Below are 144,179 nucleotides of genomic sequence, written 5' to 3'. Positions count from 1 at the left end.
CAACTAACCTGCCTATCAGAGTCTGGGTTCCAACATAACCAGAGGGCACAAGTAAGGTAACCCAGAATCCTATGCCACTGTTCATTAGTACCTCTCAGTTCGTACCTGTAGCCCAAATGGGGTTCCCTTATAATTGTTGATAAAGGAAGAAAAAGGCCAAGTATTGTTCCTGGATGAATGGCTTTCTATGTGAGTATAAAGTAAAAGTGAACTGCCATTGCAATACAGCCCTCTTCAAGGGTGGTCCCAAAAGAGGCCAGTAATGGGAAACTGTTTCAACAGCCAGAGCTTCAGGTATGGCACTTGGTGACCCCTTTGGAGGCCTGAGGTAAGGATAGATGGGTAGTGGCAAGTGACTTCACCGGTTGGCCAGGGGCCTGGAAGGAAAAAGATGGAAAGATCAGGGACAAGGGAGACTGAAACTGGAGAGGATTCAGAAACTGGACAAGTTACCATGAATTTTAAAAATCCACTTTACTGAGGTATAATTTCCATACAATAAAATCACCAATTTTAAGTATAACATCTGCTGAGATGTGAGAAATATGTATGCAGCCAGGTCACCCTCACCGTAATCATGACCCAGACTGTTTCCATCACCCTAAAAACTTTCTTTGTGCTTCTTTGCAATCAATTGACTGACCTTCTCTCCAGTCCTTGGCCTCTGGCAACTACATATCTACTTTCTTTGATGATACTTCTGCTTGTTGGAGAATTTCACATAAATGGAATTAAACAATTAGATAATTAATAAAAGCATGAAAGGAACGTGATTTGCCCAGATTCACAGTAGGCCTGACCTGGACTCACACTTAAATCTCCTGATTGATTCCTAATGTTGAACTTTTTCACTCCAGCCCACAATTTTTGTGTGTTGGAAGCTGTGAAATTCCCTGAATCTATCCTTCAATTAACTACCAGTAGACTTTGTGGGGAAAAGTTAAACACTAAGAAATTTAGTGACAACGCTAGGAAGGGCTCAAGCTCTGCAGCAGCTCCTTTCTGAACCAATGATCCAAAATGCAAAATGCAAAATATACTGACTTCCCTCAACTCTCTATGGACATGAGGAGGTGAGGCTCCAGTATTGGCACACATTGGCTACTTTTATTAAAATGTAGAAGCTGTCTAAAGTAAAGGCAAGAAAAGTAAAATAGACACAAGAATGCAAAAGGCTGTCTTCCTTAGAAAAGAGGGAAAACTCGTGAATCTATAATCCTCAATGTCAAGATTATGATGTTCATTTCTTTTTGACCCTTTAATTCTGTGTTTCTATTTCATTTTTTTTTAATTCTTTAGTTGAAAAATTGTGATCAGTGGAGAAATTGCTTAAAGTTTTAATCACATAGCTTCCTTTGCTCAACTGATGTTAAAGATCCTATTTCAAGACCTTTTTTTAAGTGTTTTTTAGAACCCTCAACTTTGATATATTTGCTGCATGCTTTCTATATATGGAGCCTCACTTCCATTTATAGCATGGTATATATGTCTGGGGCAATCTGTCCCCATGCAAAGGTTGTGTCATTGTTATTTCCTAGACTGCATTCCAAAGCACTTCTTGCACTGGCTTCCCGCCAAAGCACAGTATCTCCAAGGAAACCTGGGGCTGGTTGCCATGGACACTCCCTTTACTGATAAGTCACATCACACCTCTTCACTTCTAAACACGCCCACGAAGCAAGTCCTTTGAGTGATCAGACAATTCTATTCATTGACATTTCCAAGCCCTACAAGTTCACATTCCATTCCATGCTCAAGGAATAGACATACAAATAGGCTTTTCAAATATTTGTACCTGTCCAAACCAGCATGGAGTGAAGCCATCTTTCTGTAATTTGGTTTCATGCCATGGGGAATAAGTAAGCTTCAGCAAATATCAAGCCTGAATTGAAGCGATTGCAGTGATGCAATCAGAGCAGCAGGAATGAGGACTGCATGTGAAATCCAGTCTTTGTAACACTATATTTGGCTTCACTTGATTCGGGGTCATGCCCCTTTCTGTTTCCCCTGGAGCTTTGCAAGGAGGTCATGGTGTCCTGCAAGGGTCATTCTTACAGTGGTGTCAATGTTAACACTTTTTTAACTGAATATTTTGCTTATGATTTAATGCTAACCATATCACCTTATTAGTATCTCATGGAAAGCTCTTCTCTTTGTATCTTTAGTATCTTAGTACTTTTTCTTACTATTTCATGAAAATTTTTTTTGGACAGCTGTCAATAATGGAAAAGCAGGCTTACTAAACTCTTCTGACGATGTTTCCTAACACAAAACATTTTGAGCCATGAGCTTAGTGAATAATTCTCAGTGACTGGAAATTCTATGTTAAAATTGAGGAGGGATGGGCTTCTTGGGACATAGTCCTATGGTTTAGTTGGTAATATGGTCACAGCTTCTATACTCACTACTCTGCACCAAAATTTACTGTGAAACAAAGGAACTTCAGATAGGAAGCTGTGGTTTTCCGTCAATCCACAAATATGGGGACTTATATTTTTAAACAATTACTATAAACCAATAGTATATATGAAAAGACAGAGAGAAAACTATGGAAACATACTTCAGATTCTTAACATTTGTTACCTTACGGTTGAAGGGGTGAAACTGAAATGTAGATGGAAGAAGCTACTAGCTTTTTGTTCTAAACATCTCTGTATCATTGATTTTTTACAATGAGAATGTAGTATTTTTGCACTTAAATAGGCAGGTTATTTTTACTTTTAAGTCATTGAGAATTTTTTTTATCCTTGAACATCTGCTATGAATATGAAAAATAAAAGGTGCAAATAAGCTGTAGGAATGTATGTTTTGGCTTGCCCAGGGGCACATGTTGAAGAATGCTTTACTTGAGAGAAAGAAGGTGACTGGACTTGATGCATCTAATTTCCCTTGCCCCCGCAAATGATGGAAATGACCACGTACAGTATCAATGGAGGAAAACCTGTACCACTACTTAAAACGAGGGAAGAATGTCATTCGTATGCAATGGTCGTCAAGGGAGTTTGGGATACTGCCAATGGGACCAGGTGGAGGGCCAACTCCACATACCTCTTCCTAGGAAAGTGGGGCTACATCACAGGCAATGAGCAAAGAATGCCCTGGCAGCAATGGAGTTACCTTCCAATCTGGTTGAGAGGCTGTGTCAATGGGCATGTGTCACAGGGTTCAATCTTCACTGAAACTATGACTTGAGTCTAAAGGGAGAGGGACAAGCAAAACCACAACAAGCAGAAAACTAGATATTGTGGAGCTGCCTTCACTCAGGAGTAGTAGCCCAAGGCACTAGCAGCAGGGACTTCAGAGAAGAGCTGATGCTGGACAGAAGACTCAGCAAGCTCAGTGTGCATTCAGCTCAGTCCAACCAAACACAGAAATCATCTATGAGTAGGAGCTGATCGTCCATCCCCATACACCCAACCCCTCATAATGCCCTTCCTGCAGCCAAAGTACTGAACAGGAATTAAACCTTCCACCCCCGAGGCTTCCTGCTTAACATGCGAGAAAGGACTCTATGTCTTCAGCTGGATTGTTCGGACAAGTATTTTCCCTTCATGTTATTGCTGGCTGACTCTCGCAGGGATTTGTCTGCTATTTTCTTTTCTTCTTCTTCTTTTTTTTTAATTTTCGAAGAACCAGATATTTTCCTGTTTTCTGATGCTTTAATACTGAATTTGTCAGCATATATTCCTTCCTTCTACTTTCCTTGGGTTTATTTTGATGTTCTTTTACTAGTATTTTGAGGTGAATGCCTAGTTCATATATTTATATTCTTTCTTGTTTAATAATAAAAGAGGTAGAGGTCTTATGAATTTCATATTATAAAACTTTGAGCACGTCTAATAAGTTTTGATGCAAAATTGCCTTTGTCCTTACTGCCTATGTATTCTGGGATTGCTTTCATTTTCCTTTCTCGTTTTGTGATCCAAAAACTGCTTGAGAGTGCTTTTTAATTTGCAAATGATATTTCTATTTAACCTATTTTAAAACTTTTTAAAATGTAGTCTTTATAAATTCTCATTTTTGAAATGTATTTTTCTTCCTGATATAACACATCATTAGTTTTTTTAAATAAATGTTTCATGAGCACTTTAAAAAAGTATATGCTCCATAGAATAAAAAATATTAAAATATATATAGGGTATTTTTTGATTTAATCTCAGTCTTTAGGAGTCAAATTAGTACTATTTCTTCATCAAGGACACATCATCATTATTACTTCAAGCCAGGCTCTATTCTTCCTTATGTTTAATTTGCTTTAATCTTTTGGATTTTTCTCACACACCAATTCATTCCTCTCTTCCTCCAGAGACACGGTACTCAAATGTGTTTGCTAATATCCTTTGAAATGATATATTCTTGTAAAAAATATGATGTTGATTTGTGTATGTATGTTTTAAATTTATACAAATCATACTGAGCTGTAGACTTAATTTTATTTCTTATCTTTTTTCACTTAACACCATCTTTTAAGATCTATGCCTATTGTGTGTTTTTTCTGCTACTTCTATCTGCTGCACACTGTATTGTGTCTCCAACATATTTTATGTTTTATTTTATTTCATAATAGACTCTTATGTGTTCCAACTCCCCACTTGTGGAAACAATACTGTGATAGACTCTTTCACATGAGCCCCTTTCCACAACTATGTAAGAGTTTCTCTAGGGCAGGGTTTCTCAAACTCAGTATGATGGACATCTGGGGCTGCACGGCTCTTAGTTGGTAGGGGCTGTCCTGTGCATTGTAGGATATTTAACAGCTCCTTGGGCTCTACCCAGTAGATGCCAGTAGCATCCTCTCAGTAGTGACAATCAGAAATGTTTTCAAACATTGCTAATTGTCCTCTGGCAGAGATGGGAAGAATCACCCTACCTGAGAACCAGTGGTCAATGTCATACCCTCAGGAGAAAGAGACAGATGGGTTACTGTGTATCTGTAATTTCACTAAGTATGACCAAATTGCTCGCACCAGCAGGGACCGGGCTGTTGTTTTCAGTATCTTGGCCAAAAAGATAACTTTCAACTTTCTTGTTTAATATCATTGGTCATTTTATTAGTCAATTAAGTTTCACTTGAGAGATCACTTAAGCATCTCTTCATATACTAGTTAGTCATTTAATGTCTCCTTCTGCGAATTGACTTCTGATATTCTTTTCCCATTTTCCTGTTGTGTATCTTGTATTTTCTCTTATTGAGTAAATATAATCTCCCCATCTGTCAGCTGTTAACTTTGTCTCTGGTGTTCTTTACTAAACAGAAATCCTAAATTCTGATGTAGTCATAGCTAACATTTTGTCTTATAAAGTTTTGTGCTTTTGGAAGTATAAGATCTTTGCCTTCTAAAGGTTAAAAAAATCAACCATTATAGTTTTTACCAATCCATCTAGAGTTGAAATTTGCATATATCATGTGGTAGGTATCCAAAATTATTTTTCTTCATTAAGTGAGCCATTTTTTCCCAGCAATAATTATTAATCTAGCTTTTTCTAAATATATGTGCAAGCACCTCCTCCCGACATAAAACAACTTTTAGTTTTTCTAAGATTTTAAGACAGTCAAATTTAACTTTTTGTATTGTTTAATATTTATTTATTTTTAATATTGTTCCTGTTTAAGAAATCTTTCCTAGTCCTAAAGGCAAAAACATAGTCATCTATATTTTCTACTAATATTTTGTACCCTTTCTTTGACATTTAAGCTTTTACTTCTTTGGGAGTTAATTTTGTTTTTCATTTAACTAAGGATACAACTTAATTTTCCCCTAACTTGAATCAACATGTTTTCCAGCTCCTTTCATTGAACAATCACTCCTTTTCCCAGTGATCTGTTTATCATACTGTAGGTTTTTGTTTCTGAAATATCTAATCTATTCCACTGGGTAATTTGTCCATCCCTGTTTAGTAACACACTTTCAGACACAATGGCTGTATAGTAAGTCCTGATTTCTGGCTAAGCACATCTTTCCTCCTCATTCATCTTTTTCAGATATATCTGGCAACTTAGTAATAACTTGTCAAGTTCCATGAAAAACTCTATTAATTGGAGTTGTGTTAAATCTACAGATTAATTTAGGTAGAATTAATATCATTTTGACATAAACTTTTCCTACTCATAAGATATTTCTCCATTTGCATAGGTTTCCTTAATGTTTTCCAGTAAATTTTCTTAAGTAATGTGTGAGGGTCCTTTATATACTTTGTTAGATTCATTACTAAGCTTTTTATTATTTTTGTTGCTAATGTAAATAGTGTTTCATATCAATTATATTTTCCATTTATTTGTGGCCATTAGAGAAATGCAATTAATTTTTAAAATATTGATCTTATATCTTGGTACCTTACAAAAATCTCCTACCATTTCTAATAATTTGTAGGACTTTTTTTTTTTTTTTTTTGGTGAGGTTCTGTGTAGACAATTATATTGTCTGCAAATTTTAAGGGCAAATTTTATTTCCTCCTTTCTAATTCTAAATATCTTTATTTTCTTTTCCTTCTCTTACTGCTCTGGCTATGCCCTCTACTACAATGTTGAAGGAAAAAAGTGGTACAAGTAATATATTTGCTTAGTTCCTGATTTTAAAGAAAATGCTTTTATGTTATTTTCTCATTTAAGATTATGCCTATTGTAGGTTCTTTGTTGTTAGTTTTTTAGATTAATTTGATTCAGTTTTTTCATCACACCTGAGAGATTTAACATTTTTTACACTTTGGTTTTTTAAAAAAAGTCCTCTTTAATTCAAACTTATTAATTGTGTTATTCAAAGCCTCAATAAATTTATTTTTGTTAAATCTGTTTGGCCCAACAGTTTCTAAGTTGAATATATGGGATATCTAATTACAATTTCTGATATTTTTACATCTCTATATATGTCTGTAAGTGTTGTATACGTTGTTAGACTATATTGTTAGGTGAATATATGTTCATGCTTACTCTATCATCAGGGTATATTGTTTATTTTTGCAGTATTAAATGTCCCTTTTGTCCCTTATGATGATCTGGAATACCATCATTTTTGTGTCCTATTAAAGCTGTTACCCTGTCTTTCTTTTGGTTCACATTTGCATAAGATATTCTTTTCATCTTATTATTTTCCAATCTTTTTGTATGTATTTTTTCAGTTTGCTTATTGAAAAAATCATAAATCTGAATTTTTTTTCCATTCTGAGAATCTCTCTTCTGAAATATGAGTTTAAGCTATTGATATTTGTGGTAATTAATGGTAAATTAAACTATTTTCTGTTACCTCATGATTTTCTATCATCATGATTTCTATTTAGTTTTTATTTAATATTCTATATCTACTTTATATTAGTTTGAAAACTGTATATTTCTGTCTTTCTAGTACTTTCTCATGCCTTATTAAAATTCACACTTTTTTCTATCTATTTCTAAGGCTTATTCATATATAAATAGTTCTCAAACAAGAAAAATACTTTAGGAACTTCTCATTTCCCTCTGATTTCTGTCCTTTCTACTTATTCCCCCACTCCAAGTCCCAAGCCACACTGCTATGTTAATTTTATTGATTAATTGTTGTCATTAACTTGGAGGGACGGGAATATTTATTTAAACAAGAGAAACTGAAGTTGCTTCCAAGACGGCTGAATAGGAACAGCTCTGGTCTGCAGCTCCCAGCGAGACTGATGGAAAAGATGGGTGATTTCTGCTTTTCCAACTGAATCTCTGCTGCTGATACCCAGGCAAACAGGGTCTGGAGTGGACCTCCAGCAAACTCCAACAGGCCAGCAGCTGAGGGGTCTGTTAGAAGGAAAACTAACAAGCAGAAAGGAAGAGCATCTACATCAACAAAAAGGACATCCACGCCAAAACCCCACCTGTAGGTCACCAACATCAAAGACCAAAGGTAGAGAAAACCACAAAGATGGTGAGAAACCAGAGCATAAAAGCTGAAAGTTCCAAAAATCAGAGTGCCTCTTCTTCTCCAAAGGATCACAGCTCCTTGCCAGCAAAGGAAAAAGACTGAATGAAGAATGAGTTTGAAGAGTTGACAGAAGTAGGCTTCAGAAGGTCGGTAATAACAAACTTCTCCAAGTTAAAGAAGCATGTTCTAACCCATCACAAGGAAGCTAAAAACCTTGAAAAAAGGTTAGATGCTTGGCAAACTGGAATAAACAGCATAGAGAAGACCTTTAATGACCTGACGGAGCTGAAGATCATGGCCCAAGAACTTCGTGACGCATGCACAAGCTTCAATAGCCAATTCAATCAAGTGGAAGAAAGGATATCAGTGATTGAAGATCAAATTAATGAAATAAAGTGAGAAGACAAGGTTAGAGGAGAAAGAGTGAAAAGAAACAAAGCCTCTAAGAAATATAGGACTATGTGAAAAGACCAAATATATGTTTGATTGGTGTACCAGAAAGTGACGGGGAGAATGGAACCAAGTTAGAAAACACTCTCCAGGATATTATCCAGGAGAACATCTCTGACCTAGCAAGGCAGGCCAACATTCAAATTCAGGAAATACAGAGAACACCACAAAGACACTCCTCATGAAGAGCAACCCCAAGATACATAATTGTTAGATTCACCAAGGTTGAAATGAAGGAAAAAATGTTAAGGGCAGCCAGAGGGAAAGGTCCGGTTACCCACAAAGAGAAACCCATCAGACTAACAGCAGATCTCTAGGCAGAAACCCTACAAACCAGGAGAGAGTGGGGGCCAATATTCAACATTCTTGAAGAAAAGAATTTTCAAACCAGAATCTCATATCTAGCCAAACTAAGCTTCATAAGTGAAGGAGAAATAAAATCCTTTACAGACAATCAAATGCTGAGAGATTGTGTCACCACCAGGCCTGCCTTACAAGAGCTTCTGAAGGCAGCACTAAACATGGAAAAGAACAAGTGGTACCAGCCATGGCAAAAACATGCCCAATTGTAAAGACCATCAATGCTATGAAGAAACTGCAACAATTAACGGGAAAAATAACTAGCTAATATCATAATGACAGGATCAAATTCAAACATAACAATATTAACCTTAACTGTAAATGGGCTAAATGTCCCAATTAAAAGGCTCAGACTGGCAAATTGGATAAAGAGTCAAGACCCATCGGTGTGCTGTATTCAGGAGACCCATCTCACGTGCAAAGATGCACATAGGCTCAAAATAAAGGGATAGAGGAAGATCTACCAAGCAAATGGAAAGCAAAAAAAAGAGGAGTTGCAATCCTGGTCTCTGATAAAACAGACTTTAAACCAACACAGATCAAAAGAGACAAAGAAGGCCACTACATAATGGTAAAGGGGTCAATTCAACAAGAAGAGCTAACTATCCTAAATATATATGCACCCAATAAAGGAGCACTCAGATTCATAAAGCAAATCCTTGGAGACCTTCAAAGGGACTTAGACTCTCACACAATAATAATGGGAGACTTTAACACCCCACTGTCAGTATTAGACAGATCAATGAGACAGAAAGTTAACAAGGATATCCAGGACTTGAATTCAGCCCTGGACCAAGCAGACCTAATAGACATCTACAGAACTCTCCACCCCAAATCAACAGAATATACATTCTTCTCAGCACCACATCACACTTATTCTAAAATTGACCACACAATTGGTAGTAAAACACTCCTCAGCAAATGTCCAAGAACAGAAATCACAACAAACTGTCTCTCAGGCCACAGTGCAATTAAACTAGAACTCAGGACTAAGAAACTCAATCAAAACCGCTCAACTACATGGAAACTGAATAACTTGCTCCTGAATGACTACTGGGTACATAACGAAATGAAGGCAGAAATAAAGATGTTCTTTGAAACCAATGAGAACAAAGACACAACGTACCAGAATCTCTGGGACACATTTAAAGCAGTGCATACAGGGAAATTTATAGCACTAAATGCCCACAAGAGAAAGCAGGAAAGATCTAAAATCAACACCCTAACATCACAATTAAAAGAACTAGAGAAGGAAGAGCAAACAAATTCAAAAGGTAGCAGAAGGCAAGAAATAACTAAGATCAGAGCAGAACTGAAGGGGATAGAGACACACACACAAAAAAAACCTTCAAAAAAATCAATGAATCCTGGTTTTTTGAAAAAATCAATAAAATAGATAGACTGCTAGCAAAACTAATAAAGAATAAAAGAGAGAAGAATCAAATAGATGCAATAAAAATGATAAAGGGGATATCACAACCAATCCCACAGAAATACAAACTACCATCAGAGAGTACTAAAAACACCTCTATGCAAATAAACTAGAAAATCTAGAAGAAATGGATAAATTCCTGGACACCTACACCCTCCCAAGGCTAAACCAGGAAGAATTGAATCTCTGAATAAACCAATAACACATTCTGAAATTGAGGCAATAACCTACCAACCAAGAAAAGCCCAGGACTAGAGGGAGTCACAGCTGAATTTTACCAGAGGTAGAAAGAGGAGCTAGTACCATTCCTTCTGAAACTATTTCAATGAATAAAAAAGAGGGAATCCTCCCTAACTCATTTTATGAGGCTAGCATCACCCTGATACCAAAGCTTGGTAGAGACACAACAAAAAAAAGAGAATTTTAGGCCAATACCACTGATGAACATCAATGCAAAAATTCTCAATAAAATATTGACAAACTGAATCCAGCAGCACATCAAAAAGCTTATCCACCATGATCAACTTGGCTTCATCCCTGGGATGCAAGGTGGGTTCAGCATACACAAATCAATAAACATAATCCATCACATAAACAGAACCAATGAAAAAAAAAAACACATGATTATCTCAATAGATGTAGAAAAGGCCTTTGACAAAATTCAACAGCCCTTCATGGTAAAAATGCTCAATAAACTAGGTACTGATGGATTGTATCTCAAAATAATAAGATCTATTTATGACAAACCCACAACCAATACCATACCGAATGGGCAAAAACTGGAAGCATTCCCTTTGAAAACTGGCACAAGACAGGGATGCCCTCTCTCACCACTCCTATTCAACATAATGTTGGAAGTTCTGGCCAGGGCAATTAACCAAGAGAAAGAAATAAAGGGTATTCAATTAGGAAACGAGGAAGTCAAATTGTCAATGTTTGCAGATGACATGATTGTATATTTAGAAAACCCCATTGTCTCAACCCAGAAATTTCCTTAAGCTGATAAGAAACTTCAGCAAAGTCTCAGGATACAAAATCAATGTGCAAAACTCACAAGCATTCCTATACACCAATAAAAGACAACCAGAGAGCCAAATCATGAGTGAATTCCAATTCACAATTACTACAAAGAGAATAAAATACCTAGGAATCCAACTTACAAGGGATGTGAAGGACCTCTTCAAGGAGAACTACAAACCACTGCTCAACGAAATAAAAGAGGACACCAACAAATGGAAGAACATTCCATGCTCATGGATAGGAAGAATCAATATCGTGAAAATGGCCATACTGCCCAAAGTAATTTATAGATTCAATGCTATCCCCATTAAGCTACCATGGACTTTCTTCACAGAATTGGAAAAAACTACTTTAAAGTTCATGTGGAACCAAAAAAGAGCCTGCATAGCCAAGATAATCCTAAACAAAAAGAACAAAGCTGGAGGCATCACGCTACCTGACTTCAAACTATACTACAAGGCTACAGTAACCAAAACAGCATGGTACTGGTACCAAAACAGACATATAGACCATTGTGACAGAACAGAGGACTCAGAAATAACACCACATAGCTACAACCATCTGATCTTTGACCAACCTGACAAAAACAAGCAATGGGGAAAGGATTCCCTATTTAATAAATGGTGCTGGGAAAACTGGCTGGTCATGTGTAGAAAGCTGAAACTGGTTCCCTTCCTTACACCTTATACAAAAAATAACTCAAGGTGGATTAAAGACTAAAATGTAAGATCTAAAACCATAAAAATCCTAGAAGAAAACCTAGACAATACCATTCAGGACATAGGCATGGACAAAGACTTCATGACTAAAACACCAAAAGCAATGGCAACAAAGCCAAAATAGACACATGGGATCTAATTAAACTAAAGAGCTCCTGCACAGAAAAAGAAACTATCATCAGAGTGAACAGGCAACCTACCAAATGGGATAAAATTTTTGAAATCTACCCATCTGACAAAGAGCTAATACTAGAATCTACAAAGAACTTAAACAAATTTACAAGGAAAAAACAAACAACCCCATCAAAAAGTGGGCAAAAGATATGAACAGACACTTCTCAAAAGAAGACATTTATGCAGCCAACAGAAGTATGCAAAAATGCTCATTATCACTAGTCATTGGAGAAATGCAAATCAAAACCACAATGAGATACTATCTCATGCCAGTTAAAATGGTAATCATTAAAAAGTCAGGAAAGAGCAGATGTTGGAGAGGATGTAGAGAAATAAGAATACTTTTACACTGTTGGTGGGAGTGTAAATTAGTTCAACTATTGTGGAAGACAGTGTGGCAATTCCTCAAGGATCTAGAACTAGAAATGCCATTTGACCCAGCAATCCCATTACGGGGCATATACCCAAAGGATTATAAATCATTCTACAATAAAGACACATGCATATGTATGTTTATTGTGGCACTGTTCACAATAGCAAAGACTTGATGGACCCAAATGTCCATCAATGATAGACTGGATTAAGAAAATAGGCACATATACACCATGGAATACTATACAGCCATAAAAAATGATGAGTTTATGTCCTTTGCAGGGACATGGGTGAAGGTGGAAACGATCATTCTAAGCAAACTATCATAAGGACAGAAAACCAAACACCACATATTCTCACTCATAAGTGGGAGTTGAACAATGAGAATATATGGACACAGGGAAGGGAACATCACACATCGGGGCCATTTGGGGCATTGGGGCCTGGGGGAGAGATAGCATTAGGAGAAATACCTAATGTAAATGACGAGTTGATGTGTGCAGCAAACCAACATGGCACATGTATACATATGTAACAAACCTGCATGTTGTGCGCATGTACCCTAGAAGTTAAAGTATAATAAAAAATAAAAAGAAAAATGAAATTGGGAAAACTGAAAATAAAAAAGAATAAATTTAGTTTTTCTTTACAAATAACTCATGAGAGTTCCAATTTCTTTTTCTTTTTTAAAATATGTTCCTCCTATGAGTTTTAAAAGAGGGTGTTTGGGAAACTTTCTAAAGACGTTTTTTCTTTTTTGGGGGGTTGAAAATATCTTTATTTTGTCCTTATATTTAAAAGATAATTTAGCTTGCTATATGATTCTAAGTTCTAAGCTCTTGTCATTCCACAATATGAAAATACTACTCTATTGTCTTCTGATATTCAGTGTTGCTGTTGATAAGCATGAGGTCGACCTAATTCTTTTCCTTTCTAGGTTATCTACTTTTTCTCTCTGAAATCTTTTAGAGATTTTAGTTTGACTAAACTTCTTTTTTTTAATTATTATTATTATTGTACTTTAAGTTCTAGGGTACATGTGCATAATGTGCAGGTTTGTTACATATGTATACTTGTGCCAGGTTGGCGTGCTGCACCCATCAACTCGTCAGCACCAATCAACTCATCATTTACATCAGGTATAACTCCCAATGCAATCCCTCCCCTCTCCCCCCTCCCCATGATAGGCCCCGGTGTGTGATGTTCCCCTTCCCAAGTCCAAGTGATCTCATTGTTCAGTTCCCACCTATGAGTGAGAACATGCGGTGTTTGGTTTTCTGTTCTTGTGATAGTTTGCTAAGAATGATGGTTTTCAGCTGCATCCATGTCCCTACAAAGGACACAAACTCATCCTTTTTCATGGCTGCATAGTATGCCATGGTGTATATGTGCCACATTTTCTTAATCCAGTCTGTCACTGATGGACATTTGGGTTGATTCCAAGTCTTTGCTATTGTGAATAGTTCCACAATAAACATACGTGTGCATGTGTCTTTATAGCAGCATGATTTATAATCCTTTGGGTATATACCCAGTAATGGGATGGCTGGGTCATATGGTACTTCTAGTTCTAGATCCTTGAGGAATCGCCATATTGTTTTCCATAATGGTTGAACTAGTTTACAATCCCACCAACAGTGTAAAAGTGTTCCTATTTCTCCACATCCTCTCCAGCACCTGTTGTTTCCTGACTTTTTTAATGATTGCCATTCTAACTGGTGTGAGATGGTATCTCATTGTGGTTTTGATTTGCATTTCTCTGATGGCCAGTGATGATGAGCATTTTTTCATGTGTCTGTTGGCTGTATGAATGTCTTCTTTTGAGAACTGTCTGTTCATATCCTTTGCCCACTTTTCGATGGGGTTGCTTGTTTTTTTCTTGTAAATTTGTTTGAGTTCTTTGTAGGTTCTGGATGTTAGCCCTTTGTCAGATGAGTAGATTGCAAAAATTTTCTCCCATTCTGTAGGTTGCCTGTTCACTCTGATGATAGTTTCTTTTGCTGTGTAGAAGCTCTTTACTTTAATTAGACCCCATTTGTGAATTTTGGCTTTTGTGGCCGTTGCTTTTGGTGTTTTAGACATGAAGTCCTTGCCCATGCCTATGTCCTGAATGGTATTACCTAGGTTTTCTTCTAGGGTTTTTATGGTATTAGGTCTAACATTTAAGTCTCTAATCCATCTTGAATTAATTTTCATATAAGGAGTAAGGAAAGAATCCAGTTTCAGCTTTCTACTTATGGCTAGCCAATTTTCCCAGCACCATTTATTAAATAGGGAATCCTTTCCCATTTCTTCTTTTTCTGAGATTTGTCAAAGATCAGATGGCTGTAGATGTGTGCTATTATTTCTGAGGACTCTGTTCTATTCCATTGGTCTATGTCTCTGTTTTGGTACCAGTACCATGCTGTTTTGGTTACTGTAGCCTTGTAGTATAGTTTGAAGTCAGGTAGCATCATGCCTCCAGCTTTCTTCTTTTGACTTAGGATTGTCTTGGCAATGCAGGCTCTTTTTTGGTTCCATATGAACTTTAAAGCAGTTTTTTCCAATTCTGTGAAGAAACTCATTGGTAGCTTGATGGGGATGGCATTGAATCTATAAGTTACTTTGGGCAGTATGGCCATTTTCACGATATTGATTCTTCCTATCCATGAGCATGGTATGTTCTTCCATTTGTTTGTGTCCTCTTATTTCACTGAGTAGTGGTTTGTAGTTCTCCTTGAAGAGGTCCTTTACATCCCTTGTAAGTTGGATTTCTAGGTATTTCATTCTCTTTGAAGCAATAGTGAATGGAAGTTCATTCATGATTTGGCTCTCTGTCTGTTACTGGTGTATCAGAATGCTTGTGATTTTTGCACATTAATTTTGTATCCTGAGACTTTGCTGAAGTTGCTTATCAGCTTAAGGAGATTTTGGGCTGAGACAATGGGGTTTTCTAAATATACAATCGTGTCATCTGCAAACAGGGACAATTTGACTTCTTTTCCTAACTGAATACCTTTATTTCTTTCTCTTGCCTGATTGCGCTAGCCAGAACTTCCAACACTATGTTGAATAGGAGTGTTGAGAGAGGGCATCCCTGTCTTGTGCCAGTTTTCAAAGGGAATGTTTCCAATTTTTGCCCATTCAGTATGATATTGGCTGTGGGTTTGTCATAAATAGCTCTTATTATTTTGAGAAATGTTCCATCAATACCAAATTTATTCAGCATTTTTAGCATGAAGGGCTGTTGAATTTTGTCAAAAGCCTTTTCTGCATCTATTGAGATAATGTGGTTTTTGTCTTTGGTTCTGTTTACATGCTGGATTACATTTATTGATTTGCATATGTTGAACCCACCTTGCATCCCAGAGATGAAGCCCACTTGATCATGGTGGATAAGCTTTTTGATGTGCTGCTGGATCTGGTTTGCCAGTATTTTATTGAAGATTTTTGCATCGATGTTCATCCGGGATATTGGTCTAAAATTCTCTTTTTTTGTTGTGTCTCTGCCAGGCTTTGGTATTAGGATGATGTTGGCCTCATAAAATGAGTTAGGGAGGATTCCCTCTTTTCCTATTGTTTGGAATAGTTTCAGAAGGAATGGTACCAGCTCCTCCTTGTACCTCTGGTAGAATTCAGCTGTGAATCCATCTGGTCCTGGACTTTTTTTGGTTGGTAGGCTATTAATTATTGCCTCAATTTCAGAGCCTGCTATTGGTCTATTCAGGAATTCAGCTTCTTCCTGGTTTAGTCTTGGGAGAGTGTAAGTGTCCAGGAAATTATCCATTTCTTCTATATTTTCTAGTTTATTTGCATAGAGGTGTTTATAGTATTCTCTGATGGTAGTTTGTATTTCTGTGGGGTCGGTGGTGATATCCCCTTTATCATTTTTTATTGCATCGATTTGATTCTTCTCTCTTTTCATCTTTATTAGTCTTGCTAGCGGTCTATCAATTTTGTTGATCTTTTCAAAAACCAACTCCTGGATTCATTGATTTTTTGGAGGGTTTTTTGTGTCTCTATCTCCTTCAGTTCTGCTCTGATCTTAATTATTTCTTGCCTTCTGCTAGGTTTTGAATGTGTTTGCTCTTGCTTCTCTAGTTCTTTTAATTGTGATGTTAGAGTGTCAATTTTAGATCTTTCCAGCTTTCTCTTGAGGGCATTTAGTGCTATAAATTTCCCTCTACACCCTGTTTTAAATATGTCCCAGAGATTCTGGTATGTTGTATCTTTGTTCTCACTGGTTTCAAAGAACATCTTTATTTCTGCTTTCATTTCGTTATGTACCCAGTAGTCATTCAGGAACAGGTTATTCAGTTTCCATGTAGTTGAGCAGTTTTGATTGAGTTTCTTAGTCCTGAGTTCTAGTTTAATTGCACTGTGGTCTGAGAGACAGTTTGTTATAATTTCTCTTCTTGTACATTTGCTGAGGAGTGCTTTACTTCCAATTATGTGGTCAATTTTGGAATAAGTGTGATGTGGTGTTGAGAAGAATGCATATTCTGCTGATCTGGGGTGGAGAGTTCTATAGGTGTGTATTAGGTCTGCTTGCTGCAGAGATGAGTTCAATTCCTGGATATCCTTGTTAACTTTCTGTCTCGTTGATCTGTCTAATGTTGACAGTGGGGTGTTGAAGTCTCCCATTATTATTGTATGGGAGTCTAAGTCTCTTTGTAAGTCTCTAAGGACTTGCTTTATGAATCTGGGTGCTCCTATTGGGTGCATATATATTTAGGATAGTTAGCTCTTCCTGTTGAATTGATCCCTTTACCATTATGTAATGGCCTTCTTTGTCCCTTTTGATCTTTGATGGTTTAAAGTCTGTTTTATCAGCGACTAGTATTGCAACCCCTGCTTTTTTTAATTCTCCATTTGCTTGGTGTATCTGCCTCCATCCCATTATTTTGAGTCTATGTATGTCTCTGCATGTGAGATGGGTCTCCTGAATACAGCAGACTGATGGGTCTTGACTCTTTATTCAGTTTGCCAGTCCGTGTCTTTTAATTGGAGCATTTAGTCCATTTACATTTAAGGTTAATATTGTTATGTGTGAACTTGATCCTGCCATTATGATATTAACTGGTTATTTTGCTCGTTAGTTGATGCAGTTTCTTCCTAGCCTCGATGGTCTTTACATTTTAGCATGTTTTTGCAATGGCTGGTACCAGTTTTTCCTTTCCATGTTTAGTGCTTTGTTCAGTGTCTCTTGTAAGGCAGGCCTGATGGTGACAAAATCTCTAAGCATTTGCTTATCTGTAAAGGATTTTATTTCTCCTTCACTTATGAAACTTAGTTTGGCTGGATATGAAATTCTGGGTTGAAAATTCTTTTCTTCAAGAATGTTGAATATTGGCCCCCACTCCCTTCTGGCTTGTAGAGTTTCTGCCGAGAGATCTGCTGTTAGTCTGATGGGCTTCCCTTTGTGAGTAACCCCACCTTTCTCTCTGGCTGCCCTTAAGATTTTTTTCTTCATTTCAACTTTGATGAATCTGGCAATTATGTGTCTTGGATTTGCTCTTCTCGAGGAGTATCTTTGTGGCATTCTCTGTATTTCCTGACTTTGAATGTTGGCCTGCCCTACTAGGTTGGGAAGTTCTCCTGGATGATATCCTGAAGAGTGTTTTCCAATTTGGTTCCATTTTCTCCCTCACTTTCAAGCAACCCAATCAGACGTAGATTTGGTCTTTTTACATAATTCCATACTTCTTGCAGGCTTTGTTCATTTCTTTTTCTTCTTTTTTCTTTAGGTTTCTCTTCTCGCTTCATTTCATTCATTTGACCCTCAATCGCTGATACTCTTTCTTCCAGTTGATTGAGTCGGTTACTGAAGCTTGTGCATTTGTCACGTATTTCTCGTGTCATGTTTTCATCTCTGTCAATTCGTTTATGGCCTTCTCTGCATTAATTACTCTAGTTATCAATTCTTCCACCCTTTTTTCAAGACTTTTAGTTTCTTTGCGCTGGGTAAGTAATTCCTCCTTTAGCTCTGAGAAGTTTGATGGACTGAAGCCTTCTTCTCTCATCTCGTCAAAGTCATTCTCCATCCAGCTTTGATCCATTGCTGGTGATGAGCTGCGTTCCTTTGCAGGGGGCAATGCACTCTTATTTTTTGAATTTCCAGCTTTTCTGCCCTGCTTTTTCCCCATCTTTGTGGTTTTATCTGCCTCTGGTCTTTGATGATGGTAACGTACTGATGGGGTTTTGGTGTGGGTGTCCTTCCTGTTTGTTAGTTTTCCTTCTAACAGTCAGGACCCTCAGGTGTAGGTCTGTTGGAGATTTCTTGAGGTCCACTTCAGACCCTGTTTGCCTCGGTATCAGCAGCAGAGGCTGCAGAAGATAGAATATTGCTGAACAGCGAGTGTACCTGTCTGATTCTTGCTTTGGAAGCTTCCTCTCAAGGGTGTACTCCGCCGTGTCAGGTGTGGGGTGTCGGTCTGCCCCTAGTGGGGGATGTCTCCCAGTTAGGCTACTCAGGGTTCAGGGACCCACTGGAGCAGGCAATCTGTCCTTTCTCAGATCTCAACCTCCTTGTTGGGAGATCCACTGCTCTCTTCAAAGCTGTCAGACAGAGTCGTTTGCGTCTGCAGAGGTTTCAGCTGCTTTTTGTTGTTGTTGTTGTTTAGGTGTGCCCTGTCCCCAGAAGTGGAGTCTACAGAGACAGGCAGGACTCCTTGTGCAGCTGTGAGCTCCACCCAGTTCAAGCTTCCCAGCTGCTTTGTTTATCGACTTAAGCCTCAGCAATGGCGGGCGCCCCTCCCCCAGCCTCGCTGCTGCCTTGCAGAGAGATCGCAGACTGCTGTACTAGCAATGAGGGAGGCTCTGTGGGCGTGGGACCCTCCTGGCCAGGTGTGGGATATAGTCTCCTGGTGTGCCCATTTGCTAAGATCCTTGGTAGAGCGCAGTATTGGGGTGGGAGTTACCCGATTTTCCAGGTGTTGTGTGTCTCAGTTTTCCTGGCTAGGAAAAGGGATTCCCTTCCCCCTTGCACTTCCCAGGTGAGGAGATTCCTCGCCCTCCTTCAGCTCTGGCTGGTTGGGCTGCAGCAGCTGACCAGCACCGATTGTCAGGCACTCCCTAGTGAGATGAACCCAGTACCTCAGTTGAAAATGCAGAAATCACCTGTCTTCTGTGTGGCTCGTGCTGGGAGTTGGAGACTTGAGCTGTTCCTATTCGGCCATCTTGCTCTGCCCACCCTAGTTTGACTAAACTTCTTAAAATTCACTGTAATGTGACTAGAATGAGGTAATATGAATGCATGTTTCTGTGCACTTTCTTATCTATTTTGACATTCATTCTACAACACATTTATTTTTAAAATTTAATTTATTTTTCAACCAATTTCTCAGAGGATTTTTCCATGTACACAAGAAAGAGACTTATATGTTACAATGAATTCCCATGTATTCATCACTCAGTTTGAACAAATGTCAGTAAATGACCGATTTTCTTTCATTTATGCTTCTCTCCTGTTGCACCACTGCCAGCAGTTTAAAGCAAATCACAAGCATCATATATTTCATTCATAATAAATTTGGCATATCTAAGTGAAAAGGACTCATCTTTTTAACATACCCATTATACCTTTGTCACACCTAGAAATATTTCAATAATTCTTTAACACCATTTAATAGTCTGTTCAGATTTTTCTGATTGTTTTACAATTTTTTCCAACATAGGATTAAAAACATGATCAAAATATTTTATTTGGCTTATATATCTTTTAAGTCTTTTAAAATTAATAACTATTTTCCATTCTCTATCACCTTTTGAAATCTAAGGGGTTTTAATGCATTTTTTTAGTGTCAGGAAATTTTTGATAATTTTTTTTAGCTACTCTTTCTTTTGCTTACATTTTTCTCTCTTTTTTGAATTTTTTTTTACAAAGGCATTGACATTTCTGCTTTGATCTTCTGTCTCCTTTAACTTTTTCTCTTACTATTTTCTGTTACTCTATTCTCTTCTAATGCACTCTGAGACAGTACCTTAAATTGTTATACTTACTAATTGTTCTTCAGCTATACTCAATTTGTTATTCAGTCCACTCATTACCTTCTTTGTTCCAATTCTTATACTTTTTATATCCAGTATTTGTAACTTGTTTCTTCTTACAACTGCTTCTTTCTGTTTCATGCTACCAACATCCTCCATTATTTAAGATTAATTTCTACTTTTATTTTATGTTGCACCTTTTCTCTTCTCTACAATGTTTCAACAGTTTATGGTTTTTCCTACATGCAAATAGTCTCAAATATCTTAACATTTCTCTCCCTAACTTTATATTTTATTAAAGATAACAGCTACCTTGACAGGTCATATGTACCCAGGGGCCCAACTCTCAGGGAGGAAAATTTGAGTGACATGCCTCAGAGAGGAGAGTCTCTGAGCTTGACTATGCCATCATTCTACACTACCCCTCCCTGTCACCGTCCATCTCTTTTGCACCTTCCTAGACTGAAATTCTCTAATATTTATCTCCATGTGTTGTGATCCTCTAGCTGTATAGAGTGTGAGCAATGTGCTACTGTTTTTCCCTCTTCCAGTGGCAAATAATCCAGTGTATCAATAATAACAAATTCACTTTATCAAAAACTGAAATACAATTTTAACTACCAAATTGACATATATCTTAAAACATAGTATGATTTATTACAGGCAAGATTGTGCTAAAACAAGGACTCCTGTAAACTTCTTTTGAGATTACAAATTGATGTATATTTTCTGGAGTCCTGTTCTGTATCAAAAGACTAAAAAATGTCTGTTCTCTGACCCAGTGTTTCTATGCCTAAGATTTTTCCCAAAGAAATAAAATGTGGGTGCACACACACACACACACACGTCTGCATATTCATATATAGGTGTGTGTAAAGATGTTCAACAGGACATCATGTGTATATGTACCACTAGACACTTCCATTCATAGCATTAGGTCATCCACAACAAATTAAAATTATGTTTCTGATTATTTTAAAACATAGAAAAACCTTATATAATTTAGAGAAAAAAGATAAATCTATACAGCTATATTTGCAGTCCATGCGTATATTGTGAAAACTTATAATGTATGTGCTATATACATGCTTTTGGAAAGTACAAATGTAGAGCTTTATGTACACAGCAAAAAGTATCAAATGGAAATACATCAAACTGTTAATAGGGGTCAACTATAGATGGTGCAGTTAAGGATGCCTTCTCTTTTCTTCTTAACGCTTTATTTTTTACATAGTCTCCTGTGGACATATTCTACTCTAATAATTATTACAAAATGTTATTTTTAACAGTGAGTCATCTCATCTGATAGCATCTCTGACAGATGGTACACCAGCCTGAACACGTCCAGTGTGTCAGGGTCTCAACATTCCACAGATTATCCACTCCATTGTGTGACAGTTATAATGATTAGAAAATGTCCCTTCTATTGAGCCAAAATCTGTCTCCCTATTAATTCTATCCGTTGATCAGAAATCCTTCTTCTCTTCCATATGGAGAGTCCTCGGACATTTGAAGACAGCTGTCTTGTCAGCTCTGAATTTTCCCTTAGCTTCTTTAACCATCCCTGGTATGGACAACATCCAACTCTTTGGCTCTCAAGTTGCAGAACTATATGTTAGATAAGAAAAAGCTTGATTATCAGAATTCTTTCTGCTTTGCCATAAAGGAAAACTCCAAGTCTGCCAGGGGCCATTTCTCCAAGCCCCAATCTGGTTTTTATTCTATGCATACCTACTCATATCTAACTATATTTCAGGGTATACTATGAAGTAGCAGGACTCTTGCCCTGGCTTCATCCATTCCCCTTTACCTTGCCAAATCTCAGTTTCCTTCCCACTATCAGAATGAGATGCCATCCCTTCATCTTGTTCACAGCTGAATGCAAGGTACCTGCTCCTGCTCTGCTGTTCTCTTTATGCTGCTTATTTAATTTTCTCTCCCCAAATCTTAACTCTTTACATTATTAACCAATTTTATCTGCCCCTTCACCCAGTATATCTTCACCCAAACCCTGATCACCAGACATCTAGAAGTCCATGAAGATAACCTATGAATAGAACCAACCATTTCTTCCATCTTCATTGCAGTTAATGGTATAGTAGCAATTTTTTTTATTTCTTCTTACTTTAAAATTTTAATTACATTTTAATAATTTACTTACAGGAAAATTAAAGTAGAAAACAATACTAAGAGAAAATACTGAATTATGATATAATATTATGTTATAATATGAAACTTCTAAAAATTTTGATGGATTCCATAAGCCTCAAAAACTCACTTCTCTATGGACAAAAGAATAATCACCTTAAGCATCATCCTGAGAGGAAGCCAGCTGGACTTCTAGGTCAGGAGGGGACTTGAAGAACTTTTCTGTCTTACAAGAGATTTGTAAAATGCACCAATCAGTGCTCTGTAAAAATGCACCAATCAGCGCTCTGTGGCTGGCTAGAGGTTTGTAAAATGGACCAATCAGCACTCTGTAAAATAGACCAATCAGCTCTCTGTAAAATGGACCAATCAGCAGGACATGGGTGGTGACAAATAAGGGAATTAAAGCTGGCCACCCCCAGCGGGCAGCAGCAAACCACTCAGATCCCATTCCATGCTGAGGAAGGTTTGTTCTTTTGCTTTTGGCAGTAAATCTTGCTGCTGTTCAGTCGTTGGGTCCATGCCACTTTTAGGAGTTGTAACACTCACTGCGAAGGTCCCCGGCTCCATTCTTGAAGTCAGCAAGACCACGAACCCACCAGAAGGAACCAACTCCAGACATAATCCCATGATGTTTCTAACCAAGAAAGAGAGAAACAGTTCTCAAATTCTCAAGTGCAGCAAATATGATTCTACTGGATTTCTAAAGAGTTTACTTCTAGGGGGCTGGACACAGTGGCTCATGCCTGTAATCCCAGCACTTTGGGAGGCTGATGTGGGCAAATCACGAGGTCAGGAGATCAAGACCATTCTGGGTAACATGGTGAAAACCCCTCTCTACTAAAAATACAAAAAAAAAAAAAAAATTAGCCAGGCATGGTGGCAGGCACCTGTAGTCCCAGCTACTTGGGAGGCTGAGGCAGGAGAATGGCATGAACCTGGGAGGCGGAGCTTGCAGTGAGTCAAGAACCACTGCACTCCAGCCTGAGCAACAGAGCGAGACTCTGCCTAAAAAAAAAAAAAAAGTTTACTTCTAGGGATTACCTATGTATTAGGATTTTCTAGAGAAACAGAAACAACGGGATATGTATACATAGAAAGAGATTATTATAAAGAGTTGGTTCGAGCAATGATGGAGGCTGGCAAATCCAAAGTCTGCAGGATGGGTTTGGAGGCTGGAGACCAAGGAAGAGCTGATGTTACAATTGAAGCTCAAAGCCCATCTGCTGCAGAATTCCCTTGCTCAGGGAAGGTCAGTCTTTCATTCTCTTTGAGCCTCTGACTGATTGGATGAGTGCAAGCCATATTATGGAGGACAACCTGCTTTACTCAAATTCCCCCAATTTAAATATAAATTTCATCTGGAAACATAATTGCAGAAACATCCAGAATAATCTTTGACCAAATATTGGCACTGTGGCCCAGCCACGTTGACATATAAAATTAACCATCACAGCCTGATTATTGGAAATAACCTAAATACTCCTAAGTGGTATTAAATGGGCAAATAATAATAGCTGGTAGAATATTATGTAGCTACTAAAAATAAAAAATAAATGTTAACTGAAAACTACCTATAAAATAAGATTTTATGAAGAAAAGCAGAGTAGAAATGTGCATATTTACAAAGATATCCCATAGCCTGCCAAAAACAAATGTGCATGCCAACAGTGAGTAGAAGAAAGTCTAGGAAAAAAAATTGGGAATGGTCAGGATGAGGGTATAAAGTTTCTAAAATTTATAATAAAATATTTCTGCAATTTTGATAATACAAATTGATGTCTCAATCATATGTTTATAATTTCTGTTATGCCCTATAAAATTATTATTAAGCAATCCCTTGAAAAATATTTACAGGCTCTAAGTATTAGGTTGAAATCAATAAAACTTCCATACCTAAATTGGCGAAGGATGTTCCAAGCTTTCTTATTTCTCTTTAAAAATAAGTACCAATTCAAAGAGATTAGATGCATTTATTTGAATATGTTCTTTTTGATAAGGGTCTTAGTGATCCCAGGGATAAAAAGAACAAAGGAAAGGCATTCACACAGCTGGCTATCTGCTTTTAGAGAAATCCCAAGCCTGATAATTATATAAGACTCGAAAAGAAATCTTCTGAAGTTCTCCTCTCGCCTTATCTTTCCATTTTCTGATAAAACCGTCTAGTTAGAGAAAGTAGCAAAGTATTCACTTCTGAGTACAAGGAGTAACATAGATTCCAAACAACACTTATTTGCAAGAATAAAAACTCCATTTTAAGAGAGCAGGGTATTCTCAATTATTTTCCCTATCGACAGGTATTATGGTCTGAATTTGTGTGTTCCCCAAACCAGCCAAACTCATAGGTTGAAATCGTTATTCTCAATGTGAATGTATTAGGAGGTGGGGCCTTTGAGAGGTGATTAATATCATGAGGGTGAAGCCCTCATGCACGTGATTAGTGCCCTTATAAAATAGGCCCCAGAGAGCTCCTTCTCCTCTTCCACCATGTGGTGATGCAGCAAGAAGACAGGCTCTATCAACCAGGAAAAGGGACCTCACCAAACCCAAAATCTGCCAGTGCCTTGATCTTGGACTTGCCAGTCTCTAGAACTGTGAGAAATGAATATTTGCTGTTTAAGCCACTCAGTGGTATTTTTGCTATAGCAGCCCAAACAGACTAAGATAGCAGAGATAGAGGCTTGTATGAGTCAGGATTGCAACAGGACCAGACAGCTGAACTTTATTAAAGACAGAATGTGGGGAGAGAATCAATAGTGAATGTTGGGGCACCCAGAAACTAACAAGAGCAAGAAGCTGTTGCTGTCTGAGGCCTAAAGGAGCACAAGGTTAGCTTGGGGTTTGGATCATGGTATCAAAGTCCACTGAGAGCTGGAGCTGAGGAGAAGGAGTTCAGGCAAAAGCTGTAGTCCCTGAAAGAGACAGCTGCTCTCAGTATCTCTGTGCCTAAGTTGGGAGCAAGTGGGGAAGATACAACCTGACTCCTCTCTGCTCTAGCTCTGCAGTCTCTTGATGGTGCCTCCCATCAGTCAACACCATGAGAAGCTGGTGTATACGGGTACCTAGATGATACAGGCCATTAGTGGGAGTCTCTTAAGTTCCAGAGCAAGGCAGGGAATGGCAAAGGAAGGGAGAGAAGAGCTCTCAGCTCTTGTGGGTAGGGGTAGGAGACCAAATAGAAAATAATCAGCACAGTGTGTTCTTTGCTGAGACAGGTGGAAGAGGTGAAAAGTCTCTCCAGGGTTTTGCTTGACTTTTGTTAGAAAATGATAGTTCTCTCCACAATATAATTTGAGCACCAACCAACAGCCTTTTATCCTCAATTGTGTGAAGGTCAGCTGGAGTTTAATGAGGAGCTTGGGTCCTCATCATCCTTCACTGAAATACTTACAGGGTATGCTGACCTGGAGGTGGTAATCATATTTGAGAGCCTGGTTCTTAATACCTATCAGGGTCAAAACAGAATCAGCAGCATCTCACCCAAATGGAGAAGAGTGTAGTTACCTGGGGCAGTGTATCGTGGTCAGCATTTGTAATGGGTCACATTTTCCACAAAAGTAAAGCCCTGTAAGTTTTTGTTATGCCCAAGCACAGCTTTTATGTTTTATCTTTGCCACCTCCATGAGAAAAGGGAGAAACTAATATCCCTTGGTTGGTCAAACCCATGGTGAGTGTAGATGCTCATGGTTCAGAAACTCCCTCTGTGTCATACACAACTCATACAACTAAGGGAGGACGCTATTTCCACTTGTGATGTGTACAACCCGAAAGATGACACAAGCACTGATACTTTAAAAAGTTTCTGATGTTCAATGTCTTTATAAGTGTTAGTAATAATCATGGCCCAGTTCAGACCGTGCTCTAAGGGAATGCCATATTATCTCTGAATGGAGACAGTGGAAAATGATATTCATATCTCTCTTGGTTCGACATATGGCTCATCTACTACAGAGCTCTCCCAGAAAGAACTGTGTCTGAGGGCTATCAAATCCTTACCAGTATGAAACGAAAATCCCTGAGTTTTCTTGCCAGCAACTGTTTGTCAGGAGATGTTCTCTATGCTCATCGCTTGCCATCTCTGCCAGTCACTCCCCACTCTCCTTCATAAGGCATTTCTTTTATTTATTTATTTATTTATTTATTTTATTATACTTTAAGTTCTAGGGTACATGTGCACAATGTGCAGGTTTGTTACATATGTATACATGTGCCATGTTGGTGTGCTGCACCCATCAACTCATCAGCACCCATCAACTCATCATTTACATCAGGTATAACTCCCAGTGCCATCTCTCCCCCTCTCCCCTCCCCATAATAGGCCCTGGTGTGTGATGTTCCCCTTCCCGTGTCCAAGTGATCTCATTGTTCAATTCCCACCTATGAGTGAGAACATGCGGTGTTTGGTTTTCTGTTCTTGCGATAGTTTGCTGAGAATGATTCACAGCCAAATTCTACCAGAGGTACAAGGAGGAGCTGGTACCATTCCTTCTGAAACTATTCTAATCATTAGAAAAAGAGGGAATCCTCCCTAACTCATAAGGCATTTCTTATTGTACATCCTGCTTCTGTAGTATCTTTTGATTTGTCTTTGATTACAAGTATTGTGATTAAAAATTTTCTCTGGGGCCAGGTCCAGTGGCACATGCCTGTAATCCCAGCACTTTGGGAGGCTGAGGCAGGCGAGTCACCTGAGGTTAGGAGTTCAAGACCAGCCTGGTCAACATGATAAAACCCCGTCTCTACTAAAAACACAAAAATTAGCCAGGCATGGTGCCAGGTGCCTCTAATCTCAGCTACTCAGGAGGCTGAGGCAGCCGGGGTTCACTTGAACCCAGGAAGCAGAGGTTGCAGTGAGCTGAGATCATGCCACTGCACTCCAGCCTGGGTGACAAGAGTGGATTCTGTCTCAAAAAAAAAAAAGAAATTTTCTTTGGAATCTGTCACCATTCAAGGCTGCAAACTGTACCTCTGCTTGTTCACCAACTCTGTGCTTCATTTTCTGTTCAATTCACTTCCAATTGTAACCAACTTTTTTTTTTTAACCTATCACCCTGAGCTTTGAATCAAATATCTGCCCAAATATCTTTGTTTTTTCTTTCCTTTCCCTTCAGAGAACTTATCTAATCTTTGTGTAAAAATAGTGTTAGATTTACTACTGCTCCCTCTGCAGCTCAATATCACTATTACATCTTACTTTCCTGCCCATTCTTATTCTATTTTCATTTCTTGAGGAAAGTTTCACCAGTATTTTCTGTCTAATTAACTGCTCGAGGTCTAAGTATCTACTGTATCTCTCTCTCTTTTTTTCTCTCTCTTTCTTTTAATTTTTACTTTATTTTTGAGACAGGGTCTCACTCTGTCACCCAGGCTGGAGTGCAGTGGAGTGATCATGGATCATGGCTCACTGCTTCCTTGACCTGCTGGACTCAAGCAATTCTCCCACCTCAGTCTCTGGAGTAGCTCTGACCACAGGCAGCATGTGGCCCCACACCCAGCTAATTTTTTTTTTTTTTTATAGAGATGGGATTTCACCATGTTGCCAAGGCTGGTCTCGAACTCCTGAGCTCAAGCCATCTGCTCCCCTTGGCCTCCCACAGTGCTGGGATTACAAGTGTGAGCCACCACGCCCAGCCTTTCTCTCCCTTTTACTCTCTCTTTACTTGAACCCATCTCTCAACTCTAGATTTGTAGCTTTTCCAGATGATTATGTTTGTCTAACAAGCCACGTTACAACACTTAGCTATGTTGCCCTCATTTGAATAACAGCCTGCAGCCTGTCACTTCCTCCAGTTTCAACCATTATTCCGGTCAGGCCGGAGCATGAGATTTATTTGCCCATTGCTAACACTTCCTGTGCTTAGAGGGCATGTACCACACAGTAAAATTCTAGAAAAAGGTCACTTCTTTGGCCAAGAGTTAAACCTAGCCTTGCGTGTAGCACTGTGTCTAAACACCAATTATAGCTCCCTGATCCTGGCTTGGCTCTCAAGGGTACAGCCAACTTGTGTGGGTTTTCCATGGAGAGAGAAGATTCCAGGGGAGAAAATCCCTGGAGCTTGCACATCATTTTTTGTCTAATTACGAGCATGTTACTAAGCCTTTCTTGCCTTGTTCTTTGACACTCTCTCTGAGTTTTCTAAATTCTTCCTTCCGTTTTCCAATCTGTCAGTATTAAAATGAATTTCCTTATATTTTTAGATTTTCAGTTATGAGAACAACAACTCATGCATAGTAGCTTCTGCTTTTCAAAGACTGAAGCCCACCTGCCGGTTCCGGCCTAGATAGATCTAATCTAGAGATCTTTTTGTTGTCCAAAGATCTGTCTCCTGAAGCTGTCTTTATGTGTGTGTGTGTGTGTGTGTGTGTGTGTGTGTGTGTGTGTGTGTGTGCATTTGGGATGAGCACAGGTATCAAGACAGGAAGACCGTGGCCCTGGTATATTACCATCTTGTCTCCAGAGAAATGTAGAAGGAAATCGGTTTCAATTCATTGCTTTCCAGTCTGCCACCTGCAGCCTTATCCCTCAGAGGAGTGAGTCTCTCAATATCCGGGTCACTGCCCTGGATTTTTCTATCTCTGTGCTGACTGGCCACAAGACATCCTAGATGTCAGGCTTGTTTGGTATGCAAATTTAAGTAGCCCTCCTTGTGAGGCTTACTGTGTACTTTGTGCATTAGAATGGCATGTTCAATGAAAAAGGAGTGAATTCACCCTTACAGGTGGGGAAGATGCCAGAAGGGAGGAGTGTCTCACCTGTCAGATGCAACTTCACAAATGGTGTTTGCTGGGATAAGCCCTGTGTATTTTCCTGAGAATGCTTTTTCTAAGATCAAACTTTTACATGTAACTTGAAAACATGTATGGTACATTTGAATGTGCAGAGTGACAAAACCCAGATGTACAATATTCTTTATTTCTCTCTGTAATTGAACTCTATTCAATTATTTCAGCTCTCACCTCCTCAGTATGGCTGATACCAGAAAAGTTAACCAACTCAAGGTCTGAGATTTAGTCTCTTGGGTAACCATTCAGTCATTTGAAACATCCTTCTCAAAATTCAGCTCCTCTCTCATCTTCCTTTCTCCCTGAGGAAGGCCTAAATTCTGGGGTTGAGGGTGAGGAAGGAAAAAGAATCTTGACACTAAAGTAAATGAGGTGTCCAGTCTACAATCCTTCTACTTTCAGACTGGACTCCGTGAAGTGTTACTCATTGGAGGTAGTCTCTGACAAACTGTTTTGGCATACATTGTTTTGATTTTTTTGTTTTGTTTTGTTTTGTTTTCAGATGCAGTTTTTCTCTTGTCGCCAAGGCTGGAGTGCAGTGGCATGATCTCAGCTCACTGCAAACTCCGCCTCCCAGGTTCAAGTGATTCTCCTGCCTCAGGGACTTGGAATCCCTGTATAGCTGGGATTACAGGCACCAACCACCACGCCCAGCTAATTTTTGTATTTTTAGTATAGATGGGGTTTCACCATGTTGGCCAGGCTGGTCTGGAACTCCTGACCTCATGTGATTCACCCACTTCGGCCTCCCAAAGTCCTGGGATTACAGGTGTGCCCAGACACATTGTTTTTTTGTTTTGTTTTGTATTTTAATAGATTTTATTTTTTAGAGCAGTTTTAGGTTCACAGCAAAATTAGGCAGAAAGTTCTGGGAGCTCCTATATCATCACTTCCCCTCCACATGCACAGTCTCCCCAGCTATCAACATCTGGCACCACAGTGGTACATTTGTTATAACTGATGAACCTACATTGACACATCCTCATCATCCAACATCCACAGGTTATATTAGGGCTCACTCTTGGTATTACACGTTCTATGGGTTTTGACAAATTGCAATAATGTGCATCCACCTAGTATCATACAGAGTAGCCTCATTGTCATAAAATTCCCTTCTGCTCCACTTATTTATTCCTCCCACAAAACTGCATCTCAAAACAAAACAAACGCCCAGAGGAATTTACAAACTCCCAGAAACCAGTGGTCTTCTTTATGGTCTCTATAATGTTGCATTTTCCAGAATGTCATAGACTTGGAATCATACAATATGTAGCCTTCTCAGATTGACTTTTTTCACTTAGTAATAGGCATTTAAGTTTCCTGCTTCTTTGCATGGATTGATAGCTCGTTTCTTTTTAGCACTAAATAATATTTCATTGTGTAGATGTACCACAGTTTATTCATTCACCTACTGAAGCTCATATTTTTGGCTTCCAAGTTTTGGCAGTTATGAATAAAGCTGCTATCAACATCTGTGTGCAGATTTTTGTGTGAACATAAGTTTTCAGCTCCTTTGGGTAAATACCAAGGGGCACGATTGCTGGATCATATGGCAGGAGTATGTTTAGTTTTGTAAGAAACCACCAAACTGTCTTCCAAAGGGAATGTACCATTTTGCCTTCCCATCAGCAGTAAATCAGAGTTCCCATTGCTCTACTGCCTCAACTTGTGCTGTTATCAGTGCTCTGTATGTTGGCCACTCTAACAGCTATGTAATGGTATCTCATTTTTGTTTTAATTTGCAATTTCCTAATGCCATATGATGTTGAGCATGTTTTCGTAGTTTAATTACCATCCACATATCTTCATTGGTGAGTTCTCTGTTCAAATCTTTTGCCCACTTTTAATTGGGTTATATATCTTCTTATTGCTGAGTTTTAACCATACTTTGTATATTTTAGGTAATAGTCCTTTATCAGATAATGTATTTTGCAAATATTCTATCCCAGTCTGTGGCTTATCTTCTCATCCCCTTGACATTTTCTTTTGCAGAGCAGGAGTTTTAAAAATTTTAATGAAGTCCAGCTTATTAATTCTTTCTTTTATGGATTGTGCCTTTGGTATCCTATCTAAAATGTTATCACCAGACCTAGAGTTACCTAGATTTTCTCTTGCGTTATTTTCTAGAAACTTTATAGTTTTGTGTTTTATATTCAGGTCTAAGATCCATTTTGAGTTAACTTGTATGAGGGGTCACTCTGGGCTTATGTTTTTGCATGTCCAGTAGTTCCAGCATCATTTGTTGGAAACACTCTCTTTTCTGCATTGTGTTGCCTTTGTTCCGCTGTCAAAGATAAATTATGTTTTGATGGGTCTAATTGCTGATCTCCCTCTTGTTCCCTTGAACTATTTATCTGTAACATTCATTTTTGATGTGCACCGTTCTTCTATGGGCTCTGACAGCCACCTGCATACACAATGTCTCCTTGCCTTAAGCCCTACCTCCATGGGTGCTGTGATTCAGTCCTGAGTGTTTAAGACTCTGCAAGTGCCCCACTGCTCTGAGCACCTCATCTAGTCATTGCTACTCTATTCCTCTGGTTTGACAAAGGATGGCAGGCCTCTAAGAAAGGTTCACAGAAGCCACTCCAAGAAGAAAAGCGTAAATCACCTTTGCACTCAGGTTCTTCTTACAACTCTTTGGAATTCTTTGCCAAACTCCTCTGTGAGGCAGCATGCCCTTTTCCTGCCAGAATGTTGAATTTTTATTTCCTTTTGGGTAGAAATTAAATCTTTTAACAGCATGCATTCTCTTCTAAACTATTGAGGTTTTTTTAATAGAAAATTTATGCCTTCCTTCTATAGAGTTCTTGGTCTGTTTAGTCTCAAAAGACTCTTTTTCTCTCTCAAAAACAAACAACCAAACAAAACTAAAGACTTATATTATTCAATTGAAAACGTTGGGTTTAAAAATCTATTATTTAAACGAGTCTAACAAATTCATTCAGCTACTCCATTCATGCCTGTTGTTGTTATTCTAGGGACTGAGCTCTATTCTTCTGCCCTGAGACGAGTTCATCTAGTAAGTTATCTCGGCTCCTTGACTAGTGGGGAAAATAAAATGGTATTGAATGCATAAGGAAAAAACCTTCAAAATATTGTGGGCACACACATAAACACCCATATATATTTCAAGCAGAAAAATAGATAACCTTATGAATTAAAATAAAAAAAAATTACAGACACATTGGCACATTTCTCACTAACCTAATTTAGGGGCATAAATTAGTTTTACATAGTGAAGACAATACCGTACTAGAAGATTCTACCTTTGCTTATACCACTAACCAGTAGTATAACTGTAAGCCAGTTCTTATTTCAGTTTTTTTATCAGTCAAATATCATATTTAACTAAATATTTAAATATTTAATGACTGTTAATGAATGGTAGGGCCGTTGGTTATTTATCTTTTCCCCTCTTGTCTGCATTGTCCAAAACTTTTAGTGGACACAAAATATTTAATCAGATATTCCCCTAGTTTTTAAACATGCAAAATTCAGCTGTTGCTATGAGATCCCATTGTTCTCATCTATCATAGTGGCAAATATCCCACTCTTCAAGTGCCCCCAAAGCACCTGGCAAAAGCAAGCACAAGTTCTCTCCAAATGAGGATCACATCACTCTAGACCTCAAATTATTTCTAAATGTAGTTTTAGACATGCAATATCCAGTATCAAATTCAAGATAACCAGGAAATCCAAGAAGACCATAAAATATAAATGAGACCTGTAGAGAAACATAAGAATAGAACAGGCCTGCATGTACTCCAGGTATTAAACTTATCAGACACATCCTGTAACATAACCGTGTTTACCATGATAAAGGAGATTAAAGCCAAGCTTAAAATTTTCCACAGGGAATAGAAAACTGTAAAAAAACCAATACAGAAGATTTTGAAAAGAGCAATGAGAAAATTCTAGAACGGAAAAACACAATAAATAAAATTTATACATAGGCTGAGGAACATATGAGACATATAAGCATATGCTGAAAAGAGAATTAGTGAACTGGGAGAGAGGCAAAGAAACTATCCAGAATAAAGCATGGAAACACAAAGGATAAAAAAGATACATAAGAAAGAGTAGGAAGTGAAAAACGTGAAAAGTTCTAAAAACATTTAACTGGAGACACAGAGGCAAAGAGGAATGAGTAAGAAGCATTATTTGAAGATTAATGGCTGAGAAGTTTTCTGAAGTAATGAAAAAATAATAATTCATAGATTCAAGAAGTCCAACAAGTCAGAAGCAGAGAAGTAAAAAGAAATGTAGGCTGGGTGCAGTGGCTCACATCTGTAATCCCAGCACTTTGGGAGGCTGAGGTAGGTGGATCACAAGGTCAGGAGTTTGAGACCAACCTGGCCAATATGGTGAAACTCCATCTCTACCAAAAATACAAGAATTAGCTGGGCATGGTGGTGGGCGCCTATAGTCCCAGCTACTTGGGAGGCTGAGGCAGGAGAATCGTTTGAACTCAGGAGGTGGAGGTTGCAGTGAGCCAAGATTGTGCCACTGCATTCCAGCATAGGTGACAGAGCAAGATTCTGTCTCAAAAAAAAAAAAAAAAAGAAAAAAAAGAAAAGAAAAGAAAAGAAAAAAGAAAAAAAAAAGAAATGTAAACCTTAACACCAAACAGAAAAGAAAACACAAAGACATAGTACCCTCAAAGTTTCAAAAATTAGACTGACAGCTGACTTCTGAACTACAATAATGGAAGCCATAAATAATGGAAGCCAGAAATAATGGAAGGATACATTTAGTGGACAGAAGAAAAATAACTGCCAATTCTATGTCTATCCAGTGAACACACCCCTCAAGAATGAGAGCAAAATGAATACATTTTGAAACAAATTAAAGCTGAGACAATTTTCCACAAGAGATCTACATTATGTAAAAGCCCAAAGAGAACAAAAGTGATAAAAGGAAGACACTCTCAAACAGGAGGAATGTTGGAGATTTAAAAAAAAAAAAAAAAAGAAAGTCCATGAAATTAACAACTAAAACCAAATCTAAATGATGTTTTACTGTTTAAAGCAAGAATAATATTGTCTTGCAAAGGTTAAAGTATGTAAAGAATAAAACTACACACCAACAGCCAGGCACAGTGGCTCATACTTGTAATCCCAGCACTTTGGGAGGCTGAGGTGGGAGGATCATGAGGTCAGGAGATCGAGACCATCCTGGCTAACACAGTGAAACCCTGTCTCTACTAAAAATACAAAAAATTAGCTGGGTGTGGTAGGGGGTGCCTGTAGTCCCAGCTACCCAGGAGGCTGAGGCAGGAGAATGGTGTGAACCTGGGAGGCAGAGCTTGCAGTGAACAGAGATCATGCCACTGCACTCCAGCCTGGGCAACAGAGTGAGACTCTGTCTCAAAAAAAAAAACAAACAAAACAAAACAAAACAAAACAAAAAAAACCTACACGCCAACATATAAGTAAGAACATGGATAATGGAGTTAAGCTATTCTAAGGTACTTGCATTATTAGCAGAAAGAGTATAAAAATATCAGTTAACATTAAGTTTAAACAAGTTCAAATCATATTGTAGTTTCTAGACTGACCACCAAAAGAATTATAAAAGAGAACATAGCTTCCAAACTATTAAAGGAAGAATATTAAAAGAATAAAGCATATTCAATTCAAAAGAAGACAACCAAAGAGATTAAAAGAAACATAAAACAAGAAGGACAAATGGTATGCACATAGCAAGGTGGCAGTTTTAATCCAAATATATGAGACAGTAAGAAAAAACACCCCACTATAAACCACTTTAATGAGAAATCTAAAACGTAAGTATTCAAAAAGGTTGAAACTAAACTAAAATTATGGAAAAAATATTTAGTTATTGCTAGTGTAAAATGACTTCCAGGAATATTCCCACCCATTGCTGCTACTTTACTCAGGATCATAATGCAGAGGGGCAGGCCAGAGAATGTATTGTGCTGCAAAAATGTCTTGTGGGGCCCAGAACTGAAAATATGTGGCATATGGGTAAACAAGGTTTTTGGTGTATAGAACCAAAGTTAACCTTATAAAAAAGTTTCTAATAACTAGCTATGGAAGTAGAGGATTCATTTCTCACCAATACCTAGTCAAAACAGAATTTTGACTGGATAAGTTAGCATAAACAATTGCAAACATACCATACATATATATTTTTTTCTTTGATGGATATCACTTGAAGTAAAATTTATCAACATTCTTATTTGTAGGAAATAAACATACAACATACTATAAGCAGTGAGTAATGTTTTGTGAAGTCGTGTAGTGTTTATCCCATCTTATTACATCTTATTAGGTATCTGACACTTCTCACCCTGACAGAGTTGAGTAGTTCCATGAAACAGTACTCAAAATTAGCATCTACATGGTGAAATGACCTGAAGAAACATGTGGCTGTAATAAAATGTTTACACATATTCATTCATAAATCAATGTGTATCATATTAATTTGATTATGAGTTTGCTTATCTCAATCCAATATAGCAGTCATTTTAAAGTGCATTGAAGTCATTCTTGCATATCTTCAATTTTAGATTATTTTTGGCATATTAATGATTATACCAAAATTCAAATATAATGAAAAGAAAGTACCTTATTGGAAGATAATAATCTAAACTTAAAAAAAAGACAAAAACTTCAAAATGTCAAAAATTTATTTCATTATGTTGCAATGAAAAATAAAATTCTAAGCCTGATGGTCAAAATCATAACAATGCCTAAAAGAATTATGATAGCTAAGAAAATATTGATAATGAAATCAACAAGAGAGGAGATTCTGAAGATTAGAAGAATATTCTGAAACAAAATGGAAAAGCAGAAGGAAGATAAAAGTAATAGTAAATAAAAGTGTAATTCATATGTTCAATAAGGAACACATGAAAGTCAGCAGCAAGTTCATTTTGATGAATTATTTAACTTCAGTAAGTATGGTGATCTTTCATTGTTATCTGATACAATGAACAGCAATCCTATTTAATTCTATTTAATTACAGGGCCTTTTTTTCAAAGAAATCTATTAATAATAGTAGAGAATCTGCTTATAATAGAGAATCAGACAAAATATACAATATATTTTTCTAACAATTTGAAAAGGAAAATTAATGATATCATTGTTACCCAATCTGGTTAAAGTTTGCCTACATTGTTTTGTTTCTAATTAGTTACTAACATGACAGATATTGCAATAATCAGATCAACTTTCAGGCTATTAAAATGCATTGAAACCTTTGAGACTCATGATAATGCATACAGTATAAGAATGTTTATTTGGATTACATATAGATCAAATAAAAATGAAATCGATCGATATCTTTAAGAACATACAGATACAATTTTGAAGGGATAAAAATAGTGTCTGGTGTTGGTATTCAACTTTTATGTGAAGGTGTTCAGTTAAGGTGGTTCACACCTGTAATCTCAGTGCTTTGGGAGGCCACAGCAGGAGGGTCACTTGAGGCCAGGAGTTCAAGACCAGCCTTGGCAACATAGCCAGACCCCCATCTCTACGAAAAATAAAATTAGGCATGATAGTGCATGCCTGTAGTTCCAGCTACTCATGAGGCTTAGGCAGAAGGATCGCTTGAACTCAGGAGTTTGAGGTAACAGTGAGGTATGATTATGCCACTGCACTCCAGGGTGGGCAACAGAGCAAAACTCTGTCTCAAAAAAAAAGGAAAAAAAAAAAATCTAATTTTTTTTTTTTAAAGATGGAGTTTCCCTCTTGTTGCCCAGGCTGGAGTACAATGGTGTGATCTCGGCTCACTGCAAACTCTGCCTCCTGGGTTCAAGTGATTCTCCTGCCTCAGCTTCCCGAGTAGCGGGATTACAGGCATGTGCCACCATGCCTGGCTAATATTTTGTATTTTTAGTAGAGATGGGATTTCTCCATGTTGGTCAGGCTGGTCTCGAACTCCCAACCTCAAGTGATCTGCCCACCTCAGCCTTCCAGTGTGCTGGGATTACAGGTGTGAGTCACCACATCTAACCAAAAAAGTCAAAGTTTTTTACATGAAAGAGGCTTTCCTTTTGAGTATCATTATACAAATTTAGGTTCTTCAAATAATGGCTATTTAATAGCCACCATCAAACTAAGTGCTATATTAGCACTCAGAGAAATGTAAAAATGAAAATACAGCTTTCTTATTCATGACAATTTATGAAAAATTAAATGAAATCATTATTAATTGAAATAATGACCAATGAAATTATGAGTCAGAGAAATTAGCCAGATACTGAAAACTACTCCATTGTAGAATTCATACCAGATGTGGCAAACCATGACCAGTGTACCATTATTTTGTACTACTGTTAAAGCAGAAAACTTTTTGGGCAATTTTTAATTATTTTCACTAACTACAAACATCTATGTGAGAATTGATTCAATGTAACAGAAACAAGTTCTGGATAAGTCTAACCTGTTTCTTTTTCTTTTCCTTTCTTTCTTTTTTCTTTTTCTTTTTCTTTTTTTTTTTTTTTTTTTTTTTTTTTTTTTTTTTTTTTGAGACAGAATCTCACTCTGTTGCCCAGGTTGAGTGCAGTGGCGTGATCTCATTTCACAGCAATTTCTGCCTCCCGGGTTCAAGCGATTCTCCTGCCTCAGCCTCCTGAGTAGCTAGGATTATAGGCACATGCCACCATGCCCAGCTAATTTTTAAATTTTTAGTAGAGACGGGATTTCACCATGTTAACCAGGCTGATCTCGAACTCCTGACCTCAAGTGATCCGCCTGCTTCGGCCTCCCAAAGTGCTGGGATTACAGGGATGAGCCACTGTGCCTGGCACAAGTATAACCTGTTTCTAAACAAAATTCACAGCAGTTCACACCAAAGGTTGCTGTTTTTTTTTGTTTGTTTGTTTGTTTTTTTTTTTTTGAGATGGAATTAAAAAGCTGTTCAAACCTTGCAGGATAGTATGATGACCTTTTTAGGAGTCTAGAATAAAATTTTGAAGACTCATAAAAGAAGCCAATCACAAGTGCAATGTAAAAAGTTTTATTTAAAAAGTTGATGTCTTAAAAAAATAAATAAAATAAAAAAATAAAATAAAAAGTTGGTATCTTTCAGATGTGCCTCACCTAGCACTAGTCTTCCACTCACTATCCTTCAAAAAACGAGAGGTTCATGCCCTTGGTTTTCTTTCTGCTTGACTGAATTTCATCCTCCTTTTCTTCTCCAGTTATCTTTTGCATAGCCCACTCTCTGGCTGTAGGCTCATCTTTCACTCTCTTATCTTCTCACCTTACGTCTTTTCATTCGAAAACCTCATTTAACCATAACTCCAAATATAATCTTGATTTTATCGACGCACTAATTTCTCTCCTGACTGCTATTTCTGTATTTCCACCTGCTTACTGAACCTCCCTACAGCAACACACTGTCTCTATTTCAAATACAAATATTGAAAACTAAACTCATCGCGAGTCATCCATCCTATACCCATTTGTTTGAACATCTACTAACTGGTGGGCTCTTTCATTCTGGGGATATAAAAATCAGGTGGCTTAGTCCCTGCTCTCAAAAAACTCATAGTCTGGAGAAAAAGGAAGATCTGTGAATAATTGCCTGAATGTGCCCAGTGTGCTCCAGGGGAATGTACTGTGGCTCCCTAGTCCTTAGTTTAGGGTGTCTCCCTCCTCCCAGCTCCTTGGGCATAGTTCTCTTTGGCTTATCCTTTTCCTGCCACCTCCTATGGAGGCAAACCAAGGCTTGTTAATTGCAGTCCTTTTCAGTCTCTTGGCCACCACTGCCCTTGTTTTCACAGTAATTATGGCTTCATATCAGCCTTTGAAAAGGGTTTTTTTCTGATGCTAGCTTTTTGCTCGCCATCCATTTTATATATACAGCCAGAAGTAGGATGCAAAAACACAGCTCCAGGGCCATCGCCCCAGGCCAAATACAGCTCAATGGCTCTCACTCTCCAGAGAATCAAGGAACCAAATCCAAATTCTCACTCGATACTGAAAGATGGCACCTTCCCACTGGGTTCCCACTGATCTCCTACACACACGCACACACGCACAAACACACACTCCCTTTCCCATGTAATGTTGGACTCAGGCACACTGGGTGGGCACAGACCATCCTTGAGTGAAATGTGGGCATGTCTGCCTCACCTCCTGGAGCATGCATTTGGGTACTGCAGGAGCAGGATGCAGGCTATGCTACATGCTCTGCCTCCATCCCCTGCCACATACACACTATATAAAGCAGAGTCCAGAAGACATGTGGTGTCCAGCAAATGCTTTCTGAATTGACAGACATGCTTTAGAAGTTTCACTGGCTCAAAGCAGTGAAGAGAAATCAACACACTCATTAAAGAGAGGCAGTGCTGGGTGACGGTAAATGCTGTGTATTCTGCGAAGGCCAGGGCAGTGTGCGATGTCGGCCAACACATCAGAGCAAGGGATGCCGGAGCAGTCTCCATGAAAAGCAAGGAAACCAAGGCTTGGAGAGATTAGGGAAAGAGCAAGTCCTAGGTAACAGCCTACAGCTGGGCAGAATTGGGGCTCAGGTCTCTGGCACCCCAGCCTCATTGTCTTTCCAATACAACATGATGCCTACAAGATTTCCTGTTACAGTGACAGACCATTTAGTTAGTCTGTCAATTTGATTGTATTTTGCTATGGCACACATCTCCAGGAAAACAGACAAACAAACTTAGGCCTCATTTTATTAAGGTTTCCATAAAATCTCAGAAGCATTATCCTAAAGACATTCAGATGTTCTGGAAAGCTCCATGAAGAATTTGGGTTTGGGGAACTGTCGTGTGGGAAGGGCCTTCAGTGATGCCCTCACCCACCCACCATGGGAAAGGAATCCTGATGGGGGCTCACCTATTTCTGTTTGAAGGACCTTTAGGGGTGGAGACTGAGAGTCTCAATTGTAGTAGCATAGACTATTTGCTGTGTGAGCTACAGTGCTTAACTTCCCTGAGCCTCAGTTTTCTCTATTTTATATATATTTTTTTGAGACAGAGTCTCACTGTGTCACCTAGGCTGCAGTGCAATGGTGCAATTTTGGCTCAATACAACCTCTGTCTCCCAGGTTCAAGCAATTCTCCTGCCTCAGCCTCCTCCTGAGTAGCTGGGACTACAGGTGCACACTGCAATGCCCGGCTAATTTTTGTTTGTTTGTTTGTATTTTAGTAGAGATGGGGTTTCACCATGTTGCCCAGGCTCGTCTCAAACTCCTGGGCAGATTGCCTTCTACAAAATAGGAGTGGAGGAACTAAATGTTCTACAAATGTCCATACTTTCTCACCCTTAGCTTTGAAATTCCAGCAGCCTAATGCTTCTGTGACAGAGACACCTCTGGGGCCCATCTCATTGCTGAGTAGTTCCTAATTGTTAGGTTGGGTGGAGCACACATCTGCCCTTTGGACAGGAAGCTGCCTTCACATAATGTGAGGGGAATCAATGGGCAACGGAAGGACTGTCGTCTCTCCCTCCGGTGGCTGACCTGATTGTCAGCCCCAGGCACAATGTAGAGTCTGTTCACCCTTGGCTGCCCTTGAGGAAATGAAGATTTCCCCCCAGTCTCTCCAGTTTTCTTCCCACCGCTGGTGAGCTCTTTAATTACGCCCTGTCACAAACACTGACCTGGTCAAAGGAAAAATGCCATCAGGTGGCTCAGGCCCAGTGACAGCAAAGAGGAGATGCCCTTCAGACCTTATTTCTTGTCTGGTGAGGGCCTCCCCTCCATGACAACAAAGGTGAATTGATAGACCCTTCACCGAGAAGGGAGAGATGATGCCGGCTGCTGTGACAGCCATGTGGAGAGGGCACAGGGAGCAGGGCCTCTGAACTTTGATCCATGTAGGGCAGATTTCTAAAAGCCCTTCTGCCTGATTGCATTCCTTGATTTCCTTGATAAGGGTTCACAAAAAAGACTGTGACCTCAGCATGGCCTCAGGTGCACTGCTCTACTGGACTGTGGCACCTCCAAGCAGCGTCACAGCCTGCAATGTGAAACAGGTAATGGAAGTGTGTCATCTAAATTTAATTCCAAAATGAAAGTCACCTTTCAGGCCACATTACCTGTATAATCAGAGGACTGCCTCTTGGAAAGGACCATTTTCCTTGGGAAATTGCACTATATCAGTGATGAAAGGGCCTGTCGAAATCACCTAGGCCATATGCTACCATTCCTCCTCTTTCTTTGCATCAACCTTATCATCCAAACTAGCACTTACTGAGAACTGATTGCATACTAAGCACTCTCCTAAATGTTTTACACGTATTATTTCATTTAATCTTCACAACAATTTTGTGAGATAGAGCCTGTAATTATCTTCATTTTGCAGTTGAGGAAACTCAGGTCTAGAGAGATGGAATAATTTGGTTTTGGTCACGCAAGTAAGAAAATTGTGGAACCAGAAAGTGGTAGGGCCTGGATGTGAAATTAAATCCCAGAGAGAAGAAACGACATGCAGACAGTGATTCAAACATGCAACACAATCCAGGTCTTCTGGTCCCTACTGCCCCTCTCTAAGAGCTTGGGGACCTGAGCTTTGGAGGGATTAAGGATATAAGGCTTAGAATCAGACAAGACTAAGATATTTAATTCTACTAATTCTATAATCTTGAATAAGTTAGTTCATATCTCTGAGTCCCAGTCTTTTTCTTCTATACAATGGAGATAGCAACACCAACTCAGGGTAATTATGAGTATTTGATAAAATTATTTGAAGGTTCTTTAGAATTGGAGAAATTGGTAAAGTTGAGAAGGAATAGCCAGGACTAACCAGCAATAGGATAAATTGGTGGATGTTTCAGGAAGGAGAAAGTGGTTGATGAAGCCAAGGACTACCGCAAGGTGCACTAAGAGGAAGAATGGGAAGAATACACTGGATTAGTCAAATGGAGGATAATAAGGACCTCAGCAAGAATAGGTTTCAACAGGTTTCTTTCTTTTCTTTTTCTTTTTTTTCTTTCTCTTTCTTTCTTTCTTGCTTGCTTTCTTTCTTTCTCCTTTCTTCCTTCCTTCCTTCCTTTCTCTCTTTTCCCTTCCTTCCCTCCCTCCCTCCCTCCTTCCTTCCCTTCTTTCTTTCTTTCTTTCTCTTCCTTTCTTCCTTTCTCTCTTACTTTCTTTCTTCTTTCTTTCTCTCTTCTTTCTCTCCTTCCTTCCTTCTCTTTCTCTTTCCTTCTTTCTCCCTCCTTCCTTCCTTCCTTCCTTCCTTCCTTCCTTCCTTCCTTCCTTCCTTCCTTCCTTCCTTCTCTCTCTCTCTCTGTCTCTTTTTCTGTCATGGAGTACAGAGGCAGCAAAACCTCCTTGAGTGGACCAAGGAGTGATTGAGCAATGAAGCAGTGGATAATCTATCTGTGAAAGGATAAAGACAGGATAGCAACCAAGGAGGAAATGAAATCTGGGATGGGAATGGATTGCTTTTTAAAGAGGGAGAAACTCGATCATGTTTGGATGTTGATGGAAAGATAAAAGTTTCCTGGGGAGGTGGGAAGAGATGTGAATCAGAGCACAGGTGAAAGGAGGTCAGCCTTTCATAAAAGGAGAGACATTTCCTCAAAATACATCGTAGAGGAAAGAGACCATAAACATCCTCTCCCTGAGAATGTTCGCTGATAAGGGAGCTGAAATCCCCTTGAAATGCATCTGTGGTTCTATTCCAATTTTAAAGGGAACTGCTTCTCAAAATAGCAAATGAGGCATGGACTGCCCTCATGAACAGAGACTCTCTCAGCCTAAATACTGGAATATCTACCAACAGACAGGCAATAGATGAGCGAGGCATCCTGGTGTTAGGGAAAAATGAGGACTATGAGAAACAGATGTTTGGGTCTTACCTCTGCCATTGACTCATTCTGTAATTTACTTTGGGCCGATCTTCTTAATCTGTCTGACTCAGTTTGTAAAGTGAGGAGAATAGTCACTCGTATTTATTAGGTTGCTCTGAAGACTAGATATTAATGTATCTCACATGTAATGGGCACTCCATAAATTTCAGGTTTCATTTTAGAAAATTTCATCTTTTACAACATCAGTATTTGACCCTTATCATGAAAAATTGGAATGAACACACAGCTGATAATAATGCAACACACCTGGGTGTCATGATCCCTGGGCTGGCAAGTTCTGTGTTAAATATTAGTCTAGTGGTTCCACTTTTCCTTTAAAGCTCATCTCAGTTTGCTACTACATTTTGATCAACGTGTAAAGTGAATATTTGTTGAAACTGAGGGTGCCAGTGATCACAGAGAAATCATTTAGAGGGAAGATGAAACTAAATGGGTTGAACAAAAGCTAGTTCCCCTGCTGAGTATAAGAAGTGGTTCCTGGAGTTTAGGGTGAATAATTATATTCTTTTTCCTTTTCTGCAGTTTGGTTACCATTGAGAAACAGGATATAGGAGTCAGGAAGTTAGAGGTAAAATTATCAATTTTATGAGTGTGGGGTAAGATTGGAGAACTGGGTCTTGTATTTGCCTTGCAATTGAGCTTAAAGATGCTGTCCCACAGCTTCAGGGTTTCTTTCCATCACCTTTCTCAGGGACAACACCTGCCATGGTTAGCTAATGTCATGGAGTGGCAGAGAACTGCTGCGTCCTGCAGACTGCTGATCCAAAGTGACAGCCAGCCAACGGAGCTGTGCAGCACACACACTCAAAAACAGAGGCTTCTCAGGGAGGAAGGGCATGAAGGAGGTAGAAAGGAGAATGTAAGTCAGTGTTGCTTCAAATTGCTTCATCCTGGGAGGCCAAATTCCCTCTTGGAAACATGAAGATGGGTAATAAAAACTCTCATCACCACCTCAATAGGGTATCAAGTGAAATCGAATGCTGCACCTAATGGGCTGATAGATGGGTGTGGTCTAGGTGGTGAACGATTCTGTACAAATGGTGACATGGTGCAAAACACCAATCCAAGGAACTGAAATGTCCTGTGGATCTTAGAGATACCTTGATACACAGTTATAGTGTGGTAGTTAATAATTACTGCTAAGGCCATAAAAAAGAATGAGATCATGTCCTCTGCAGGGACATGGATGGAGCTGGAGGCCGTTATCCTTAGCAAACTAATGCAGGATCAGAAAACCAAATACTGCATGTTCTCATTTCCAAGTGGGAGCTAAATGATGAGAACACGTGGACACATAGAGGGGAGCAGCACACACTGGGAACTATCGGAGGATGGAGGGGTGGAGGAGGGAGAGAATCAGGAAAAATAACAAATGGGTACTAGGCTTAGTACCAGGATAGTGAAAAACTCTGTACAATAAACCCCCATGACACAAGTTTACTTATGGAACAAACCTGCTCATGTACCCCTGAATTTAAAATAAAAGTGAAATAAAAATAACAATAATAATTGCTGATAAGTACTTTGGTGTTGTTTTAATTTTTCAGCCATTCATCAATGCCACTTAAAACTCTTGATTGTTATTACAATTGAGGAAATCCAGAAAAGACCAGAGAGATGAAGAGTTAGGATTCAAGTCTGGGTCTTCTAATATCCAGGCCAGAATTTTCTGGAGGAGAAGTAAATCGCATGAGGAAAACTAAAAGTGTGGAAATGTGGCTAAGTCCTACCATTAAGTAGTTTCGTAAGACTACCACCATTTCAGGTACCCCTAACCCGACAAGCCCAGAGGGACTAGTACAGCTGTCAGTCAGCAGAGGCCTAAGCAGAGAACAGTTTGAAGACCAGCTCTCTGGAGAGAAAAGAGCATATTAATGATACGATCTGCATATTCTTAACAAGGCAGCCTTGGAGAAATTAAGTGTAAAGGAGTAGTGTGCCGCTCAGAGCTAATTTATAACCTATTCAAGGCAAAAAGATCTTAAAGATAATGAGGATGAAAGTTAACATTTTTGAGAAATTTTTCACATGCCAGCAAATGTGCTAGTTGCGTTTCATGGATTTTACCATTTAATCCTTATGGAGGCTTAAGAGTTAGGTTCTAAGATTGTCTGCATTCCTACACATGAGGAACCTCTGTCGACTCAGAGGCTGGGAGCCTCTGACCATTCCTCACCACTGAGTTTCCTCCCATCTTACACCTGCGCATTTGCTATTCTTGCTTTCTGGAACAATTCCTCCCTAAATCTCTCATGGCTGACCTTTCACATGCTTCGAATGTGTGCTCACATGTATGTCACTTCCTCAGGGAGGACCTGACACCCAGACTTAAACAGCATCCCAATTTGCTCCCCAATGCCCAACTCTGCTCTGTTTCCTTTTATAGCGTTTATCACCACTTGAAATTATATCACACACATGTGTTTACTGCCTGTCACTCACTATTACTAGAAGGTAAACTCCACGAAGACAAGGAATTGATCCAATTTACCACTGTCTCCCCTGCTTTATGAACCTTGCACATAACCTTTATGAGCCTTTATTGAGCACCTACTATGACCCTTGCACATAGTAGTTGTTCAATAAACATTTGCCTGAAGTGCCCCTCTTGGCAAACAGTGGAACGCACACACAGGCTAGCATCTTGCTTCAGTGTCTGTGACCCTAACCAGTGCTCCCTAACCACTGCTCACACTGCCCTTCAGGCCAGTACAAGCTTCCCTGAAGAATCCCACTCTGCTTCAAAGTATCAGTGCCTACAGGTCAGTGAAAAAAGTTTTCCTCCGCAGGTCATTGGGCTGATTAATTTTTTTTTTTTTTTCTGAGACGGAGTCTCGCTCTGTTGTCCAGGCTGGAGTGCAGTGGCGTGATCTCAGCTCAGTGCAAGCTCCGCCTCCCGGGTTCACACCATTCTCCTGCCTCAGCCTCCCCAGTAATTGGGACTACAGGCGCCCGCCACCACGCCTGGCTAATTTTTTCTATTTTTTAGTAGAGACAGGGTTTCACCGTGTTAGCCAGGATGGTCTTGATCTCCTGACCTCGTGATCCGCCCGCCTCACCCTCCCAAAGTGCTGCGGTTACAGTGAGCCACCACGCCCGGCCTGGGCTGATTAATTTAAAGCTGGAGAACTGAGACTCATCAGAAGCTCTCTTGGAGAGTACATTCTGTCTGTTGTTATTTCTTCGAATATTTCTTCCTCTACTTCTCTCTGTTTTTTGTTTTGTTTTGTTTTGTTTTTTAATTTCAGGAATTCCTACTAAGCAGTTACTGAAACTTTTGAATCTGCCTTCCATATAACCTTTTTTTAAAATATAGTTTCTATCTCCCTGTCCATTTCTGTTCCTTTCTGGGGACTTGGCTTAAACGTCACCTTATTAATTTGGTCTTTAGCTGCCTTCTGCTATTTATTTCAAACATTAAGTTTTCCAGCTGATCGTTTATAGATGCAATATCTGCTGTTATCTCTTGGAGAATATTAACATATCAATCTGAAACGACTTGACTATTTACTTGGATGGCAGTTGCTCCCTTTGTTGGGTTTGTAAATCCCCTTTCGGGGTACTCATTTGTTCCCGACATTTGATCATGCTTGTGTGTGTTCCTGCCTCTGAATCTGAGAACCTGCATCCAGCATAAGTGCAGGCTTTGTTACTACAGCCTGCTCCCAGTGATTGTAAGGTGAGATAGGAACACAACCCACAGGTGTCCTACTGGCTGCTCCCACTGCGTGTCCCCATGCACAGAGCACTGCCTCCTTCTCTGGCCCCAGGCACCCCATTGACAGCTCCTACCTCTAAGTAGCCCCCTCTGCTGTCTACTCTCTGGTACAAGAGGGATTCCCTGCATCTACCGTGACCTCCCAATTTCCTGATGGTGGCCACAAGGCTATGGATGCTGCAGCCTGCTCCAGCTGCTCTGCCTGCTCTGCCTGCTGACAGCTTCCCAGCAGAGCTCCTCAAGAGCCGATACCCCAGGGGCAGCAGTCCTTCCACTCTGAATCCTTCATTCTGTGAGACACTCCTCTAATCTGATCCCAGCTGCCATCTCTTTCAGAGATTCTGTCTAATGACTGGAAAGGTCTTTTTGCTGTCTTGACCTGTGCTCTTTGCACACACATATATCTCCTTAGCATTTGGTAGTTTCCTGGATTTAAAAAGAAATCCCTAGTGCCAAACCTTGAAAAAAAGAACACAAACAAACAAAAACTTTTAATAATTTGAAAAATGAATAATAAAAATTTAAATGTCCATGATATAGTCCCCTTTAAGTGTCTCTGAGATATCTGGGTTGCCAAATGTGAAATCCTGGACACTTACTCAGTGATACATTTACCATTAGCCCAAGGATGTAAAGCCTCATGTAATCTGTGTAGCCACTGTGCATATGAGCAACCCTCAGAGAGTCCAAGGAAAGAGCATGTTGGGGCAGCCCTGGTTCTGAATGATGTAATCCTATAGGACATTCTGTCACAGAACCCATTAGACAACAAACATAGTTACCTTTCAAAGTCGCTTCCATGGTAAGCCTCATGAGGGCAGAGGCCATATTATACTCACCAAATATCACTTTGGCACCTTGCAGTAGAAATGCAGTTTTCCACTCAAATATTCTCTAGAGGTGAGTTGATGTTATTTTCTGACATTAAAATGATTCGTGAATCATTTTGCAAAGATCATAGTCAAATATTATTTACCAGACCTTAATTGATTCAATAAGTTATCTACACTCAGTAGGTTGATTGTAAACTAAGAAGGATAGATTGTTTGATTTTTTTTTGTAATTTAAAAATATTTGTTATACCACCTCTATAAAAAACATATGCCCTTTTATAAGATAAGAAATCAATTCATAAATATACTAGCATAGCAAGTGATAACCCCTCTGAGCCCATCAGTCAACAAAAATCAGAATTAACAATTTCCAACTGTACAGGGAAATAAGAAGAAATGCGCTCCGGTGGAGCCAAAAATCACAAAGAGTCTCTGAATGTAAAACAAAAAGAAGATAAGATCATATTAATACAAGAACCAAATACAGGGTTAGTATTTAGATACCAACCACAAAAAATCAAGGGCAAACATTTAAGGCTATTAAATGTTTATTACAAACTTGGTATGAACTTGTTTAGTCCTTACAACAACTCTATTAAGTATCTATCTACTATCCCTATTTTACAAGTGAGGCCCAGGGAGGTGAAGTAACTTGCCCAGAGTCACACAGCTAGTAGGTGATGAAGCTGGGATACAAATCCACACTGCCTGGTTCTAGAGCTCATGTCTTGACTACTGTATACTCTACTGAACTCTCTGAGACTTGACTCTTCGATGCCATGTTATGCTATGCCGTAATGTACAAACATCATACTGCCATTCAATGGAAGGATTAGAACATCACCAAGAATGACAGTTTTATTTCTTCCTTTCTGGTCCTTATTCTTATTTTGTTTCATTCTGCATTAACTTATGCCTCATATTCAATGTTAATTACAATTGGCGGACGTCTCTGTCCTGAGTTGTTCCTGCCTATGATGGAAATGTGTGACTGCTTCACCAGTAAGGAAGATGTTTACCATAAATTTGTAATTAGAAGTTCTTTACTAAGTTAAAAGAGTTTCCTTTCTAATAGCTTACTAAGAGATTTTGTTTTGCATTCTTCTGACTATTTATATGTATCAAATTTAGCCAAATGATTTCCTGTACCTACTGAAAGGATCACATGTTTTTCTTTCTGTTTTTAATGTATCAAATAAGATGATCTATTCCTTGAGATTTTTGTAAAAAAAACTCACCTTGAAATTTGTCTAGACCTGGTTGTCAACTATTAAAAAACATTTTACTGAAATATATTATTAGAGCTTGGGCCACGTGATGAAATCCCTCTCTCTACAAAAAATACAAAAATTTAGCCAGGCATGATGGTGCTCACCTATAGTCCCAGCTACTCCAAGGCTGAAGTTGGAGGATCACCTGTGCCCGGGAGGTTAAGGCTGCAGTAAGCTGAGATCATGCCATGTCACTCCACAATAATTTCTACATATCTATGAATGTTCACAAAGTTAATATACCTTTATTCTCAGTGCTCTGCAAAGAAAAAGAACGTTACCAGCACCCCAGAAAACTCCTTCATATCCCTTTCAATCACTGTCTCCTCCTCCATCAGAGACAGCCTCTGTTCTAACTTCAAATAGCATGGACTAATTTACCTGCTTTTGTGCGTTATGTAAATTGAATAGGACAAGATATACACTTTCTGTGTCTGAAAGTTTTTGCCCAATGCTATGTTTTGCAAAATGCATCCATGTCGTCACGTCGGTGTAGATAATTCCTTCTCATTGCTACACAGTTTTACTTTGTGTGAATGAGACTATTTTTTCATTCTGTTCTTGAGGGACTCTGGAAGTAGTTTCCAGTTTGGAGTTCTTACAGACAGTGTTATTTCTAACAATCTAGTACATGACCTCCTGTCCTTTTATTAAAGAGGGAGGTGTGTTGTGGGAACTACTTTTTTAGTAAGAATTGAAAATTTTCAATAATTTTCGATTCATTTTTCTATTTTTTTCTTTGGCCAATTTTGTTATTTATACTTTTTATTTGAAATTATTAATTTATCTAAGCTTTTAGATTCTAGATAGCTGTAAATTTGTTCATAATATTTTCATATGATTTTTAAAATTCTGAATTGTCTCTAACTAAAATCATAGCATTGTTCTAACTAACATGAATTTAGACTCTTATTCTTTTTCTGGCTATTGCTTGTTCTGTTTTTCTATTTTGTTTTTTTCAACATTCATTCTTATAATATCCTTTCTTCTTCTTCTTTTAGGTTTACAATATTTTTCTTTACTTTTATTAAATATGTTGCTCATTTATTTCCAGCTTTTCTTGCGTATGTGGTTAATAAATAAATGTAACTACTCCTCTACATTTTGTCTTAAGCCCCACTTTAGATGCATCCCATGTGCTTTGATATGCTGAGATTTTGTTGACAGTCATAAATATTTTGTAATGTCTATTGTAATTCTCTCATTGACTAGAGATTATCATGACACAGCTGTATAGCTATTTATGAGAACCTTTGTCTTACTGGGAACACAGTCAGCTGTTATTTCCCTTTGCAGTTGTTAAGTGGCCACGACTGCATTGCAGCCAACAAAATGTGATCAGATGTGCTGTCCATTATCACCTTTCCTGATCCCTAAGAACTCCCACGCTTGACTCTCGATGTTCTTCTGCCTTCCCCTGGCTTCATGCAGACGAGCTCAGAGACCTTGGAAATCAAGCATTGAAGACAGATGAAGCAAAAGGGAGAAAATGAACTGCTCACAAAAAATAAACACCCCTTGGAGGCTCTCATTGAGGAATAAAGTAAGCTTCTGTTATGTTTGAGCCATTATGCAGCGGATGCTTGTTTATCATAGGACCCAGTGGTACTTTAGCTAACATAGCTATATGGGGTTGCATTTTGTTAATTTTAAAATAATGTATTTATTGGATTTTTTATCTAATTTAATTGTTTTATAGTCAAAGATCTGATACCACTTCTTTGGTTTTTGTTGAAACTTCTTTGGGGCTTGATAAGCAGAGTTTGCTTATAAATGTTTCACATAAGTTCTAAAAGTATATATTTTCTTTATTTCTTTGACCATATATCTATGATCAAGCCTGTTAATTATAGCGCTCAACTTTTCTCTCACTTTACTAACTTTTGGCTACTCGATTGCTCTAGAGAGGCTTTGTTAAAATGTTTTCCACTTTAAGTGTAGAATTGTTTTATTTTTCTTAAAAGTCAAGTCATAAAAGCAGAAAGTAGTATGGTTGTTGCCAGGAGCTAGGGAGTAGAGGAAATTAGGAGATGTTGGTCAGAGTAGGAACTTTCAGTCATAGGAAAAGCAAGTTCTGGGGGTCTAATGTGCGACGTGGGTGGTGATGGGTGTAATTAATTTGACTGTAATAACCGTTGCAAAATGTGTACTAATAGAAAATTAACACATTGTACACCTTGAATATATTCAATCTTTATTCAACAATTAAATAGTTTAAATAGAAACATTATTGCTATTAAAAGCAATGATTGATTAAATTTTGATTCATAGATTTTGAAGCTCTATTGTTAGACACATTTATTTTTGTGATGGTTTTATCTCCTTATCATTTTGAATGCTTGCTCTCTTTATAGATTCACTGAGTTTTTGTCTCAGAATTCTTTTTTCTGACATTCTCTTTGCCAGATTAGCATATATTTTTCATTTTATTATTTTAAAACTTTGTCATTTTTTTTTAGGTTGTATTTTTTAAAACAGTATATATCTGAGTTGTGCTTTTATTACATCTGATCTGAGGATTTGTACCTTTTATATTCAAACTGTTTATAATTACTCTGTTTGCTGACATATTTGGGCTTGTTTTTACTGTCTTCTTTTGTTCTGCAATTATTACATTTTATCTATGCTATCTTTTTCTTCTTTCTGGTCTCCAATTATTCTATTAAATTAATTAAATATATACACAGCACATACACATACACACACACACACACAGACTAGAATAACACCTGGAACACAGTGTGATATAAGATGATTATTATTATTAATCAAGTTATTTTCATTTTATTATTCCCATGTTACCTTTATCTCCATTTTTGTTACTCCTTTTGTAGTTATTCATTCTATTCTTTTTTAGTGGTTACTCTTAATTTTTAACAGGTGTTTATTAACATAGTAAAGTCTACAGTTAATTCAGTATGTCTCTTCCCCTAAAGGTCTAAATTGTAATTTTCCTCTACTGGTTTCATGTTATTACTGCTCAGCATTTAATTTCTTCTTTTTAAAATAAATTACACAAAATTCACTTTCTTTAGTGTTTTATTTCAATTTATTTAGATTATTTAGATTCATTGAAATACTAACCTATTTCTTGAATACGTTATTTCTTGCATTCCATTCTTTCTGGAGAATTTTATTTTTTGTTGTCATTGAAGAAAATTCCTTAGTATTTCTTTAAGTGATAGTTATTGAGTTGCAAAGCTTCTCTGTCTTTTGAATCTGAAAATAACTTCTTTTTTAATTAATTCAATCATTTATTTATATCAGTATAGACTCATGAATATGTATTTTATACTTCAAGTTTTATCCAATGCTATTTTATTTTATCCAATATAAATTATTGGAGTAATTTGTTGCTCAAATTATTCCAGTTTTGGCCATTAAGAGCTTCTTCAGTTATCTCCTGTGTCCCTTTGGCATTCCCTTGTCATTGTGGGGTTTTGTGTTTTAGCATTTCCTTACCTTTTGGCTCTATAAGATGCTTTAGGCCCATCTTGTATATTTCCTGACCCAGTCCTAGAATCAACTATTTCTCCAAGGAGCTTTGTTTCCTTTTATTGGAGAATGGTATTAGAAACCAAGATCAAGGTGCTAGGTGAGCTTGTTCCTACTGTAGTGTTATTTTTTTATGCCTGTTCAAATGACAGAACAAGGAGATTTATGTGCACATACTAACCCAAGTATATACAGATATCTATAAATTTTGCTATATGCAACATGTTAAACCAAGCATGAGTTTCTACTGATGTTCCTAACTCTAGTACATTCCTACATGGATGAATCTAGCTTCCTTCCCTTGGCATCTGTAAACTCTCACTACAACAATGAGAAACTCTCTCTCACCATCCAGCATCCATTTGCTCAACCGCTCAATATGAATATATATCTCAGTTAACCCACACTACTGTGGGATACAACTTTCAACTACAGTGTAGTACTTATGTACAGTTTCTTTTGCCTTTAGTTGTACAGACTTTGCTCATTTCCAGAATTACTTCAGTCAGCACCTCTTTCCCTCACCCCCTTCAGGGAGGTTGTTTTGTACACTTAGAATACAGTTAGATTATTTTGTCAAATTCTGCATACCATCCTGAGATTTCTGCAAAGTGACAAATTCTTTGTTTAAATTTGCATACATTAAATTTCATTCTTTTTGCTGTAACATGCAATGGCTTTGAAAAATGCAAAGTGCCATGAATTTAAAATTATGGTACCATACAGAATAGTTTTCCCACCCTGAAAACATCTGTGCTTTACCTATTCAACCCTCCCTCTCCTAGCCCTGAATCCCTGGCAAACTACTAACTTTTTTACTACCTCTGTAGTTTTGCTTTTCCCAGAGTGGCATATAATTGAAATCATACAGTATGTAACCTTTTCAGACCGGCTTCCTTCACTTAGCAATATGTATTTACTATGGTCTGAAGGTTTGTGTTCCTTCAAAATTTATACGCTAAAATACTAACCCCTGATGTGATGGTATTGGGATTTGGGGCCTTTGGGAGGTGATTAGGTTATGAGAGTGGAACTTCCATAAACAGGATTAGTGCCCTTATAAAAAAGAGACCCAAAAGATCCGCCTTGTCCCTTTCACCTTGGGAGGACACAATGAGAAAGCACCATCTATAAACCAGGAAGCAGGTCGTCATGAGACACTGAATCTGCCTTGATTTTGAACTTCCCAACCCCCAGAACTATGAGAGAAAAAAAAAATCTACATTGTTTATAAGCTATCCAGTTAATGCCTTTTTTTTTTTTTTTCTTTTGAGACAGAGCCTGACTCTGTCACCCAGATTGGAGTGCAGTCGCACAATCTTGACTCACTGCAGCCTCCACCTCCCAGGTTCAAGTGATTCTCATGCTTCAGCTCCCCAAGTATCTGGGATTACAAGCATGTGCCACTACGCCCAGCTAGTTTTTGTATTTTAAGTACAGATGGGGTTTGGCCATGTTGGCCAGGCTGGTCTCGAACTCTTAACCTCAAGTGATCCACCCCCTTGGCCTCCCTAAGTGCTGGGATTACAGGTGTGAGCCACTGCACCTAGCCGGTTAATGGCATTTTGTCAACACAGCCCAACTGGACTAAGACGATATTTTAGGTTTTTCCACATCTTTTCATGGCTTCGTAGCTAATCTCTTTTTATTGTAGAATATTAGTCAATTATATGGATTTACTAGTTTTGTTATCCATTCATCTATCGAATGACTTCTTAGTTGTTTCCAGCTTTGGATGATTGTGAATAAAGATACTATAAGCATTTGTGACCAGGTACAGTGGCTCACACCTTAATCCCAGCACTTTGGGAGGCCGAGGCAGTCAGATCGCTTGAGCCCAGGAGTTAGAGACCAGTCTGGGAACATAATGAAACCCTGTTTCTACAAAAAAACTCTAACTGGGTGTGGTGATGCAGGCCTGGAGTCCCGGCTACTCAGGAGGGTAGAATCATCTGAGCCCAGGAAGTCAAGGCTGCAGTGAGCAGTGATTGCACCACTGTTCTCCAGCCAGGGTGACAGAGTGAGACCCTGTCTCAAAAAACAAAACAACAGAAAAACAAATAAACAAGCAAACTTGCATGCAGGTTTTTGTGTGGACCTAAGTTTTCAAATGACTTGGGTAAACTGATAGCACAACTACCGCAGTGTATGTAAGATTATGTTTAGTTAGTAATTATCTGCTTAATTGTCTTCCAAAGTGACAGCTATGCCATTTTGCATTTCTATCAGCAATAAATGAGTGTTCTGTGTTGCATCCTTGCCAGCAAGTGGTGTTGGCAGGTTTTGGTTTCTGTTTTAATTTTAACCATTTTAGAAGGTATATAATGGTATCTCATTGTTGTTGTTTTAATTTGCAATTCTTTAACAACACATAATGTTGAGCAAGTTTTTATATTCCTGTTTGCTACCTGTATATCTTCTTTGGTGAGATATCTGTTAAGATATGTAAATTATCCTGTTTTCTTATAATTGGATTTTAAGAATTTTGTCCATTTTAAATAAAATGCATTTATCCCAAGCTTTGGCTTTTCTTCTTATTCTCTTAACAGTATCTTTTGAAGAAAAAACATTTTGAATCTTAAGAAAATGAATCTTCAAGCCATAAGCATAGCAGATTTCTCTGTTGGTTTCTTTCATTAGAGTTGTATAATTTTCTGCATGAAGATCCCATAAACATTTTACATTTTGGTGCTATTGTAAATGCTAGTTTTTAAATTTCAAATTCCAATTGTTCATCACTGGTAGATAGAAAGGCCATTGTTCATTGTGCATTCACCTTGTGAGTCCCCAGATCTTGCCACGGCCTGAGGCTGAGGTCTGGGTATATCTTGCCATCTGTCAGTTCTGGACACAGCTTTTCTGGTTCACAAGTCTTTTCAGCACTTTTGAACAACACTAGAATTTTTTGGTAATTGCTATATTTAATTATATATATATTAATTATATATATATTAATTATATATTTAATTATATATTATATATAATTAATTGCTATATTTAATTTAATTAATAAACTATATTTAATCATATGGTTGTGCCGCCTAAACTAGTCACAACGTTATTGCTCTCATTCAGCCATTCCATATTGACTTCTGTGAGCAAATAATCTCCCATAGCTCCAAACAGGAGGCACAGGAAGCCCCCTTCTCCCCTCAGCTCCTCTAAACTGTGTAGAATTGTTTCTCTCCTTCTGTAATCTCCCCTGGGGTTGCAATTTAGGTGAGAGAGTACATGTCACATCTAACCTCTAATCTTATCTCCTCTAATTCTTCCCCAATCAAGACAGGGTTTTAATTGCTTTCTCATGCAGAGATAAACTACTCTTATATCTCATTCAGTTCCTCTGTACTCTGTGGCTTATAAGGATGGCATCCTTATAACCCAGTTTTCAAAAGGCATTCCTGGTTTAAGACTGTTGTCCCGAGGTCCTATGCAATTTTGCATTTGTCTCAGATTCTTTTTACTTTTAGTAAAGTACTGTTACTGGCAGTTGAGTTAAAATGACTTGGAATAATTTTGGTGGACTTCTGCTTTGTTTAGCTCATTCATGGTGTCTTCCAGTACTGTATAAGATACATATCAGTGAACAATGTTTTCCCTTTGAATTATTAAAGTAGTAAAATTTTTTTTATTAATTAAACTTTTTAATGAGTAATATGTGTACATGGTTCAACATCTTAAAAATCTATAAGGACACATAGTGAAAAATCTCTCTTTTCTCTTTCTATGCTCCTGCCATCCAGAAATATTTTATGCATATTCAAGAATGTATTATACAAATACACACACAAATATTTATGTATTACATTTTATAAAGTAATAGCATATTATACAAATTGTTCTACACCCTCATTATTATTTAATATGAAATGGAGATCTTTCTATTTCAGAATCCTAAACTATTTTCTTATCTTTTTATAGCTGATTACTGGTTCATTTTATGGGTGTACTTTATTTAACCAGTCAGTCCTGTATTAACAGATATTTAGATTTCCCCCCAGTTGTTTACTCTTATAATTGTATGAAAATAACCTTACAGCCACATCTTTGTGAGTTTTTATTCCAGAATTAAAATTTCTAGATCAAAAAATGCATTTTTAATATTTCCAAATTGGACTCTATAGAAATTATCAAATTAGATCATCAATGTATGTCAGTGGGTGCATTTTCCTACATACTCTCCACCAAATAATGTAGTCAAATATCCTTATCTTCACCAATTTAATAAAGAATTTCTCAGAGGGGTTTTAATGTATATTTTGATTATTAATGAGATTAAGCACTTTCATAAGCTCCAGACAACTATATATACTTTTGATGGACAACTTTCTTATATGCTTTGCCCTTTTTTTTTTTTTTTTGAGACGGAGTCTTGCTCTGTGCCCCAGGCTGGAGTGCAGTGGCGCGATCTCGGCTCACTGCAAGCTCCCCTCCCCGGGTTCACGCCATTTTCCTGCCTCAGCCTCCCGAGTAGCTGGGACTACAGGCGCCCGCCACCTCGCCCAGCTAATTTTCTTGTATTTTTTTTTTAGTAGAGACGGGGTTTCACCGTGTTAGCCAGGATGGTCTCGATCTCCTGACCTCGTGATCCGCCCGTCTCGGCCTCCCAAAGTGCTGGGATTACAGGCTTGAGCCACCGCGCCCGGCCTTGCCCATTTTTTAATTGAGATTTTGTTCATTTGCTGTGAATGTGTAGGAGCTACTTACCTATCGGAGAATATAGTCTTTTCTTGTGATATGATATGCAATAATTTACTTCTTAGATTTTATCTAATTTTTAGTTTTGCTTTGTAGCGTTTTGTTTGTTTATTTGTTTGAGACAGGGTCTCACTCTGTTGCTCAGGCTGGAATTCAGTGGCAGGATCACAGCTCACTACAGCCTCCACCTCCCCGGCTCAATTGACCTTCTCGCCTCAGCCTTCCAAGTAGCTGGGACTACAGGCGTGTGCCACCACACCCAGCCAATTTTTCTATTTCTTGGTAGAGATGAGGTCTCACTATGTTACCTAGGCTGGTCTCAAATTCCTGGGCTCAAGTGATCTTCCTGCCTCAGCCTCCCAAAGTGCTGGGATTACAGACATCAACCATTGTGGCCAGCCACTTCTAGTGGATTTTATCATGCAGAAATTTTGTATTTTCATGTACTTTTATCTTTATATTATGACTTCTGTGTTCTATATCATAGTTAAAAACATTCCTCATTCTGGGTCAGGCGCTGTGGCTCACGCCTGTAATCCCAACACTTTGGGAGGCCGAAGCAGGCGGATCACGAGGTCAGGAGATCGAGACCATCCTGGCTAACACCATGAAACCCCATCTCTGCTAAAAATACAAAAAATTGGCTGGACTTGGTGGCACACGCCTGTAGTCCTGGCTACTAGGGAGGCTGAGGGAGGAGAATCGCTTGAACCTGGAGGCAGAGGTTGCAGTGAGCCGAGACTGTGCCACTGCACTCCAGCCTGGGCGTGAGGGAGACTCCGTCTCAAAAAAATAAAAATAAAAATAAAAAATAAATTAGCAAGGCATGTTAGCATGTGCCTGTGGTACCAGCTACTTGGAGGTCTGAGGTGGATCTCTGGAGCCCAGGAGGTCAAGGTTGCAGTTAGCCGTGATTGCACCACTGCATTCCAGTCTGGGTGACAGAGTGAGACTGTATCTCAAAAACAAATAGTATTTATTAATTAAAATAATGATTATGAAAAGTATATAGTATCCCGGAAAAATATTATGAATATAATTTGTTGTTAAATGCAAAATGAAACTCTATACCAACATATATGTAAAAGATGTATATACACATGGTTATTTAGCAGAGAGCAATTTTTCTTCCTTTTTAAGAGGTTACATTAATAAGAGATTTTTCAAAGTTTTAAACTGTGTATATAAAATATTTTAATGACCCTTAGTGGCTTTTATTTGGAAGTTTTCTAAGGTTTATTTTATCATATATTTACCCATTATATTTTATTGTGTTATTATTCTTAAGCCATCATTCAGATTGAAATATTTGAAAGGAACACTTTAGAAATGTACTAATTATTTTGCTAAGAAGTGGCTAATTCAGAAATTGCCATAGAAGAATGACATTAAAGTCTAAGTCATTAAAAAATCACCTTTTTAGAGCTGTCTTATGGTCAAGCAGAGCTATCACAATTGCACCACTATTACCCAAATGTAAAAAAGAAAGAGGAAGAAAAGAGGAAGGGGGAAGCTCATAAAACTCTAGGTTTTAGGTTTTTCTTTTTTCCATATTAGGTGCAAATAATACTTGTTCAGCCCGCCTCACAGGATTGTTCCAAGACTCAAATGAAAGAAAACACGATAAGGGAGAGTTACTGTTATAATTATGAAAGTGCTTATTAATGTCATTCTCCTTCTAAATGTGCAAAGTTCCACCTGTTTTGAGGGAATAATGCCACCAGTCCTATAATAAATGTTGAGGTTGCTAATATCGTCAAGAGATTGGGTTTAAAGGGAGGCCAATTATGTCTAGCTCCACACTTTGCAGGCAGCTGGCTTTTATTTTCTCCCCTTTGGAAGAGCATTGCTTCACAAATCTTGACCTTAGTAGAGACTGAATGAGAAAATGCACAGCCTGACATTGACTTTGAAATATCTGACAGGACACAAGGCTGAGAGCATCTATCAATAATTCATTTCAGGTTACGGGGCAGAACAGGATCCCCACTGATTTTAAAGCCATTAATTGGTTGTTAGACTCCATTAAGTCACTCTGGATGTGAAAAGTATGGCTGAAGTTTAAAAACACAGAGATAGCAAAGGCAGCGCTCTTTTATTTTTTCTCACAACTGGTGTGACATCTTTGCCAATGAGAGAAAAGCTTAGGTCAAAGGGGGCTGAAAATTGAGAAGACATCTACTTTCTTTGGTCTTTATACTCAGGAACCAAGCAAAGATGGCAAGTTTCTCAAACCATTGCCCTTTCTCCCAAATGAAACAAAATCTTTATCTTGAAAGTTAGTTTCCCAATGGCTGCTTTATAATTTTGTAATGAATGCTGTTTGCAGATGTTTTATTAAAAGTATATATTTTAAAGACAGAAAAGGAACTCATAAGTAAAAATAAATAGATTTGTTAAAAATCACCTGTTAATCAAAAACTAAGATAGATTCCTTATGCAGATTGAGTAGAGTTTGTAGCCATTTGATACTAAAAGATAAAGCAACAGCTAAGGCTGGGGCACCTACAGGGAGAGTGGTACAGATCAAAGGAGGTATGGCATTGGGGCAGGGAACAGATGCAGGTGTTGGGCTTAATAATTTAGCAAAATAATGATGAAGCAAATCGGTCATTCTGAAATCTGCTTTTAACCAATTTTGAATTTTAAAGAACTGATTGTGCTTTTGTCTATATCCAACTATTGGCCATCTGCAAGCGGTATCCTCCTCCTGAGCTGCAGTGCTTTTACGTTACAACGAAGGAGTTCTACAAGAAATCTTTCAACTCGTCTCTAGTTTCCGTTTTTTTTTCATTCTATCACATGTCTTCCTGAATAACCACAAGTGCACCAAGAAAACAGCAATTTCATATGTGATTATGGAACAATACAGGGGACAATGCCGTTTATCTCTCACACAGTTTTCCTGTCATGCATTTGACATTATAGTTCTCATTTTGCATACAGCGCCTTTTTATGAATATTCAATTCTCATGGAAACACAGACAGGAAGGTGAAATGTTTATTTGTGTTTCCATTTTTTTCAGATGAAAAAATCGGACCCAGGAAGTTTAAGCGAATCTAAAGATGGCAGGAATAGAAATAGACACACAGTTTTGGAGAGATTTTTATCTTGATTGCATTCCGGGCATCATTCTGTGAAGCCTTTACCTGATCCTTATGATTAGAGACATAGCGGGGTGATCACAAAATGTCCATTGAGTTCATGCAATGCTTTCCTATGTCAAAATAATAACGATCAGCCCGAGTGCAGTGGTTCATGCCTGTAATTTCAGCACTTTGGAAGGCTGAGCTAGGTGGATCATTTGAGGTCAGGAGTTTAAGACCAGCCTGGCCAACAGAGTGAAACCCCATCTCTATTAAAAATACAAAAATTATTGGGAATGGGAGTTCATGAGTGTTCATGAGAGTTCAGTTGCTACAAAGAGAATAAAATACCTAGGAATCCAACTTACAAGGGATGTGAAGGACCTCTTCAAGGAGAACTACAAACCACTGCTCAGTGAAATAAAAGAGGACACCAACAAATGGAAGAACATTATTCCATGCTCATGGATAGGAAAAATCAATATCACAAAAATGGCCATACTGCCCAAGGTAATTTATAGATTCAATGCCATCCCCATCAAGCTATCAATGACTTTCTTCAGAGAATTGGAAAATACTACTTTAAAGTTCATATGGAACCAAAAAAGAGCCCACACAGCCAAGACAATCCTAAGGAAAAAGAACAAAGCTGGAGGTATCATGCTACCTGACCTCAAACTATACTACAAGGCTACAGTAACCAGAAAAGCATGGTACTGGTACAAAAACAGATATGTAGACCAAAGGAACAGAACAGAGGCCTCCGAAATAACACCACACATCTATGACTATCAGATCTTTGACAAACCTGACAAAAGCAAGCAATGGGGAAAGGATTCCCTATTTAATAAATGGTGCTGGGGAAACTGGCTGGCCATATGCAGAATGCTGAAACTGCATCCCTTCCTTACACCTTATATAAAAATTTATTCAAGATGGATTAAAGACTTATATGTAAGATCTAACACCATAAAAACCCTAGAAGAAAACTTAGGCAATACCATTCGGGACATAGGCATGGGCAAACACTTCATGACTGAAACACCAAAAGCAATGGCAACAAAAGCCAAAATAGACACATGGGATCTAATTAAACTAAAGAGCTTCTGCACGGCAAAAGAAATTATCATCAGAGTGAACAGGCAACCTACCAAATGGGAGAAAATTTTTGAAATCTACCCATCTGACAAAGGGCTAATAGCCAGAATCCACAAAGAACTTAAACAAATTTACAAGAAAAAACCACCCCATCAAAAAGTGGGCAAAGGATATGAACAGACACTTCTCAAAAGAAGACATTTATGCAGCCCACAGACACATGAAAAAGTCCTCATCACCACTGGTCATCAGAGAAATGCAAATCAAAACCACAATGAGATACCGTCTCACACCAGTTAGAATGGTGATCATTAAAAAGTCAGGAAACAACAGATGCTGGAGAGGATGTGGAGAAACAGGAATACTTTTACACTGTTGGTGGTAGTGTAAATTAGTTCAACCATTGTGGAAGACAGTGTGGTAATTCCTCAAGGATCTAGAACTAGAAATACCATTTGACCCAACAATCCCATTACTGGGTATATACCCAAAGGATTATAAATCATTCTACTATAAAGACACATGCACACATATGTTTATTGCAGCACTATTCACAACAGCAAAGACTTGGAATCAACCCAAATGTCCATCAATGATAGACTGGATTAAGAAAATGTGGCACATATACACCACAAAATACTATGCAGTCATAAAAAAGGATGAGTCCATGTCCTTTGCAGGGCATGGATGAAGCTGGAAACCATCATTCTAAGCAAACTATCACAAGGTCAGAAAACCAAACACCACATGATCTCACTCATAGGTAGGAGTTGAACAATGAGAACACATGGACACAGGGAGGGGAACATCACACACCGGGGCCTGTTGTGGGGTGGGGGGCTGGGGAAGGGATAGCATTAGGAGAAATACCTAATGCAAATGTCGAGTTCATGGGTGCAGCAAACCAACATGGCACATGTATACCTATGTAACAAACCTGAACTTTGTGCACATGTACCTTAGAACTTAAAGTATAAAAAAAATTGTTTTATATATAATATATTTTATATATTTATATATTATATATTTATATATATATATAATTGAATACTACTCAGCCCTAAAAGGGAATGAAATAATGGCATTTGCAGAGACCTGGATGGAATTGGAGCCAATTATTCTAAGTGAAGTAACTCAGGAATGGAAAACCAAACATCGTATGTTCTCTCTCATAAGAGGGAGCTAAGCTATGAGGACACAAAGGCATAAGAATAATGCAATGGGCTTTTGGGACTCAGGTGGACAGGGTGGGAGGGGGTGAGGGACAAAAGACTACACGTTGGTTGCAGTGTATACTGCTTGGTTGAGGGGTGCACCAAGATTTCAGAAATCACGAATAAAGAACTTATTCATGTAACCAAACACCACCTGTTTCCACGAAACCTATGGAAATAAAAATTTTTTTTTAAAATACAAAAGTTAGCTGAGTGTGGTGGCATATGCCTACAGTCCCAGCTACTAGGGAAGCTGAGGCAGGAGAATCGCTTTTACCCGGGAAGCAGAGGTTGCAGTGAGCCAGGATCACACCACTGCATTCCAGCCTGGGGGACAGAACAAGACTCTGTCTCAAATAATAATAATAACAATCAAACATCAGGAGATGACCTAGTTTTTTTAATAAATAAGGAAACAATCCTTTCAGTTATTTCCTCTTCCCAGCTGATTCTTCAGTTCAGAGCTTCCTTTCTTCTTTCTATTTCCAATAGTGTGTGGCTATGTGCTCCCCAAAAATGAATGCACAGGGGTACAAATGTTAATTTTTGAAATGAGTACCTATTAATGCCTTTCTTTAAAAGTCACCATTATACCTTTCCAGTGCCCTTAGATCATCAGTGTTTGAAATCTAAGCATTACACAAGCAGCAGAAGCATTATCAAGAATGATTAATCCATACAATGCAATTATGCACCTGCTGCTTACAGGCATGTGAAATACATTCTGGGACAAGATGGGAAATACAAATACAGGCACGGACATGGACTGGTTGCTGGGATTCTTCTCACCATAACATTATGGTTTTGCTGCTGCCACTGCAGAAACTGTGGTTCAGGTGGCTCAGGGACAATGAGAATGTCCACAGTCTTCAGTCCAAGAAATGAAACGCAGGAACCTTCAGGCTTTTTGTAATCACTGTGTTTATTTCATTTCTCCTTCACCATGGCTGTTACTGGCAGGAAGGCTCTCAAAACCAAATTCCAAGAATTGCATTAAACATATTTAACTCACGTACATGGAGTTCTCTCTTTATGCCTCTGGATATGAGATGTCCCAAAAGAAAGTCTATTCTTGAATCCAATGGTTTCCAATACATATTTTGTATTGCCTCCTTTTCTCATTATCTGTCAACTCCCAAGTTGTTCTGATGATCTCAGTCATGAAAATACCAGTGGGTTCCTGAGCATGAAATTAAAATAAAGAGATTTTCCACATGATTGTTTAATTCCACTTGCAGAGGAGAAGACAGAGGCCCAGAGAACATGAATGAATTACCCAAGGTTGTGACTTGTAAGGAACAAAACCTAAAAGAGTTCTCAGTAGTATGCTCTTTTCTTTACTGAGTTGTCCCTACAGTCTTCTTGAACCTTACTTATAATTCCAGGTGCACTGTATGTATCCAAAGTAGTGGTTCAAGCTCCTCTATTGGAATATTATTTACTTATTTTCATTATGTAGTTGTTATTATTATTATTATATGCTGTGACATAAGAAGGATAGTCTTTGTTGTCAGTTCCTGGCAGAAAGTTACTAAAACCCTTGGAATTTGTCTTTTGTTCTAATTAGGTGACTCTTAGTGGGCTTTTAGATAGCTTTAGGATGGAGGTTGGTTGCCAGAAAGATCAAGCCTTTAGCTTGATCCAAATTAGAAATCTGGAACTTTTAGCCCCACCCCGCAAAGTCTGGGGAGGGAGAAGAGCTAAGATGAGTTAAACGCTAATGGGCAATGAATCAATCTGTTTAAATGATCTTTTGAGATTGTGTGTATGTATGTGTGTGTGTATAAATTCAGTCTTCCAAATTATCAAGGCTCTCTGTAAAAGTAATTTTTGAACTTTGCGGAACTATAAGCAGCCTTACTTTCACCATTTTTCTGTGTGAAGTAACATCACTGAAACAATTCATCTTTTGTATTTGTTTCCAAGAAACAATGCAAGTTGCAACGTGATCTCAGACCTGTTTCATATGATTATCTTTGATTTAAACTTTCATATGAAGAAGGTGTAAGACAGAAGTACAGACACGGTGTGGAGATTGGAGAGTAAGCTAAGAGGGCGGCACACATCTGTCTTTGGAAAAAGAGTCTGGCGGAAAGTTGAGAGAGCCTGCCGTAACTCCGCTGTGGCTTTGTGGTGGGCATATTCAGTACCGCGAGTTTTCCCACCCGCTGTTATTTTTCTACATAAAAATACAGCTCAACGAAAACAGCAAGGCATAAATATTAACTAGGCCTAGCGTGAAATTATGTTTAAAGAGATATTGTCCAAGTAAAGTACAAGAATATACAGAAACTATCCTTTTATGTTAATATTTTCAAAAGTGTTTTGGAAGAAACCTGTTGGCTCCACTAAATGTCTGATAGGCAAGGAGGTTCTTTTTATTTTTGTTGTTGTTGTTGTTGCTGTTGTTGCTGCTACTGCTGCTGCTGTTGTTGTTGTTGTTGAGACGGAGTCTGGCTCTGTTGCCCAGGCTGGAGCGCAGTGGCGGGATCCTGGCTCACTGCAAGCTCCGCCTCCCGGGTTCACGCCATTCTCCCGCCTCAGCCTCCCAAGTAGCTGGGACTACAGGCCCCCGCCACCGCGCCCGGCTAATTTTTGTATTTTCAGTAGAGACGGGTTTCACCTTGTTAGCCAGGATGGTCCTGGTGATCCACCCACCTCGGCCTCTCAAAGTGCTGGGATTACAAGCGTGAGCCACCACGCCTGGCCCGGCAAGGAGGTTCTTAATCTGTTAGAAACCGACTACAGGCCGTTATAATAGAGCCAAGTCTCTGTTAAGGTCCTTGAACTCAGGCTCTCAGCTTTGATATGACTGAACTGAGCAAGGGAAATAGGTCAGGCAAAAATAAAACTTTCTTGATTGGAATAATAAGAATAATTTTTTATTTTGCAGAGCCAGGAGATTTTATTCAGCACAAGTGTTTATAATTTTCTGTTTTCAACGTAAAAAAACTGAGTGGAAAAGAATTGCAATGGGGAACAAGGAGATGCTTTGCTCTGAAATGAACAGAGAGGTTAGCAAGCCCAGTGGCCAATTCTGCATAAACAGGTAGCAAAAGTACAAGTGAACAGTGGTACTTGAACTTCCTTTGCAGACATTAAAATGCCTGATAATCAATAAAAAATAAATAAAAGTTTTGTAAAATAATTGTGTTACCTCAACTAATAAAACTGCTCACTTTTTTTCTGATATGTCCTTAAGGTTGAAATGATAGTTTTACAAAGTGATATTTCTCAGCATCCATACGTGTTTTAATCCCATCTCTCTGCTTAAACTTTAATATAAAGGTTTGTCTGTGCCCTCCCGTGAATTTTTCAAAATTGTTTCACAAAGACCTTTGAGGACCAAATTGATTCAAAGCAAATGGAATAGAATAGAACTGAGATTAAGAACGCTTCGTTCTTATCTGATATCTGATTTTGGGCGATTTAAATTTCATTTTCTGTGAAGAATGTTTAATGAGTTGTTAATTCCAAGTCGTATACTTATCAAATTTTATCATTACATAGGCCACAAATTTTGTTTTTAAAAATACAACGAATGAATACAATAAATTAGTAAATGTGCTAATCTTGTTCATAAAATGTATCACTAATATTTTAATGTTTCTCCTTTTTTGGTTCCATGTGTGTATTATGTGTATATATTATGCACACATACACACAATACATAATGACACGAGTGTATAGCCCATACCAATTAGGTCGTCCTGTACATTGTTTTGAAGGCTGCTCTTGTTTTACATAGAAATATATTATAATTTTCTCCTCTGTCATTAACTATTCTTCACTCTATCATTGTGTGGCTATTCCATTGTTTAGACAAGCAGTTCTCCATTATTAGACGTTCATGTTTTCCCCCTAGTTTTGCTTTTAAAATAATCGAGTATCATTACCGTTGTCTATACACATTTACAAATATCTCTGATTATTATCTTCTGGTAAATGGCTGAATCAAAAGATATGTGCTTTTTAGAGCTTTTGATTAATGTTTCCAAAATGTCTTTGAGGATTGCTTTACTAAAGTTTCCATGTGTACTTCTACCAGCAGTAAAATAGTGTTCTTTTCCCATGCCACCGCCAACTTTAGATATTTAATAAAAACTATAATCTTTGGTGATTGCAGAAAACAAAGGCAAAAATTCAATATTTAAAAAATGTGAATGCTTGTGAGATTGAAAATTGTATAACATGCCGACTGGTCCCTGAATCTCCCTCATACCTCATCTCTATTTTCATCTCCTACGGTGACTAGCTTCCTTTTGGTACTTTCATGCTATTTTGAATATTATCATTTTCTCATGTAAATATAGTGTGCTGAGTGGTGGGCCCCAAAAAGATATGTCCATGTCCTAATTCTCAGAACCTGTGAGTATTACCTTATCGGTAAAAGAGTAAATGTTACCTTATTTGGCAAAGGATGCAATTAAGGGTTTTGAGAGGAAGAATTAATCCTATATTATCCGAGTGGGTCATAGATCCGATGATAAGTGTTCTTAAAAGAGGGACGCAGAGGGAGATTGGAGAGACATAAGAGGAGAAAGCAATGTGAAGATGGAGGTAGAGAATGGGGTGATGTGGTATCAGGTACAGGAAAGCAGCCAGGCAGCCACCAGAGCCAGAGATAGCCAGGAACGCATCTTCCCTTACGGTTCCTAGGGAGAGCACAATCCTGCCGGACCTTGGACTTCTGGCCTCCAGAAACTGTGATGGAAGCCATTTCTGTTTTTAAGCCGCAAAATTTGTAGTAGTTTGTTACAGGTTACAGCAGCCCCAAGAAATAAATACAACAGATTAATTCTAAACCTGCAAACCTCCATTTATTCTTCACTATTAATATTTTCTCCATTTCAGAATAATTTTAGAATCATTTTTTTGTTAGAGGGTAATGAAAAATAAAATTGTGTGCTGATACTACTTAGAATAATGTTAAATCTATAAAGAAAATTGGAGACAACAGACATCTACCATTTTCATCCTTATACCTAGGCTTCTGGAATGGCTTTTTTAGTTATTCTTCTTTTGTGTTACGTTATAAAGCTTTGACTTTTTTTTTTTTTTTCATATGGGCTCTGTAGTTGAGTTTATTTTTAAGGTTTTTTTTTTTTTTTTTTTTTTTTGTAAGTGCATTATACTTTGTTGCTAACATAATTGAGTGTGATATGTTCTCAGTCAGTGCTTTCTAATGGAACTTGCTGGGGTGATATAAATATTCTCTCTTTGTCCTGACCAGTGTGGCCAACACTAGCCACATGTGGCTATTGAATGCTTGAAATGGGGTTAGTGTAATTGAAGAGCTGAATGTGTATATTATTTCATTTTAATTAATGTCAATGAAAGCCACATATGGCTACAATATGGGACGACATAGTTCTACGTGATTATTGCTGCTTTATTAGATGACCAAGGCAGTATAGCAAAATGGTTAAGAGCATGGGCTCTGGAGTTACATAGTCTGAGTTATATCTTAGCTCCACCATTACTAGATTAGTGGACATACACTGGGAAATAACCCTAAGTATTGGTCTGGAGGCCAGGGGGCAGGTGGGAAGATCCTCAGATAAGCATTGTCTTATAGTGGACTTGTGTCATTAAGGTTTGTTTCATCATAGTCTTCAAGCAAGAAGCTGGGAATAGTGAAATACTTCTTTTTTAATTTGAAATTTTTATTTTATTTTTTATTTTTCCATAAGTTGTTGGGGTACAGGTGATGTTTGGTTACATGAGTAGTTCTTTAGTGGTGATTTGTGAGATTTTGGTGCACCCATCACCCAAGCAGTATACACTGGACCCTCTTTATAATCTTTTACCCCTTACCCCTTTCCCACCCTTCTCCATAAGTCCCCAAAGTTCATTGTATCATTCTTATGCTTTTGTGTCCTCATAGCTTAGATCCCACATATCAATGAGAACATGCAATATTTGGTTTTCCATTCCTGAGTTACTTCACTTAGAATAATAGTCTCCAGTCTCATGCAGGTCTCTGTGAATGACATTAAATTCATTCCTTTTTAAGGATGAGTAGTATTCTATCATATATATAAAATATATATAATATATAGTGTCCTATCATATACATATATACATATATAATATATATGTGGATAAAGAAACTGTGAGATATATATCATATATATCGCATATATATATGTGTGTGTCTGTGTGGCTTGATGGACAGACAAAATTGGGTTGGTTCCACGATTTTGCAATTGTGAATTGTACTCCTATAAACATGCATGTGCAAGTATCTTTTTCATATAATGACTTCTTTCCCTCTGGGTAGATACCCAGTAGTGAGATTGCTGGATCAAATGGTAGTTCTACTTTTAATTCTTTGAGGAATCTCCACACTGCTTTCCACAGTGGCTGTATTAGTTTACATTCCCACCAGCATTGTAGAAGTGTTTCCTGATCAACATATCCACGCCAATATCTACTTTTTAAAATTTTTTAATTGTGGTCATTCTTGCAGGAGTAAGGAATTTTTCACATTGTGGTTTTGATTTGCATTTCTCTGACCATTAGTGATGTTGAGCATTTTTTCATATGTTTGTTGGCCATTTGTATATTTTTCTTTTGAGAATTGTCTATTCATGTCCTTAACCCACTTTTTGATGGGACTGTGTTTTTTTCTAACTGATTCGTTTGAGTTCATTGTAGATTCCGGATAGTAGTCCTATGTCAGATGTATAGATTGTGAAGATTTTCTCCGAGATTGTGAAGATTTTCTCCCACTCTGTGGGTTGTCTGTTTACTCTGCTGACTGTTCCTTTTGCCATGCAAAAGGTCTTTAGTTTAATTAAGTCCCAGGTATTTCTCTTTGTTTTTATTGTACTTACTTTTGAGTTCTTGGTCAAGAAATCCTTGCCTAAGTCAATGTCTAGAAGGGGTTTTCCAGTGTTATCTTCTAGAATTTTTATAGTTTCAGGTCTTAGATTTAAGTCCTTAATCCATCTTGCATTGATTTTTGTATAAGGCAAGAGATGAGGATCCAGTTTCATTCTCTTACGTGTGGCTACCCAATTATCCCAGCACCATTTGTTGAAAAGAGTGTCTTTTCCCCACTTTATGTTTTTGTTTGTTTTGCCAAAGATCAGTTGGCTGTAAGTATTTGGGTTTATTTCTGGGTTCTCCATTCTGTTCCATTGGTGTATGTGCCTATTTTTATACCAGTACCATGCTGTTTTGTGACTATGGCCTTATAGTATAGTTTAAAATCAGATAGCCTGATGCCTCCAGATTTGTTCTTTTTGTTTAGTCTTGCTTTGGCTATGCAGGCTCTTTTTTGATTCTATATTAATTTTAGAATTGTTTTTGCTAATTCTGTGAAGAATGACGGCAGTATTTTGATGGGGATTGCATTGAATTTGTAGATTGGCTTTGGCAGTATGGTCATTTTCACAATATTGTTTCTACCCATCCATGAGCATGGGATGTGTCTCCACTTGTTTGTGTCATCTATGATTTCTTTCAGCAGTGTTTTGTAGTTTTCCTTGTAGAGGTCTTTTGCCTCCTTGTTTAGTGATATGGTTTGACTCTGTGTCCCCACCCAAATCTCATCTTGAATTGTACTCTCATAATTCCCACGTGTTGTGGCAGGGACCTGATGGGAGATAATTCGAATCATGGTGATTCCCCCATGTTGTTCTCATGGTAGTGAATAAGTCTCACGAGATCTGATGATTTTATCAGGGGTTTCTGCTTTTGCATCTTCCTCATTTTCTCTTGCCACTACCATATAAGAAGTGTCTTTTGCCTCCCGCCATGATTCTGAGGCCTCCCCAGCCATGTGAAACTGTAAGTCCAATTAAACCTCTTTTTCGTCCCAGTCGTGGGTATGTATTTATCAGCAGTGTGAAAACGGACTAATACAGTTAGGTATACTCCTAAGTATTTTATTTTTTTTGCCGCTATTTTAAAAGGGGTTGAGTTGTTGATTTGATTTTCCATTTGCTCGCTGTTGGTGTATAGAAGAGCTACTGATTTGTGTACTTGTATCTGGAGACTTTGCTGAATTCTTTTATCAGCTCTAGGAGGCTTCTGGAGGAGTCTTTAGGGTTTTCAAAGTAGACGATCATATTATCAGCAAACAGTGACAGTTTGACTTCCTCTTTACCTATTTGGATGCCCTTTATTTCTTTCTTTTGTTTTTGATTGCTCTGGCTAGGACTTCCAGTACTACGTTGAAGAGGAGTGGTGAGAATGGGCATCCTTGTCTTATTCCGGTTCTCAGAGGGAATACTTTCAACTTTTAACCATTCAGTACTATGTTGACTGTGGGTTTGCCATAAATGGCTTTTATTACATTGAGGTATAGAGAATAGTGAAATACTTCTTCGTCTCCAAAAAGTTCGGAGGAATCTGGGTTTCAAGTTTTTTGTGTGTACCTATCCGGATAGCCCCATCCCAAATCTCAAGGTCCCATTCCTTCTCTTTCAGGTCCCTGACTTTGGCGTTAGAATTCTCCCAGGACTGCAAATCCAATGTTCTCTGATGTTTTGCTACTCTTAGAATTGAGTCATAATCCCGTTCCTCAGTTTGCCCCTATCTCCACCACAACTACAGGAAAAGAGAATAGCTTTGAATGTTGCCAAAGAAGTCCTGAAGGAAAGAAAGCCCAAAGAGGCTTTTACGGTTGTCTTTGAACTGGTGATTGATGGTACTGAGCTTTCTGTTTTCTCTTCAAAGCATCAGTGGTGTTCAACGTCAGCCACCAAATTCCACTGACCTTATAATTACCATTTTCCTCGTATTTCTCAAATGCCAGAAACATTGCTTAAGCTAGGGATTTGAGTTAATGTAGTCTACTGAGAAAGGGATTGCAGGGAAAAAAAATGAAGGAAGCAGGGAGGGAAGAGAAGGGGGATAAGTAGAGAAGTGGCCTCAACTGGAGTCTAGCTGAAGCCTCAGCATGAACTGTACCACAGAGGCAGCCCACCATTAAGGCAAGGATGTCTGCCTTTTGTAACTCTGTATCAGTCAGCTATTGGCTGCAGGCTACCCAAGGGGAAAGTAAAGCTTAGGCTAAGGCAATTTCTGTTCCGCAGAGTATACCTTTCTAGAGAAGTTGTAGCTGTGAGCTTTTAGCAGTTAACACAGCAACCGAGGGGATCTGGGCAGGACACCAGGGGTGTCCACTACCCCAATTAAGAAAAGAGTACCGAGGTTTGAATTTTAATCAAAGACTTATTTTTTCTTTTAGATTATCGTAGTTTTTTTTTCTAACTTGAATTGTGTGATGTATTATATCAGTAGTTATTGGTTGTTGTTTATCTCTTTATTTACTCCAGTAATTGACCTATTACTGAGTCACTTTATTCTACCTTGTCCATGATAAGTTAGTCTTTTTACATTACTGTTAAATTCTATTCACAAATACTTTATTAAGGATTTTTTTTCCTGCCATGTATAGCTGTATAGTCTACTTTAATAAATGTGGCTCAAAAGAACAACAATAATTTATTTACACACAATTTTTCAATTTGGGTAAAGCATGGAGGGCATGGTTTATTTGTGTTCCATGTTGTATCTATGGGGATGGAACAATTGAGACAGTTTTTTCTCTAACGCGCCTGGTGCCTTATTTGGGATGGCTTAGTGTATCTCTCCACTATAACTTCTCTTCCTGACTAGCTTGGGCTACCTCTCACCATGGTGGCTGGGTTCCAGTAAGTAATGTTCCAAAAGGACAAGTCCCTTTGTGCAAGCACACATCAAGTCTCTATTTGTGTCTGGTGTGCATTAGCAGACCTATTGTCCAAAGCTAGGTACATAGCCAAGCCCAGAGTCAATGTGAGACTATCAAAGCGTGCAGTTGAAGAAGTCAAGGTCACTTGAGACCATCAAAACATCGGTTTGCTACATTCCACCCTAATGATTCATGTCTCTTCTACCTGTCACATCTCTTCCACTTCCCAGGACCCTCACAGTCTCATCCCATTATGATATCTGGCTTAGACTTGAAATCTAGGATCTTGGCATCCAAATTAGCTTAGATGAGGATAAAGTTTCTTGAATACGACTTACCTCAACCTATAGCCCTGTAAGCTATACAGATACATTTCTTTTCTGCTCACCTGAAAACTCAATATGCAGTGATGAGGCAGGAAGGAAAACAGCAATAGACATTGCCATTTAAAAAGAGAAAAACAGGAGGCACATCGCAATCACTGATGCATAGCATTTCTGAAAACCGGCCGGCTTCATTTTCCGGTATCTTTATTAAAAGTTGGTCATCTTCCCTGGGATCATATTTTCTGCTCTGTTAGCTCTCGGTTTCTCCCTCTGATTCATTCTTTTTCCATAAGAAAAGGCCTGTTTTTGCAGCTGAGCCGCTTTCTCTGCCTGGGCTTTCTGCCTGTTGTGAACATCTGTGTCCCTCTTAGTCCAAATAGTCAATGCTTACGGTGGTATAATACTCTTTTTCAAACATGTGGATTTCTTATGAATCCTATTGCAGTTCAGTCCATCAGACAAAGGCTATGTCCAAAAATCTCTTCAAGGCAGACTGCTCTCTACTTTATTTATTGATTTAAAAATTACTTCTGCATATATTTAAACATTACTTCTCTCCATGATCTCCCTTTCTTATCCCAACTACTTCACTCAACCTAGGTTTTGTGAAGGCTGGAAAGTTTTATTTTTCCATGTAGCAAGATCTGAGTCTCCTCTATATTTTAAATAATTTCTATTTATTTGTTGAATTATTTATTAATTTATTATAAACATATTTTCCTTTATATCCTTGAATATAGTTATCATGGCTACTTTAAAATGTTTGTCTGATTTGGCACAACCCCATCTCTACAAAACTATAAAAATTAGCTGGGTGTGGTGGTGCATGCCTCTAGTCTCACCTATTCGATGTGCTGAGGTGGGAGTATGGCTTGAGCCCAGGAGGTCGAGGCTGCAGTGAGCTATGATCGCACTACTGCACCCCAGCCCAGGGGAAAGAGTGAGACTGTGTCTCAAAAACAAAAAAATCTGATAATTTCAACATCTGGCTCACCTCAGATCAGTTCCTACTGACAATGTTGTCTCTGCAGTATGGGTCACATATTACTCTTCCTTTGTATGTCTAGTAATTGTGTATAGTATACTGAACATTATGAATGATACATTTTAGAGATGGTATATCCTTTTATATTCCTCTAAGGAGCTTTGACTTTTGCTTTGTTTGTTTTAACAGGCATTTAATTTGTCTGAACTCAATCTCCAAACTTATGCTCCCCTGGGTGGGAGGTAGTTAAAATCTCTGTTTTGTAATTCTACTCTCATTTGGGCTTATTGGAGCTATCCTGTGTATATAGTTCAAGGGAATATACAAAAAAAAAGTGACTCCTTTTCTCTGGCTCTCTCTATTTTAGAATATCTTTGATCTGCAGTGATCCTCTTCCTTCTGGTTCTTCCAGCCATGAAGATGGAGAGATTCTATTATAAGATTGTGAGTTTCCATCTGAGTCTTAGCGGCTTCACGTGATGCTGACTGGAGTCTGCTCGCAGGCAAAGAGCAGTAAGAGCATCCACTCTCTAACGGTTTCTACCTGGTTCAAGTATCTTTCCGGTACCCTCAAGAAGTTCTTCTTCAATCTTTTCCAGAGAGTAAAACTGTTATCTTTAGGAGGCTTTGTCAAATGGAAGCCACTCTGCCACTACTGGAAATAAAATCTCTTTTCTTGAATCTAAAGATAATTCATGCAGAAAAAGAGCTAGTCTCAAAACTAGGTTGGGATTGGGGTGCCTGGGGAAGAAAAGAGAGATAGTGGAGAGAAGAATATAATTTTTTACTAAATGTCTCAGTTTCCTTCTCATTAGTGAATATACATTTTTTGTACTTCAATTTTCGATGAGTTACAGGTTTTCAATCATGGTTTTTTATCTAGATTTTCCCACCTAGTACATGTTTCCTTGGGCAAGTAATTTAACATCCCTGAGTTCCACTTTCTTCATCACTGTGACATGGTTGATCATGCCCCTGTGACAAGGAGACGGAGATAATAGTAAATTGAGATTGAGTGACATCTGCAAAATTTTAGTAGTAAATTTTTTGGAATCAGTACTTCTATTTTTATGGTCTTTGTATAGCTTTGTTATGATATAAATGAATATAATTTTATGTAGCTATTGAAAAATAGTTACATTAAAATGTTCTGTAGAAATACCCTGGTCTAAAATCAGGTTTCTTTGCTAGGTAATAAAAATACTTCCCCCTGAGGCAGTTCTGGGAAACTATTATAATATTCCAAAATTGTACCTTTGCAGAATATAAAATAACTAATAAAAAGATTTTGTAATTGTAGTTCCTTATGAATTATGTGAATTACATTAAATATTTTTAAGAACATTTTCCTTGCATGAATAAAGCTTTTTATGAACTAATGTCTCAACTAGTGAGAAGGTTATGCTGATCTCAGCTTATACCAGCAGGTCACAGTGGCAACTACATTCTTAACTTTTAGAGGTATGAATTTGCTCTCTAGTACAATTTTTTATCTAAGTAATTTAAATATGATTCTGAGTCCCCACTAGCCTAGATGACAGAATGTGATTAATCGAGACTCCCTTCCTGATTTTACCTCAGAATGAAACAAGTCCACGCTGGGGTCGTACCTGTCTTGGCAAGTCCTGCTCCAATCCATCCATTTCTGCAGTCATCACCTTGGGCATCCTGTTCCAAAGAGGCATACAGCAGTGCTGAGAATAAAGCATTTATTATGTATGGTCATCTGTGCTGGGCACTGTGGGACACTGGGAAAAATAGAGTATAACTCTTGCCCTCTGTGAAGTACAGGAAAAATCTGGGCGTCAAAAATGTAAAATTTCCAGCCATTTGGCCATAGATGTTACTTTTAGTGTAACCACAACCAGTATCAAATGGAAATCTGGCTGTAAAAAAAAAAACAGAACTGTGAAACATTTAGAAAAGAGTAATGAAAACAGCAGAAAATTCAGTTCTCAGCAGAATCCTGTCAACAGAAGAAATTCTACTTCCACAAATTCCTTAGTTGAGAAAGGCGTGCAGAGGGCTTCCCAGGCCATCTATAAAACATGAAACCAAGAACAGAGCAGATGAAGAAAGGTTTCTATTTTCTTTCTGATTTAGCCTTAACTTGTGGTTTATGTTTTTTTTAAAAAAATGGTCTAAGCTCTTCTCGGGACCATTACGGGACTGTGCAGCTATGTGCTTGCACTAACATTGTTTATTTCAGAACATCTGTGCCATAATCTTTGGTCATGCCTGTGGAATATATGAGGTCATCTCTTTGGATGTTTATATAGCTGAGGAATAATCAAAACCAATGCACCAGGGATGGATATCCTTTCCCAGATTTTTAAACACTTTTGCTCTTTTCATATCACCTCTTAAGTCTGCTCAACTCAGCACTGTGGGCACGGTATGCTCTCAGCAAAATGGGTGTTGAACTAATTAATGAGTATAATCTGGCTCAACTTTTGCCAATCTCACCCTTCCTCCCTACACACACACACACACACACACACACACATACTGCAAAGCACAAGAGAAAGATAAGCAATATTGAATTACAATGAGCTGAGTTCTCTCTTAGCCTTGTCATTGCCTACTTCTGTAAACTTAGGCAAGCCTAACCCTCCATCTGTTATCAGGATGAGCTCTCTTTGCTCCTCTTGTTTTAAAGATACTTCTTTGACTTCTTATCATATACAGACATAGTCCAAAGACCTTTCATGTTGTAGCTGCTGCCTGCCTTTCCAGAATCACCTTTCACAATCCCATAAAAATGGGCCCTGCTGGTAGCTGCCCTGCACCACCTGCAGACCTTGCACTTGGACACATTCTCTTTCTCTTGCCTCCATGTTTTGGGGGCGCCTGGCTGAATGTTGTCACCTTGTCACTCCATCCTCCTCCTCCCTCAGCACCTCAAACACATCCTTATTGTCGCTGTAGAGTTGCAGCTGCAGTTGACCCAAAAGGAGCTCAGGGCCTAGAATAGAAGAAAATCATCAATACTGGAGTTAAGGATTGTAGTTTTGTTCAACTGGGAAAGACAATGACCCTCAGATGGTAGGGTCAGGGTATCCATTTGACATTAGGAATCAGGTTTCTTCTTGGATTGGCACCATTTGCCACCATCAAGATCTTTACCTACTTTAAGGTTGTTTGTTTGTTTTGTTTCCAGTCATGTCACCAGGGATCAACACAAGCAGGCCCTGTCTCCTGGTGGCAGTGCGGTGGCACATGACTGGTGTCTTGCTTTATGTAGGTGCTGTTGACTCCTTGAGTTCGCACCCTAGAGGCCACTCCCACAGAAGTAGTTTCTCCACCAGTGTCTTCTAGAAGCACACACCTAAAGTCGAATTCTTCTCAAAGTACCCCTCTGTGCAACTATTCCCTTTTTTACACTGCCCTTTTAGAAAAGATAATGATGGAAAGAATCAATAGAAACCCCAAATAGAGAAAAAGCCTGTAGTAGCATTGACAATCAGCCTTGAGGCATTGCTGTTTTCCAGAATGTAGGGGGATCACAATGAAGGCACACTGTCAAGAACTGACTCATCACTTTTCTTTCCTAGAAAGTGATCCAGAGTAAACGGACCAGAGGAGTATTTCACCAACATCTCTGAATTAGAGAGAGGCAAGGGTTACCTGTCAGAGTGGTTCTGGGAAGAGACGCAGAGCTACCTCATTGTCAGCAGGGACCAACATTTGTCAGGGACTTCTGAAGGAACAAGCAATCTTCATGAAACAGAAAGTTTAAATTGTGAGCTGGCCTGGCTTCTCAGTAATGGAAGAACAGTTTCCTAAAGCAACTGGACATCCTTCCACCCACCCCCAAGAGCGACAAGAATCTGGCCACAGTCACACCATGTATTTGGAATAGAGAACGAGAAAACCAGACGAGGAAGGTGACCTTATGCCCTCTATGTTCAACATACCCAGGGGAGAAAACTTGAAGAGATGACACTTCCTAACTAGACTGCTCTTGATCTCAACCTCCTCACACCTTTAGCGACGCATGGCTGAACAGGCAATGCTGTTCATGCCACCAGGCTTTGACTTTGAGACCAAAAAGGAGAATTCTAGCAGCAACCAGGTAAACCCACACAGACTGTTTTGAAGGACACAGCAGCTAGGACAGAATCATGTGTGAGTTAGAAAACGGTGGCCTTATGGGCAGATGCAACCCTGCACCAGTCATCATAGCTTAACACAAAGATCAGGGGTTAACTTTCAGCCTTACTCTGCGGCCTGCTGGGTGCCTTTGTGCAGGGTGGCCCTGCTGGGAAGCACCTGTCCTGTCCTTTTTCTAAAATACGTAAACAGGAAAAAGAAATGCAAGACAGGGCCTATCAAAAATTCATTAGCATAAAAGTAGGAGACAAATGTCGCTCACGAGAGATACAATAAGAATATATCTTCACAGGTGATCTACTGCAGGTGACTTTTTGCATTTTTATTATACAAGCAATTATTCATTGCAAAAAATAAAAATAATTAGAAAGGGTGATCAGAAAAAAGAAGAAAAAGTCCGTGGTCTCATCTATGCGATAAACCACTTCAATATTTTCCCCGTCATCTCTTGGATATTTATTAGTTGAAATTCTACTGTAAAAAGGAGCTTTCTATTTATTTCTCTTTATTTACTTACTTATGTCATCATGGACTCTGATTCTTTTATTCTCATGGATTATAGAATCACTATTGCTGTTTTTTTGGTGCTCAAACCTTGGCAGGTTTGGTCGTCGGAAGCCTCTTCCATCAGGCCCTGGCCTCATCACTTTTAGAGCATGTCCTGACGTTCTGGCACAGCAAGGTGCTTCAGCCTCATCTCATCCTTCCCAGGCCAGCCCCGAAATTAACCATCTCTCCAAGGAGCCCTCCTGTTAACATCTCCATGTATTTTTTTTCCAGTTGTTTTTTGTTTTGTTTTGTTTTGTTTTGTTTTTTTCTAGGACTACTTCTAGGCTCCTGGCTTGAATTTAAAGACAGTTCAGACAGTTCTTAGCTTGTCAGGTGAGTGAGGTGGGCAGGTTCCTTGGAGAAACCTCTAGATGAAGAGGGCATCCTGAGGGGAGAAGCAGCACAGGGGATGCACCTGAGCCAATGAGAAGCCCTCTCAGCACAGGGGAGAGGCAACAAGGGGTGAACAGGAGTCTGTCAAGAATCTGTCACTCTCTGGGCTCCGGAGAGCAAGAGATTACTAACAAAGCGTAAAGAACCTTACACTGAAAACAGTTATAGAGCATAAAGGTTTGAGCAGTGCAGACGGACAGCCCCTACTGGCAGGCTGTAATAGCCTCGGAGAAAGACTTAAACTTGAAGTCCCACTTCATTACAAACCTCAGTGGAGATTCGGGGCTGTGGGGCTTTGCTGATGTGTGGTTGCAGGTGACTGTGGTTGGTGTCTGCTGCATGTTGGAAAGAACTGCAGGGTTCCATGAAAGCGCTCCAACTTCCATGGGAGTTGGGAATGAACCACAAAAGTGGAGGCAGGCGCGGTGGCAGAGTTCTACAGAAGCCAACTGACTGGGGTACACTCGTGACTACATCTCGGGCACTTCCCATAATCCTGGGAAGATGTTTGCAGAGGGCAGAGGCCTTGTCTGAATGAGAGGGGCAAGAACCAATTAAATCTTAGTTATTACAATTAATGGAACTACATTAACACCCACAGAATTGTAAGGATAGAAACTTAGAAGACAGATTGAGGTATCCATTTTTCAAATCTACCTCCCCCAGGCCAGTCCCACCTTGCAGAGAACAATTATGAATGTTTCCATCTAGACCACTGGTTCTCAATTAGGCGTGATTTTGTCTTCTTGGGGGACATTTGGCAACGTCTGGAGATATTTTTGCTCACCACGATGAAAGGATGCTCCTGGCAGCTAGCAAATAGAAGCCAAGGATGCTGCTAAAATGCACAGGATAGCCCCACAAACCAAATAATTATCTGGCCCAAAGTGTCAATAGTGTCCGGGTTGAGAAACCAGGTTCGAGATGCGTGAATCTCTTTGGTTTGGAAAATATGTTTATACATTAAAAACATTAATGTACTTTGTCTAGTATAGATGCCGCAAATTGTTTACAGTTTGTTTGTTTTTTGCACTTAATTATATTTTTAAAACTATGGAAATATAATTTTTATATATTTAAATCTATCAATGTTCAGTTATGTCAGAAAACATTATTTCTGTTTTTGATATGGTTTTTGCTATAGTCTAAAATTGTATAAATATTCAATTTTGTATAAAATTGTGTAACTATTCTTTTGATGCTTTTATACCTTTATCTTTTACTTTCAGCCATTCTGGAATTTATTTTATGGCAGGGTAGACTGTAGGAATCTCAATTTATTATTTTCTTCTTAAATAGCCAGTTGTTCCAACAATATATGCTGGGAAGCCCTATCCTTTATCCACTTTGCACTTTTTGAAAGAGTAAAATTATCATATTCTGAATCCAAATATCCAGTTAGAACTGTTTCTGGGATTTCTATTTTCTTCTATTGGTCTATAATAGTCTGGTAACAGGTTCATTGTACCTTTATTGATACAGATAATAATTGTAGGAACGTCAAAGAACAATCACATTGATAGCTTGATTAGGAAGGTCAAAGAACAATCACATTGATAGCTTGATTAAGAAGGTATTTGCTATGTTAATTTAGGGAGAATTGGTGTTCTTACCATAGTGATTCTTTTTATCTAGGAACGTTGTTTCTCTATTCTTTTATGTCTGTTAATAGAGTTTAATAGTTTTTTTCAAATATGTTCTATATATTTCCTTTAAATTTATTGCTAAATATTTTATATTTTGGTATATTTATATTTTTCCCTCATATCTTGATAGCTTCTATTTTATATACTTTCTTAAAATGTCATTTTGTAACTGGCTTCCTTAATTGTCACTGTTGTTAACAAGTTTTCAATGGATTTTGTGTTAGTTTCCAGCAATCATGTCAAATTACTATAATTGTTCCTTTCTCTTTCCTATTAGTGCTCAGGGGATCATCTTCAATCTTGGGAATTAGAAACTCTGAAATCTTGATGTAAGTAAAAAATTCAGAGACTAGACTTGTCTGGTAATATCTTAAGAATATGCAATGAATTTAGGACGTCTGTTGTCATTATCTGCTGTATTTCCTGAATATGGAAAATGCTACACTTCTAGATTACTTTCTAAAACTGAGGTATCATTTATACCTATCGAAATGCACAGATATTAATTATATAGTTCTATGAGTTACATATATTCGTGTGAGCACCACAATAAAAAAAATAGAACATTTGTATCATGCCAGAAGGTTCTTCCACACATAGGCAACCACTGTTCTAATGTCTACCACTACAGATTAATTTTGCCTGTTTTACTATTTCATGTAAATGGAATCATATGGTATGTCATTTTTGGTTTTGGCTTATTTTTTAAATATACTGTTTCTGAGATTCAACCAGATTGTCTCACATATCAGCTCCTTCCTTTTTATTGCCAAGTAGTGTTCTATTGTGTAACTATATCAAATTTTTTAATTCATTCTTCTGTGGGTGAACATTTGTGTTGTTTACAAATTTTTGATTATTATAAATATAGCTGCAGCAAATATTTCTGGACAACTCTTTAGGATGCCTGTTGTCATTATTTGAAAATATGTTCAAAACCATGAACATGTTTTCATTTCTTTTAGGTAAATATCTAAGGGTGGAAATCCTGGGTCATAGAGTAGGTATATATTTAACTTTATTTAAAAACTCCAGTTGCCCACAGTCTTTGTGCTAAATTTTATAACATTTTAATTTGGTAAATTTGAAAGTTACAGGAAAGTTGCAAAAAATAGTGCAACACATTCATGTACACCCTTTAAATGTAAGAGTGTACACCCTTACATTTAAATGTACACCCTTTAAAACTTAAACTATTGATTTTCATCAATTTACTATTCTTTGAAACCATTAGTAAATTGGTTAAATTTTGGTAACTCTTAAGAACAATAATTTACTAGAGAACATTTATTAAAACCAAGAAATTTAATAATGATATAACATCATTTTCTAATACAAAGTCCACAGGGTGATTTGATCAATTGTTTCAATAATGTCCTTTATAGCTTTTTTATTTTCCAAATCCAGGATCTTATCCAAGGTCACAAATTGCATTTACTTGTCATGTCTTGCGTGTGTCTTCTCTCATCTGGAAATTTCCTCAATCTTTGTCTTTCATGGGTGGCATTTTCTTTTCATTTTTTAAATTTCAATCATTTTAAGAAAACAGGAGGTTTTTGGTTACAGGGATCAATCATATAGTGGTGAAGTCTAGGATTTTAGTGCACCCATAGCTCAAGTAATGTACATGGCACTCAATAGGTAGTTTTTCGTCCCTCATCCCACTCCCACCCTTCCTCCTTCTGAGTCTCCAAGACTCAGAAGTATGGCATGCCAGAGTGACATAAGTACCATTATGCCACTCTGTATGCCTTTGTGTACCTATAGCTTAACTTCCACTTATAAGTGAGAACATGCAGTATTTGGTTTTCTATTCCTGAGTTGCTTCACTTGGAACAATGGCCTTCCGTTTCATTCATGTTGCTGCAGAAGACATTATTTCATTCTTTTTTATAGCTGAGTGGTATTCCACAGTATACATATACCACATTTTCTTTATCCACTCATCAGTTGATGGACACTTGGGTTGATTCCATATCTTTGCATTTGTGAATTGTTCTGCAATAAACATATACATGCAGGTATCTCTTTTATATAATGAATTCTTTTCCTTTGGGTAGATACCTAGAAGCAGGATTGCTGGATTGAATGGTAGATCTAATTTTAGTTATTTGAGAAATCTCCATACTGTTTTCTGTAGAGGTTGTACCAATTTACATTCCCACCAGCAATGTATAAGCATTCTTTTTTCACCACATCCACACAAACATCAGTTGTTTCTTGACATTTCATTAATGACCATTTTGGCTGGGGTACGGTGGTATTTCATTATGACTTTAATGTGCATTTCCCTGATGATTAGTGATGTTGAACATTTTTTCATGTTTGTTGGCCATTTGTATGTCTTCTTTTGATAACTGTCTATTTATATCCTTTACCCACTTTTTAATGGGATTTGTTTTTTCTTGCTTATCTATTTGAGTTCCTTGTCGATTCTGGATATTAGTCCTTTGTCAGATGCATAATTTGCAAATATTTTCTCTCATTCTGTAGTTGTCTGTTTACTCTAATGATTATTTCTTTTTTTGTGCAGAAGCTTTTTAGGTTAATTAAATCCCATTTATTTATTTTTATTTTTGTTGCATTTGCTTTTGGGATCTTAGTCATAAATTCTTTGCCTAGGCCAATGTCTGGGATGGTTTTTCCTAGGTTTTCTTCTAGAATTTTTATGGTTTCAGGTCTTAAAGTCTTTAATCCATCTTAAATTAAATTTCGTATATGGTAAGAGATAAGGATCCAGTTTAATTCTTCTGTTCTTCTGCATGTGACTAGCCAATTTTCCCAGCACCATTATTGAATAGGGTGTCTTTTCCCCAATTTATATTTTTGAATGCTTTAATGAGTGACCTTTTGTTTTTTAAGAGCACAGATCATTTATTTTATAAATATCTCTCCGTTTGGGTTTGTCTGATGTTTTATCATGATTGGATTCACATTATTTATTTTTGACAGGAATATTATGGAAATTATGTTGTGTCTTCACTGGTATATCATATCAGGAGATACACATTGTGGCTTGTCCCAATATTGATGCTGTTAACGGATATCTTCCAGATTTCTCCACTGTAAAGTTACTAATTTTCCCTTTGTGATAAATAAGAAATGTCTTTGTAACTATTCTGTTCATTATCATGTTTTCATCTATAATGCTTTGCATCATTGATGATTTTCTGACATCATTCCTTCTATATTTATCAGTCCTTATTCTATATTCAATATATAGACACTTCCATCAGCCCAGGAAGCTCCTCCATGCCTCTTCCCAGCCTGTCTCCTCTGCAGAGACAACTCTTCCTTTCATTGTTTCCACTGCAGCAGGTTATTCTCCAACCGTCTCTCTCATTATCTCTCTCTCTCTCTCTCTCTCTCTCTCTCTCTCTCTCTCTCTCTCTGTGTGTGTGTGTGTGTGTGTGTAATCATGGATTCTTATTTAATTGAATGAGTTGTAATACATTATTATCATTCTTTGTTTTGATTCTCGAATTGCCAGACTTGGGAAGTAGGACTCCTTCAAGCTAGTTGCTATGTCTTTTTTAAATGTCCTCACAATACTTTGAGCAGTTCTTTGCTTTTTGTCACAATATCATATTTTAGGCTCATTATGAAATTTTCTTGCCCAGATCTGGAATCAACCGCTTCTCAAACTAGCCCCTTATCATAGAGAATAAAATTTAAAAACCAAGGTTTAGTGCTAGCTATGCCCATTGCTTCTCATATGTCATTGCTTCTAGGCCTTTTCAATGGACAGAGCTTAATAATGTATACATACATATGCATGTATGTTGTTGGTATGTATATATAAATATATTTCTATATGTCTCTATTGAAAGCCATGAGCTCATACGTAAATAAATTGAAATATTTGCCATATTTAAAGATGTGAAATGATGGCAGTGGTGGGCCACCTGGAGTGGCCACTGCCATCATGCTGACTGCAGCAGGGAGGTACAGCCAGGACTGCACACTCTGTGGAGCAGGCAGGAGCCAGGGACAAGCAGGAGCCAGGGACAAGCATGATCTCTGCCCTTTCTGACTTGGGGTGGAAGCTCTCAGGGTGCTGCTGCAGCCACCCAAGCCACGGCTGTGGACCTGGACATCGCTGTGCTCTTGGGGCCTGGTAGCAGGCAGGAGCCCTACCCTCCTGGTCACAGCTGCAGCCACCCAAACTGTGGCTGTGGACCCAGGCATTCCCACACTTTGGGGGCCCATGAAGGCCTCCCCTATCCTCACAGGCTTGCAAGTACCTGCTTCCACTGCCTGGCTTCTTCCTGCTGTCAGTGATTGCTCTGTTTTTAGAGCAAAGGCTGGGCTGAGCCTGGGTGCTGTCACGGCCTGGCCAGGTGTGTGCATGCTCAGGACAGTGCTGACACACCAGTCCCCTGCTTCCTCACCCCCTCTGGACTTTGGGATCTGATGAGCATGGGAGGAAAGTCAAGGGGGGACTGAGGGCAACTTAGCGCTGGCCTGCAGGCACCTCTTGGCATGAACAGCCTAGGCACCATGAACAGCAGCGAGAGGCAGACAGGCTCCTGGGCAGAAGGGGGCAAGTCCCCAGAGAAGCCCCCCTCAGGCCAGGGAGGACATGAAGGTTTGGGGCCAGGCTGCCAGTCCCGTGGACTGGAGTGGGAACTTGTGGTGCCTTTTCTGGGCCCACTCATGGCCACCCATGGACCAATTGGTGTGTACTTCCTCCCCTCTTAGGCCCATCAAAGCCCTAGGCTCAACCAGAGCTGGGCAGATGTCAGGATGACCTGCTGCAGAAAGCAGCTACCCACCCCCGGGCCTCCTCTCTGCTGAGAGCTACAGAGATTATGGAATGACCTGCCTGCAGAGAGGAGCAACCCACTCCAGGACCCCCTCTCTGCTGAGAGGTGCAGACATGATGGGATGACCTGACTAGGGAAAGCAGCAACCCACTCATGGGTCTCCTCTTCTAGGAGCTAAACACTCGTTGGGACACCCTGGTTGTGGAAAGGAGCTGCCCCTTGCAGGAGACTAAACTGTTCTATTGCTCAGTAAAGCTCCTCTTCATCCTGCTCACCTCCCCCACTTGTCTGCATACCTCATTCTTCCTGGTTGCAGGAGAAGAACTCAGGACCCATCGAGTGGCAGAGCCAAAAGAGCTGTAACACCAACAGGGCTGAAACATGCCCCTTGCTTGCCACGTTGAAGGTGAAGAGGAGATAAGAGCTGTGGCCCTTTGGGGAGCTCATACCTGGGAGCTCCCTGTGCCAGGGCCATGACTCCCTCTTTGGGGCCTTGCAATTCCTGGCATCTTCAAGCTTCTGGGTGCCACTGTGTTCCCCTGGGCCAGCCATGGAAGCTGCTTGTGGTGCACCTGGTCTGGCCACAGCCTTGCAGAGAGCTGGTGCCTGCGCTGGCACCTGGAGCTGCCCGCCCCACTGCAGCAGCCAGTATATCTGACTGAGGGCAGTGGCCGGACCCCATGCTCACTTACACATCTCTCACCATTTCATGCCTGACTTGCCCTTGATAGGCATAGCACCCAGGTCGGTAGCATGAGCCAAGCACAGCCTCCCAGGCTGTGGGCAAAACGAACCCAGTGGGCCTGAGCAAAACTCAGGCAAAGGCACCACCGGCTACAAAGGTTTTCGGCCATAAAAATGACACCCAAAGATCCCGTATCACTACTATTGATATATATGTTCAATTTAATCCCAATCAAAATTCCTTAATACATTTAAAACAGCTGCTTTACAGTCTTTTGTGAGCTGATTCCAACATCTGAATGATCTTAAGGTCAACTTATGGTGACTATTTTTTGATTATGAGTCTACGCTTTATATTTTCTTTCCATATCTATATTCATATTGGACATTGTGGATGATACAGAGATTTTGATTTCTATGTCTTCCTCCATAAAGTGTTGGTTATTTTTCTGGCAGATAAACTACTGTCAAATCACCGTAACTTGAGGATTTTCGGTGTTTCACTTTACTAAACAGGTGTATGGAAAGCCCAAGTCGTTTGGTAAACCTCTCAACTTTTGACAGGCCACAAACTCCAAATTGGATCTCCTGTGGTAGGCAGTAAAGTTTCTGCACAGTTCTTTCAGCCTTGCAGCTGTTGTTGGTGAGCCCCCTGAAGTCTCCCCTGTGCATGTGCAATTTGGATTGGCCAAGGTTTAAAGGGTGTCTATAAGCTAATTTGGGGACTTTCTCTGAGGCTCTCTTCATTCTAGGATTCCCCTCTTTAAATTTCAGCCACTCTGGCAGCACCAAACTTCATCTCTTGACACCACATGCTAATAATACTGTTTGAGATGTCACATGAACTGGAAAGTACCTCAGGGGAAAAGTCATCTAAAAAGGTCTCATCCAGGAGTAGGGTTCACTTATTTCAAGAGTTCAATCCTCTCCAGTTTCTTTCCACATTTTGTCATGCTCCAATATCTTCAAATAATTGGTTTTTAAGAAATACTATGTCCAGAGTTTGTAATCCTTATCTGTGGTGGTGTATCCGGAGTTGGTTCCTTCTCATGGGTTCTTGGTCTTGCTGACTTCAAGAATGAAGCTGTGGACTTTTGCATTGAATGTCACGGTTCTTAAAAGTGACACACACCCAAAGAGTGAGCAGCAACAAGATTTAGTGAAGAACAAAAGAACAAAGCTTCCACAGCATGGAAGGAGACCCAAGTGGGTTGCTGCTGGTGGCTGGGGTGGCCAGCTTTTATTCTCTTATTTGTCCGTGCCCACGTCCTGCTGAGTGGTCCATTTTACAGAGCGCTGATTGGTCCATTTTACAGAGCACTGATTGGTCCATCTTACGGAGTGCTGACTGGTCCATTTTGCAGAGCAGTGATTGGTCCATTTTACAGAGAGCTGATTGGTCCATTTCACAGAATGCTGACTCGTCCATTTTACAAACCTCTAGCTAGCCACAGAGCGCTGATTGCCGCGTTTTCACAGAGCACTGATTGGCACATTTTACAAACCTCTAGTTAGCCACAGAGCACTGATTGGTGCATTTTACAATCCTAGCTACAGAGTGCAGATTGGTGCATTTTACAATCCTCTTGTAAGACAGAAAAGTTCTCCAAGTCCCCACCCGACCCAGAAGTCCAGCTGGCTTCACCTCTCAGTGAGGAGGGGGACAATTAGTCTAAAAAAGCTTTCTCACCATTATAAGAAGCAAAACTTGCCTAAAATTTTTTTGAACAATTATTATTGAAGGGAAACAAAAATATTCTCTCTCAATAAAGTGCAATGAATATTCTTCCTTTATCACTATCAAAACACAGATTATATGATAAACAACATAAGCATTATCAAGTTAGCTTATAATACATGTGCTACTGATAACTTTACCCCAGTTGAGACATTTTTGAACCCAGAGAACTCATTCAAATAATCTTGACTCCTCCATGTGAGATCTCAAGATTCTGTGACAAGAGAATTAAGAAAAAGTTTCCACTTAAATCTAGGATCTCTCAGTATCAGAGCACTATTGTTATTTCCAGAATATTGCAAAATAATAGTTATGATAATGCATAGCCAGTGTTTAATATATTTCACAATGTAGAATCCTCTTTAAAATCATGTAATAAAATATAATTGGTCATCATGTATTATTCTAATTTAGTGTTTGAGTGCAAATAATTTTATCTAGAGTCTGTGTGTTTACCTTCATAAACTAAATGGGTCTGTGGTTCTTACCTTTGGGTGATCTTCGTCAGATTTCTCTATGAGACTAGTGTTAGCTGCACAAAATGATGACAATTCCCTGTTCTCTGCAAGAGTTTAAGTATTAGAAAAATCATTCATTCTTTGAAGAGTTGAAACATTGCACCTATGAGACTGTCTGGCTGTTTTTTTTTCCTAAGAGTTAGTTCGATGATGGGTTTTTCAAATTTTCAAAGTCATTGGTCTATTCAGGTTTTCTTCCTCATCAATAAATTTTAGTTCATAACTCCCTTGAAAATCATATGCTTCACCAAAATCATCAAATCTATTAGCATAGATTTCCATATGGTAGTCTCTTATGATTTGGTATTCCCATTTGCATCTTGGGTTATAGCCACCTTCCTAAGGTGTATTTGTGTTTAATTAAGGTTTTTATGTTAGAACTCAGAACTCAGAATGGTCATGTTCTTCCGATTATTCTATTTATTTGGGGGAGTTGTTTCTTTTGTTTTGTTTTGTTTTTCAAAGATCCAGCTTTTGTATGTGTATACTCTAAATTAGTTGGTTTTCCAATTTATTAAAGTCTATGTTGCTATTAAGTCCTTGCTCCTTTTTTCATATATTGATTTAATTATGCATTCTCTGACTTCTATGGAGTACTGATTTCAATTATTTTAATTCCTTTTCATTTTACAATAAATACAGTTAGCGCTCTAAATTTTCCAGTGAATTTAGCTTTGGTATGCTTTGTCTTAATTTTTCTGTTATTTCCAAGATGGCTTATTTGTACATTATAAATTCCATTAAATCATTATTGAAATGTTGTGGGTGAAAATTATTAACATGAATAGTTGCCAAAGATAATTTAAGTAAAAATATTAGGTTATAATCTAGCATCTACAAAATTATCTTATTTTTATTCATTTATTCATTAATTCAATAAGTATTAGCAATTATCCACTATGTAGTAAGCCTGTTAAAAATGCCTTTTTTGTGGGTAGATATACATACATATATATATGAAATGTATAGAGAGATTGATATATAAGAAAAATTATATTAAACATATTTACATAAAGGTAAAGAGAAAAGATACGGGGAAAAAAGTATTAACCCAGACATGGTTATGTGCATGTGGTAGAATTATTATTATTGTTTTTGATATTTTTTCATTTGGTTATTTCTATTTGCTAATTTTCAACAGCTAAAAGATAATGGATATTTAAATATTGTTGTTGATTTTTTTAAATGTGGTTCCTCTCTGACACAGTATTTATATTTCAAGGAATTTTGTCTGAGAAAATAATGCAGCATGTTGCAAAAATTTAGGAATAAAGCCACTTGGCGCAAAGTTACAAGTAAATAAGAAAAGCATAATTTCTGTCCAACAATAGGCAATGGATAAAATGAATAGTGGGATGTCTATACATTGTATTATGTCCTCATTATATTACAAAACATACTTATGTGCATTGATATATTTTCATAACTACATACTCTTAAGTGAAGAAAGCTGTAAAATATATAGAGAGAATGGTTATACTTAAAAATCAAACATATAATTAGGTACTCATAAAAATATCTGGAATTTATGTAATACAATTTTAGCTATTTATTTCTGAATTATAATATTATGGATTGCTTCTACTCATTTATTAATGCTTATTTTTGTTATTTTACAATAAACTTGCATTCCTTGTATTTTTTTAAAGAGTTGCAAAGGCTAAATAAGTAGTGGCAAAAATTAGGGGGCTGCCAGTAACTGGCTTTTGAAAGAATGTTACTCATTTAACCTCTATTTTAAGAAATTTAATATTTTTTCTGGAAACTATAATAAAATTAGATAAAATAGCAATGAATGAAATGGAGGGGCTCCTTGGAATTTTTATTACAAATTTCTATAATGAAGAGTGTGTGTATGTGTGAAACCTTTCTTACTAATGAATTAGGAAAATCTTAACATACAAGGCAAGCTAAACAAATATCATCAGTGAATGCAAAAGAAATGCATCCTTGTTTTATTCAGACCAAACATCTAGAGACTTGCTGCTATTTAATCCACAGATACAAACTTAATCAGTTTCTTGTTAACCATCACATCTTCATAACGAGTTGAACTGTAGAACCACTGATAGGGAAACAACAGTAATTAGTGAATCTACATGCAGAGCTATCTTGATGAAAATTGTGGCTTTGATAAATTTATTAGAGAATTATTGGGAGAGCCTAGTGCTCTGAGCTTCCAAATTATTATTTTAGAAAGCTATTTGGCAAATGCATCAAATAATTATATTATTTGAAATGACATCCATCCAAACAAGCTGATATATAATCAAAAATATTTGAGCCAAACAGTTCACTGAACTCTTTACAAAGGGGAAAAATTAGAAACAACCTACAAATCTCATCGATGGGATAAAAATTGCTCAAGTTGCTATATGTCTGCTCAAGCAATTACTAACTCACTTTTAAATGAGCTGTCATGCAGAGTTTATAATAAGAGGTAAATGCCAAACACATAAAGTTAAAGGGAAAAATTGGGTACAAAATTTTATGTGTAAGATGACTACAAACCAAAATATGCAAAAATAAAACTATATAGAAATAAATGTGAAAGGCAGTATAACAACATACTAAGTGGTTTCTGTCAGTTGCATGAGTATAAAGGATTTCTCATTTTTTCTGCACAATTTTCTTTTTTCTAAAATTTCCATAATGAACATGTACCATTTTATAAAAGGAAAGATAAACAGTAAAATTTATGTTTTTATAGATATTTCTGGGATGTTTAAAAGTTTTATTATGCGTTTCAAAGAACCATTATTTTTGCATAAAACTGAGATATTGCAGGAAACTGAATCTACCATTTTAATTTTATTTTCTGTTTTCTTATTAGCCAAAAGTGTTCTCCTACTAACTTTCAGTTTTGGGGGTTGAGATGAGATTTAAAGAAATAAGTAGTATCTTATATAATGATAAATTACTGAGTCTCTTCCGCTTTGAACAGTGTGAGGGTGTGACCAAGGCCTTCAGAAGCAAGGCTCTCCATCCTCTGCTATTCACACTCCCAGGCTTATTTCAGTGCAGGAGTTGCTTACAGGTCCCTTGTGTTCTGATCTTACTTTTGGGTGGCTGCTTTCCCTAAATATGTCTCTTATGTCATGAGGCAGAATAACACTATGGTGATGAGCTCAGCCCTGGGGTAGGAGGCCTGGGATTCCAGCCCCAACTCGGTAACTTCCCAGCTCTGTGATTTTGACAGTTCTTTGATAATCGTTTCATAGGACAGTCGATATCCTAATTGCTAAAACAGATAATAATAACAATACCAGTGCTCACTCACAGGGTCATTGTGGGGATTAAATGAGGTAATACATCTCAGATTAAACGTTCAATCAGTGTTAACTATTAATGTATCATTTGGGTAACTCAGTAAGAGCCCTTTTAACTCCCAATTTTAGTTTGCAGTTAAAAGCCACTGATACCTCTGAATAAAGGTTCCTTCCTTGGCCTCATGTCCTTTATATTTTCATCTTGTTACTTGCTAGTTCTTATTGGCTCTGTTTATTTTGGAAATTCTACCAAATTTTGGGGGGAAAAAAACTGTCTTGTGGCCTTGAAATGATGAGTTTTGATATTTTATACTTAAAAAGTTAATATTTATTTGCTCATAAAGTGATTATGCTTTTTAAGTGTATTTTCTCACTTGTAAAATGACAGGGGTAGTGGATATGGGTGCTTGGGTCTCTTTTATAACAGTAGTACTCAAACCTTAATGTTTGCAGAAATCACCAGGAGATCCACGTTAAAAATGCAGCTTCTGCTTCAGTAGGGACAAGGTGAGGACTGAGGTGCTGCATTTCTAACAAGCTCCTAGGTAATGTCAGCGATGCTGGTCAGTGGACCACATTTTGAGTAGTGGGGATCTGTAATATTGCCTTCAATTCACGTATTTAACTGTTCAACTATAATGATCCTCCCCATGGTATAAATGTTACCTTAAGCAAGATACTTAACCACTCTCAGCTTCGTTTTCCTAAAATGAAAAGTTAAGACAACACTTACCTTCTAAGAATGTTGAAAGGGTTCCATGCATCAATAGATGATGCATTTGAAATTTCTGGCAACAATATGAGGCATACTGTGGGTGTTAGTAAATGTTACTTCTCTTTCCTTCTCTATTAGAGACTGAGGTGCAGTTTGTCTGAGCCAATGACCTGCTAAACATCACCTTCATATTATTTAATGGTGTAGTTAATTAGATATTTGAAATTAATGGATGATCTATATAGGACATATTTGAATGATGGAGACAAGATGATAACAGCTTACATTTGTTGAATAATGACTTTGAACCAAGTTTGTCTGATTCAAGTTACCTTGGCTCACTCTCTCTCTTGTTTTTCTTTCTTCTTCTTCTTCTTTTTTTTTTTTTTTTTTTTTTTTTTTTTGTCTTTTTCAAGTTTTTAAGATCATGTCGTTTGGAGAAGAAGCCATCTTCATGATCTTCATGTTTGGGCTCTACTTCAAAGTTATATCTCAGCCCTCAAAAGACATGAAAAAGACCCATAAGATTTCATCTTGAAACGGCTTTTTAAATCCATCTACAGTAAGAAAAAAATGTAGACGCAGATGGTTTATAAATGCCCTTATAGACTTGATTGTTTGTTGCTGTGACAAGCTACCTTAACAGTCAAAATCTGGAGGAAAAGAAAATGCCTCCAATAAGAAACGCTGATGCAGCCTCCTGAGCTTGTGGTGTCTGGGGAAAATAAGAAATGGTTAACTTCCTTTTGTGAATATAATACTACCTACTTCGTAATGATGGTATAAGGATTAAATGAGATAATCCTAGCTATTTTTATTACTATAAAAATAAAGATAGTCTTTTTATGTAAAATAGCTGGGGTAGGACTTGTTTCTCTCTTAAGGTATGTTTGTTATAGTCTGTTTTAAAAGCACTGTGCAAGAGCAGCGATGTGATGGAATTAAAGAGAGATTTGCCTGTGGGCTTTTCCCTTTATGTTACATAATGAAAACTTGAATTTCGCATTTCCAGCCACATAGTGATGACTTTAGCATAAAGAGTTCACCAGGTAGGACGTGGCCCCTTGTGCTAAGAGCCAGCATTCTCATGGAAAATTAAAAGCAACTGCTTATTTTTAGCCACGAAAATGCAATCATTCTTGTGCTCAAATATGCTTTACATTACCTCGAAGAAAGCTTATTGGCACCGAGTCTGTTGTGTAACTGAGGAAACCATTGTGTGCTATCAAAACACACTAATGTAAAAACCAGTCCATTGAGCAACAGAGTGATGGAAGAAACAGGTAGCAGGGCCGAGGAAAACTCTTCCGGAGGTTGTACAGGAAACTAAAGCAGGAGAAAAACTTCCAAGTGCTGAAAGGTTAGAATGAAGACGTTGTTTAGTCCCTCGGGAAAAGGAATTCAAAGTCAGAAAAATGATTACATTCACAGTAAGTGAAATATTTGTCCTGTTTGGATGCAAATTTTTCTTTCCTATTTGAAATGGCCAAGTGTCTTTGAGATCTCATATTTTTGTTCTCTACAGTGCCTCTCTTGGGGGAAAGTCCTGAATTCCTAAACTTAGAGAGCGGAGGAAATGCTCACGGTGATTCTTGGAGGGAGGGTAGAAGTCAGCATTTGAAAGTAGGTTAACTATAACTAAACCTTGATTAAGGCATCAAAGGAAAACAGGTTGGAATTGAGTAATTATGGATCTCTTGATATCCAGAATTATTAACTTGATCTCCTGGATCTCTGGGCTCATGTTTGCAGCTCTCAAGGATTGTCTTTTACTCTTAATACAAAAGCATTACCAGCAAACTTTATAATAATTAAGATAATCAATACTAAGGCAACTCTGGACAGTTTAGGGGCAGGAAAGCCTTGCCATATAAGCCTCAAATATTCTCCTCTTCCTGGTGTAAGGGTAGACTGTAACGATCTAGCTTATTTCCCTTGTGAACACCACTCTGTGAAACTAACATCTCAGGATGACCACTGTCCTCATGCAAACAGCTACCTCCAAGTTGAGATGCTCCCAGAGGTCTCTCTGACCTTCTCCTTGTTTCTGTGAGAAGTCTCCACCTTGTTTCTCTCCTTCCAGGAGCCAGGTTGTTTTCTCATTCATCCTCAGTATGTTTTATTAACCATATGCTCTGCTGCCTCCAGGCAATGTACAGGCAATGCAGTGAAGAGGAAATCCAAAATCTCATTAGTGGGCAGGGAAATGCAGGAAAATAAACCCAATGAAATTCGAAAGAACAAAATATGAGCTAAAAACTGAAATTAATGAAAAACATTTCCCCTCCCCAGAAATGATTTAATCAGTCAAACCAAAAGCTTGTTCTTTGAAATGACTCATAAAATAGATAAACCCTAGGCAAATAGCATCAAGAAGGATAAAAAACAAGTAACATTAAAAACCAAAAAATCCTGACACATGGATAAATATGATGTTTCAAAATTTCAAGAAGACATTAATACTATGAAAAACTTTATAATAATAAATTTGAAAATATAGTTGAAATAGACATTTTTCCCCTGGGAAATATAAAAGCAAAATTGGCCCAAATTCCCACACATGTAGGGCCTAGAATTAACCACTGTATTTATAATTCCAATTCTTCTCCTCTAGATCTTATCCTGTCTTCTGCAAAACTCTACCGAACACTTTCCTGGGTGGGTTGCTCCAGTTGTATCTACTTTTTTCTCATTGTGCTATCGTTTGTATAAACAGGGCGTCATTAAGGTCACTGGGGGAGGAGGGTGCCTGAGTGATTCAGTGGCATTTGGACCCTCCATATCATTCCATCAAACTCCTCATCCACTCTTCAAGTTCCAGCAATGGGCACATTTCACAGTTTATCTCCCCATTGTCTGTTTCTCCACGAGGTGTCAGTGATCCATACATCATCCCCTGAATTCTCAGAGTTCACAGATTTCAATTTCTTCTACATCTATTCACTAACACTAATATATTTTTCACCTCTAAAATAAGGTCCTTTGCTGCAGATCAAGACTTCCAACTCGCTCTATACCTATATAGAAAAATGGCTGGAAGGATGTACAGCAAAATGCTAAAAGAAGGTATCATAGAAATAGAGTTGTTTATTTTTACCTTTGTAGTTTTCTGTGCTTTTCAGATTTCTATTTTGAGTCCCTTTGGTAGAGGAGGCTACTCTTATGTTTGGTGTGCATCCAAATATACTGTTACTTTACTTTGAATTGAAATCAATCTCTAGATAGATAGATAGATAGATAGATAGATAGATAGATAGATAGATAGATAGATAGATAGATAGATTTGTAAAACATATACAAACATGTAGAGAGTTATACAACTATACAAAGATCTATATTTTGTACGTGGGTTGATTTTATACCTAAATTTTATCTATACTTCTTTTTCTTAGAATTGTTATTTTTTGCAGTGAACAATATGTTTCACAGACCTTTCCACATTGGTATACGTACGCTTATCTTCATCTTTTGCAAGTACTACATAGTCCAGATGTACCATGGTGTGCTTATCCCAGTTTGATGTTCATTTCCAATTTTGCCTGTAACTAACACTGCTGCAGTTAACATGCTTGTAGTTTCATATAGGGCACGTGCAAGTGCATCCTTAAGGTAGAAACTAAGAAATGAATTGCTGAGTCAGAGGAGATATGTTTTTCACTCTAATAGACACTGCCAAAATTGTACTGTGGAATAGCTGCAAAAATTTATACTTACAAAACAGTGTATATTTATCAGCACAATTCATAATTGCAAAGATACGGAATCAATCTAAGTGCCCATCAACCAATGAGTGGATAAAGAAAACACAGAATATACGTATACCATGGAATACTACTCAGTTGTAAAAAAGAGTATCAATTTCTTTACAACATCATCAATATTTGATATGATAGAAGTTTGTTACTCTGATGAGTGAAAATTGCATTTTTTTCTAACTTACATTCCTTTGTTATTGGTGAAGTTGAATATCTTTTTACCTATTTATTAGTCATTTGTATTTCATCTTGTATGAATAGGACTATTTGTTCATGACTATCATGACTGTTTTCACGATAATAATTTCTTTTTTTTTTTTTGAGACGGGGTCTCACTCTGTTGCCCAGGCTGAAGTGCAGTGGCATGATCCCGGCTCACTGTAGCCTCCATCTGCCGGGTTCAAGTGGTTCTCCTGCTTCAGCCTCCTGAATGGCTGTGATTACAGGCACACGCCACCACGCTTGGCTAATTTTTGTATTTTTAGTAGAGATGAGGTTTCACCATGTTGGCCAGGCTGGTATGGAACTCCTGACCTCAGGTGTTCCTGAGGCCCGCCTCTGCCCCACAAAGTGCTGAGGTTACAGGTGTGAGCCACCACGCCCAGCTAATTTGTTTTATTTTGAAACAAGTATCATAATATGTTCCATATATTATTTTTGCTTTGCTGAAGTTCACCAGGGAGGACTTGTAGATGGTTAACTTTCTAAATCTGTACATGTCTGAAATGTCCTTTATCTGGACCCGACACATGTGGGATGTACTTCCAGTACAACTTTTTTGGGTACAGGGTCTTCTCATTTCTCCTAGAGTAACCAACTGGGTGGTGAAGATGGTGAAACACAGGAGACAGATAACGTATCCTGCTCTTCTGTGGTGCGGGCTCCCTGATGATTGCCCTGTACTAGTCTCCTCTCTGCTCCTCTGATATTTGCACCCAGGCTTGCAGCACTTCCAGAGCCATTCCCAGCTTTCTCAACAGCTGCTCCCTGCTAAGCCTGTTTCCTTCTCCAATCCGATCCCATGTGCCTTCCCCCTTTCAGGAATCCTTACATTTTCTTAACCACCAAGGAAGCCTTGTCTTATTTTTCCAGCATATGGATGGATGGTTTATTTTGTTTGCATCTATTTGTGCTGTTATTATTGGGAACATTGAATGTTCAGCATGCGTTTATTCTGACAGCCATTTTGAATTGCAAGTCCTTTGTGATTTCAAAATGTCAGTAAATGAAAGCACAAGCGCCGGGCGCGGTGGCTCACGCCTGTAATCCCAGCACTGTGGGAGGCTGAGGCGGGCGTATCACGAGGTCAGGAGATCGAGACCATCCTGGCTAACAAGGTGAAACCCCGTCTCTACTAAAAATACAAAAAAATTAGCCGGGCGTGGTGGTGCGTGCCTGTAGTCCCAGCTACTCGGAGGCTGAGGCAGGAGAATGGCGTGAACCCAGGAGGCGGAGCTTGCAGTGAGCCGAGATGGTGCCACTGCACTCCAGCCTGGGCAACAAAGTGAGACTCCGTCTCAAAAAAAAAAAAAAAAAAAAAGAAAGCACAAGCAAACACATAAATCATAAATATTTTATCCCTTAGAAAGAAAGTGATTTTATCTAATATTATACATATATATGTGTGTGTATGTATGTATATCCAGCCACAGTGATGTGCTCAGTGCTGAGACTGAGGAGTAAATCTGACCTTCTCATTCTATGGAAGTGCAGAGTCTAAGTAAGAACAGAAAGAAACATGAACTAATTAAACATACTTAAAATATATTGCATCATGACTATCACCCAGAAAAACATTCTGCCAAAAACTCTTGTCTAATTGGTAATTATAATCATTGGGTATCTTCCATGATAATAACTAAAGTTATACATTATAATGAGCAAATTCATATTCATCATTCCATTTTTTCTGCAAAACAACCCTGTAAGGTGAGAGCTATTTTTATCCCACTTTGCATATGGGGACTATTTTAAAACTCTAAACACACAGTATTTATCCCCCCTTGTGTACAATAAGTCACAAGAAAAGCAAAATTGGTTGACTTTTTGCAGTGGCCATTCTCCCCAGGGGAGTTGGAGGTCCTGAGTAACCCTGAGGAAAAAACCAGGCTTGGACCCTCCTCCCAAATCTATTGATAAAAGCTAAGGGCTGCATTTTGCTAATTATATCATTGCTGTCCTAAATATTTAATATGCATTCATCATTGAATCCTCACAAGACTCAATGAAGGAGGTACTAATATGACCCCCCCTCCACCATTTTCCCGAGGCACAAAATAGTAAGCATCTAACCAAAGGTAACAAAGCTAGAAGTGGAGGGATTTGAACCTAAGTAGTCAGGGTTTATAGTTCACACCCAAAACCATGGGTAGGCAAACTATGGTTGTTTTTGTACAGCCACAAGCTAAGAGTGGCTTTTATATTTTTACAGACTTGTAAAAACAAACAAAAACCAAAGGATAATATGTGATCAAGACTACATATGGCCCACAAAGCCTAAAATATTTACTACTTGGCCATTTACAGAACAAAATTACTGATCCCTGCTTTAAATCACTAACCTACACAGACTTTCAAATGAGTGCTGGGCTAACTTCTGATAACCTTCTATCTGAAGCACATCCTCAGAGACATGTTTGATTCTGATATGAGTGACAGGAGGTGATGGACATTTTTGCATCAAAATCATAGTAAGAGATAAATGTGTGCATAGATCACTCGTTTGACTCTACACATTATCTATGTCTTTGAGTTTTAGGTTCAAAGAACTGTTTTTATTTGCTTGTCACTATTACGAATGCTTGGACCTGTTTGATTTTCAGGTAGCATCTCCACTCCTAGAAATACCTGAAGGCTTTGTTCTAAATAAAGTGCAGAGTAGCGGTGGTTTAATAATCATCACTCCTTGTCACATAAAGGCTGTGACTCCAGAGTTTGTTGCAGAGGAAGTGTTGTGAAAGAAAGCATTAATATGACGGGTTTCGAATGTTGTGCTCCTTAAGAAGGCCCCTCACTCTCTGAGTTGCTCTCTTCATCTGAGTAATTGGTGGCTGAGGGGCAAGGCCAAGGAGAAGGAAGGGAACTCCTCTGCATGTCACTCTCTGACACCATAGTCCTTCGTCTCCTTTTTTTCCTGAAATGAGGTCCACTTCCAAGGCTTTGCAACCTGGGGCCTATGGAAACTTAAGATGACTTGTGAGTTCCCAGATACTACATGCAGAATTTGGCAGCTGTGAGTATGTAGGAGAAATGGATAATTTTTGATATAGTCTTCAATATATTCTTGTTTATATAATATTCTTAAATATATTCCTAAAAATAATTAAGAACCATAAGCTGTGCTGTGGAAGTGGGCTCATGACCTTATGCTAGTCTACTTGAATAAAAAGATAGTCAATGAGGTCAGTTTCCAGGTTGGGTATTTTTATTCTTTTCCCCTTAGTTGTTTTAAATGAGCAGAAAAGTAATGGGGTTTTCCACCACGTAACAGAATATCTATGAGTCATCAGAGTGTCCTGAGAAGTTAAGTGTCCTACTAAGGATCCTGCAAAGGGAAAATAGAAGAGGAACTTGCACTTTTTGAGGACTTTCTGTGTGCCATAAGCCTAAGTCCCTATGTGGGAAGGATTCTACCCACACATGACAGAGGAGGAGACTGAAGCATGGTATGTTTAAATAAATTCTTCAGTATTGGAATCCTAATCTTTCTGCCTCCAAACCCACAACTTAAAAAAAAAAAAAAATAGGTCGGGCACAGTGGCTCATGCCTATAAACCCTGCACTTTGGGAGGTGGAGACAGATGGATCACCTGATGTCAGGAGTTCAAGACCAGCCTGAGCAACATGGTGAAACCCCCATTTCTACCAAAAAATACAAAACAAATTAGCCAGGTGTGAGAGAATCATGAGAACCGGGGAAGCAGAGGTTGCAGTGAGCCAAGATTGCTCCACTGCACTTCAGCCTGGGCAATAGAGTGAGACACCCTGTCTCAAAATAAAATAAATAAATAAATAAAATAAAAAATAAATAAGTATTTAATTTTCTCAGATTATACATTTATTGCAAAATAAACAGAAATCACTCTACTATCATCATAGCAAGTTTCCTTCCTTTCTTTAAATATATTGCCACAGCATGTATCCTTCCAGTATATACATATATACACATATATACACACACACAGTATGTATACATATATATTTCCAAAGTTGTGATTATACTATTTGTGCCATTTTCTATTATTTCACTTAATATAACATTAATATTTAACACTTGTGAACATCTTTTAGTGATTATATTATACGCTGAACAAAAATCTAGCATCACTTACTAACCCTTTCAATTACCATTGCAGATGAAAGTTGTTTGCATAATTTTAATAAGGCTTTTTATTTTAACAGCCTTATTATTTTTAAGTATAAAGATGGTACAGTTCTTTTCACATGCTAGAGTCCTAGAAATGGACATAGGGAATGGACCTTTGTAAGGATTTTTTTTATATTGTTAGAATAGTCCAGAAAAGTTAAGTTCATCTACCCTCTCATTCATAAGAGTTGGCCTGTTTCATCTGTTTCATGAATGTTTGTTAGTATTGCAGACCAGCAAATTTGTAAATTTCATTAATTTGATTTTCTTAAAAAATGAAATGGCATTTTGCTGGAGAAGGTAGCATGGTTGAATGTAAAGTGGTAAAGTGTGTATGCTTTGAAGCCACAGACCTAGATGGTGAAGTCTAGCTCTGGTACTTGACAGGCATGTGGTCTTTAGACAAATCATTTAAGCTTTCTCCAGGCCTCAGTTTCCTCACCTTTGGAAGTGAAAAGATGACGCCTGCTTAAGAGGGGTATTTTGAAAATTTGAGCTAACATATGTAAGTGGGTATTCAGTAAGAATAGATAATGCAATTTCAATTGACTTTTTAATTTCCACCATTTGATTTGTCATTTGTGTCCATTCTGTTTTGAATTATTTGTTCATATTCATAGCGCCCCTCCTTGTCAGTAGGTTCTCTGTGCTGAATTTATCAACTTCTTATTTAAAATGTTGGGAATATTGCCTCTACAGGTCGTTTCCATCAAATCAGATCAGGAGGCCCGTAGGTAAATGTGCTGATCTCCCAGGCAGCTGTTCCTGGAAGATGTACGGCTACAAGGCACTGAAGCCAGAGTCAGGCTATTCTAGAGTGACATGGGCAGCCTAGGGCAGCCAAGAGGCCATGCTAGGTATAGAGTTCAATTAAGCCGGAGGCACATGATGAACTATAGGGGTGTAGGAAGAAAATATTGGAACCCTAATTTATATTTGCTTTTTAATCTAAGAAAATAAAATATAAAATAAAATAAAATAAGCTAGATAACATTTAAATACAGACCTGGCACCCTGAGTTGGCCTATGCTGGCCAGCCCTGAGTGTGAAGTGTGAAGAATCCTTATAGGGGAGTTGAAATTCCACTGTGGAGAAGGGCTGAGCAGTGCCCTTGCGTTATCTGTGGGCATTCAACATGCAGTTTATGCATGCCACTGCCTAGTAAGTTTATGGATTATAGTATCTTAAGTAGTGCATATACATACATATGCACAGAGTAAGGCTAAGATTATTTATTATAAACTTAACACCATTATATTATGTATAGGATTATCCAAATGTATATGCATATGCATAGTATTATGTAAAGAATTATATATGTCTATAGAGATAGGTATGCGTACATAAAGCATTACAGACACTTAGATGTATACAATTATGTTCAAAATTTTTCATAAATGACATAAGTACATATGCAATTCTGATTACAATAGGATAATAAATGTGTATAGAGTTACGTTTTTCTGTGTATATACATATGATATCGTATGTGTTTATATAAGTACTCACAAAACATATGTGTCTAGATAGATAGATGCTTTGCATATGTGATTAATGGGTGTTTTCTAAGAAAATGTTTATGGATATGATTAAGTATATGTATATACAAAGGCTTGAATATGCTTATGTATGTGTATCCCCTGTGTTTTGTAACCACAAAAAGGTTATTTAATTGCCTTGTAGCAATATACTTGAAGAGTTTTCAAAATGAAAGATACATACACATTTTTATTTCTAAGCAAATAAATATTGCATATTTGATAACATTTTCTTTGGTAAGAAGTGACTCCCAGAACATCTCCCAGTAGATATTATAAACACCACCCCCCCACACCCACACACACACATACACACACACATCACTGATCCGTTCCTTCAAAGTGAAATTAAAATTTTAACAGCAATTGGGAAGGTAACACTCAGATATGCAAAATTTAAAAACCATGGAAATGAAACTTTCTCAGTTTAAAAAATAAACAAGATGTTTGATTAGGCTTTGAAATCTTCTGTTAAAAATATAAAAACATACCATCATGTGACTAGGTTGCAAGAGCAACTGATTACCATCAGGAAAGGTGGAAATGTAACACCAGGAAAGCCAAATTTAATGAAATATATTGAAATATATATTGAATTTAATGAAGCATAATTGGTGAATGGTATTAAAAAGGAGTAACCTAATTTGGCAAATTTAGCCAAAATGCACCATTTCCTTTGTGATCTATGAATCTTGTGAAGTAGCTTTTCAGTTCTGAGAGGCATTACGAAGAGTGTCAAAATAAAATCAACTTAGAGACATGTCTTTAAATAATGGTATCAAAAAATATTAACACATACTTTAAAAAAATGCATCTTTTCACAAAATATTACTAAAATTTAATAACGTGTTGGATAATATTTAGAGTAAAATAAGCTGAACAATTTAAAAAACTTTTAATAACTCATTTAATTCATGTTTTTCATCCTTTAAAAATTTTCTATTTAATGTATAATTGACACTTAGTAACATACATAATTTATAAACATATTCTTAGATATAAAACTATATGCACATACAATCCCAATGTATACATATGTAATAGTGTGTTTAATACATATATGTGTGTATATAGACATACATGTACATACACGTGTGTGTGCTGTACACTTAAATATTTCCAATGCTTGGGGGACAAGATCAAAAATATGTTTGGAAACCATTGTTTTAAGTAGAGCAAGTTCAGAAGAGTCTTTTCCTGAGTACATATTGATAACTTACTCCACACATAGCTCAGGTGTATGAGCCTTTATACACCATTGTACAGTCTAGAGAAGTGATACCAATGTACTTCTGGAGTCCCACAGCAAAGTAAAGGGAAGACCAAACTCTCTGTGCTTCCTCTCACCCTTATCCAGGCCTTGATAAGTCAAGACAGTGACTTGATTTTCAGCCTGAGTTTTTAGCAAGCTGCAGACTTTAAAAGGTTCAACGATCATTGATATGAAAATAAAAACTGAATTAAAAACAGTATTGGCCTGGTAAATGTTTTACAGCTGCTCTCAAGACAAAAGCCCTGATTTTTAGCATTCACCTATTTCTGTGGTATAAATACTTCCACCATGGTCAGTTTCAAGCTACCAACAAGATGTCACTGAATGCTAAGGTTGGAAGAGAGGCACGCAATCCATTGAGTGGGACCTTTCAACCAGGCCTTCAGTCACCCCTGCCAGTATTCTCCAGCAGACAGAGATTTGAATTCTCCCTGGGATGGAGAGCAGGGAGGGGCAGTCCACCATCTTTGCTGTTTGGGTGACTCAGCCATTACAGTCTGTGGGCTTTGGAGAGCCCAAGCCAACCAGGACAGAAGCAGTACCCCAGCACAGCACAGTTGCTCCATGAAAGCATGGCCAGACTGCTTCTTTAAACAAGTACCTGTTCCCATTCCTTTTCACTGGGCAGAATCTCACAACTGGGGCCTCCAGTCACACAAACCAATGTACTCCGGCTGATGGAGACTTGAAAACTTCCTGGGACAGAGCTCTCAGAGGGAGAGGTGGGCTGCCATCTTTGCTGTTTGGGGAACTTAGCAGTTCCACTATCCAGGCTTTGGAAAGCACAAGACAACCAAGGGTGGACATGGTACCCCAACCCAGCACAGGTGTTCTATGAAAGCATGGTCAGACTGCTTCTTTAATGGGTCTCCAATTCTGTTCCTCCTGACAGAGTGAGACCTCACAACCAGGGTCTCCAGCCATCTCTTGCAGGTGTGGTCAGGCCAGCAACAGGTCCTGAGTAGAACTCTCAGAGGAAGGAGCAGGCTGCCATATTTGCTGTTTTGCAGCCTTCACTGGTGATACCTCCAGCTACTAGAAAATCTGAGGTGACTAAGGACTGGAGTGGACCACCAGCAAACCAAAAGACCCCTATAGAAAAGGGGCTAGACAATTTTTTTTTTTTTTTGAGTTGGAGTTTCACTCTTATCTCCCAGGCTGGAGGGCAATGATGCGATCTCAGCTCACTGCAACCTCTGCTTACCAAGTTCAAGTGTCTTTCCTGTGTCAGCCTCCTGAGTAGCTGGGATTACAGGCACCCACCACCACGCCCAGCTAATTTTTGTATTTTTAGTAGAAAAGGGGTTTCACCATGTTGGTCAGGCTGGTCTTGAACTCCTGACCTCACGTGATCCACCCACCTTGGCCTCCCAAAGTTCTGGGATTACAGGCATGAGCCACTGTGCCCAGCCTATGGCCAGACTATTAAAAAGCAGAAAAAAAAAAAAAAAAAATCCAAAGGTCAGAACTTCAAAGACTGAAAGATAAGCCCTCAAAAATGAGAAATAATTAGTGCAGGAATGCTGAAAATTTAAAAAGCCATGGTGTCCTCTTTCCTGCAAATGACAACATTATCTCTCCAGCAGTGGTTTGGAACTAGGCTGAGGCTGAGATGGCTTAAATGACAGAAGTAGAATTCATAATATAGATAGGAGCAAACTTAAGAAGATAAAATTCATGATAAAACAGTGCAGGAGCTGAAAGACAAAATAGTCAGTATAGAGAAAAACAAAACCAACCTGATACATCTGAAAAACACACTACAAGAATGTCATAATGCACAAGTATTAATAGCAGAATAGAACAAGTGGAGGAAGGAATCTCAGAACTTGAAGACTGGCTTTCTGAAATAAAACAGGCAGACAAGAATGGAGAAAAAAAGAATGAAAAGAAATGAACAAAACCTCTAAGAAATATGGAATTATGTAAAGAGACAAAATCTATGACTGACTGGTGTACCTGAAATAGATGGGAGGAATGGAACCAACTTGGAAAACACATTTCAGGATATCACCCATGAGAACTTCCCCAACCTAGTTATACAGGCCAATATTCAAATTCAGGAAATGCAGAGAACCTTAGTAAGATACTCCATGAGAAAATCATCACCGAGACACATAATCATCAGATTTTTCAAGGTCAAAATGAAGAAGAAAAGGTTAAGGGCAGCTGGAGAGAAAGGATAGGTCACCTGCAAAGGGAAGCCCATCAGACTAACAGCAGACCTCTCAGTAGAAACTCTACAAGCCAGAAGAGATTGGGGGCCAATATTCAATATTCTTAAAGAAAAGAAATTCCAACCCAGAATTTTATATTAGGCCAAACTAAACTTCATAAGCAAAGGAGAAATAAAATCCTTTTCAGACAAGCAAATGCTAAGGGAATTCGTTACCACCAGACTGCCTTACAAGAGCTCCTAAAGGAAGCACTAAATATGGAAAGGAAAGACCATTACCAGCCACTACAAAAACACACTGAAGTACACAGTCCAGTGACACTATAAAGCAACCACATAAACAAGCCTGCAAAATAACCAGCTAACATCACGATGACAGGATCAATTCCACACATATCAATACTAACCTTCAATGTAAATGGGCTAAATGTCCCAATTAAAACACACAGAGTGGCATGTTGGATAGAGAGCTAAGACCCATTGGTATGCTGTCTTCCAGACACTCATTTCACATGTAATGACACATATAGGCTCAAAATAAAAGGATGGAGAAAAATCTACCAAGCAAATAGAGAAACAGAAAAAAGCAGGGGTTGCAATCCTAGTTTCTGACAAAACAGACTTTAAGCCAACAAAGATTTAAAAAGACAAAGAGGACATTACATAATGGTAAAGGATTCAACTCAACAGGAAGATCGAACTTTCCTAAATGAACTTGCTTTATGAATCTGGGTGCTCCTGTGTTGGGTGCATATGCACCCAGATTTATAAAGCAAGTTCTTAGAGACCCTCAAAGACTCATAGACTCCCACAATATAATAATGGGGATTTTAACATCCAACTGACATTAGACATATCATCAAGACAGAAACTTAATAAAGATATTTAGGACCTGAACTCAGCACTGGATCAAATGGAACCTGGTAGACATCTACAGAACTCCTCATCAAAAAACAACAGACTATATGTTCTTCTGATTGCCACATGGCACTTAATCTAAAATTGATCACATAATCAGAAGTAAAACCCTCCTTAGCATATGTAAAAGAACTGAAATAATAACAAACAGTCTCTCAGACCACAGCACAATAAAATTAGAACTCAAAACTAAAAAATTCCCTTCTGTGTGACTTTGGGGTAAATAATGAATTTAAGGCAGAAATCAAGAAGTTCTTTGAAACTAATGAGAACAAAGATACAGCATACCAGAATCTCTGGGACACAGCTAAGGCAGTGTTTTTTTTTTTTTTTTTTTTTTTTGAGACGGAGTCTCGCTCTGTCCCCCAGGCTGGAGTGCAGTGGCCGGATCTCAGCTCACTGCAAGCTCCACCTCCCGGGTTCACGCCATTCTCCTGCCTCAGCCTCCCGAGTAGCTGGGACTACAGGCGCCCGCCACCGCTCCCGGCTAATTTTTGTATTTTTTTAGTAGAGACGGGGTTTCACGTGTTAGCCAGGATGGTCTCGATCTCCTGACCTCGTGATCCACCCACCTCGGCCTCCCAAAGTGCTGGGATTACAGGCTTGAGCCACCGCGCCCAGCCAAGGCAGTGTTAAGAGGGAAATTTATAGCACTGAATGTCCACATGAAAAAGTTTAACAACCTAACATCATAATTAAAAGAACTAGAGACCCAAGAGCAAACCAATCACAAAGCTAGCAGAAGACAAGAAACAGTCAAAATCGGAGGTGAACTAAAGGAAATAGAAAAGAAAAACTATTCAAAAGAACAATGAGTCCAGGAGCTGCCTTTTTGAAAAAAAAAAATGTAAAATAGACCACTAGCTAAACTAATAAAGAAGAAAAGAGAGAAGATTCAAATAAACACAATCAGAAATGATAAGGGGATATCACCACTGACCCCACAGAAATACAAACAACCATCAGAGAATATTATGAACACATCTAAGCACACAAACTAGAAAATCTAGAAGAAATAGATAAATTCCTGGACACATACACCATCCCAAGACTGAACCAGGAATAGACTGAATCCCTGAACAGATCAATAACAAGTTCTGAAATTGAGGCAGTAATAAATAGCTTACCAACCCTAAAAAGCCCAAGACCAGATGGATTCACAGCTGAATTCCACCAGAGGTACAAAAAAGAGCTGGTACCATTCCTACTGAAACTATTTCAAAAAACTGAGGAGGAGGGACTCCTCCCTAACTCATTCTATGAAGCCAGCATCATCCTGACACCAAAACCTAGCAGATACAACAAAAAAAGAAAACTTCAGGCCAGTATCTTTGATGAATATCAAAGCAAAAAATTCTCAACAAAATACTGGCAAACTGAATCCATCAGCACATCAAAAAGCCTATCCACCATGATCGAGTAGGCTTCATCCCCAGGATGCAAGGTTAGTTCAACATAGGCAAATCAATAAATGTGAGTCATCACATAAACAGAACTAAAGACAAAAAAAAAAAAAAAAAAAAAACCAACATAATTATCTCAATAGATGCAGAAAAGGTTTCCAATAAAATTCAATATCCCTGCATGTTAAAAACTCTCAATAAACTACTATTGAGGGAACATACCTCAAAATAATAAGAGCCATATATGACAAAATCACTGTCAACATCATACTAAATGGGCAAAAACTGGAAGCATTCCCCTTGAAAACTGGCAAAGACAGGGACGCTCTTTCTCACCAGTCCTATTCAACATAGTATTGAAAGTTCTGGCCAGGGCAATCAGGCAAGAGAAAGCAATAAATGGCATTAAAATAGGAAGAGAGGAAGTCAAACTGTCACTGTTTGCAGATGACATGATCCTGTATCTAGAAAACTCCATTGTCTCAGCCCAAATGCTTCTTAAGCTGATAAACAAGTTCAGAAAAGTCTCAGGATACAAAACCTATGTGCAAAAATTACTAGCACTCCTATAAACCAGCAACAGTCAAGCCAAGAGCCAAATCAGAAACAAACTCTCATTCATGATTGCCACAAAAGGTGTAAAATACCTAGGAAAATAATTAATTAGGGAAGTGAAAGTTCTCTACAAGGAGAGTTACAAACCACTGTTCAAATAAATCAGAGATGACACAAGCAAATGGAAAAACATTCCATACTCATAGATAGGAAGAATCAATATTGTGAAAATAGCCATACTGTCCAAAGAAATTTATAGATTTATTGCTATGCCCATTAAACTACCATTGACGCTCTTCACAGAACTAGGAAAAAAATATTTTAAAATCCACATAGAACCAAAAAACAGCACAGAATAGCCAAGGCAATCCTAAGCAAAAAGAACAAACTATATCTGACTTCAAACTATACTACAAGGCTACAGTAACCAAAACAGCATGGTCCTGGCACAAAAACAGACACACAGACTAATGAAACAGAATACAAAACCCAGAAATAAATGCACACCTACAACTACCTAATCTTCAACAAATCTGACAAAAACAAGCAATGGAGAAATGATTCTCTATTCAATAAATGGTGTTGGAATAACTGGCTAGCCATAAACAGAAAACTGAAACTGGACCCCTTCCTTACACCATATACAAAAGTTAACTCTGAAGACAGAGTTAACTTTTTAAGATCTGAAGACAGAAATGCACTGGGCATATGCCCAAAGGAATAGGAATCATTCTATTATGAAAACACATGCATGGGTACATTTGTTGCAGCACTATTCACAATAGCAAAGCCATGGGATCAACCCAAATGTCCGTCAGTGATAGACTGGATAAACAACATGGAATGCTATGTAGCAATTAAAAAAATAAGATCCTGTCCTTTGAAGAGACATGAATGGAGCTGGAGGCCATTATCCTTAGCAAACTAACACAGGAAGAGAAAACCAAATACCACATGTTCTCACTTATAAGTGGGAGCTAAATTATGAGAACACATGGGCACACAGAGGGGAACAACACACACTGGGGCCTCTCAGAGGGTGGAGGCTGGGAGGAGGGAGAGGATCAGGAAAACTAACTAATGAGTACTAGGCTTAATACCTGAGTGATAAAATAATCTATACAACGAACCCCCATGACACAAGTTTACCTATGTTACAAACCTGCACATGTACTTCTGAAGTTAAAATAAATTTTTATAATAAGAAAAAATGTGATGCATGGAGTTAGCTCTTGCAAGACAGGATGAGTTAGTTGCAGCACACAACATTGACAACAAAAATAATGGAAATCCAATTTTGAGATAAAAGGCATCACATTGGTGACAGAATCAATCTCTCTCTCTCTCTCTCTTTCTCTCTCCCTGCACCAACCTATGTCACTGCATCAAATAATAGAGGAAAATATGGATTTGGAGTCAGAAAACTTAAGAATGTGCCCCAAGTCAATCACTTATTTGTTTTAAGATCTTGTGCCATTCCTTGCACCATATAGGCCTCAGTTTTTTCATCTGTATAATAAGTCTAATACTGGTGATCCCAACTATCTTGCAGAATTGTCATGGGAATCACATGCAATCACATGTGCATGTGCTGCACATATTTAAGAATAAACTTCTTATACTTTCCCTATCCATCAGGCAAACATTGCTCAGAGTTGGACTCTGTAGCAACGTCAGGTGAATATTCAATTGCATGAATTCTGAATAGAAAACTATAAATGATGAGTCATCACCTAGCAAAAGAATGTCATGCCTAGTGCCTCCGGCAATTAGAGCTTCTAGCACACTTTATTTTTCCTGATTTCTCTAATAATAGGTAGTTCTTCTATAATTAACTTCCTACCGTTTTTGAATGAGTAGAAAAACTAGTTGCTGAAGGCAAAGTCTTGATAACATTCACACAAATACGTGTGCTTCTTTGACATATTCTCTTCTTAAAATCAGCTGCTCTCTTTGTATACATCCCATGGACCAAACCCTTGCAGGAATATTCTAAAGAGTCGCCTACTCACTATCTGTCAATTACCTTGTAGAAAGTGTATTATTAATGGCAGCAATTGCTTTCTGACCTCCTTGCCATAATCCATTTTCATCCATTAAGGCATTACATTATCCACTTAGCAAACCATGAATCATAAATGAAATATTGATTTAAAAAATTATAAACTGCTTTACATTAAAAAACAGTTCTACAAAATGAAACTTCAAAACTAAAATAAAAATGCATACAATTTAAAAGGCACAGTGCAGTTCAAAGACTTATGTAGTGATCAAATAAACATGGTCATGTTTAGTTTCTTTTTATGAGAACTTTATTTTCAAGATTTTAAAATTGTGTGTTCCTTGGATTTATCCCCACTTTATTGCATACATTTGGATAAACTTAGATCTTTTACTAAAACAAATAAAAGTATGCTTTAAAAACCACAAACCCACTTTCTCAATGGGAAATTTAAGTCTCAGTTTCAGAAATGGAAATGAAGACCATTCAAGAGGGGGGATTCTAGAGTAATTTACTATATCAAATATTATGAAGGGTCTTTCAATAATATTCATTTTCTTTACAGCATAACAAAGGAAATTTGATCTTCTGTAAAAAATGATACCTCACAAGATTCATAGATCCAAAAGTAGTGTGTTTTTACTAAACTTACCAAACTAAGTTACTCTTTTTCAATACCATTCATCAATTAACCCGCATTTTGTTAAATTTGGCTAGTATATTTTCACTTTTCTGACGGTAGTCAGTTACTCTGGTAAACTAGTCACACAAGTGAAAAGTGAGGTATTAGGCATAGAAGTATAAACTTGTTTCTTTAAATGGAATAATGTGAGAAAAGCAGTTAAATCCATCATGATAAATAATCTCTTTTGGACACAACTTCACCTCTATCATCTGGAAAGGATTATGGTTTACACAAAGGAGAGTTAGCTCCAACTTTAAAATTGTAAAATCCAGTGCTGAAAAGCTGAATTTCTGAAATGCAGAGATGCTAATTAAAAGGGTAGGGTGGTGAACTCTGCTATTTTCTGGCCTCACTTTTAAAGCACAGAGATCCTCAAATACCTGAAAGAAAAATGATTATCTCAAGGTGAAACATTCTTATGGGGAAAACAGATCTATCTATATCTACATCTATGTCTTAACCTACATTATATTCCACCATTCACAAAAGAAGTACATCTGATACCCCCTGAGCTCATTCATATGCTGAGATAGCCAATGAATGAATCATGAGGATGGATGTCCATGCCCTTATTACTGAAGTCTCAGTAAATGTGAAGTAAATGAATATGTTGACTCACATGCTACAGACCAGTGAGGACTTCTGTTTTCTAGTACATCACTGACATTTGTTTTCTAAGCATCTCAATTCCCACATAAGAGATAAACTTGAGGTTTGAATATCAGTATGGCATGGGCAAGGCCCTAGGTCAGTTGTGCAGGGAACACCAATCAGGAAAAAGAGATTACATTAGCTACGTTTTAAGGTATTCTCTGACTCAAAAATTCTGACAGTTCTCACCTCTTCTTGGTCAAGTATATCCCATCATAAAATGTTTCTGTGGCTAAGTGACAATGGAGATGACATGAAGTTAATAATAAAGGGAAAATGATGGAAAGAAAGAGGAGAAAGAGAGACAGCAAAAAAAAAAAAAAAAAAAAAAAAAGGAAGGAGATAAACATAGGAAAAGAGAGGGAAAAAATGAATACCACTATGTACCTATTAGAATGGCCAAAATCTAGAACACCGACAACACCAAATGTTAATGAGGATGTGAAGCAACAGAAATGCTCATTTATTGCTAGTGGGAATGTGAAATGGTACAGCCACTTTGAAAGACAGCTTGACAGTCTTATAAACCTAAACATACTCTTACCATATGATCAAGCAATAACTGAGCTCTTTGGCATTCACCCAAAGGAGTTGAAAATTTATATCCATTCAAAAACCTGCAAATGAGTGTTTATGACAGTCTTATTTAAAATTGTCAAAACTTGGAAGCAACAAAGATGTTCAACCTTCCATAGGTGAATGGATACATAAACTGTGGTATATCCAGGCAATGGAATATTATTAAGCACTAAAAAGAAATGAGCAATCAAACCATGAAAAGATGTGGAGGAAACTTAAATGCATGTTATTAAGAAGAGACAATATGAAAAGACAACATATTGTATGATTACACTCATGTGACATTCTAGAAAAGACAAAACTGCGGAAAAGGCAAAAGAGTGGTTGCCAGAGGTTAATTGGTGGGGTATAAATAGGAGAAGCAGAAGGGATTTTTAGGGTAGTGAAAATACTCTGTATAATATTACAATGGTGGATGTATGTCATTATACATTTATCCCAATCCTTACAAAGCACAGCATCAAGAGTGAACCCTAATGTAAATTACGGACTTTGGGTAGTTAGGATGTCAATGTAGGTTCATCAGTTGCAATAAATGAACCACTTTGGTGGAGGGTTGTTTTTCTTTTATTTTTATATTTAATTCTTGTGAGTACATAGTAGATATATACATATTTATGGGGTATATGGTATATTTTTATATAGGTATACAATGTGTAGTAATCACATCAGGGTAAATGGGTTATCCTTACTGCAAGAGTTTATCCTTTGTGCTACCAACAATCTATTTATACTCTTTTAGTTATTTTTAAATGTACAATTAAATTATTATTGACTCTAGTCATCCTATCATGCTATCAAATTCTCGATCTTATTCATGGGGGAGGCTGTGTGCATGTGGGAGCAGGGACTTTATGGGAACTCTCTGTACTACCTTCTCAACTTTGCTGTGAACTTGAAACTGCTGTAAAAAATAAAATCTTTAAAAATAAACAAATGTTCTAAACAAAGAAAGGAGAAGTTGTATAGAGGAAATTTTAAAAAGAAAAGGAAGAAGGAAGCACAGGAGGAAATAAGAAGAGAGAGATGGCTTGAGGGGATGAGCGCAGAGAGCTGAAGGAAAGGATGTGAGTAGCCATCCTCACACTTCGAACAGATAGAGGTGTGGAGAAATACTTGTGGATTAAAGACTCAGTGGATGGAGAGCGGGTTTCAGCTAATCCATGTGGAAGGGGTTGTAAAATAGAGCCTCCAGTGAGTACTCTGCCACCCTTGCCCCTAGAATCCTCACTCTGCAAGATGACCAAGAGCTGTGTCTCCCTCAAATTCATATGTTGACATCCTAATCCCCAATGTGATGGTATTAGGAGATGGGAATCCTTGTGAGATCATTAGTTCATAAATGGGATTAATGCCCCAATAAAATAGACGCCAGAGAGCACTCTCACTCCTCCCACATGAGGATACAACCAGGAGGCAGCCATCTGCAACCCAGAAGCTGACTCTCACCAGAACTCAATCATACCAGCACCTTGATCTCGGATTTCCACCCTCCATAACTGTGAAAAATAAATTTCTGTTGTTTATAAGCCGTACAGTCTATGGTACGTTCTCATGGCAGCCAGAATTGAGTCAACTCTCCTAGCCCATGGCCTGACCTCTTCTAGCTATGTCCTGACCTTGCTCTATCTAACCAGGAATGGACTCCCGGCATTACTGGCTTTGGTGTGCACATGGCCCATTCTCCAAATAGCCAAGTAATGCTTCAGCCTCCTTGAAAAATGCAAGAGGAAACAATCAGAAGCAGGTCATGATCTTACAAGAAGCCAGGGAAGTCTTTGACTGTTTGACTGTTAAATCAATCTGTGAAGTCAAGACTTTAGCCTTCAAACACAGCATATTGGTCACAGCCTGCTCCCTAGGAGCTGTCTTCACCTTACAGGTTTCCAGATCTTTGATGAGCTCCAATTCAAATGTAGAAGTCTGGGTCTTAGATTGCCAGTTACCACTCCTTCTTCTCATCCAGTTTCTCTTTGTCTCCAAAATGATGCTAAGTTCCCCTCTCATCCCATGTCTTCCAACTCTGAAGAATTTCCTAACTGATCAATCCCCATAATCAACTCCAAATCCAACCCATGTAGACATATTTGTTGTGTACATGAGCCTTCAGATGAAAGGGTCTGAGGGTTGGGATAGGTACAGGCAATGTCCAGAGCCACACTGAGTGTTATCTAGAGAATATGTGCTGGATATCTTCTATTTTCTCCTCCAGATCCCGTTCTCCATCATCTCCACCCTGCTCCATGACCCAATCGGCTGCTCTGTGTGAACCACATCAGCAAGATTCCTGCATCCTCACGTCTAGCTGAACTCAACCAATAGGAATTATCAGCAGGAGATTAAAAGAAAGGAGTAAAGTACTGTCAAGATGTTTATTTCCCTGGTCTTTTCTGCCAAAGGTGCACAAAACCAGACACTAGTTAAAGGCATTCAGGACAGATTTTATGCAGTAATAACTATCATAATAGAATAGAGAGTCCAGTGTGAACTGAACTTCACCAAAACAAAAAGCAGGTGTCTTTTTAAAGCCTGGGGTATGCTAGGGGAAAGGCACTGAAGGGAAGAAGAAGAGGGCTTGGTCCATGTGCTTAGGCCATCTGAGTCTGTTAATTGGTGTTTATCAAAGTTGGGTCCTGATCCCTGCAGAGACTAGGAGACAGGGGCCCTATATTCAGGTGCTGGCTGGAACAAATAATAAATTCTTTTGGCAGGCTTTCCTAGGCAGGAACCTAAGGGGACTGGAGTCATAATCCTAGAGATGTGACCTTGAGCTATTAGACTATGCTAGTGGTTACATCTCTTCATGCAGAGGATTGGATGGAATCTTTAAGGGCCAAGACAGTTCTATTTTCAGTTATCATTTCCCTAACAGGTCCATTGTGGGACAGCTGCCTCTCTTGACCCATGCTTTCATCTCCTGACAGGTAGCCCTCTCCATACAGCCCTTCTCTCATTGGATTCTGGTGACCATCCCCTCCTCTTGCATCTTCAGGTATAAGAGTGGGTAGTGGTACTCTTGATATTAATACTATTCCTCATGGTTTTTCTATACTGTGACCACAGTTTTGTAAAAAGTACTTTAATAAATATGCAGTAACTGTGGTTCTCAGTGTTCTCCCATATCTCTTGAAGCATTTCAGCATGCTTTGTTTGACTTACTGCACCTACATCCTGTGCCTGCAAACATTTTCTGGAACTTTGGAAGTCTCCTTTGCTCACAACTCTAGGAGGCCAGCTGTGCTGGGAAAATAACGTCCTCCACCCCGAGCAGATCTCCACCAACGGCTCTCAGGATTTGGTGAATAAACACCCAGCTCCTGCATTCTTGGGTAGTATCATGCTAAGGCATGTGTTTTCAACCACTTTGCATATAGAGTTTTCCTATGTAATAAACTCTAGTCACCCAATCTCAGTTATCTATTCTTGCCTAGGAAACCAATCTAAACTTAGAGTGACTTAATACAATAAACATATTATTTGCTTATAGTTCTGTGGATCCGCAGTTTTGATTGGGTATAGCTGAGTGCTTCTTCTACTGATCTCATCTGGAATTACTCATTTGGTTACATCACTTGGGAGATCAAGTGGCAGCAGGTTTCTCTAGGGGATCTCCGGCTCCACATGGTCTCATCCTCTGGGGGCCTAGTATGGGCTTCTTCCCAGGGTCATCTCAGAACATTTCTAAGAGGACAAGTAAATAAAGAGCAAGACCTCTTGAGGACTAGCCCCAATATCACTTCGACTATGTTCTGTTGATCAAAGCAAATCACAAAGCCAGACAAGATTCAAGGGTTAGGGAAATAGTCTTGCTCTTCAGAATTCACAATTGTTTTCAATCTATCACACTCACTAGGACAGTTGACTTTCCTCTCCCATTAGAGGATAGCAGTAGGATAGCTGCCTTTCCTCCCCAATACAGAGGAAAGCTGTACTTTCCTCTATCACACTCCCATTCCCCTACTAGCATTCTCTTCACCTTCGAAATAAGAAGTTGCACTAAAATTATTGTCTCAATGTCTGGGTGAACCTGAACTCTCTTAAAATTATTTTAATTTCAGTGTTTCATTTGTTTATTGCTGATATAGAATGGTATTAGATATTATACAATTTAGTTCAAGGCTTGAAAAGGGCACAGGGTTTTAGGAATTCCCATATAATGTTGCCAATAAGAGGTGGGGGTGTCTTACTGTGATAGATATTACTAGTGCCCATCCATATTTCTGATGATTTTTCCCTTCCATTTGTGCAAGAGAATTGTGCTTCCCACACCCCTTGAAGTTAAACATAGCCATATGGTTTGCTTTAGCCAATAAACCATGAGTGGATGTGGTACAGAGTATGTATGCTTGCCTCAAGAAAGAGGGCATAGGCCAGATGTGGTGGCTCATGCCTATAATCCCAGCACTTTGGGAGGCCAAGGCAGGCGGATCACCTGAGGTTGGGAGTTTGAGACTATCCTGACGAACATGGAGAAACCCCATCTCTACTAAAAATACAAAATTAGCTGGGCATGGTGGCGCATGCCTATAATTCCAGCTACTTGGGAGGCTGAGGCAGGAGAATTGCTTGAACCTGGGAGGCAGAGGTTGCAGTCAGCTGAGATGGCGCCATTGCATTCTAGTCTGGCCAACAAAGCGAAACTCAAAAAAAAAAAAAAAAGAAAAAAAAGAAAAATTAAAAATAAGGAAGGAAGGAAGGAAGGAATTTAAATTCCAACAACCAACATCCAGAGCTTCTCATTATTTTCCTGAGAACCTCTAAAAGTAAGTAGTTGAGGTAAAACTCAATGGGAGGACCTGAGCGATCACTCTCTTTTTGTAGAAGGCTGGAGGATTTCAGTGTGGCTGATGTTTTCCTGTTGAAGGAGCTCTTAAGGAATTTGGTACCATGGAATACTATGCAGCCATAAAAAAGGATGAGTTTGTGTCCTTTGTAGGGACATGGATGTAGCTGGAAACCTTCATTCTCAGCAAACTATCACAAGAACAGAAAACTAAACACTGCATGTTCTCACTCACAGGGGGGAATTGAACAATGAGATCACTTGGACACAGGAAGGAGAACATAACACACCGGGGCCTGTTGTGGGGTGGGGGGATGGGGGAGGGATAGCATTAGGAGACATACCTAATGTAAATGACGAGTTAATGGGCACAGCACACAAACATGGCACATGTATACATATGTAACAAATCTGCACGTTGTGCACATGTACCCTAAAACATAAGGTATAATTTAAAAAAAAAAAAAAAGAAATGGAGTGAATCGACAGTCAAGAGCCAAGCGTTCCTTTGAACCTCTTTAGGAGCCAAAGCTCAATTGCAAAAACTATGCATTTCACAATACATACGGTGGTTTCTAGCAACAATCAATCAAAAATTGAAATTAGGCTGTCTAAGAAACATCTAGATGCAACCTAAATGCCCATCAATTTTAGACTGGGTAAAGAAAATGTGGTACATATGTATCATGGAATGTTATGAAGCCATAAAAAAGAATAAAAGAATAAGATCATGTCCTTTGTGGGGACATGAATGGAACTAGAGCAAACTAACACAGGAACAGAAAACCAAATACCACGTTCTCACTTACAAGTGAGAGCTAAATGATGAAAATACACGGACACATAGAGGGGAACAGCACACACTGGAGCATTTCAGAGGGTGGAGGGTCGGGGGAGGGAGAGGATCAGGAAAAATAACTAATAGGTACTACGCTTAATACTTGGGTGATAAAATAATCTGTACAACAAACCCCATGACACAAGTTTACCTATGTAACAAACCTGCACATGTACCCCTGAACTTAAAATAAGTTTTTTAAAAAAAGCCATCTAGATTAAATGTCTTTTAGTTTGAACTTTTATTTTGGCTTGGATTTATTCCTCAAAATCCCCATGGCCAGGAAATTAATTGTATCTCACAGATATCCCACTGCATCTGTAGTTGGCTCTAAGAAATGAATTGATTTTTATTTTTACTTTAGCCATCTCCCTGCTCTTTGGGGGTATACAAAATAAATGTAGGACTTTCTTGTTTTGAGAGTACCTCAATATTTGACAACAATGGTCATGAACAGTCTTCTTATTACCTTCTTTCTCACCTCAGGCTTCTGGTTGCCATTGAATTTTCATTATGCCCTTTACTTACAAATTATGTTATTTATCTAATGTATTAATTTACATGAGAAAAAAACAATACATTTTTATAAAATTTTAAACAATAGAGCGCTATCTAGAATAAAATGCTAAAGTCCCCTTTTATCATCTTATAACACCCACTGTAAACTTTTTTAACAGTTGGGTATATATTCTCTCAGATTCAGTTTTATACATTCGCATTCTATATGTGCATATACAAAAACAAACTGTAATTTGTTCTTGTTTTATACAAATGGAATTATATTACAGATTTTATATGCCTCCATTCATTTATATATTTCTATTGAGCACTAGTTTTAGAGATGTTGCTATAGCAGAACATACAGAGATATCTCATTTTATTTAATGGTTGCAAAATTGTTTCATAGTATGACTGCATTGTAATTTGACATTCCCTTATGAATAGTCATTAAGTGATTTTCATTTTTTTACTACTGAAAACAATGCTAAAATAAACATTTTGTGTATGTATCTTTGTGGATACATCCTAATATTTCTCATAGGATAGATTTTTACTAGATTTTAATAGTTCCTATTAAACAATTAGAAACTGTTAAACAAATACTATTAATTGTTTAATAGAAAGATTTAGACACTGAAGTTTTTCGTAGAGTCTATCATAGTCTCCTTTTATTTTTCTATAGTCTTCAGGCTGTGCTAACTTGAAAATCCATCGGTAGCACATTCATTTGTCAATTTTCACATGACAGCATATCTTAGCCTGAGATGACTGATACAGATAATGGTACTCAGAATAAGATGCTTGGATTACAACAGTACATAGATATACGGCACTGGCTTTAGGGCCAGACAATGGAGAATGACATGTTGCAGCTGAAAAGATGGTAATTCCCAATATGCAATGGTGCAATCGCCAACAAAACTTTTCCCTGGCAACTTGGAAAATAGATAATATAACAAATGAACTGATGACTTTAAGTAAAGTAATTGGGAAGGAGAAAGTTATTAGCAAGTATTGGTTGTTACTGGCCATATTTGACAAAGTATTGGAATAAAGAGATGAACTTATTAAAGAATTACCCATTTACAGAGATTAAAGGAACCAGAATCCAGAAATTTCAGGATGGCAAATTGAAAGATGCCACTGTTACTCCTCAGCAATCCTTTGAACAAGAAAGGACAATTAATATTTAGCCTTTTCCTGTAGCAATGAACACTTAGAGCTCTGAGGCAAGTCACCGAAGGGACCCAACATCCTTTACATAGTACTCCTTTAAAAACGCATACACCGAACATGCTCATGGCTAAGCAATCAGACAACCCCAAATTAATCAATGTTCAATACACCGACTGACTGATACTCCTCAAAAATATCAGTGTCATGAAAGACAAAGAAAGACACTGAAAATACATGGCAACTAAATGCAATCTGGGGTCCTGAGTTAGAAAATAAATAGCACTTTTGGGATAATTGAATAAATTTTAATATGGCCTATACGTTAGATAAAAACGTTGTATCAATGTTAGATTATTTGAATTTGATTATTATAATGTGGTTATATAAAAGCATGTCCTTATCACATGCTGAAATATTTAGGATTTAATATAATCACTATAACTTACTGTCAAATGGTTCAGCAACAATCAGTGTGTGTGTGTGTGTGTGTAAAGAAAGTCAGAAAGAAAGAGAAAAATCTAAAAAGAGGGAGAGAATATAAATGTGGAACAATATTAATAATTGGTGAAAAGGAAAATATATGAGAATTACACCATTCTTACTACTTTTGTGTACATTTGAAATTTTTCAAAAGAAAAGTTAAAAAAATAGGCCTTGGAACAAGATCACAATATCTTAGCCCTGATACCTTTGAAGTTAAAATCTTTGAATAAGGTAGCACTCAATAAATCATTTAGGTTAGACATAGTGGCTTAACTAAATGAGAATAAAGGTGTGATTCTTCCACAAAAGTCGAATGGGCTTAAGATATTTATGTCTCAAAAATAATTAGGGGTGCAGCTACTGGCATATGGAGCCAACAGAGATCAAATAGATAAAAACCAGCTAAGTTTTCAGCGAATGCTATTGTCATGGGACCACTAGCCTTGACTAAAAGACTCTGAGTAATCAAAACTTAAAACAATCATTGCTTCCAACCCTCCGTGTGCAAGAAGCAGGCAGAGAAAGATGCTCAGCTTCCACAGAGGGCATATTCGCCAGTGCTTTTTCTCAGACAAGGTCAAGAAGAATAACGGAAAAGCCAGAACCTCCCAGAGGACAGTGCTCAGAGGTTGGAAGACAATGGACCTGGAGCAGAACCTGAGCCCAAAGGAAAAATTCTCACCCCTAGAATAAGGGTCCTTAGAATATGATTTCAGAATTGCGATGGAAGACAAATTGCTGTGAGCCTCATTCTTTCTGAATGTGGGGGTTTATGGGGGTTATTAAGTTTTTGTCCCATTATTGTCTGCTGAATTTTAGATGTATAATGTGTCCTTTTACTTCACAGAACTCTTGATCTAGAGAAAGCACAAGAGAAAAAAAAAATACACGAGATCCTAAACTTTGAGCCTAATACAGTGATTGCATGGGAGTTTGTAGTTGTTTCTCTTGGGAGAAAGGTGATGTGTGGATTTTTTATGAGAAAGAGAAGGCAGATAAGTCTGCTACATTGTATTTTATTGAAAATCTTTGCATAGACGCCCTGTAAGAAAATTATATATTCAGCCCTATTAAGGTCAGACTTAGCCATCTGACTTCGTTTGGTATGTGAAATATAAGCAAAAGTGATATGTACTATTTCTGAAGGGAAATTTTAACATCCGTTATCCCTTTTGCCAAGCTCTCCTTTACCTTTTCTATGAGACCACGATGTCCGAGGTAGAAGCTGCTACATCAGTCTTAATTAAAGTGAATAAAGGAAACATGAAATATTCCCAATCAAATCATGACAGATATGTAATTTGAGAAAGAAAGAAACTCTGGAGATTTTGAAAAAGAGATTGCTAGGTTTGCTTATTATTGTATAATAACTTAGGACAGGTTTATTAATATAGGAATTAATAAAATAAAATTTTGCTATAAGCTGTTTACAAATAGCACACCCAGAAGATAAAGACACAGGAAAGGTGAAAGTAAAAGGATAGGGGCCAGGCACAGCTTCTCACGCCTGTAATATCAGCACTTTGGGAGGCCAAGGCGGGCAAATCACTTGAGGTCAGGAGTTTGAGACTAGCCTGGCGAACATGGTGAAACCCCATCTCTACTAAAAGTGCAAAAATTACCTGGGTGTGGTGGTGCACTCCTATAATTCCACCTACTCCAGAGGCCAAGGCAGGAGAATCGCTTGAACTCTGAACCCGGGAGGTGGAGGTTGCATGGAGCCGAGATCACACCACTGCATTCCAGCCTGGGCAACAGAGCGAGACTCCATCTCAAAAAAGAGAAACAAAGTAAAAAAATAAAAAATGATATATCAGAAAATAATAAACGAAAATAAAATTGTGGTAACTGCATGTTAATAGAGATGTTAATCACACTAAATAGACTTTAAGACAAAAAGTGTTATTGGGAATGGAGTGATTTCCTACAGGGTGATAAAACTTTTAATTTCAAAAAGGTATAACAGTTCTTACTACGTATGCACTTCATAATGTAGCCTCAAAAATAGAAATCAAAGATTGATAAAACTACTGGGAGAATTTGACAAACCCTTCATTTTAGTGAGATGTTTAAGCACACTTTTCTCAATTACTGATAGAATTGGTAGAAAAATTAATTTATAGAAGATACAGAAGAAATAAAATATACATTTTTGTCAAGCAATAAGAACATTTACACAAATTGATCACATGTTTGGCTATAAAGCATGTTTCAAAAAAACACAAAGAACTGGTATCATACAGATCATGTGCTCTGATACAATACATTTTAGAAGTTGTGTTAGTCCATTTGCATTGCAACAAAGAAATGTCTGAAGCTGGGTAATATGTAAAGAAAAGGGGCTTATTTGACTTATCGTTCTGCAGGCTGTACAAGAAGCATGGTGCCAGCATCTGCTTCTGATAAGGACCTCAGGCTGCTTGCACGTATGGCAGAAGGTAAAGGACAGCCAACTTATCATATGACAAGAAAGAGAGAGACAAGAGACAAGAGAGGAGAGATGCCAGGCTGTGTTAAACAACAAAAACAACAAGCTCTCACGTGAAATGATAGAGCAAGAACTCACCCATTAGGAGGAGAGGGCACCAAGTAGTTCGTGAGGGATCTGGCCCCATAACCCTAAGACCTCCCAGTCAGCCCCACCTCTCACACTGGAGATTAAATTTCAATGTAAGATTTGGAGGAGACAGACAGTCAAACTATGTCAGAAGTCAATACCAAATAAAGAAAAAAAAATTCATATATTTGGAAATTTAAAATACACTTCCTAAGTATTCTTGGGTCAAAGAAGAAATAAAAATGGAAACAAAAATGCCCAGAACTGAATGACAAAATACTACATTTTAAGCACGTGGAGCAGAGAAACAGTTGTGTTTTGAGGCCAATTTATGACTTAAAATGCTAATTTCTGAAAAGAAAAAGGGATAACAATTAGCAAAGCATAAACTTGTTAAATTAGAAAAATCAACGGAATAAATGGAAACTAAATTAAATTACATTACAAGGATCAGTAAAGTCAAAAGATTGTTCTTTGAGAAATCTAATAAATTTGACATAACTCTGGTGATAATCACCAAGAAAACAGAGAGACAACCCAAGTAAACAGTATTGGGAGTAAAAAAGATATATTCAAAAGGTAAGAAAGATTAAATTTATGCCAGCAAATTCGAATCTAGAATAATATATGCAGATTCCAAAAAAAAAAATCACTTAAAAAACTGTAACTAAGAAGAAATAAAAGGCTGATAGTTCCTAATGCACTACAGAAGTTGAATTCATAGTTAACTTTCCACAAAGAGAATACCAGGTTCAAATGTTTTCCAAGTAAGTCTCAACCTTTTAAGGAAAAATCATCCCAAATTTACACAAACTATTCTAGAGAATTGACAAAGAGGGAGTATTCCTCATTCATTCTATGAGGTCAGTGTAAAATGGACTCCTTGAAAAAAAAAGGATAGCATTAGAAAGAAATATTGTAGGTTGATTTCACACATAAATATAAATGCAAACATACTAAACAAAATACAAGCAAACTAAATTCAGCAACATATAAGAAAATAAAATACAGTCAGACAGTTGGGGTTATTGTAGTAATTCAAGTGGTTTCACATCAGAAAAATCTATACATGCAAATGCTGAAGGAATGGCACAATTAGAAAATCACCATTGTGCAACTCCTAATGAAATAATGGAGCTCAGCAATGATCATCAGTAGACACTAAAACCATTAAGTAGGTGAAAGATTGATGGGAAGGTTTTAATGGAAGGAAGAGGATGACACCATCTAAACCCACTTATCAATCTTAGTTTACTTAAAGCGGGACAACAGGGTGTGACAGGAGGTACACAGCCTTACCTGGGAAGTATTCTTAATCAAATTGAACCTAGAACTTTACATTTTACTATCAATTTACAAGAAATATGAGAGAAAAACAAGCTAAGTGATAATACAAAGAAATAATCAGCCAAATCCCTAACCCAGTTTCTACAAGTCAGTGACATATAGAAGTGAAAGGAATATTTTTATGGAATAAAAAAAAGCAACAAAACAAAATAAAAATGTTGTTCAGGTGCATTCTGAAATATTTATAGGTGAAATGACATGACCTTCACCTTAACGTACTCAAATAGTAGATAGTGAGAATGCTGGGGAGAGGGAATAATTGAAACAAGATTAACAAAATATTAATACTGGCTGTCACTAGATGATAGCTACGTAGGGTCTTCATCGTACTATGATATTTTCACATACATTTGGAAATTTCCGTGATAAAACTTTTAATGTAGGCCGGGCGCGGTGGCTCAAGCCTGTAATCCCAGCACTTTGGGAGGCCGAGGCGGGTGGATCACGAGGTCAGGAGATCCAGACCATCCCTGGCTAACATGGTGAAACCCTGTCTCTACTAAAAATACAAAAAAAACCTAGCCGGGCATGGTGGCGGGCGCCTGTAGTCCCAGCTACTCGGAATGGCGTGAACCCAGGAGGCGGAGCTTGCAGTGAGCCGAGATCGCGCCACTGCACCCCAGCCTGGGCGACACAGCGAGACTCCGTCTCAAAAAAAAAAAAAAAAAAAAAAAAAAAAAAAAAAAAAAAACTTTTAATGTAATTAATCAGAGACAGAGATTAAATAAGGGAAAATATGAACCAACAGACACCAAAAAACATTTGCTAAAACCAATATCCAAGCATGATGAAAAAATGTTTAGCACATTAAGAATACAGAGGATACTCTTTACACACATTAAAGATGTCTATAAAAAACAAAAACAGAAACTATATCAAAACAGCATAATGCTAAAATGTTAGTTATCCCCTTAAAATAGGATCAAGATAAGAATATCCATTGTCACCACTTCTATTCAAAGTTTTTTTTGTATGTCTTAGTTAAAACAACATATATCAACATACATACATACCCAACATCATGACCAAACAAACAGATACATACATACATATATAGTTTTAAAATAAATGCACGAATAAGGACTTGGAAGAAAGAAACAAAATTTATTATCTAGAAATCCTGACAATCTACATATAAAATTCCCCCGCATCAGTAGATACATTGGTATAATTGATACAAGAGAGCTTATCAAGATGGTTTTTAAGGTCAATATACAAAAACTAATTGCATATTCTATAGACCACAATTTAAAAATGTGATTTTAAAATATAACTTGTAATAGCAATATATACATACGTATCTCCTAAAAATAAATTTAACAAGATATATGCAAGATTTGCATTAAAATGCTTATACAATTCTACTGACATTAAAAATGACCATGTTTCGGCCAGGCATGGTGGCTCACGCCTGTAATCTCAGCACTTTGGGAGGCTGAGGCAGGCGGATCACCTGAGGTCAGGAGTTCGAGATCAGCCTGACCAACATGGAGAAACCCCGTCTCTACTAAAAACACAAAAACTTATCCGGGCATGGTGGTGCATGGTCTGTAATTCCAGCTACTCGGGAGGCTGAGGCAGGAGAATTGCTTGAACTCGGGAGGCAGAGGTTGTGGTGAGCCAAAAGCGTGATATTGCACTCCAGCCTGGACAACAGGAGGGAAACTCCATCTCCAAAAAAAAAAAAAAAATGACCATGTTTCTATCCCATGTTCATGGATAAAAAGTTTCAAGATCATAAAGATGTCAGTTCTACCCAAATTAATCTACTGATTTATTGTAATTTTAATATAAATATCAATAACTTTCAAGGAATTTGCCAAACTGACTCTTAAAACTATTCAGTCACAAGAACAGATTCTAAATAAGAATAAAGTGGGGAAGTTGAAATACCAGATAAAAGACCCTATAAAGCTATGGTCATGTGACATGGGCACAGGGACAGAAAAACTGACCATCAAACATGACACTGAAACCAGAAACAAAGCCACACACATGCAAGGTAATTTGATAACTATGTGAAGTGCAGATAACTAAAGAAATGCTTATAAAAGAATTGATTATCTATGTAGAAAAAAAGAAACTGATTTTAACTTTATCACATGCACTGAATGAAATATCAATTTGAATGAAATGTCAAAGAAGATATCAATTTTCATTGGATTTAAGTCAAAATACAAAGAAAAAACACTTTTATGAGAAGATAGAGGCAAATATTTTTATGATCTTAAGATAGGGAAAAACTAAACAATAAACTAATGCATTAACCAGAAAAATACGTAATAAATTCAACCACATTCATACTAAAAAATTCTATTTATCAAAAAACAAGTCGCAAAAGAGATAGTTGTCTTTGCCACATATAACACTTGAATGTATGACCAGAACAGAGAATCCTATAAATGAATACACAAAGGACGAACAAACCCAATAGAATGGTGCTTCTCAAATTTTGATAAATGTGCAAATCACCTGGGAATTTTGTTAAACTGAAGAAGCTGACTCTGAGAGACAGTCTGAGATCCTCCTACCTTTCTCACAAGCTCAGGTAATGCAGTCGCAGCTGTTCTGCAGTCAACACTTTAAATGGCAAGGCAACAAGAAAGTCGGTGGAAGACCTGAACAAGAATTTCACGGGAAAAAAACCGACAAGTGCTCAGTTTTTTAAAAAATGAAATGGTGCTTATTTTCACTAGTAATCACAAGAATGATGTTGTAAACGTTAAAAATTCTGACAATTCCAAGTCTTGGTGAAGATATGAATTAACAGAAACTTGTACACAATGTTTTTTGTTTAATTAACACAGCCACTTTGTTTACAGAACTAATAAATTATAATATAGAACTATAATTTATTAGTTCTATAATAAAAGTTCTACACACACACATACCCAACATCATGGCCAGATACATACATACATATATACATACATACATACATACATAGTTGTTAACTAAAGGCAAAAGTAAGGGCTTAGAAGGAAGAAACAAAATCTATTATCTAGAAATCCTGATAGTCTACTTATAAAATTCCCCAAAATCTGCAGATAAACTGTTAGAATTGATAGAAAAGAGCTTATTAGAATGGCCCATAAGATCAATATACAAAAATTCATTGTATACTGAATATATATGTTCAGTATACACAGTATATGTCTACACATATATATATTTGTAGTAGTTTGCATGTAACCGATATATACATATACAAATATATTCCATTATATGCATATAATGGAATATTATACAGCAGTGAAAAATGAATGAAGTACAGGTACATAAAGCACTCATGAATAAATTTCAAAATTTTAAAATACATTTTAAAATACAACCCTAAAGGCATCAAAGGCTACAAAATTAGGAAACTCAAAAACAAGAAAAATATAAAATATATTGCTTGGGAATATATATGTATATATCTTATATACGAGTTAATACTACTTTAGAAAGAAAAGAAATTATTTTTAACATTTAGAATGGTTAGCCCTGGCACAGAGATAGTATTGGGTGGCAAAAACCACAATACTTTTGCACCAATCTAGTGCGTGGAAGGAGCATGTAGTTCTAGTAATATTCTAATTTTGTATGTCCCATCATGATTCACAGGTATTCTTGCAACTACTACATTTTATAACATATACATGTTACAGATGTGTATGTTATCATATGATGTGTTATACTATATGTATTATATTATAAATAAATGTGTATATGTTATAATTTTATAACATGCATGTTACAGATATGTATAACATGCATGTTACAGATGTGTATGTTACAATATGTTATGATTTGTTATAATATATTATATAACTATATTAATATATAACTATAATATAATATATAATATATAACATTAAAATATTATGTAACTATATTATGTTATTATATATTATGCATATAATATTATATATTATATTATATATCATGTTATATATTATATATTGTTATATATTATATACTATATGTTATATGATATATTATATGTTATATTATATAATGTTATAATTTTATAACATGCATATTACACATGTATAATTGTGTATTCATAACATATTTACAATATCAAAGTATTTAAATAATATTATAAAGTTTTACTTATGTTTCTATACAGATACAGATATATTTGTACAGATACACACATTGGTGTATATTGGTGTGTGTGCCCAGCTTAAAAAACCATGTAAAATATGTATGTAAAGTAAACCATGTATGTAAAGTAAAAAAAAAATCAAATAAATACATTTGCATAATCTTACAGAGATTTAAATGCTTTTACATACTTCTAGAAAGATGTATTTATATGCTACTCAGATAAAAATATAGATGTATTTTCATAAACATTTGCTAAAGAGACCTATCTCTTATCATCAGACAGAAACTGAAAATGACATTGATTTATATAATACTTGTAAAATTGTATACAGATATCAATAATATGTTTGCACATTTTTAGAGATAACAGATATAGACATAGACAAATATATTTACAAATACATATACATTTACACAACTAGATATGTAGATACATTTACATAATTCTAAACAAGTTTTAAATCCAGACACAAGTACAGAATCCTACATAGTGTCAGATATATGTATTTATTCATAACCCTAGATACATATTGGAGTTCAATTTACATAATTCTGTATCAATAGAGAGAGACACACAGGCATTTTCATGATCACATAAAGGAATAGAAGCTAACACTTTAAATAATACTATACTAAAATAGGTCATTACATAATCCTAAACATACAAAGTCATACATATAAAATCATATCCTAAACGTGTGTTTATATCCTAAACATATAAAGTCACAGTAACTGATACACATAATCTTACAAATATATATGTATTCTAAACAGATATAATTACTGATATAACAACATTTTTGTGATACTAAACAGACACCCATGCATTTGTAGGCTACTATAGAGAGACTATTCATGTATTCATATTCTATAAATTCAGATAAATCTATATAATTTGTTATAGAATTCATTACATAATCTTATGGAATTGGGGAAAGAAACATTTGAATCACCCTCTAAAAGTAGGGGTATATTTACATAATCTTAACAAAATGCCATTTTGCAAGTAAGCCATTTGCAGATATATTTCCATGATCCACTATAGGAGCAGACTTATGCATATGCGTCTTTATTTTCTTGTATAAATAGATGTATATTTACGCAAGCCCATACAGGATATTCTGCACAGATATATTTACAAACTACTAGCCATTAAAAATATAGAGAGATACATTTACACAATTTTATGGTGCAAAAGACAGATATATTCCTGCACACATATAAATTTATGTAGTCATGTATAGTTAAGCATAATCTTAGAAGTGAAAGCAAAATAATATTTAGGTACAGATTTTAAACATCCAATTAATTATCCTACACAGTCACAAAATCTATATTCATAATCCTATGGCACCACAGCCATAAAATCTTATATATAATTCTGTAGAAAATTATGTAGACCATTGTTTAATTCAGATCCAGATTTGGATCCAGATGCATGCTTTTAATAATGTCCAAGTCTAGGTCCCCAGTCTCATAAAGGTGTACATCCTTCACTCCATCCCCATCTAAAACCACAGTGGCAACGCTAACCTCAGCTCTTCCTCAACTTTAGATGCAGTCCCAATCTCAAATCCATTTGCTCGCATATCCAATCATACCCATAATCTAATCATATATTATTACTCCTATATAAATCAACATCTTTCTATTTTTATATATGTAGGCATACATATACCTAGTCCTCCATATACAGAAATATGTGTGTATTTGATATGTATACATATAGATGTCCTTAATCACACAGACACACACATCCCTTATTCTTAATACGAACATATACATATACTTAGTCCTATATGTACTTAATTTATTGTAACAACACTTTAGTTCATATATTTGCTTAATCTTATACATATATATAGGTCTATACATATGCATAATTCTATTTACACACACAAAACACACAGGATTTTTTCTTGTTTGGAGGGAGTTATTCTTTATTTTACAATAATGAATTATATTATATATTTTCTATTTTTCTTTTCTCACCTAAAAATGCCTTGTGGATTGTTTTCCAAATCAACTGGTATGCATCTAATTCATTCTCTTCATGGACATTACATTTCTTTTTCATTTTTGCTACTACTAGCAATGCTATATGTAATAAATATCTCTGTGTGTCGAGTCTTATGTACTGTGGCTTTTGTTTTTAGAGAGAATTTTCCCAGGAGTGAATTTCTGGGTCAAAATCTATACATTATTTTAATAGATGTTGTCAGACTGCTTTCCAAAAAATATGAACAGTTTACCTTGCCACCAGCAATGTATGAGTACCTTTCCCCAGGTTTCTACCAGCAACAGCTATAAGTCTTTTTTATTTACTTTTACCAGTCTGTTAACTTGTAGTGTTATTTTATTGTTATTAATTTGATTTTCATTTCCTTGACTACTAGTTAATTTGAGCAATTTTTCTTATTTTTTGAGCCATTTAAAGTTGTACTGTGAATTATCAATGTATACCCTTTGCTCACTTTTCTAGTAGTTTTTGCATGTCATATATTTTCTAGTTAAAATTCTATCAGCGTAAATAATTGTATATTTTCTTTTCCAATATTAATATCAGTTGTTTCATTTTCTGTTATTATTTCAATGGCTAAAACATATATATGTATGTAAATAATTTTATATTTAGGGTATACATATGCAAGTTTAGTACACAGAGGTGTAGCATAATGGTGAGCTTTGGGTTTCTAGTGCATGAATCCTTTGCCCAATAGGCAATTGGTAAATGTTATGGGTATGTTATTGCAACTGAAAATAATAATTTATTAATTTTATAATTAATAATAATTTTAAAATACATAACCTAGAAACAGCAAAATGTAAAGAGAATACTATATTCAACTTGGTAACAAATTAAAAACCTGGAGGAAATTTAAAACTCCTGCACTCAATAGGTAGTTTTTGAACCCTCACTCCACTCCACTCTCCCCTCTTTTGGAGTCCCCAGTGCCCATTATTTCCACTGGGCATCCTTGTCTAATTCTTGTTTATAACTAGAGTTATTTTAACTTTTACCATCTAGAAAGCATTTGGTATTGGTTTTGTGTAAACAGTATTACATTGAAATAGTTTGCTTCTATTTCTATTTAACTGAGAAATTTACTGGGGGAATGGAGGAATCTAATGAATTTTGCCAAAAGTCACATCTTTTTAGTGTGCTACACTACAGTCATAGGAGCTTCCTTTTTTAAGTTATTGATGTAACGAATTGTGCAGATATATTTCCTAATATTGAATGACTCTTGCATCCTGTAGTAAACCTTGCTTTGTCATATTGCATTATTCTTTTGATGAATTGTAAAATTCTACTTGAAAATATTTAATCTAAATTTATGCAATCACAGTCAGAAGTAGGAGTGGTCTATAGTTTTATTTTTTTCACTCTGTTTTTTTAAAGTCAGGTTTTGGTATTGGTATTGGTATTGAAAGAATTCAAGTTTGGATAAATGATTTTGGAGTTTTTCCACATTTGTTTGCTTATAACTGTGATTTTTTTTTCTTTTCTTTTCTTTTTTTATTTATTTATTTATTTTTTTTTTTTTGAGACAAAGTCTTGCTCTGTCACCCCAGCTAGAGTGCAGTGGCACAATCTTGGTTCACTGCGACCTCTGCCTCCCGGCTTCAAGCAATCCTCCCACCTCAGCCTCCCCAGTAGCTGGGATTACCCGCGTGTGCCACCAAGTCTGGCTAATTTTTTTTATTTTTTTTTTTAGCAGAGATGAGGTTTCACCATATTGGCCAGGCTGGTCTTGAACTCCTGGCCTCAAATGATCCACCTGCTTTGGCCTCCCAAAGTTCTGGGATTACAGGTGTGAGCCACTGCACCCAGCTATAACTATGATTCTTAATGTTAGCTGTATATCAGTATCACCTAGAGAATTTTTAGAAAATATCCTCATTCCCAGGCCATACCACTAATTCCTTTACAGAAATCTCTGGAGGTGAGATCCAGGCATCAGTATTCTTTAACTTCTACAGGTTAATTCCAACCTGCCACCAACATTGAGAACCATTGGTCTGTGATCTGGGACAGTTTAGAAATTACGGAGCAATTTGTTCAGGTAAAGGGATGGTAAAATTCAGCTGTAAACTCAAACAGTTGTGTGGCCTTTTACAATGGTAAATACTTTAATTACTTTTTCAATCTCTATTTCCTCCAGGTTTTAAATTTGTTACCAAGTTGAATATAGTATTCTCTTAAATTTCACTGTTTCTAGGTTATTTTATCTTTTACAATTATTGTTATTAATTATAAAGTTTATAAGTTAATGTTTTCAATGGCAATAAAATACACATAACATTTACCATTTTAACCATTTTTAAGTGTGCAGTTCAGTGGTATTAAGTATATTCTACATTGCTCTGCACCCATAACTACCATCCATCTCCAGAAACCTTTTCATTTTGCAAAACTGAAACTTTGTACCCGCTGTACAATAACTCCGCATTCCCTCCTCCACCCAGCCTTTGTCAACCACGATTCTACTTTCTGTCTCTATGACTCTGACTACTGTAGATACCTTACATAAGTGGAATAGTACAGTATTTCTTTTTGTGAATGACTTATTTCACTTAGCACAATGGCCCCGAGTTTCATCCATGTTGTATAGCATGTGTCGGAATTTCCTTCCGTTTCAAAAATATTGAATAATATTCCATTTGTACCACAGTTTTTTGATCAATTCATTTGGGTTGCTCCCACTCTTTGGCTATTGTCAATAATCTGCTATGAACACTTACCTTATACAAAAATTCCTTATCTTGGCTCTCCTTTCTCTCTTTTCCCCTTGATCCAGCTCACAACAGTCTTCGCAAGGAGACTTCTTAAATTCTGCTTATCTTATTTTTCTTCTTTAACAGTATCAGATTATACCTTTATTAATATTCATTTTTAATTCTCTTTTGACTTTTTATCTTTTTATTTTTTGTATTCTTAGTTTCTTGCATTAATCTTTGTAGTTTAATAATTCAAATGTTTAAGGCAATCTCTTTTCCTTGGAGGCTATAACCACATCCCATGTGTTTTACCATGTTAAGATAGTTTATGACTTCTCTTTTAATTTTTCTTTGATTCAACTATTATTTCAAAATTTATGTCTTATTAATTATCTCTAATAGTGCCAGTGAATGAACGCATTTCAACTAATCCTTATTGGCCAGCATTAGATGGTCTTACCCAAGTGTAATCCTATCATGTAACCAGAAGAACCACAAAACCAGTCCCTGTGCCAAAAATGTTGAGGACGGTTGTGCTGTACTATTTGGTGTGGTATTGTTTACCTGCTTTTTTTTGAAGGGAAAGGGTTAAGACTGTAATTCACAAATTGTACCCCATATCATTACTTCATATTCCCCTTTGACATGATTTCAACAGAAATTTGTTTCTATTTCCCCTGGTGTCTCTTTTCCACTCCTTTGTTGTCCAGTTTTCTTTACAACTTTGTATTAAATGTGTTTCTTAAAAACAACATATAGGCATATTTTTAAAAATCACAATCTGTATATTTTTTTTCCTTTGAACTTTTAATTTAGGCTCAGGGAGTACATGTACAGGTTTGTTGCCTAAGTATGTTGTATGTCACTGGAGTTTGGTATACAAATTATTTCATCACCCACGTAGTGAGCATAGCACCTAATAGGTAGTTTTTCAGTCATCCTCTTCTCATTTTCCATCCTCAAGTAGGTCCTAGTGTCTATTCCCTTCTTTGTGTCCATGTGTACTCAATGTTTAGCTCCCACTTATAAGTGAGACCATGCAGTATTTGGGTTTTTTATTCCTGTGTCAATTCACTTAGGATAATGGCCTCGAGCTGCATCCATGTTGCTGCAAAGGCTATCATTTTATTCTTTTTTATGGCTGCATAGTATTCCATGGTGTATATGTACCACATTTTCTTTATCCAGTCCACCACTGATAGGCATCTAAGTTGATTCCATGTCTTTGTTATTGTGAATAGTGCTGCAGTGAACATACATGTGCATGGGTCTTTATGGTAGAACAATTTATATTCTTTAGGGTATATACTCAGTAATGGGATTGCTGGGTCAAATGGTAGACCTGTTTTAAGATCTTTGAGAAATCTTCCAACTGCTTTCAACAGTGGCTGAACTAATTTACGTTCCTACCAGTAGTGTATAAGGATTCCCTTTTCTCTGAAACCTTGCCAGCATGTGTTTTTTTGTTTGTTTGTTTTTACTTTTTAGGAATAGCCATTATGACTGGTGTGAGATGGTATCTCATTGGGGTTTTGATTTGCATTTTTCTAATGATTAGTGATGTGGAGCATTTTTTCATATGCTTCTTGGCTGCATGTATGTCTTCTCTTTTGAGAAGTGTCTGTTCATGCCCTTTGCCCATTTTTTAATGGGGTTGTTTGTTATTTGCTTGTTGATTTATTTAAGTTCCTTATAGATTCTGGATATGAGACCTTCACCAGACACATAGGTTTGCAAATATTCGCTCCCATTTTGTAGGTTCTCTCTTGACTCTGTTGATAGTTTCTTTTGCTGTGCAGAAACTCTTTAGTTTAATCATTTTTTGTTTAATTTTTTCTAATTTTTTTTGTTTAATTACTTCTATTTTTGTTTCAATTGCTTTTGGAGTCTTTGTCATGAAATCTTTGCCAGGGTCTGTGTCAAAAATGATATTTCCTAGGTTTTCTTCTAGGATTTTTATGGAACCAAAAAAGAGCCCAAAGAGCCGAAACAACTCTAAGCAAAAACAACAAAGTCAGAGACATCACACTACCTGACTTCAAACTATACTACAAGGCTACAATAACCAAAACAGAATGGTACTGGTACAAACACAGATACATAGATCTATGGAACAGGTTAGAGAACCCATAAATAAAGCCACACACCTACAACGATCTGATCTTTGACAAAAGTCAACAATAACAAGCCATGGAGAAAGGGCTCCCTATTTAGTAAATGATGCTGGGATAACTGGCTAGTCATATGCATAACACTGAGACTGGACTTCTACATTTCATCATATACAAAAATCAACTCAAGATGGATTAAAGACTTAAATGTAAAACCTGAAACTGTTATATATTTTTAATGAAAGAATTCAACTTGTTCATATGTAATGCAATAACTGAGCCATTCAATCTTATTCCTTCCATCTTCCTTTATGTTTGTTACTCATTGTGCATAAATGCATTATCTTTTTTCTTTTACTTATAATTATAGGTTTGATCAAGTAATTATCGATTCCATTCTTTTTGCCTTTCTAATTGGAATGCATACTGTATTTTCAGTTCCACTGTGATCTTTTTTCCCCAGCATTCTTGATCATACACATATGACTCTATCATTAAAGCTGAAGTTATAAACTATTTAGAAATAGTGGCACTGTGTTCATGGATTGTAGACAAAATGGTATTCATAGATTGTTCCATGCTCAACGTTTGTTGAGCAACTACAATGTGCCAGAGACTGCTGAGGTGCTGGAGAGACGTCAGTGGGCAAAAAAAGATAAAGTCCTTCCCTGCGACTCTTTCAACTGAATAAATGGTAGTCCCATTCACTGAGACACTGGGGAAACTCATCGGCATGTAAATAATATTTAAAGCATGGAAATGAATAGTAGTAATCAATAGCTAATATGTATAGAATGCTGAACTATGTTCCAGGCATTGTTCTAGGGGTTTTTGCATGAATTAATTCATCCTCACAATAGTTCTTCCAAGAAGACACTGTTACTATTTCTTCAGAAAACAGAAGCACAGACAATTTTTAGTTTGCCATAGTCACACAGCTATTAAGTAGCAGAATTGGGATGAGGCTGTTTCCAGATCCCACATCCACAACCATTATTCACTGATTTCTGGATGAGATTACCTGGAAAGTCTGTGAGGATAAGGAAAAGAGCAAACATACCCCTGGAAAACAGCAACATTCAGAATTGGGAAGAGGTGAAGGAGCAAACCACGGAGGCTAAAAAGGAGTATCTGATGAATAGGAGGACAATAAGGAGACTAGTACATCTGGGAAGGTAGTTGAAGTTAATGTTTCAAGAAGCTGAGATAAAGTCAGACATCTAAGGCAATATAAACAAACGAGAATCCCAGTGGACTTAATCAATAAAATCAATGTTTCTTTAGAGAAAAAATACACAAAATTCTAGTAAAGCTGAGTTTTTTTCTTTCCAACTTTTATTTTAGGTTCATGGGTACGTGTGCAGGTTTGTTACATGGGTAAATTTCATGTCATGGGTGTTTGTTGTACACATACTTTTGTCATCCAGGTATTTAGTATAACACCTCATAGGTAGTTTTTCAATCCTCACTCACCTCCCACCCTCCACCTTCAAGTAGGCCCCAGTGTCTATTTTTCCCTTCTTTGTATCCATGTGTACTCAATGCTTAGCTCACAAGTGAGAATGTGCAGCGTTTGGTTTTGTGTTCCTGTGTTAATTAACAGCTGATGTTTTAAAGCTAGAGAAAGTACAAGTGTGCAACATTAAAAATAAAGATTGCATATATACAGATACAAAGGATATTGAAATATTATATGAGGGCATTGTGTTCATATTTATGAAATACACTTGAAAATATGGGTGAATTAATTCTCGAGAATAGGTTAATCACCAAAATTGAGTCACAAAGAAGTGGAAAATGTAAATAAACCAGAAACAATACAAAAGATTGAAAAGCTACCAAAAGATCTACTCATATTATTTTATAGAAGAATTTTACCAAATCTTCAAGGAAAACTTCAATTTTAAGAAACTGCTCTAGAGCATAAAGAAACATGAAAAATTGCCCAATTTATTATATCAAGTCAGCGTAACTAGATACTCAAAACTGAAGACAGAAGCAAAAAAATAAAAACAAAATAACAAAAGTATAGATGTCCTACTTCTGAAAACAGACGCAAATATCACAAATAATAAAATACTCATTAGTGTTTGCATCCAGTTAAGTATTGCAATGAATATTACTTCACAATTAAGCTTGGTTTATTCTAGGAAGGCAAACGAGTTTCAGCGTCAGGAGACGTACTGAAGATCTTTATTACATTAATGGGTTAAAGGAGAAAAATTATACTTCCATCTCAAAAGATAAGGAATAAAAATATTTGAACCTGTTTCTTTGGGGAGAAAAAACTGACTAGTAAGTTAGACATAAAAGAAAACTTCAATAATCTAATAAGCAATATTGTAAAGATTAGGTTTTAGCTATAAGTATTAGAAAGTTCCTGCTCATTGGCCTTAAACAATAAAAAAAGAGTCTTGAGTGCTTCCCAGGATAGTTAATCAAAGTAGCTCAAAATCATCAAGGGGCCGGGAGCAGTGGCTCACATCTGTAATTCTAGCACTTTGGGAGGTCAAGGTGGGCAGATCACCTGAGGTCAGGGATTCGAGACCAGCCAGGCCAACAGGGCAAAACCATCCCTATTAAAAATACAAAAATTAGCCAGGCATGGTGGTGGGCACTTGTAATCCCAACTACCCGGGAAGCTGAGGCAGGAGAATCGCTTGAACCCAGGAGGTAAAAGTTGCAGTGAGCTGAGATCACACCACTGCACTCCAGCCTGGGCGACAGAGTGAGACTGACTCCATCTCAAAAAGAAAAAAAAAAATCACCAAGGTTATAGTTTCTCTCCATATTTTTACTCTGACATCCTCATTATATTAACATTATATATATAGCATATATTAATCTATTAGCATTTTACTCACTAGTTCACCTCACAGTCATAACATTACTCTGCAGAAATAACGTGTCTGGGAAGGAGGATTATTTTTTCTCACAGTCCCATTTTAAAACAGGGAACTTTTTCTAGAAAACTTTTGTCTCGTTATCCACAATTTCATCATAAGCTCAGTCTTGGACAAATACTGGTAATGGGAGTGAAATTACCATTATTTCCTGAGAGGAAACAAATGGAAGAGCATGGGTAACTCAAATAAAATCAGAGTTTTAATAAACGGAAATAAAGATGTCAGTTAGGGAGCCAGCACTGTCTGTTAAAGATCTCTACCAGAAGCCTGAAATAAAAATTATTTAAAACACAACTAAATGGTGGAAAATTAGAAGCATCCCTCCTAAAGTTAAGAACAAGATAAGACTGCGAATATCATTAGTATTTAGCATTGTATTAAAAATCTAGCAATTCATTCAATATTGTGTGAGTGCCTACTGTGTACTATGTACTGTATTAGATATAGGAAATACAATAGTAAGCACCTTAGAATCTGCTCTCTAACAGAAAAGAAAGACAAAATCAGGTGAACACAAAATAACTGCAAGCTATTACAAAGGTTGCGTTGAAAACAAACAGAAGGCTAAGATAGAGAAGTGAGGAGGACTTTCTTTAAATAGTAATATGGTCTGGCTCTGTGTCTCCACGCAGATCTCATCTCGATTTGTAATCTCCACGTGTCGAGGGAAGTACCTGTAATCCCCACATGTCAAGGGATGGAGGTGATTGGATCATGGGGGGTGATTTCCCCCATGCTGTTCTCGTGATAGTGAGTGAGTTCTTATGAGATATGATGGTTTGGAAAGTGCTGAAGTTCCTCCTTGACTCTTCCTTCTCCTGCTGCCTTGTGAAGAAGGTTCTTGCTTCCCCTTCACCTTTTGCCATGATTACAAATTTCCTGAGGCCTCCCCAGCCATGTGGAACTGTGAGTTAACTAAACCTCTTTCCTTTATAAATTACCCAGTCTCTGGTATTTCTATATAGCAGTGTGAAAACAGACAAATACAGATAGGAAGATCAGAAAATCTTCTTTGAGAAATATTTAAGCCTAGAATTAGACCTAAGAATTACAAGGATCTGGCTATAGAAAGAGTAAAGCAAAGCATATTCCAGGTATAGGAAAATACACAAGCAAAGGCCCAAAGGCCAGAAAGAGTTGCAGTATTAAAATATAAAGGTTCATGTGACTAGAGCATGGAGAGCAAAAGAAATCAATGAAATTGATAAAGATGAGGTGTTAGGTCATAAAGAGCCTGTATGTCTTTGGATTCTAAATTTATTAGAGAGTTATTGACAGACTAAGTAGAAGAATGACATAACATTATTCCCAATTTAGGAATATCACCTCTATTCTTTGGGGATTGGATTGAGAAACCCAAAGTAGACATGGGGATGCCAGTTTAGAGGCAGTTGAAGTCAGCCCGGTGAGAGATGATGGCTGCTGTTAGGGACTGAATTGTTTTTACTTAAAATTCATATATTGAAGTTCTAACCCACAGAACCTCAGAATGTAACCTTATTTAGAGATATGGTATTTCTACAGAGGTAATAAAGTTAAAATGAGGTCAAGAGGATGGGTCCTAATTGTTCTTATAAGGAGAGGAAATATACAGATGTACACATACAGTGAGAAGACCAAGTGAAGACAAAGGAGAAGAGAACCACATACAAGCCAAGAAGACAGACCTGGAAAAGGTCCTTCTGCCCAGCCCTCAAAGGAAACCAACCCTGCTGACTCCTAGATCTTGAGCTTTTAGCCTCCAGAACTGTGAAAACATATATTTCTGTCCTTAAAGCCACCCAGCCTGTTTCCTTTGTCATGGAGGTCCCAGGAAACCAAGACAATGGCCTAGTCCAAGATGGGGACAGTAAAGATGCCGAAAAGTAGCTAAACCCACATGCCTTTGGATACAGAATGACAGAGGTCCTGATGGATTATCCAATGGTAATAATACAATGAAATAAGAAGTGTCAGCATTGGAAAGGAAGAAACAAACTGTCACTACTTACAGGTGACACCACTATTGGTCTAGAGTCTACCCAAGAACTGTAAAGTGGCTATATATAAGATCACAATTATTGTAATTACTGATGTTTGGAGTTTCTTCAGCCATCTCATTTAATGTTTTCAGTTAACCAATTGGAAGACCCAGAAGCAACATTAGGACCGTCTTTAAAGATCTAAGGGGACACCATGAGGATTAGGAATTTGACTTGCTTTGTGAGGCTTCAGAAATGCACAGAAGAACTCATGGAAACAACAGTGAGGCTCAAAACAAAACAACAACAACAACAACAACAACGAAAGCTGTAACAATGAAACAGTGAAAACTGACTAACCAAAGGGCTTCTTTGGTAATGAGCCTCCTGCCCCTGAAAATACTTAACCAAATGCTGAGACAAGAGTGATGTGGCTTTTTAAAAGGGGAGGAACTCTTCTTTGGAAGGAAATGGAGATTAAATGACCTCTGAGGTTCCTTCCAATTCTGATTCAGTGATTCCAGGAAATGCACTGATTTGTTATTGTGACTTGGTAGCTTATGTAATACCTTGTGGATTTTAAATGCTGATGCAGGAAAACCTATCCTGGCCCTGGCTATTTGCTGTGTATTAGTGAATATAATGTAACTACAACTTACTTAAAGCACTCCCTGATTACTGAATCCACCAGATCCAGTTGTTTGCTTTGGTCATTCTCTTGTATTTGGTTGTAAGCCAAACACACAGATCACCTCACCTTATTCTGGGTCAACTAATAGAGAAGCTAAGTATCCTTGGAACCATTACAAACATTTATCAAATGCTTAGTTTCTGGTCTGCAACATTTCCCACATATGTTTCCATTTTCTATTTAGACTCAAGTTACTCTAGAGCCGTTTTGTTCCCAGATTTCATTGCAGAAGAAAGCAGCCCCAAAGAGCATGTGAAATTCCTCTACACATAGCCTTCTATAAAGGTTTGGTATGGGCCGTGGTTCATGAGCTAGTCAACATTTGTAAAACCCTTCGAGACTTCTCTTGTGGCATTTCTTGCCAGGAAATTGCTTGATCAATAGATACCTAATGTTTGTGATTAGCAAGAATAAGCTTTCTTAAAGTTGATGTGTGTGTGTGTGTGTGTGTGTGTCTGCGTGTTTGTGTGTGTGTGTGTGTGTGTGTGTGTTTTCAGTTGGGGTTAGGTTTTTTTCAGTTTCAAGATATTTACAAAGCATTCCTTACATTGCCCATAAAAATGCAAAATAAAGTTTTCCTGACATTCTGTACAAGCTTGTAAAAGAAATGTTGCAGCCACATGAACAGCCTGCGACTCCATTCTGCAATTACAGTTTGCAATAACTCTGGAAGTCCTGGGCCAAGAAAGGATTATGAGCTGATCTGCAATGCTGTGACACTTCAGCAGTGGAAAAGCAGTTGCCCAAGTGCCAATTTGCAAAATCCCAGCACAGCTCAAGCCAGACAAGGGAAACAGATTTCAGTGGCCATATGTGCAATTATTATTCATCCCCATCATGACTGAATAAAGAAACGTTTTGGCCTGACTGGACCCCAATGTGCCCAAGCCAGGGAAAGGTGATTACACTTAACCCCCACACAGATGCTTGTTCCATCTGCCCCCAGAATCCAGAACCAGAACTACTCCCAGGGAAGGGGCACTATTAGAAGGTCTTAGGCCATGATCACAAGGTAAACATGACACCTAAACATGTGTGATTGAAGTGGAGAAACATGGCCATTTCCATTGACAACGTGTCCTTAGCTTACTTCCTCCTTAACCCTTTTACCTGAAACTCTTGGTTTTTATCTGACCATGGTTATCCCTGTCTCCCTAAACTTTTAATCCTGCTCCTCTATGGCAGAAGTGCATAGAACCATTGGCCCCTAGTTCTTCTGTAAAGGCAGAAAACTATCTGTTTTCAGTGAGAAGAATCAGGGAGAAGAGTCTCACTGATTTCATACAAATTGTTTAAAAGAAAAACAACACAAAGCAAGGAGCTGAATTGAGGGAGTTACGGTTACTCCTTCTAACCAAATCTGGCTTACCTCAGGTCTTTCCTGCCTTTCTCCTTGTCTAATCTTGGGTTCAGAGGCTAAAAGCACCATAATTCCTCAGTTATCATAGCTGTTCATTCCTGATGACTTTATCACATACACACAAATTGCTCCAGATCCCCACAAGAATCCTCAAGCATGTTGTATAACCATGAAAACATCCCTGATTCTGGTGCTGCCAATCCACATTTCAAAGTGGACATTCGACAAAGCAAATTATGGGTAAGAACTGGCTCCAATAATAACTACAGCTGTGTAGTCATATGCAAATGACACATGATCCAAATTTGCAAAACCCAGAATCCCTGATTCGAAGGAAAAAAAAATCAAGGCACACTAACCAGGAAATTTGCATTCCAACTACTTGCTTATGTAACTTCTTATAATTCTAGAAGCATAGATACCTATAGTTAACAGCCACCAGAAATATCTTCTGTTTTACAACATCTATTTATTTCCCACTCACCCATATGACTTAACCATACATTCATTCATTCACTCAATCGGCAAACATTGACTGAGCCTGTACCATGTCCCAAGGATTGTCTTAAGGAAATAAAAATACAAGATGAAAAAGAGGCAGAGGCCACCTTAATGCACTAAGCCTGGCTTTTAAAAAGCTTCCCAGTTAGCTAATCGGCAATAGGAATCATTTTCAATCAAATTCAATTATCTCAGTGCCTCATCTGAATAAGAAGTACAAATTCCCATGGAGAAAAGTTGTAAAAGATTCTCCTTGAAGGAGGACTCTAGCAGATTGCTGCAGGGAAGCCTGCAATTTAACACATGCTGTCTCTGAAGAAAAGAACAAAGATTCCAAATAAAGTCACTCTCCTTGGAGATCTCATGTCACTTAAAGAAGGTATGATTTTCAGAAGTAATACTCTAAAACATAAAAAAAAAAAAAAAAATCTTCTAAGGAACTATGCTACTAGGTAGCAGTCCCAGTGAGTGGTGGTGCCTATAGCGATGGCATAATCTGATAGTTGACTCTTATTCCAGATATCAAAAAAATAAGAATAAGGAACAACAACAACAACAAAAATTTAATTTTGCTTGATATAATTCCTTCTTTTAAAAACAGAAATAAAATACTTGCATTCTATTCTGTGCTAATAAAGAAAGATATTTCTGGCCGGGCGCGGTGGCTCAAGCCTGTAATCCCAGCACTTTGGGAGGCCGAGACGGGCGGATCATGAGGTCAGGAGATCGAGACCATCCTGGCTAACACAGTGAAACCCAGTCTCTACTAAAAAATACAAAAAACTAGCCGGGTGAGGTGGCGGGCACCTGTAGTCCCAGCTACTTGGGAGGCTGAGGCAGGAGAATGGCGCAAACCCAGGAGGCGGAGCTTGCAGTGAGCTGAGATCCGGCCACTGCACTCCAGCCCGGGCGACAGCGCGAGACTCCGTCTCAAAAAAAAAAAAAAAAAAAAAAAAAGAAAGATATTTCTGTTAAAGGACAAAATGCTATAAATATTCCAGTCACTAAGATACATTGCTACCTAAATCTGATGTGCTTACTTAAGACATTGACTCCTGCTTGGGCTTGGAAGAAGCCTGTTGGAATTGGGGATGGTGGATGCCTCCAGAATCTTTTCATCTTATCAGAAACCTGAAGACTTGCCTTGTGTACCCACCTTCTCATCCTGCTCCCTCCCTGCCCCCACTTTGTCTTTATTTGTTTAATATAGAGTTGGTAAACTATAGCCCTGGCCCACTGCCTACTTATGAACTAAAAATAGTTTTTACATTTTTAAATAGTTGAGAAAAAAAGATTATTTTGTGACACATGAAAATTATATGAAATTTAAATTACAATTCCATAAATAAAGCTTTATTAGCACCCAGCTACCACCATTTGTCTAAGGCTGCTTTTTTGTGCCACAAAAGCTGGGTTGAGTAATTGTAATAGAGACCTTGTGTTCCTCAAAGCATAAACACATACTGTCTGAGCTTTTACAGAAAAAAGTTTATGGACTACTGGTTTAATCTTACCTTATTCTTTTACTTGTATTTGGTCTCACATGTTGGCTTTGTTTGAGTTTAGCCAGGTCTGTTTCACTTATCTGATCACAAATTGTACTCATTTCTACTTTTTCTATCTCTCCCAGCATTGAACTGGCACACCCAGTGCACTCTCCTCACTAGCCAAGCAACCAGTTGGGTGATCCATAGCATTGTTGGTTCTGTGCCACCTTCCCCAGCTTGTAGGCTTTCTTTGTCTTGGTGACCCTCACCAAGGCTATTCTCAATCATTTTATCTCTGGTACAATTGCTCTCCCCTCTTGAGCTCTGTTAACTCTGGTCATGGTCCTCTCTGCAAAAGACTTAGTAGGTTTAATCCCAAGGGCTCTTGGCTTCCATGTTCTGGTCTCTCATCTTCCAGAAGGCTCACCTCAGTAGAGACACATGGCCATTTCTTTAGACAATGTGATGTTAGCTCACTTCCTCATTGCCTTTCCACCTGAAACTCTTGGCTTTAGCCAGAAATTCTATGGGCTTCACTAAATATTTTAACACAACCAATCAAAACAAAACTCTATTTAGTTGGTGCATTTTTTTTTCTGTGATAGAAGTATTTGGAGGCTTTTGTCACAGTAGTTCTATTAAAGACATATGGTTAAGACACATCTATGACTAATGTTGCCAACATTCCTCCTGTCCCTCAAATTTGTTTTTGTAAGCAATCTTTAATTTTCCATAGAAATGGATGAGATGGGAGGGTGCAGTGGGCTATGAATCAGAGCTATCTACTTATAATGCTTCTTGAAACTGTTTACCCAACTCCTGGACTAAGAAGTAGGT

General features: G+C 37.7%; 1 long non-coding RNA gene across 7 annotated transcripts; it reads left to right on the top strand.

The window, feature by feature from the left end:
* Nucleotides 1–47,622: 47,622 nt before the first annotated feature.
* On the top strand, nt 47,623–122,306 carry LOC112428728 (uncharacterized). 7 transcript variants are annotated; one of them, XR_011626255.1, is made up of 9 exons: nt 47,623–47,736; nt 50,372–50,483; nt 73,899–74,095; nt 75,113–75,247; nt 77,086–77,606; nt 80,510–80,561; nt 114,036–114,180; nt 114,748–114,815; nt 114,956–115,263. It is a non-coding gene; the product is annotated as an uncharacterized lncRNA (long non-coding RNA). The 7 variants fall into 7 exon arrangements; XR_011626254.1 differs by having other exon boundaries at nt 50,237–50,483; nt 73,899–74,044; XR_011626253.1 differs by having other exon boundaries at nt 50,237–50,483; nt 77,090–77,606.
* Nucleotides 122,307–144,179: the final 21,873 nt, after the last annotated feature.

The sequence above is a fragment of the Macaca nemestrina genome, chromosome 7, assembly GCF_043159975.1.
Source record: "Macaca nemestrina isolate mMacNem1 chromosome 7, mMacNem.hap1, whole genome shotgun sequence".
Taxonomy (NCBI): Eukaryota; Metazoa; Chordata; class Mammalia; order Primates; family Cercopithecidae; genus Macaca; species Macaca nemestrina.
This window is presented reverse-complemented; position numbering and strand designations above follow the sequence as displayed.